General features: G+C 34.7%; 1 protein-coding gene across 1 annotated transcript; it reads left to right on the top strand.

Moving 5' to 3' along the window:
- The first annotated feature begins 40,457 nt into the window (after nucleotides 1-40,457).
- LOC128235634 (transient receptor potential cation channel subfamily M member-like 2) lies at nucleotides 40,458-100,857 on the top strand. Its single transcript, XM_052950438.1, has 27 exons — nucleotides 40,458-40,900; nucleotides 45,430-45,503; nucleotides 45,960-46,128; nucleotides 46,910-47,087; nucleotides 47,589-47,746; nucleotides 48,269-48,440; nucleotides 49,279-49,471; nucleotides 49,880-50,070; nucleotides 50,627-50,727; nucleotides 51,108-51,242; nucleotides 71,326-71,379; nucleotides 71,961-72,093; nucleotides 76,794-76,900; nucleotides 77,898-77,998; nucleotides 78,867-79,092; nucleotides 80,540-80,697; nucleotides 81,265-81,346; nucleotides 82,075-82,203; nucleotides 92,907-93,161; nucleotides 93,833-94,007; nucleotides 94,684-94,840; nucleotides 95,272-95,477; nucleotides 96,132-96,237; nucleotides 96,482-96,503; nucleotides 96,954-97,074; nucleotides 99,993-100,086; nucleotides 100,838-100,857. The coding sequence occupies exons 1-26, from the start codon at nucleotides 40,685-40,687 to the stop codon at nucleotides 100,004-100,006; spliced, it is 3,633 nt and encodes a 1,210-aa protein (XP_052806398.1). The 5' UTR covers nucleotides 40,458-40,684; the 3' UTR covers nucleotides 100,007-100,086; nucleotides 100,838-100,857.
- The last annotated feature ends 296 nt before the right edge of the window (nucleotides 100,858-101,153 follow it).

The following is a 101,153-nucleotide window of genomic DNA, read 5'->3' as shown; positions in this document are numbered from 1 at the left end:
CACTTTGTTCTGCGCCATATTTTCATCTGGTAATAATCATTTATGATATATTGCCATAAAATATGACAATATTAAGGATTCTCTCGGTTTTAATTTCAAACTCGTAGATGGCGGAAATTAAAATTTATCGAAAGTTACGATGGATCTGATGTTCACAAGTGTAAACACAAGCACAATGATCACAAGCATTTATGCACCAGTCAATTGTAACCACGCCCCCCCCCCCAGGTCCAGCGGTATACCGGGGATAGCCTGGGAAATGGGCCGTATGTATTTTTACCTTTCAGATGGCCCCGCAGTGCCGGGTGAATGGGGTGGTTTTGTTTTCGCTTTAAATATAGCGGGGAATGGGCCTTACCTATGGTCCCTGGTGCAGGGGCATTCGGCGGGGATTTTACCATCTGTTCGTCCCCGCAAGGCGGGGATTTTAGCCGGGGTTGACTGGACCGAAAGTCAAAGTCCCCGCTTTTCTCCGGACCTGGTGGGCCGTGGTTACAGTTGACTGGTGCATTAGGATTTTAGGTGCCGCTTTAGCTCAAAATAAATATGCTTGAGCTGAAAATAAATATTCTTTTGAAATAACTTTATATCCATTATTGATTAAATGTTCAGGCGCTGTTAAAAGTGTAGAAGCCGAGTTAACTTAATTTCATACAAGGGATAAACTTAATTATGTGACCCCGAATACAAATTATATTCATTTCAGATAGACTTATAACACAATAATTTTAACGCAGGATAGTACGTTTCCATTGTCGTTTACAAAGAACCCAGTCATTTCGTTTGAAGTCAATGAACAAGAGAGTTGATACCAGCAATTTTGTTATGGGCCGCTGGTATGAAGTTTACTTCATAATTTGATTGTTAAACGGGACAAAACTATAACCAAATCGATCATAAAATATGTTTTCAATTATTTCCCAATGTAAAATTTAAACTCGTAAGCGTGTCTATAATTCCCGAAATGCTACGGCTTTATCCAGATGTTCGGCCGTTTCTACTTGGTGTCCGCTTTTGAATCCCCTTGAAACGGCTTGAAGGGTTGCAAAATACCGTGGCAATATCTTCAATAAATCGGGGTGACGTTTAGAGAAGACGTTTAGGCCAGGTACAATTATGTCAATGTCAAACTTCAATAAGAACTCAAGGACCAATTTAGAGTCCGCTTCCGAACTCATTAAGCGATTAAATGATTCAAAAATAAAATCTAACACGTATTCACCATAATGTTGAAACGTGCAGATCATGTGTTTCCAACATCTAGATAACCGCTGTTCTTGTCCACGCATGAAAGCCTTATATAATTTGGGAATTCCCGGGACATATATGAATTAGCTGGGACTTTCATAACTATCGGGATCGCTTATTGGAATAAACCGGGACCGCTCTGGCCGGGACCGCTGCTAGTAATTGCCGGGAACGCTTATTGAGAAAAGCCGCGACCGTAGAGGTCGGGACCTTAGCTACTTACTGCCGCGATCGCTTATTGAGATAAGCCGCGACCGCTGTGGCCGTGACCGTAGCTAGTTATTGCCGGGATCGCTTATTGAGGAAAGGCAGGACCACTCTGGCAGGGACTTTATTGTTTAAATTGAGAAAAGAACCAAGTCGCTTATACATTTTCTTAATTATCACATAATAATGAACAAATAAAAATACTGTTTCAAACAAAATATGTTTGTCAAACATTATGCCCCCAACCCCTAAGTGCCATGTTGTTAGGACTATTTGGACAATTAATATCTGGGCCGAAATGTCAGTTGAATTGTCATTAACATTTGATGCCTTTGAGGAAGTTTTAAGATTATGACCATTCAAAGTGTGAGGATAGTATGCACAAGTTTTATTCATGTTCAGCTGATGACTCATATTTGCAGATAAAAATGTATCCTCTTAGCAGAAGGAAATAATCAACAAGAGGCCCAATAGGGCCTACGCTCTACTGACATGGCTGTTGCGGTCATTTTCAATCCAGAGCGTGTATATGTGGGTATTTGCAAAAATATATAACGTTTTCATGTTTGGGTCAGCTGAAAACGTTGCACGTTCAACATCTGAGGACAGAAAATGTTGTAAGCAGATAAGTTGCATAATCAATTTTTATATGTGCAAATGACAGTAGTTCATATCCAAAATATGTACATTCGTATGTTTCAAAGGGACTCGCTCATGTTTTTAAAGCAAAAATTAGTTTAAATTTCATTGCTGTACCTTTAAAAAAGAGACAAAGATTTTCAAACATTTCCATATATGAGTATACCAAACCTTTGAACCCCGGTGCGTGGCCAGTAATGACCCCAGGGGCATAATTTGAACAAACTTTCACAAGCAATTGTGTTCAGATAGATGCACGAACGACAGACAATTCTGGTCTTTGGCCGATAGAGCTAAAAATCAACAAACCTCAACTGTATTTTTTTTATCTCTTTTTAACAAAAGCAAGGGAAGGTTCAACATAAAACCAACTGCACAACCAAAAAACATGTTGTCTCTCTTTAATCCTAGACTTGGCTATGGACTTGGCTAAAATAGCATTTTTGTTTATACTTTCAAGGGCCATAATCATGCATGGGCGGATCATGCTGGATTTCGAAAGGAAGACTGTATCGTGTTCACAGGCAATTGTTTACAGACGCACTGACGCACGAACGCACATACGACGTATACATTGCCATCGCATAAGACTTTGGCCAGTCTAAAAATGGCGTAAAATTTAATGATGAATATGAGTTATGACCTTGACCTTTGACCTCAAAACCCTTAGGGGTCATGCACTGGTCACTCAACCTAAAAGCCCGAGTTTGAGGGCCATGGGTGCAGGCATTGTTAACACACGACAAACTTTGGCGTTAAATGTCACTGTGACCTTGACCTTTGACCCGATAATCCCTTAAATCAAAATCAAACTCGAACAACCTCTTTTGCATTCAAGGTCACCGTGATGTGTTTAATCAAAAGGGGTCACCTTTGGTCATGCCCAGCCTCCATGATCATAGGTACAGGCCTTGTTAAGATATCAGTGGATAATCTGTGTTCATCTTTTCGCGTTCAATGTCACTATCACCTTGACCTTTGGCTCAATGACCCCAAAAATCAATAGGGGTTATCTACTGGTCAGGCCCAACATTCATGTCAAGATTGATGACTATAGGTCCAGGAATTGTCGAGTTTGCGTTCAAGGTCACTGTGAACTCGACCTTTGACCCGATGGCACCTTAAATCAATAGGGGTCATTTACTGACCCAGCCAGTTCGATGACCATAGTCAAGGCATTGTTGAGTTATCACTCGGACATGCTTTGAGAATATTTCACATTAAATGTCACTGTGACCTTGACCTTTCACCCGATTACACCTAAAAACAAAAGTGGTCATCTACTGGTCAGGCCCAACCTTCATGTCAACTTTGATGACAATAGGACCAGGAATTGTCGAGTTTTCACTCAGACAAGCTTTGGCTCGACAGACTTCGAAGGGGGGGGGGGCATAAAAACAAGTAAATATTTGCAAAACAGAAGTTAATTTGTTTCTTTACAACAATATTCCTAGTATATACAAAATTTAAAAGCGTGTTAAGATCAAAGGCACCATCAACACAAAATTTGAACAACACCATGACATTCTCTGCATTAATAATTAAGCCATTCCTAAGTAACATCACATTAATCATTTACACATAAAAATGTAGTAACAAAATATAGGGCCATAGCTTTTATCTTACGTGGCCCAGCTAAACATGTAACCCCAGGAGCACAAGTGCAAATGCTCATATATGTTTTCCTGGAAAGTGTTTTGACTCTTAGCTCACCGACATTTGGTGACATGTGCGACACAGGATTGAATACTCCATATGATTTATTTTAACTACATGTAAGCCAGTGGCTATAAATTCACATATAAGTGTATGCGCTTTAGGACGAGGGCCTATAACAAGAAAGAAACTGATAGGTAAAACTCTATTTATGTTATTTTCTGCTCCCTTCTACCACGTAAATTGAGGAATATCTGAGATAGTCTTCAGTGTATTTGTAATCCCCCTTTTACCACGTTGACTGAGGAATATCTGAGACCGTCTCCAGTGTATTTGTAATGCCCTTTTACCACGTTGACTGAGGAATATCTGAGACCGTTTCCAGTGTATTTGTAATTTCCCCTCTTCCACGTCGTTTGGGGAATATCTGAGACAGTCTCGAGTGTATTTGTAATGCCCCATCCACCACGTCAATTAATGAATATCTAAGACAGGTTCCAGTGTATGTGTAATGCCCCCTCTTCCACGTCGATTGGGGAATATCTGAGACAGTTTTCAGTGTATTTGTAATGTCCCCTCTTCCACGTCGTTTGGGGAATATCTGAGACAGTCTCTAGTGTATTAGAAATGCCCCCTCCACCACGCCAATTAAGGAATATCTAAGACAGGTTCCAGTGTATGTGTAATGCCCCCTCTTCCACCTCGATTTTGGAATATCTGAGACAGTCTCTAGTGAAATTGAAATGCCCCCTCTTTCATGTCGATGGAGGAATATCTATGACAGTATCCAGTGTATTGGTAATGCCCCCTCTACCACGTCGATCGAGGAATATCTGAGACAGTCTCCAGTGTATTTGTAATGCCCCCTCTTCCACGTAGATCGCGGAATATCTGAGACAGTCTCCAGTGTATTTGTAATGCCCCTTCTACCACATCAATGGAGGAATATATGATACAGTCTCCAGTGTATTTGTAATGCCCCCTCCCCTACCACGTCGATCGAGGAATATCTGAGACAGTCTCCAGTGTATTTGTAATGCCCCCTCTACCACGTCGATCGAGGAATATCTGAGACAATCTCTATTGTATTTGTAATGCCCCCTCTACCACGTCGATAGAGGAATATCTGAGACAGTCTCTAGTGTATTGGTAATGCCCCCTCTTCCACGTCGCTTGAGAAATATCTGAGACAGTATCCAGTGTATTTGTATGCCTCCGTCACCACGTCGATCGAGGAATATCTGATGCAGTCTCCAGTGTATTTGTAATGCCCCCTCTACCACGTCGATCGAGGAATATCGAAGACAATCTCTATTGTATTTGTAATGCCCCCTCTACCACGTCGATAGAGGAATATCTGAGACAGTCTCCGGTGTATTTGTAATGCCCCCTCTACCACGTTGATCGAGGAATATCTGAGACAATATCTATTGTAAATGTAATGCCCCCGATTCCACGTCGATTGAAAAATATCCGAGACAGTCTCTAGTGTATTGGTAATGCCCCCTTTTCCACGTCACTTGAGAAATATCTGAGACAGTCTCCAGTGAATTCGTATGCCTCCGTCACCACGTCGATCGAGGAATATCTAAGACAGTTTCCAGTTTATTTGTTATGCCCCTCCACCACGTCGATTGAGGAATGTCTGAGACAGTTTCCAGTGTTTTTGTAAATGTTTTGGACAGTTAAACCATCCAGCGTGTTGGTCTTGAATGCCATGGCTGAAAATAAATAATTGAACGATAGTGAAAACCTGTGCAGGGCTAAAAAAAAAGTCCGCTCCTCTGCTCGCAATGGCCTGTGAGTGTTGATGCATATTACTGTAAATAATGGGCTTGTGCCCCTCGCAACAATGTTTTAAGACACAAAAGTTAGTAAAACATCAGACTTAATTCCCTCACAAAATGACAGCTAACAATTATTATTGTTTAGGTGGTAACATGTAGCACTGATATTGTTTCTAGTAAATTGTAAACAGCCCAACCCCCACTCATGGGATTGGTCTTTTTTATTTTGTTGTTCGATTCACCCTTTTAAGTTTAAGGACCCATTGAATTGAAAAGGTAAAATATGACAGCTTAATGTAGGGTTCGTTTTTAACATTTTTTACAATTCTCAGACTGACTAAACATTATTTTTTTTAGAGCAATAACGTAAAAACAATTTCGCTACTGAAAGTGCATTTGTGGAAGTCCAATCTGTCATCTAATACTCCATGTCGAATGTAAATTCATAAACAGTAAAGGTAAGTAGTAAAATAAGTTGCAATATTGTACCTCATTGTATGTTTCAATTGTCAAAATGGAATATTATTCTCAAAACAGACTCCGTAATCATGCTTTTACTTTATCTAGCCAACATACCACTAAAGAGATATAAATAAATGTTTTTTAAACTCTTTTTTTCATTTTTAATTACACGAGCGGCTATGGTAGATGCTTTTTCTTCAAGCTCAGTTAAACAAAATTAAGTAAAAATGTATTTTTTGCTGGAACTCTTTTGTGCTTAGTGAAAATAATTGCGTACGGATATGCGATAACTTGTGGTTGTCATGGACATTCGCGCAGTGATTCAGAGTATGTAAATGGTCAGATCGGTCTTTAAATCCAAGGGAGGTAATTACAATGTGGTGACCATAAAAAAGGAGTTCCATACGGGCAGTTTATCTTCGCCCGTGGGCAAAATAAGAATATCTAGCATGATTAAATTATTGGATCTACTTATCTGAGGTGGGAGATATATATTTCGAGTCTACTGGTTGGAGTGCAGTGTCCGGCAGTTTTGACAGGTTTTTAAAGATTTTTTCACTTGAAAAGGTATTGACTGAAATAATACTTTTAGTAACACAAAATATGCGTCAATGTCATATATATAGGATCTGACACGAGTTGTCATTTAATACAAGATTTTATTAAACGAGTTCATGAAATTTGTTAGTAAGCGAGCCTCTGGCGAGCTTACTAACAACTTTCATGGACGAGTTTAATAAAAAATCTTGTATAAAATGACAACGAGTGTCAGATCTTTTTTATCACATGCTTAAAACGGTGTTTTTATTACCAATTTAGTTCCACGTTCCACTTTCTAAACCCATTGTTTGACAGCCAAAGTACACTGAGTGGAATATCAACGATGCGCCATATAAATAGTTCCAAATGAAAACGACAAAAACAGCTAGCAGTTATCAAGTTTTTATTCTGATAAAGCGCTGAACAAGTCACAAGTATAAACATGTGTAGTAAAATATCGAACAACATGAATAACGAACAATTTTAACCATTAAAACACAATAAGTACACAACTTGATGACGTCACACTGAGAGTACATGCTTTTACGCGGTTTATGTGACCTACATCGTCTGTCAAGTTTTACTGTGTGCACGGATTTAAAAGTTATTCGCTGTCGCTTTCTACGATGACTTTAAAGCGTTTTCTTAGTGGACATGGATTTTCACAACATGCAGATGATTACGACGAAGCCTTACTCTGCACTGCATGGATGTTGATGTTGAAAAAGTTCCATCAAGAATGTTTCCAGAGAACAAGCTGTTCTTACCGTCTTGGGACGTACGTGTGATGAGAAACCTGTGCTGCGGAATTCGTATTTGTGTTTTGGTAACCGACAGCTGATTAAACTGGCAAGCAAATTTTATGGCATTGGTCGCATATTGCCTGTTAAGATGGAGATGTTTGAAATGTTCTCGTGTTGTTTATCACTTATGTGGCTGTATTTGTTGACTGACTGGATATTTCTGTGACTAGTAATCTGCATTATCTGGTTGGCGGAACATTGTTATCAGAAAGTTTTCGAACAAGATGCTTTCTGGCACTATGATTCGTAAGCCATTTGTCTCCCGGAAGTCCTTCCGCTTCATTATTGAGGTTAGTATTTGTTGGCGTTTAAACCATTTTGTTTACAAACAATGCGGAAGGATATCTAGGTCGCGTGTGATTAGTCTAGCCAATAGAAATGTCTGATATGTTATCTTACACATGTGTAAGATAAAAATATTCGTAATGGGTATACTACACGGAAAACAAGGGTAAGCATGTGATAAATTTGTTTATTATTTAAATGTGTGACGTCATGAAGCCCCCCCCCCGAAATTGGGCAATCAATAAGGACTGATATAAGCTTAGTGAGAAGCAGTTCCCGGCATTTATTCCGTAAAACCCAATAAAAGTTTTTGTGTCATTCTTAATTGAATGCTATCCCCATATGAGCTAAAAGGTACTATTATCATTTATTGTAAAATTGAAATGATAATAGTACTTTTTTGATGATTTTTTTTCAATTTATACAGTAAGTTATCATACAGCACTATTTCCTCATTTGAAACGTTTCTGGGAATTTTGCGACATTTCTTATCCTGAGAAACCTCGTCTAAAGAATATAAGTAGGCGACCATACGTTCGTACAAGTTGTCTCACTTGATACGCAAAATTATCAATAAAAATCAAAGGTAAATTTTGTTTTAAGGATGAGGACATCGATGTTGCATATACATCTGTTTTTCAATAAATTGATTTTACGAAATACCATTTCATTTGTTTGTGGCACAAAACAAAGATACTGTAACGTTTGTACTTTGTACAAGAACATATTGTTTATATTTTCTTTACTTTTTTCACGTCTTTTGTTTGTTTATAAATATATTTACATACATATATATATATATATACATTTATATAATTGTATGTGTGTTCACCTTGTTAGTTATGTCATACTTGTTATAACATCTGAAATATAAATAAAAAGACAAGGATGTAATATAATAATTCAAATTATAGATGATGTTTTGTTTAAGATGATATCATTATTGATATAACAGAAATTTAATACACTAGTATGTAGAAAATTTCCTATATTTATGAACATGTTTTGTGAGGTATGTTCCTGTGGTGTGCCCCGAACCTCGCATACCATAAATGTACGGGGAAAATAAAAAGGTCAACACACAGACACAAAAAAGATACTGTAACGTACAAGACCAAAGAAGCAACAGATCCCTTCAGAGAAAAGCATGCTCAACTTTACAGGGGTCGGCTGAGTTTCATGCACTTTGCGGCTTATAGAGTTGAGTGCCTTCTCTCACAATAAAATACTTTAAATAGACATAAAACAGTATCACTGTCAAACCTCTGATGAATGAGAATGTACATTGATGGCGGGTGGAGAAGTGACGGGGAGTTACTCACATTCCACATTGTTACAGAGGCCGCAAAACGCTGGCACAACGTCAACAATACGCTAGTTTTACGGAAGAAACACGGTCACTCCATCCACGGTCAGACATACGTCTAAATACGTCGCTGTACTTTGCATATACGTCAGATATAGGTTAGAAGTAAGTTCCTCTAAGGTAAAAGATAGGCTAGCTACCAGCATGCTTTCAGCGTTTAAAACATGTTATACCAAGCATACCCGTAACGTTTATAAACGTAAACCAACGTGTTGAAAAATCTTGAAAACGTCGACAACATAACTTTTTAAGTGTGACAGCACCATAACGACTATTTCTATCGTACAGCTATTATTCCAATCGCATACCAATTTAATTGTGTCCCTCCAACTTTGTCAACTTTTACCATTGATACAATAAGTATTGTCGCTGAAATATCACAAAATAAAGTTACAACTAGCGGAGTCATGGGACGCCCCTACCCCCCCCCCCCCAAAAAAAAAAAAAAATACATCAAAAGAACAACGATGTCCAAGTCTACTTTTTATTTCAATATAGGAAAAGAAAAGTAATAAAATACGCCCAAAATGCACCATTTCGGGCTAGAAAATGTTACAAATTGTAATTGCCCCCCCCCTCCCCTGCGAACGCTATAAACCAAATTAATTTCGTTTCTAAGGGAGGGCGCAAGTAAAAGGGGTACGCCCCCATTACGTCGAGTCCTGGATCCGCCCATAGTTACTTCCTTTTATGTTTCTGCTAGAAACCGCACTCTCGACCTAGCTTAATAACTTGTCTCCATTTATTCCTGTTTCCTGACTTCCCGTCATCGTTTTTTTCTATCCTGACCGTCGGTGTCACTTGGTCGCCAATCAAACTTCGATTTTGATCCTTTGTTTTAATAATTGTAGTTTTTGCAATATTATTATCGTGCGATTGCACGTGATATATGGTCATATATAAGTCACGTTAAATAGCACATGAATGGTAAAATCGTTTGTCTACTCTTAAAAAAAAAATCTAAAGGGCCATCATTAACTTGCTCATGTAAGTCACACGATGTATTTGGCACGTTGTGAAGCCAGTTATTCGACATCGTTGGGAAAATTCTTGCGAGTCTTAAAATATACAACGGTGGGAAAAACATAAGATCCTCGTGCAGCCAGTATATTCCCCCCATAGTCGTATAACTTCTACGCGATTAGTCATAGCAGTGTCGGATTGCTTGCACATCTTAAGCGGTTTCGCAAATTCATAACATGATCAAACTTGACTCATGTCAACTATCCTTGATAATGACACGGACAAATGCACTGTAATACGTCCGTGGAGAAACGTACGTTATACAGTAATTTTGTGAATTATCTAGTATGCCTAAATTGATGGCACTGATGTCAAAATCAGCTGATTCTGAGACAAAAGTTTATAAAATAGAACACCCATTGTCTACGAGAAGGTAGCAATTAAATCAATGCTCCTATATCATATTATATCATATGCTACCGGAATAGTGAAAGGATGACTTCTTTAAAAATACCAAATTTCAGACAAAGTGATTATTTTATAGCCCTAACCACCAAATGTTATCAAAAACAAGCTAATACTGGTGTATCATATTTATTTTTAACAAGAGATGTTTGTCAAACATTATGCCCCCCTGAGCGCCATGTTGTCAGGATTATATGGACAATTGAATGAAATATGCATGGACCGAAATGACAGCTGATTTGTTGCTGTTTTAAGATTATGACCATTAAAGTGTGAGGATAAAGTGTGTTATGACTGTCATGACCTTTGACTCTATGAACTCAAAATCCAGAGTCATCAGCTGGTCACCAGAAACCTAAATGTCAAGTTTGAGGGCCATGGGTGCAGGCATTGTCAAGTTATCACAAGACAAGTTTTTTTCATTCAAGGTCACTGTGACCTTGACCTTTGACCCGATGACCCCTAAATCATAAGGGGTCATCTACAAGTCAGATGCAACTCCAAGTCAAGTTTGAGGGCCATGGGTTCAGGCATTGTTGAGTTATCACTCGGACAACCTTTTACCATTCAAGATCACTGTGACCTTGACCTTCGGCTCTATGAATCCTAAAATCAATAAGGGTTATCTACTGGTCAGGCTTAACATCCATGTCAAGTTTAATGATCATAGGTTCTGGCATTGTTGAGATATCAGTGGGGGAAGATTTGTTAACTTTTTTGTGTTAAAGGTTACTGTGACATTGACCCTGGCCTGATAACCCCCAAAGTCGATAGGGGTCATCTACTGGGCAGGCCCAACCTTCATGTCAAGTTTGTTAATCATAGGTCCAAGAATTGTCGAGTCTGCTTTCAAAGTCACTGTGACCTTGACCTTTGACCCCTAAAATCAATAGGGGTCATCTACTGGTCAGGCCCAACCTCCATGTCAAGTTTGAGGGCCATGGGTGCAGGCATTGTTGAGTTATCACTTGGACAACCTTTTATCAATTAAGGTCACTGTGACTTTGACCTTTAGCCCAATGACCCCTGAAATTAATAGGGACAATCTTCTGGCCAGGCTCAACCTCAAAATCAAGATTGAGGGCCATGGGTGCAGCCATTGTCAAGTTATCACTCGGATAACCTTTTACCATTCCAGGTCACTGTGACCTTGACCTTTGGCCCAATGACCCCTTAAATCAATAGGGACCATCTTCTGGCCAGGCCCAACCGCAAAGTCAAGTTTGAGGGCCATGGGTGCAGGCATTGTCGAGTTATCACTCGGACAACCTTTTACCATTCCAGGTCACTGTGACCTTGACCTTTGGCCAGATGACCCCCAAAAACCATAGGGGTCATCTCCTGGTCAGGCCAATTCTCCAAGTCAAGTTTGAGGGCCATGGATGCAGGCATTGTTGAGTTATCAATCGGACAACCTTTTACCATTAAAGGTCACTGTGACCTTGACCTTTGGCCCAATGACCCCCAAAAACCATAGGGGTCATCTCCTGGTCAGGCCAATTCTCCAAGTCAAGTTTGAGGGCCATGGGTGCAGGCATTGTTGAGTTATCAATCGGACAACCTTTTACCATTCCAGGTCACTGTGACCTTGACCTTTGGCCCAATGACCCCCAAAAGCCATAGGGGTCATCTCCTGGTCAGGCCCATCCTCCAAGTCAAGTTTGAGGGCCATGGGTGCAGGCATTGTCACGTTATCACTCGGACAACCTTTTACCATTACAGGTCACTGTGACCTTGACCTCTGACCCGATGACCCCCACAATCAATAGGGGTCATCTACTGGTCAGGCCCAACCTTCATGTGAAGTTTGATGACCATACGTCCAGGAATTGTTTAATTATCAGTCGGACAAGCTTTGGTCTACCGACGGACCGACCGACCGACATGCCTGTGCAAAGCAATATACCCCTCTTCTTTGAAGGGGGGCATAATTACTTAAAACATATCTTATAAATATCTCAGTTCTATGATAACACAATACATATCAACAATTTTTACATTTCTAATAGCTAATGAAATGGTGATATTATTACAAACATGGCATATGACAAACTTAATATTTCTTACAAAAAAGTATGCATGAAAGTTTGCCAACGAACAAGACATTGCACAGCAATAAGATACCTGACATAAATTGCTTCCTGTATTTATGTATATAACATTGTTTTTTTTAAACACGATTTATTTTTCTAAACATTTTGTTTGAAATAACCTAAAGTTAGTAATTAAGGTGAAAACATACATCAGAAAATGAAAGAATAGTGAGATATTTGATAAATATACAGATTCCTGCTTATGTTCATTGTAAATACAAACACAATTCTTTAATGAAACAGGACCCAGTTTTCTCATTATATAACAATCCAGTTGACATATAAAATAATGTAAAACATCGCAGTTTCATGAAGTTGAACATTATTTTTCAAAAAAGCTATAGCAATCTCATGTATAAAAATACCACACTCACAGTGCTTTGACACAGGACAAGATAAAAAGTGTGATTTTTTCAGAGATGAAGTCATTCAAAAATAGACAATCACACAGGAAACATGTCATAACTGATTTGTCCATAAAAAAAACACTACATGCTGTGATCTATCATCCAAGTAAAAAGTAAATCCCCCCGAACAGAGAATGAGGAGTAGCACAACCAAACTTTACTATTACATGTATAGAATAATGACAACCCACAGTACAAACGCTGCAGAGTAAGATTTTTTTAAATTTGTGTTGAGAGTTTGGTAGAATTGTGTGCACAAAAAGTTATATTTGAATGATAAAGTCAAATAGACAAGTTCAATCCAGCCCCAACAAGTTGGGTTAGGGTAACCCTTGTAACAGGTTTATTTTGGTTATAATATATTTAATTAAAAATATGTCACATAACCTAAAATATTCAGTAAAATATTTATCCATACATTTCCATCAAACATAGAAACAAATGCACTTTTTCATAGAAACTTGTAAGTTAATGTGTATTCCATTAAAAATTGTTCATATACGTCTGTTTATGATAGAATGTTTTATCACCACCTTATCTGATCATGTATTGTCAGTTTAGAAACATTGTAATTTTCTTTAAAATGTTATTCCTTCATTAGTTTTGTTTGTTCATGATTTTAGTGGTGAGCTGAAATGCTGTCCATCCGATGTAACATGTTCTTCTTCAGATATATCTCCAAATCATTATTGCCTGAAATGAGAGTGTTAAGATACTAAGTTTACATATTTAAGACCTATCTCCATGTAATAATACGAATGACAACACTGACCGTGACTTGATAGTCATAGAAGAGCAAGATTTAAAACCTACATCAGTTTTCATTGGAAGCATACAATGTTTATTCTATTTGTCAAAGTGCAAATATATATATATGTATTATGCTACATTGGTTGCTAATTTTTACCAAGGTTGTTTGGTGCATCTAAGAATCATGTGAATGTTGACCACTTCATCCACACCTTATGTCTAGACATACATGTTTCTCTTTATCAATATATAAAACAAGTATTAGGTAGACACATATATTTCTAACATTATACATTTGAAGATTTAGGCAGACTGCCATTTCATTACTAATTCAGATATAACAATACCACTTCTTGAAGTCTATATCTATGATGCAAAAAAAATCAACTTATAATCTTACCTGTTCAGACTCAATCTCTGTCAAATCTGGCATCTGGGCCACAGCAATGACTTCAACGGGTGTGGTTTCTTCAGACTAGAAAAACAAAAATAATATATGTTTTCACTTATCAATATACAAAACAAGTATTAGGTAGACACATATATTTCCAACATTATACATTTTAAATATTGGCAGACCACAATTTTATGACTAATTCAGATATAACAATACCATTACTGGAAGTCTATATATTTATAACAATGATGCAAAAAAATAACTTATAATCTTACCTGTTCAGACTCCATCTCTGTCAAATCTGGCATCTGGGGCACAGCAATGACTTCACCAAGGGTGGTTTCTTCAGACTAGAAAACAAAAATATAAATGTTTAAATTATTTATATATATATATATGTTCATAAAAAGTATTAAGTAGACACATATTTTTCCAACATTATTCAATTGAAGATTTAGGCAGAATGCCATTTTATTACTGATTCAGATATAACAATACCACTTCCTCAAGTCTATATCTATATCAATGATGCAATAATCAACTGATTATTTTACCTGTACTGACTCCATCTCTGTCAAATCTGGCATCTGAGGCACAGCACAATCTCTCCAAGGGTGGGTTCTTCAGACTAGAAAACAAAATGTAAATGTTTAAATTATTTATATAATTATATATGTTCATAAAAAGTATTAGGTAGACAAATATATTTCCAACATTATTCAATTGAAGATTTAGGCAGAATGCCATTTTATTACTGATTCAGATATAACAATACCACTTCCTCAAGTCTATATCTATAACAATGATGCAATAATCAACTGATAATTTTACCTGTACAGACTCCAGCTCTGTCAAATCTGGCATCTGGGGCACAGCCTAACCTCAACAAGGGTGGTTTCTTCAGACTAGAAAACAAAAATAATATATGTTTTCACTTATCAATATACAAAACAAGTGTTAGGTAGACAATATTATTTAATAAACAGTTAATGACACGGCAAGTTTTATATTATCATTTTCATTAGCCATTCCTACATTTCATGTCATCTTTTGAGATAACTCTGCGTATAATGGATCAGTCAATTGTAACCCCTGACCCTCAGGTCTGGGGAATAGCGGGGACTTTGCATTTCGGTCGAGCCAATCCCTGGAATTTTGGGTAAATTCCCTGCCCTGTGTGACCAAACTGCTGGTAAAATCCCCACCAAATGCCCCACACAGTGTCTACCTAATACTAGGTAAGGCCCGTTCCCCTCTATTTTTGTCGCGAAAACAAAACCACCCCATTCACTCGACACTGTGGGGCCACCTTGAGATCAAAACACAGTCCATATCCCCCCTCGGATATCCGGTATATCTTGACCTGGGGGGCCCGTGGTCACAATTGACTGGTGCATAATAGTAATAGGAATTATGAGGGTTTTAATACAAAATTTGCCCTGTATTTATCAATATAGGGTACTATTGGTGCAAAGGCCAATAAACATACCACAGTTTTTGTCTATTGTTGGAATAATAGAATGTCTTGATCTCTGCATGTTTGATCTCACGCCTCTGTACTTTCTCTTCAGTCAACCTCTTCACCACATACTCCAGCAGAAAACTCCCTTTGATATGCTCTTCCATGGCAAACACGATAAACCCTGCAAATATTAACAACTTGTCAGTTGAACTGCAATCCGCTTAGACTTTCAGGGATAAGAAGAATTTTAAACGTATATTATCTAAGAATAATATGTAAGGTTGGGTATAAAAGACTGGCCGGACCGGAAATTTCCATAGAAATCATTCGGATGCCTTCAGAATTTCAATCTGCTTGTGGTGTTTTGTGCTGTTCTTCCATGTTTCTTGTTTGTGATTTTATGTTCTATGTCTTTGGCGTTTACCCAGTGCCATTAAACGGGGTTTATGTTTAAACATTTTGCTACTGAGCTTGTTTCTGTAGTTTTTCGCATAAATACAGTCATAAAAGATTGGCCGGATCAGACCATTTCCGTTCAAAATCATGATAATAACAACAAATTAAATTAAAAATTAAAGAGCTCATAACATTTTAGGCCTAAAGAAAGGTCTTGTTTTTTCTGATCAACCAACCGACCATACTTTTTTGTCAGGAGTCCTGGGAAAACCGAATTGGAGACAGAAAATATTTTTTTCTAAACAGGGCTTTCAATTGACCAGAGCTCGGATGAGAAGTCGTTTATGACCATAAGTTAGCAAGTTCGTTTCAATTTTGAACTAGGAGAATTTCAATACAAGAGTAGGTAGTCCAGAATCTGAAGATAAGAATGGCTGAATGTTTGTTTATTCAATTAAAGTATATTTACAACACATGGTAATAAACGTAAAAAACGGCAGAAGAGACAAGTGATTAACGATCAACTGTGTCCATTAGCAGCAGTCAAACTCAATGCCATGAATAACTTCGCCCAATTTGTAAATTAACAGATACCTTCGGCAGGTTTAGCTAGCTATAATAATGCTATAATATCAAAAATTAAAATGATATTTAGTTAAATTCAATTCTAGTGTTTAATGCATAAAAAATAAACATTTTTTGTAGCATGATGAAAGTGGAAGGAGAACTATTTGACGTAAATCGTGGTTTATCTACAGTTAATTTTTTAACTTAAATATAAAAATTACCAACCAAGTACACCGATGTACAATGAACTCACTTCTGCCTACAACGGAAAGTTGCACTATGAACACACTTTTGCCTACAGCGGAACTTTACAATACAAAACTGACGATACTTGTTTTGTTGGAAAACCAATTGTTATTTATAAATATGCAAATTGGTCATTACGCATGTGCAGTCAAACTCATTTGACCAAGCCCTACATGAGAATTTGCGGATTTTATGACGTTTTTCGTATTTTGAAACACTGATTTTCTTAGCGCCACCTTGCCAATGACAATGACCGTCTGCCTCAAACGAAACAATGTTCTAAAAATTGTGCATTGATTTTACACTGTAAGTATCAATTGTTTACTAATGCTTGACACTATTTTTCATCATTTCTTGTATGTACATTCTGATTGGTTGACATCCAATGGTTCTGCCTACTGGGGACGTTTTGATAATTGAATGATAGACGACCCAATTATGGAATTAGGAGATTACCAATTTTAAATGGCTAATTGCTATGTTTTGAATGCTGGAACAGCTGCCAAATACTCCCTGATTGACAAAATTTACAATTTGCTAAAATTGTGGAAGAAGTCAATGTGATTTTTTTTCACTTGATAGAAAAAACATACGACACTAAATTATGAAATGTGTGTAAATTAATTAATTTGTAACAACATCGACATCAGAGATCAACATTTAGAGGTACAACTTCGATGTCTCAGACAAGGAAGAATGTGTCATTATTAGCACCCTGATTGTTAGTCTAAAATAATAGACGTGTTATACGGGATTCTTCCAATCCCTAACGTCTAAACGGGAATGTGCAAAAAACGGGGGTGTTTTAAAAATATTGAAATTGTTTTAAGTGAAGTATTTTATGGTTGAAATTGATCAGAAAGAGTTATTTTCATATTTTGCTATGTAAGTGAAATGTTATTTTGCACTAAACAAGCATTTAATGCATTAAAACAAGTTGTTTACCTTTCCAATAAAACGAAAGTTGACTGACACAGATAACAATTATGCGAAGGGGAACAACTCGATACAATCGTAATAACTCGGCCTCCTCCGACAAAGCTTCGAGATAGACCTCGTTATACAATCGTAACAACTCGGCCATGGCCGAAATGTTCCGAGCGATTTAAAACTGTGCCCTGAAGCCTTGCAGGTGCCCTTCATGTATATATTGTTATGTTTTGACAGAATGAAATGAAGAAAAGCCGTCAAATTCATAATTATAAGTTGGATAAAAAAAAATTGTGTACGGAACTAATATAAAATAACATTATCTGGTAATATTTCTTGTTTTTATGATATTTTATAGACGCTATATGCTTTAACCCGGAATCCTGATCGGAACAACTACCCACTTTTGATACTAAACAATTTGTACGTAAAGGATTTGCCATATCAAAAATCTAAAAAAAATCCGTCAACGTACAATTATTTGGACTACCTGATTGTAAGCATGAATTACCGTTAATCAGACCCGCGGTGAAGACGGTCGTGTGCCTTAGCATGATCTGTGACAGATTAGGAAACGGCGACATTGACAAATGAAATACTTTTAGGGCGTGACTTTGTGATAAACAACAATCTGAATGGCCAGAAGGGCGCGAGGGGGCAGGGAAATATGACAAGGCATGTAAAAAAGTGCAACGGGGAGGGGTCAAAAAAGGGCAAGCTACCGTTTCCTGCCGGATACTGTTCTACAACAAGTGTATAAAGATACAGGTACAGATGAAAAATATTAACCTTTATAAATGTTTTTCTTTTAAATTAATAGCTTTCATCATTAAACAGTAAAAGTCTCTTTTTTTTAAAGAATCACAAGCATATCGACATTTTCAGAGCTTAAAGTAGCTCTTTGCACCGTGACAAACTCACCCGCAGTTGAAAATACACACGCACTTGCATGCAAAGAAGTAGTTATTCCTAAAAATACTTTCTTAGATACTTGATCGCAGTGTCGTATTGCTGTTCAGCCATTTTGAAAAGGGTCCTACTAAACACTGCAAAGCCTAGCAAAGCCTAGCAAAGCCTAGCAAAGTCAAGCAAAGCCTAGCAAAGCCAAGAAAAGTCAGTTTTATTTTTTTTTATTTTTATTTATTTTATAAATTTTATATATTTAGTTCGACAAATGTATAATGTATTGTAAATATTGTGTTAATTTTGTAAAATTACATTACTTCAAGATTGCAAAGTCCAGCAAAGCCTAGCAAAACCTAGCAAAACCTAGCAAAGTCAAGCAAAGTCTGTTTTACTTTTATTTATTTTTATTTATGTTTATGAGTTTTATATATTTAGTTGGACAAATGTATAATTTATTGCAAATATTGTGTTGAATTTGTGAAATTACATTACATCAAGATTGCAAAGTCCAGCAAAGCGTGGCAAAGTTTTTTTGTAAATGCACACGTATGCAAAATAACTAAATAAAATAATTTTATGTATCATTTTTGGCTTTCTCATTACTACCACGTATCGGTTTGCTGGTCTGCATCGAATATTTATGAAAATATCTCAATACACAGAAGTTGTTTACTATCAACGGTTGGAGATTAAAACACCTGGCATTCATCATGAATCAGTAGTCATACATCACTTGAAAGAGGTTGTCACTAGGATTAATTTTATTACCCCATGTCGGTTCCATCCAGTGGTGAATTTGCTAATTGTCCCCCCCCAACTCCCTCGAAAAGCTCATTACATATTGTTTGTAATACTTAGTTATAATAGAGCGTCTACACTCGCTTTACTTACGGGTGATTAATATATATAATATCCACACATATGGATGAAATAAAAGATCTATGTTTATAGATTAAAGAACTTAAGCGTCGACAATTCCTAATTTCCAAACAGTGCGAAATCTTACATTTACATTTTTTATAGCTATTAAATGTGAGAAATTCCTTGGTAATTGCAATAAATATGTTCCATAACAATGTTTATAAATGACAATATATTCGGCAAATAAATATTTACACTCCTCTATAAAAAAAATGCATTTCTGTTTTACGGGTGATTTCCATATATATTCTGCACAAGTATGTAATGTAAACAGTCGTGTGGAGAAAATAAAAGATCTATCTATCTATCTACCGGCAAGTGATTATAATCTGAATGACATGTGAATGCTTAATATATGCAATATCAGGCTTCTTATTTCTTGGGTTAAACATCTAGATAAAGATCAACTCCAAAGTGTACTTTAAGGAAGTGTACTTTAAGGTAGTTAGAATTACAGTATTATTGTTGTTAACAATCCATGATTGTTTAAATACATCAATCACTCTATTTTCTTAAGCACAATTTGAAATGTTTGGGTTCAGCCCAATTATTACGCTTATCGAGAATGCCTGACATATATAACATAATAGCATAATTAAATACATGTGGGTTTACAAACATGTATTAAATTTAAATTTAAATTTCACGCTTTGCGCGCTGTAATTGTTACCATATCCCCAACGTTCACAACAATATAGTGATATAATTTTAAGTGTTCCAACTTACCTCATTCAGTCTAGACAGTGAGTTCTGGAAGCTTTATTCACCACCATCGGCTATCCCGATGCATATACGGCACATGTAGGGATTATCTCCAGACAGAACACTAAGTCACTTTCTTTAATTCCATCACAATTTGCATGTACCCATTTTGCACAAGAATTACAATGCACGGAATTCGAACTTTCACCAACATTAGGTTTACACACTGAACAAGGATGATGATCATGTTTAACACGCTTCCGAGCACGAACAGAAGGCATTGTGAACTGTTAAGAAGTAACCGCCAAACACTTTTTGATAATATATTTATTTTTCCGATTAATACACTTAGTAGACAAAATAGACTTTCTATTTGTTCGACTGTACAGTATTACCACCAGTATACAAACAACCAAAAACCGGGTCATTTTGGGTCATGCCATTAACACATCATATTTTGATGATTCTACTTAAAGAGTCTACAGTATGATATATATTTTTAAATAGTTCGATAGTTCAAAGTATTGAATTAATTCTGTTTAGCAATAATGTTCTTCAGTATTCAGTTCGAAACATTTACGGATTAATTTTTATTGATACAGTAAAATGGCCGAGGAGTTCCGAATGTTGTTTGATATTAAGGTAGTGGAACTATTTACATGTAGATGTCGATATTGGCGAAATGATTTATCAATATAAATATTTGATTTGAGTACCAATTGTCAATAAATTATACATGACCCACTTCTCTCACTATTCGCCCAGATATTTTAGAAAAAAAAACTATGCAACAGCCAATTTAAATCAGCTGTGTATTCAAAAAAATGATACGAACTATTTACTGAGCGCACTGGCGTGCTTTGGCTGGTAGTTGGATCGACTGATGTGCCTACTTAGGACGGGCCCTGAGGGGCACCGTTCAGAAACTGTACTCACCCTTGCATCGTTGAGTCGAAGCAAATATTCACATGCATACGATGTAAAATGAGAAGGTACTGTGCAGATGCGAGTCACCGGACTTTGACCAAGATTTCCACATACTTGATGCTATTAATCATTCTTTGATCATAGGATAAGTGCACACTTAATTGTGTAAGGTCTCAATGTCATGTACGGATAGCTCAGTCTACCAATAAAGAACCAATGATTGAATGTCTAGTGCTAGTTAGACTATCAAACCTTGCGTATGGTGATGCAGAACTTGTAGAAATAGTTTACTATTTTGAATGAGCTAAAAAAATCGAATGATATAAAGGCGACTTTAAAATCAAATTTAAAGTTACAGCTTAAGAAAGGCAAACTAGCTACACGTTAGGTTGATTACTAGGTTATTTCTTTTTCTAGTGAAGGTATTGAAATTAAATTGAGTCTGTAAAATCATTTCCAGTCCAAATAAATCAAATACAGATTAAACGATTCATGGAATAATGTTATAACTACCGCCATTTTATTCTAAAATTTGCAGAAAATGCTCAGACTTTATATAAATTGACCTTGAACTTACAAAGAGGTGTTAAAAACCATTTGATTTATTAGACGACAAGCTAACGTCCACTCCAATCCTAATGGTGTCAACTCTTTATAAACCATTCATTGTTTCAACAGATGCATCAAGTTATGCTTTAGGCTTTGCTCTAGTTCAGGTTGAGAGCAAAATGGTTATTCTTATGGAGGAAAGACATTACAAAAGAATGAGCAAAATTGGCCGATTTATCAAAACGAATGTTTGGCATAAGAATAAATAAAGCTGTTCCGCCCATTCTTCGTATCTACGAAATTTACAGTAAACACCAACAATTTGGATTTAAAACATTACCAAAAATAGCGGATGTCCGTGGTAGAAAACAAGGCTTTGCGATGTTTCTGCAATAATGCAATTTCGAAAGTGAACCCTTATGCTGATGCAATGAAAAGATAATTCAATTGATTTGATAAATGATCAGTGGGAATGTCCTAATTTAAAACCAAATCTAGCATATATTGTTAAATATGAACTACCTGAAAATCGTGTTGAAAGTAGACAGGTAATCATTATGTTTGATCATTTTATCACCCAACGTCAAAAGAGACAGTGGTACCAAGGAAGCCTAGTTCAAAGTTTATGGAATTATATCTTTAATATGACGCCAATTTAGGATTTAAGAAAACATAACTGGCAATCAGCACTGATCATTGTCTAGATTTGAAATGATATGTGACCCATTGCTTAGAATGTCATAAAGCCAAACGCATGACAACTCAACACAACCATTACGGCAAATTCCAGTGCCTCATCAAAGCGCCGAGAAAAACATACTGGTATATACTGGTAATTGTAGACTAATTTTCATTTTTTTGTGAGTTTCCAAATGAAATCTCAGGATGATTTGAAGTTGAAAACATATGGTTTGAAGAGATTATATATAGATTATGAGCTCATACGATATCGGTCCATTCCGATAACTCGATTGATTTCTAAGGGATGCTACTACTTGTTGACAATAAATTATGCGATATTTAGTCTTGAATTGAATAGGTTTTAAGCGGAAAGACATTTAAAAGTCTCGGGTATAACGTCCAAATTAATTTTAAACATTGAAGGTCTACAAAAATTATCAATTGTTGACAAAGAAAGCCAGGCTTAAATTGTTTCTAACAATGGGCAGCAATATTTTGTTCTAAAATCCCGAGAAACAAAAATACGCCACCAGAAAAATTAACTTGATGGTCGAAACAATATAACATAAACCCGGGCGTTATAGTAAAATCAATCATCTTCAAGAAAATCTCGAGTGGCAGCTGAAGTGGGATACTATGATGATCGCCGTGTACATAACTAGGGAGTATATTACATATCTTTTTGATAAAAGACCATGCTCTGAGGCAAAACGTTATATCCTAACAGACATTACAATATAGACAAGGCTCTGAGCCACAAGGTTATAGCCTTATAGACATATGAATAGATACAAGATACAAAAATCTTTATCCAAAGTCGGTAATATGTTAACAAGATACATTACCTCAATGAGCTATTTCCCGACATGAATAACAAACATACATAAAATATCTAAAACAGAACATTGAGATTGTTACCTAGAAATTAAAGCATATATGTTAAAATGAGCAAATATTGGACCAAGTATTTACAAAAAACGTTCGTTATCATATGCATGCATACAGTTACAAAACGTAAGTTGGATTAGAGCATTGAAAAATAAAAATAAATCCCGATTGTACGGGCAATTCACACGCGCACGGTTCCGATTCTTCACATGCCACTGTAAATGGTAAGCTCTTTTCAAGAGTATAACTAAAATGATAATCGTATACATCGAAATATCAAAATTGTAAGTAGCGTAATAATAATAATCATGGGAATAACAGCATGGTACATTGAAGTGTAGTTGGTAAAAAAGTGAGTTAATCTAGCTTGATAGGAACTTTGGAAAGTTTTGCTTAGAGGAGCTGTTTTATTCATCATGTAAATTTGATACTACTAGATTTTGCTGATATAGTAGCGTACAAAGGCATTGTATATCCCATTAGGGCAATACCTACCTGCAGGTAACCATCCAGACCTTTGCCAGTCTACTGTCCTGACAATATCAGCACCTATCACTGTGTAAGAAAGTTAATTGAAAATGTAAAGTAGTAACACCTAAACAAAATACTTGCCGAAAGCAAAACACAAGTAGGTGTATGTGTTCGACAGATGTTAAATAAATTTCAGACACTCATAAATAGATATAACCACATGTTTTTCAATTCGATTACTTATTATTTTTTTATTCAATTTCGTGCAAAACTAACTGGACATCGAGGGCCTTGCGGTAGATGATGCTAGAACTTCACAACGACATGAAAGCATGTTAAAGAAAAAAGCCGCACACCTTTACCGCCACTTTTTAATGGATCAAATATCCTCACTCGGATCCTATTAATAAGTCAATTAAGAAAATATATACTTACCTTCATTTGATCGAAGACTACGACCGTGAAGAGGCCTGGAAATATGCGAGAAGTGACGGTGCCCGTTTGACAAAGTTTAAATGAGGTACAAACCTCCTGATATTATCGGTCCGCTGGCACAGCGAGAAGAAGGAGGGTGTAGTGGCGCACGGCTTGGAGACACAATCCGCACGGCCCGGTCACGCAATCCACACGGCCCGTTAGGCACGAAACGAATTAAAGAGGCTTAAAAATGCGCCAGACATAAACGTTATTGGGGGTCTCTATTTAACAGTGGGTGACGGAGTTCATGAGCCTATTCTTACTATCTCAAGCGAAATAATAATATAAAAGGTTATTTGTATTAATATTCGAAACAATTAATATAAAAATTGAAAACATATTTTCAATCGTTCTATCATATCTATCTTATATACTGAATACACACATATTTTCAACGGTCATATTTTAAATATGATATTTCAAACTATATCATGCTTTAAATACCTGTGTATTTTTAGAATAATGATAACGACTCTTGCGAACGTAAAGCGAAATCGGATAATGAATTTCTCTCCCCTTTGTTGTCAATTGCAGATAAACATTGATATGCGAAGTCATCTAACTTAAACGTGTAATATGATGGCAAGAGATAAAACGATGTAATGAAAACTAATATAGGTAGCACACCTGTAAGTGATACTGTTAATAATAAAGAAATGCCGAAAATCGATTCACGACAGCAGAATGTCAATTGCGGTATTGGCATACGAAAAACGTTAACTGGCTGGATAAGTTTGATTACCAACGTTCAATTTACGACATTTTGGCGGACTGTTTTGGCGGGAAAAAACAACTTAAATAAATGCGCATAAATGACACACAATAATGTTTTTATTTCATCATGCAGATATTCGCTTAATATTAACAAGTATTCTAATATTTACAATATTTCAACCAAATGCCATGGATGTTTTCTTTTGCCTATTACATGATCCGCATCTGTCATAGTGTAATGCAAATGTATATCACGTAACAAAAATGAATGACTATGTCATACACACCGTATTTGTTGTGGTTTATAGCGAGATGTATCCATTGAAAAGGAATAAGCTACGCCGGATAGGGTTGTAGCCTCCTAAATCCTTAAGGCTCTATTTCCACAGAGAAACATTTAGTAGGCTAGATAATAAGCTATAACGTAAGAGAATGGTGCACGGCGACGGAATGGAATCAAACGATTTGAGCAGCGAGGATGTTACGAACGACTCTAATAAAAATGAATAGGGCAAAGAAGAAGACACGGGTTACTCCTCAGTGGACGAGCAAGTAGACCCGTGGGAGAACTTGATAGATGGAATGTTTAAAAAGTATAAATCGGAATACACAGACAAAGTGCAAAACTACCTGGACATCGAATGTCTTGCGGTAGATGATGCTAGAACTTTAAAACGACATGAAAATAACGTAAAGGAAACAAAGAGCGCGAACCGCCACTATTTTATGGATCGAATCTCCTCAATCGGATCCCATTAATAAGTCAATTTAGAAAATAGCATCCCACCAACATTTGATCGAAGACTACGGCAGTAAGGAGGCCTGGAAATATGCGACTCAGACGAGACAATACCTATTTGACAAAGTTTTTAAGAGGTACAAACCTCCTGATATTACCGGTCCGCTGGCACAGCGGGGAGAGGGAGGGAGTAGTGGTGCACGGTCCGGTGACGCTATCAGCGCGGCACGGTGACTTTATCCGCACTGCCCGGGCCACAAGGGGTCACAAAATGAAATAGAGATGGTAAAATATGCGCTCAAGTTAAGAGTTATTTGACGTTGTTATTAAATGGGCGACAGTGTCGTGGGCTAGCGCTTTATATAACAAGGGAAATATAGATACTAAAGGATATTTGTAAACATTTTCGAAACAATAAATACATTTTTTTTTTAATTGTCCTATAATATCTATCTTATATTTTTGATACGCCAATGTGTTAAACGGTCTTACATTAAAAATGATATTTCATTATTTATTATGCTTTAAATTCTTTATGTGTATTTATAGAAAACAGAGATTACCACTCTTGCGAGAGAAACAAAATCAGATTATGAATTTCTCTCCCTTTTGTTTTCAAATTTACATGAACATTGATATGCGAAGTCACCTAACTTGAACGTGTAATATGATGACAAGAGTTTAAAAGTTTATAAGTTTGACGAGTATAGAAAACTAATCTAGGTAGCACATCTGTAAGTGATACTGTTAATAATGAAGAAACGTCGGAAATTGACTCGCAAAAGTGCAATGTCAATTACGGGATTAGTATACGAAAAACGTTAACTGGTTGGATAAGTTTGATAACCGCGTTAAATTGACGCCCTTTTTGGCGGATTGTTTTGGAGGGGAAATAAAATATTCTAGTTATGCGAATAAATGACACACTATAATGCTCTTACTTCTTCATGCATATATTAGCTTAATATTTGAATTATTCCAAAATGCTTCTACCAAATGCCATGGATTTTGGTGGCGTTTAATAAAAATGCGTGTCTCTCGAGAAATAAAGAATTTCATCAACTGCCACGAAATGTCCACCACCTTTTCATCATCTGAACATGGCATTTGGTGAAAATTAGAACTCAGTTCTGTATGTTGCCTTTGATTAAAATTATTAGTGATATGGTAGTTGGTGAAAAAACATGAGCTTTTTTTCTTTGGTGGCATTCGGTAAACATTTCCAGATTTATGTAAGAAATTAGGTTTATTTTATGATCATAATCGTCAGGGCATTAAAGTCAACACAGTTGCAGTTCATTCTGCTGCTTCAAAAGGAAACTAACTTATTTCAAGAAGGAATCCAATCAATTTCTGATTTAAACTCTGAATTACCTCCCTTCTAGAACAGTTTGGCATCATGTGAAATAAATTTTCGAATCTTGTGAAAGCTCCTAGCATTTGCGTAAAAAGAGAAGTAAGAAACGCATTTACTCAATTGTTCAAAAGGTAACTGTCGTTTCATCATGTTTGGCCATGGGATAAGCTTAATATACGATTGTGATGAAGAATGATTCACTATTCCAATAGCATTATCATATTTTCAGTTAAAGAATGTAGTTAAAATATTTCATTTAAAGTGTACAATTCAGTTAAAAAAATCATATTTCTTCATTTTTACTTTGCTGGAACGTTTTAATAAATGTTGCACTCCACATCTAACTTAAACGGCATTTGATTACTTTTTTGCCATAGTGCCCCGTGACGTAGTTCCAATGTACCAAATTCCCACCCTTTGTCTACCTCCCTCCATGTCGTGGCAAATTTAGGGAAGGGTTAATTTACTCAGCGCTCCTCTATTAAACTAGCCAGCTATGCTCTCATCTGCATGTCAGTAATAAATACATCCTTGCATGTTGAATATATAAGCTTGCATATCATTATACTTTGCACGGCGAGTTGAACCACCATCTCGATCTGTAAGACGATACACAGGATGTTTACATCATCTTAAGTAACTAGATAGTTTTCATGTCATATTTTCAGAAAACAAAATCGTTTTTCTTGTTCTTCTATGAACGACAAGAGTGCAAGCATGCAACGTTTGTCCTTGACACCGATGAAAATCACGTTTTAGTATAATAAAAGAACACTTAAACAGCGATATTATTAACCCATTTATATTAGGTTTTATAGGGTAATAGAAATTCTTTGTCGAAATGATGAAACTTCAAAAAATCTTAAATATGTTATGTTTCATCATTTCATAGAAAACTAAACATTCTCTATTTATGGTTATCTGATTAATTGCGTGATATCTTATACAATTTATTTGATAAAATTATTCAGTATTCAACTTTTAAAATTAATTGTATCCTTTGTCTATCTGGAAACATCAGGACATACAAATAAAAGTACATATACAAACAAATTACACAATATCACCAAATGGTTTGGGTAACAAATAATAACTATAAATGTTTAAGTCCTTCCCATGTGTCATTGTAACGTCAGTTATGTATGTTTTTAAGAACAACTATAAAAAGTAATATGAATTTGAAATATATGTACATATATTTTTTGGATTACAAAAGATTTAGTTGCTATCATAAAGACATACATTGTACTAACATATACCAAACCATTTTAGTTGTTTTTTAGAGAGAAAATAAAAACAAACGTTTTAAAACTTTTAAGCCCTCTTGACTCTTGAGCAAAAGCATACTGTTCTATTCCAAAAAATAGTTTGGATGTAGATACTGAAAAAAGCCGTTTATCACATCTAAACATATAAAACAAAAGTGTTAATAAAAGTTTTAATTGAATTTGTTTGAAAGTGGTTTCAAACTATAGAGGCACTGGTTATTCTGGCTCCCACTAACTTAATACAGTAGTTTAGTTGCACCATACCGGCGTTTGAAAGAAGTGATCCCCTTTTATTAACATTTGGACCTCGAAGTAGTTTCGTTCCAGCGCTTTACGCAGAGCTTCTATCCTATTTCAAAGAACTAATTACAAGACATGTAGACAAACACAAGACATGTAGACAAACACAATACATGTAGACAAACACAATACATGTAGACAAACACAATACATGTAGACAAACACAAGACATGTAGACAAACACAATACATGTAGACAAACACAATACATGTAGACAAACACAAAACATGTAGACAAACACAAAACATGTAGACAAACACAAAACATGTAGACAAACACAAAACATGTAGACAAACACAAAACATGTAGACAAACACAAGACATGTAGACAAACACAATACATGTAGACAAACACAAAACATGTAGACAAACACAAGACATGTAGACAAACACAATACATGTAGACAAACACAAAACATGTAGACAAACACAAGACATGTAGACAAACACAAAACATGTAGACAAACACAAGACATGTAGACAAACACAATACATGTAGACAAACACAATACATGTAGACAAACACAAAACATGTAGACAAACACAAGACATGTAGACAAACACAATACATGTAGACAAACACAAAACATGTAGACAAACACAAAACATGTAGACAAACACAAGACATGTAGACAAACACAATACATGTAGACAAACACAAGACATGTAGACAAACACAATACATGTAGACAAACACAAAACATGTAGACAAACACAAGACATGTAGACAAACACAAAACATGTAGACAAACACAATACATGTAGACAAACACAATACATGTAGACAAACACAAGACATGTAGACAAACACAATACATGTAGACAAACACAAAGCATGTAGACAAACACAATACATATAGACAAACACAAAACATGTAGACAAACACAAAACATGTAGACAAACACAAGACATGTAGACAAACACAAGACATGTAGACAAACACAATACATGTAGACAAACACAATACATGTAGACAAACACAAAACATGTAGACAAACACAAGACATGTAGACAAACACAATACATGTAGACAAACACAAAACATGTAGACAAGCACAATATATGTAGACAAACACAAAACATGTAGACAAACACAATACATGTAGACAAACACAAAACATGTAGACAAACACAAGACATGTAGACAAACACAAAACATGTAGACAAACACAATACATGTAGACAAACACAATACATGTAGACAAACACAAGATATGTAGACAAACACAATACATGTAGACAAACACAAGACATGTAGACAAACACAAAACATGTAGACAAACACAAAACATGTAGACAAACACAAAACATGTAGACAAACACAATACATGTAGACAAACACAAAACATGTAGACAAACACAAGACATGTAGAGAAACACAATACATGTAGACAAACACAAAACATGTAGACAAACACAAAACATGTAGACAAACACAAGACATGTAGACAAACACAATACATGTAGACAAACACAAAACATGTAGACAAACACAAGACATGTAGACAAACACAATACATGTAGACAAACACAATACATGTAGACAAACACAAAACATGTAGACAAACACAAAACATGTAGACAAACACAATACATGTAGACAAACACAAGACATGTAGACAAACACAATACATGTAGACAAACACAAAACATGTAGACAAACACAAAACATGTAGACAAACACAATACATGTAGACAAACACAAAACATGTAGACAAACACAATACATGTAGACAAACACAAAACATGTAGACAAGCACAAAACATGTAGACAAACACAATACATGTAGACAAACACAAGACATGTAGACAAACACAAGACATGTAGACAAACACAAGACATGTAGACAAACACAATACATGTAGACAAACACAAAACATGTAGACAAACACAATACATGTAGACAAACACAAAACATGTAGACAAACACAATACATGTAGACAAACACAAAACATGTAGACAAACACAAAACATGTAGACAAACACAATACATGTAGACAAACACAAAACATGTAGACAAACACAAAACATGTAGACAAACACAAGACATGTAGACAAACACAAAACAAGTAGGCAAACACAAAACATGTAGACAAACACAATACATGTAGACAAACACGAAACATGTAGACAAACACAAAACATGTAGACAAACACAATACATGTAGACAAACACAAAACATGTAGACAAACACAAGACATGTAGACAAACACAATACATGTAGACAAACACAAGACATGTAGACAAACACAATACATGTAGACAAACACAAAACATGTAGACAAACACAATACATGTAGACAAACACAAAACATGTAGACAAGCGCAAAGGTGAATATGATGCAATATAAAGTAATGTTAATCCGTATACGACAACAGGGGTTATCATATATATCGCCGCCCAATACCATGAAATGTTAAAAATAAATAAGTCAAACATCGTAGGCCGGATAACAGTAGAAGTTTCACATGTTAGAAATCGTACTGCACAAATACCACGAGATGTCATATACAAGCCCTATAAATATAATTTAAGAAAAAAAGATTGAACTTAAACGCTTTGCAAAGTAATGTCAATAACTATTACCTATAACATAGTATTCAATAATAACAACAATGTGTAACCATGTTATCGACCAACAAAATAAAACAGTAAATGTCGATTTGTACTTCAATCATAAATCAGAATGTTTAAGTGTTATTTATCTTATTTTCAATTATTGAGATCGTTAAACTTTAGAGTTCGCATTTAATTTTGTATAACATAGAGTAAAAAAAGATTTCGTCAAAATTCATGATATTAACTACTTGTTTATTCAAACAATTCATTTATCCCCCGCCACGGAGTGGGGAGGGGATTATAGGAATTCACTTCGTCTGTCTGTCTGTCCGTCCGTCAGTCTGTCCGTCTGGCTGTAGCATTTCGTGTCCACACTATAACTTTCTTATGCATGGATGGATTACCATATTACTTGATACAAATGTTTTTCTCATTGAGACGATGAGGAGTGACCTTGACCCGGGTCCATATCTGAAAGTTCAAGGTCACACGAGACAATTAAAGGTCAGAATACACTCCTGACAGCGCTATAACTTACTTATGCATGGATAGATTACCATATTACTTGATACAAATGTTAACCTCATTGAGATGATGTGCAGTGACCTTGACCCGGGTCAATACCTCAAAGGTCAAGGTCACGCAAGACTTTTAAATGTCAAAGTACACATGCTCGTGTCCGCGCTATAACTTTCTTATCCATGGATGGATTACCGTATTACTTGGTACAAATGTTGTTCTCATTGAGACGATGTACAGTAACCTTGACCCAGGTCCATATTTCAAAGGTCAAGGTCACACGAGACATTAAAAGGTCATAATACACATGCTCAACGACTCATTTTCCTTCTTTTTTTAGCCAAAATAACCTTGATATTGATCTTACCTACACTTCACACAAAATGAATAACTTTAACAAATATCCTTTATAATATGTTCAAGAATATTTAGGTTACCGATCAAACAACTTGTATTTCCTATATTCCCACTCTTGACCTGTTGTTGTGTACAATTTTGGTCAGATCCAACATAACAGTCAGGTTGCAAGAAATCCAAAATATACTAAATAACAAAGGCGGGGGATATAGCCGTCCTTTGGACTGCCTTGTTTAATATGAATATCATTAGAAAAAGATAACACAGAATTAGCACAAACGTTTATCCTTTTCAGAGCTGTGTTTTCAAAACTAAGCAAAACCAAAAGGATAATTGTTTCCTTAACTACAGCCTGCTTTATTAAAAGTGTTTTGCTTTCCAGTTAAGAAGCCATTTTCAGATTAATAGCCTTAACATTAAATTATATCCTGTAAAATCAAATTATCTTCTTCATCTAAAATGTTCAATCTATTTACAGTAGTATGCGTATTGTTTCAGTTTACCTGATATTACTTTTAAAGTCCCTGTGGTCGATGATTGTCTCAGCATATAGTGCTTAGTAGGAAGAGAGAAAATCTACATTATGATCATCCCTAAACAAACATTTGCTCCTTGAGTGAATTGGCCCGCGGGCGCAAATATACACACGGAGAAAATTTTACTTATAGGACAATTGAAAAGAGAATAATAATTTTTAATAAAAAGGGGTTTTGTTAAAAAATAAATGAAGCATACTGATTGATCTATTATACGTAAATAGTGTCGATACATTTTTATCTAATACTATTGTGTTGCGCTTATGTTATTCATCATCAATCATTTTGTCATCAAGACATTTTTAAAAAAAGCTTATACAAAAGATGTGAGACCTCTTTTCACTTATTGTAAGACTGTTCTAAACTTTAATTTTTTGCTGTTCACATATGTTTAACTGTTTGAATGAAGTTTTTAAAATGTACAAGATATACTGAATGGAGTGCGGTAGCTGTTAACGTATTGTACATTGAAATGTGTTCGCACTTCATTCTACTTGTATACAAGCCTCAAATGAGACCAAATAGTAAGAAAGAGTCGCCTTTAAGAAAGCTGTTTGATAAGAAATGATTAATTGTATTTGTACCAATTTTCTGTCTATAATTTTATAATTATAGTTAATATTTACTGAATGACCCTGGCAAAATCGAAAGCCTTTAAGGAATATTTTTAACGACATAAAATAAAGACGTGCCATATTTACCTCACCTATATAGGACAATTTGCAACCGAGGGTTCATTTACCGCACTTTGCGTTTATATGCACTTATTTGCCACTGGTGTCATATAAACAACGAAACAGAACATGATATTTTGTTCATTTGACTGCAGTATCATTTAAAGGAACAAAACTCGATATTTTATTATACCACTAACCCATTATCATCTATAACACAGTTTTGTCCGAACATTTTCTCATTTGCATACTTTTCAAATGATATGCACTTGTTGGAGATTGTATTGCATTTAGATATTGTATTTTATCATTTCATCCCATACTGACCTAGCAAAGTAACCGAATTATCTAAAAATATCATTCCATGAATGCCGTTACAAAGAAGTTAAGTAATTACATATTAACATAATCATTCTATAAGGTTAAAAAATGATACCTTGACTTAGCACAGTAACCGAATTTTCTTAAAATAGCATTCCACGAAAGGCTTTAGAAAGGAGAATAAATATTTACATTGTTTTTGTACATATTTCATATTTCGATGAAGTCTTACATGAACATTAAAATATACGAAGTTTTTTAAACACATTTTCTTTATAAAATTGAAACAATATTTTCCATATCTGCTTGTACCTTTTCTTTGACATTTTGACATTACAAACGCTATGATCATGAAAACTGAGGTTTCATAGGGTATATAACATCGCTCTCGTAAAATTGTGATAAACCATACTGTAATTTAATCATTGTTATTATGCTTACGCACTTTATGGCAATTTAAACAAGTCCACAAACAGTTATTTAAGGTGTATATCTTCATGATATTTAACTTGCAACATTTGTCTTTATTAACTTGAGATTGCCAGAATTTGGGAGTTTGCGAGTGCCTTAACCACGATTCTTCAAAACTTGAACCCAGCAAAAAACAAACGTAAATGTAGACTATCACTAAAGAGTAAGAATAAACTAAAGAACATGTCACGATATTGTTATGAAATCTGCTACAAAACAGGGGTTGTGTCAGATAACACAAAGCTTGTTTCAATCTAATGCGAGGCAAGGTGTGTTTGTCACTTTGTTTTAGCCTGATGAGCTGTGCCAGGTGCGGCGGGCTATCGTATCACATACGTATAATGTAATCAACACACAACGAAGTCTAACCAAACGAATTTCATAGTATTCCATTTAAATGAAAGCAGTAACGTATGGCCTAGTTTTTATAACAGATATATTTCATTCATGAATTTATAAATAATAATAGTGATTATGTTTTGTTTCTAACGATTAAGTCGGCAGGTCGGGCGTAGCCAGCGCGTATATGCGAGCTTCTAAAAAGCTCACTTTATCAAACCAATTGAAAAAATTCGAATACGTAACTAGAAAGGAGGATTTATATAACATTGTTAATGGAAATTGTAACTAATGATTTCCTCATTCTTATTCCACATTTCCTGTCATAATGGCTTTTGTTATTGTTCTTTATTGAATTCCGGAATTTTGATTTCATTATCACCTTTCTATATAACACCTTAAAGACAATTGTAGTTTTTTCAACTAAAAATCCGAACGTTAAAATGAAATTTAATCAGTATATTATATACCGCTGTCCTTGATTTTTTTTATTTAATACTTCACTTATTCATTAATTCTACCATTTGTAACTCCCGTTACTGTCTAAACCTGTATTAATTTATAGCGAGTTAAAATCACAGTATTCCTGTTTAGATTTACCTTTATATAATCAAAACTTGCAGACCGGTTTTCATGATTGAACATATGACGGAAGAAACAAACAGAGTAACAGATCATTATCAGCCTGATCGTATGATTGTGTTAGTTCAGAATACTGAACTTCGTTTGAATTTACGTATCAAAAAGTGTTCCGTATAACTTACAAAATCTGTTCGATTCGGATAAATGTCAAAATGTATTTAATGTGTTTTAGGGGGGAAATTTTCGTAGATTTTGAACCTCTTCATTGTTACGTTTTTAAGTGTCTGGTCTGTATATTTCGTCTGATTGTCTTAGAATTGTAGCAGAAACTAGCATAAAAGTTTTATTTTTCTTATAGCTTTGGCACGTATCATGTATAAATGATATGTTTTCGAGTTTAACTCTATGAATGTTATTTCAATGTCATATTATTTCTTTTTAAACAATATCCTAGGACTGAAGGACCATATTTTAGTTTCCACCTGTAATAACACCATTCTGTAGTACGTAAATTATGTCAAGGGTGTGCCTTGATTTGTGTGATCAGGCTGTAAATGTGATTAAAAATGATTAACATCGCTTTACCTTCATTTATAATGCGATTCTGGCGAACTGGATCTTACTCGAAGTGTTACGGTTTTATTTTCACATGACGTATGGTGTAGGAATTATCTTTGTATTTTTAAAGTGTTTATCTAAAGCTTCTTTAATCCTTAAAAAAGTGTTCTTATTATATGGAAGAAATGCTATAAGTATGAATCAAGTCTATAAAACACATTCAGTACGCAACAGGATTTTATCGTTTGAATGTTGACTGTTGCCCGCTGTAATTTACTATGTATTATAAAGAAAATCAAAGGAATGAGGTAAAATGATATAATTATAATCATCCAATTTCATTCCTTACTACCTTTTTTGGCAATAATATCGGTAGCAGGTCGAGAAACATCACCTAGGCGGAGTCGAACGCCCGCGGATGACCAATCAACGATCAGTATCCGCTGCATAGAAGTGATCAAGGCCAAACGAGCATTAAGCAAGACACTCTATTACTACCGAAAACAAACATCACAAAAATATTAATATATCGCCATTGGTGAATGTCGGGTTGACTATCTCGGCATGGTCACTGAAAAATAAAAAATAAAAACAATTTGGATTTTGGTACACTTGCAGAAAATATAAAAATGACTAAACATTGTCAGGACCCACCCTGTATCCATCTTTTATGGCCGCCAAAATTCACGATGACCGTCTTACCATCATTATGTTAACATATAGTTGTGATTCGTACTGAAACTGTTAACCTAAATGAATGCCTTGCTTGGTTATATTTCATAACTATTAAGATGTTAAAAATGAACAATTTCAAAATTCTTACTAACACATAGCAAAGAACAAGATTTTTTGAAATTTTGAAATGCTTAGTTTTGTGTGTCAATATGAAATAAATCATAAAACAGTCATCATCTATTCATAAGGATATATGTTGCGTTTATATACCACGTTGGAATATTGGCAACTGTGGTGTGTTTTTTTTTACTAGTTTATCTGGTAATTGAGAACGTAAGTTTAAATAAAATGTAAATTGTTTGTGCTCAAAAGGATATAAGACAAATTGATGAAGCTATTCTACGAATGATATCAGTATCTGTATTTAATATCACTATTATTAACGATATAATGCTGCAGTAGTTTAAGCAAAACTATATGGAAATCTGTGTCTTTCAAATTAATAAGAATCGGGAATAGGTTTTTAAAGTTGATAGGTATCAGCTGAAATAGGATTGCGGAAGCGTTTACTTAAATGTATTTAAATGTTTAGAATTTTATTTTAATAGCATACGAGTCTCAACGAAAGACCAAATAGCTAAACTTAAAAAAAATAGTAAAATTAGACATAAACATGGTATTTTAAACAATCAAGTCCTTTGTAGAGACAGTCTGCTGAGAAATTTAAAAAAATGTTTGACACAATACATACAGTTGTAAATAAGAATTTCCTTCCATTGGTTTGTTTTATTTGTCAATAATTTACTGTAAAATTCGGCCAAATTTAGAATACTCCCGGGGTCAAATTGATTACTGCAATTATATGAAATAAAATACCAACGGCGGTAAATTTACTTCACCTTCGATTTTTTACAAACTGTAAATATACCCCCGTGGGTAATTGCGTTTATATTTACATAACTGCTTATGGGATAATTTTGCCCACGTTGGTATATTTACCCGGAGGGTAAATCTCGTCATATAAACGCAACAATATACTTTAGAGAGTCAAACAGTATATTATTTAAACCTCTGGAAACAGTACTTTTTTGGCGGTCGCCTTGGGTAGCATTTTATTTTTAATTAAAACGAGCACAATTTTCTTTAAGACTCTTTACATATTAAAACATTACATTTCTACTGAGATGAAATTTTATGGCAGGCATTTTGGACGCCATCTTGAATTTTTCTATTCACATTCCACGCATTGGAAATCTATGTCATCACTTTCATGCAGCAGTCATGTTGATATATAACATTGGTTGTCACATACTCCTTAAATCATCCAATTTTGACTTGATTGACACTCCATTGTTTTGTGTAGGCATTTAAAATGATGAGTAAAAAAGAAGTTTTTTGTTGTTATGGAATCATTTCATAATTACTTTTACAACATAGACTTTAAGGATATTGACGACATGTGTTTATACATGTTTGCAAATCTATAAAATTAATTTACTTCAAGAAGTAAACAGGTTTTGAGTTCATTATATTAGCGAACAAATCTTTATAGCTGTAAACGGCAACAAAAAGCTTATTCTTTAGAAAATAATATGTGAATTTTGAAGGGTTTCTTTGTAAACTTTTATCAAAAAGTAAATTGATTATATGTATTAACTGAAGTACTGACAATAACTTTTTATTCCGTAACCTAATAGCTTGAAATAAAAGCTGAGAGACACATAGAGATTGCAGAGCCGAATGTGCGTCATAATATTTTGGAAATATATAATTATACTACTTACCAGGCGAAAACACGTTCCATAGTTTTTAGTTTTTCGCCGCCATCTTGCAGCTCAGATTCAAAATCTTCACACTTAAACAGTTGTAGATTCGGTATATATGTACCCCCCCCCCCCCAACCTGTTATTGACTCAAGAAAATAGAATGAAATCTGGTGTAATCTGGTGCTAGGGGACAATTACAGTGTGGTTCCTACTCTTAATGTCACAAAACAGTGCTCATATCACATCACACTTACGTCTTGAGTCTGTGTTTAAGATTCAAGACCCAAACCAAACGTCAATTTGCAACGGTATGCAATAGAGTTATTCGTTATGAATATACTGTGTATGTGTACCGTCGATGGTTGTTTGTATGTTGATGAGATTCTTCATCGCCCTAGTTTCTTTCTTCATTATTAGCACCGACTTATTGAATGACAATCTGTCCGGCGGTCCAATTGTGGGAAGCAATATAAATAATGATAATCTCAGAAACTACCTTGGCGATCAATTCATTTTTCACTTAATGACAAATTAAATCCTTAAATCCTTGTGATTGAGTGACATACTTAACTGTTGTCTGGTGTGTAATTGGAGAATTATCTGGCATTGTTCTGTTATATATATTGAAAAAGTTCAATATTCTCACAGAAATAACGATAGCTAATCAATTGCCGTATTAAATACCTAAATTATGACATGGTGAGTTGAACATGAACTTAGTACATTTTAGTTCATGTTTTTTCCCAGTGGGTAGCGAATTATGAACTTGCATAAAATGCACTTTATTCTCCATATATAGTCCATTAAAGGAAAACATTATGTACGCGATTTGTAAACCACACCATTTACCTATGAACCATTGCAATGCTTCCTTATGAGAAACATATCACGTAACCATTGAAAGTGTTAATTTTAGCACACTGTTTTCTGGTTATGCAAGAGTTTCACAATGCAATTTAATTCGAGATATAATACAATATTTTCAAACTAATGTTGAAACGAGAATTTCTTTAATTTCAATAAATCATTCTTTTGTATAAATGTGTTCTGCATTCTCTAGCTGTCTTTTTAAATGAACTGTTACAGCCCTAAGGGTTTTGAAAAACAGTGATTGAACTTTGCAACTTAACCATGCTAAGCCTTTTTGTATAATTCAGAATATGAACTCCAAATCGTTGGTGTACTTCTTATTACATTAAATAATGAGGGTAACAGCAATCGCGCTTATCTCATGAATACACATACGCATGTCTCATTCATTTAGATAAAAATAGGTCTGATTGGTTTTGGCTCGAATGTAGATTGAAATATATTGAATTAAATAACATTACTGTGTGGTCATTGATAAAATTGTGCCATACCTTCCTTATACGATGTGATGTTAGAAAACTTCGTCTGGACTCAAAACACCAATTTGTTTAGCAAGTTCAAACTAAACTAGGAGTTACATAACAAGATCTATGTTTTGTTTGTTTTTGTATTGACTGATATTTATGTTCAAATATAACAAATTGTGTTCGACTCTTATGTTTGGAGTAAGATTCGTTTAAAGCAGTTTTTTTAAGAAAGTTGTTCTGCAAGAACTGGTTTGAAAATTTTACACCCGTCTTCCGGTAACAAGACTATGTGATGCGCCAAGGATACCATACTGTCCAAGATACAGCCTTCATCAGGTACTAGTAACATTGACTTTTACCGTTACTGTAAAGGCATTAAGGAAATCCAATATTTGGTTGTGATAGCAGAAATTGTAAAATTGTGTGGTTTCACTTTCGCTGTGTAAATTTGATAAAAAAAAACAAAAGAAGTTGAGAAAATAAACCAGTTCTGTCGGGATTATCAGAATGATGAGTAAATCTTCATGATGTTTTGTTTATTTGTATATGTACCCTTTTGAATAATAAAGAGGTGTTTGTAGCCATTAGGTGCATACTACAGGGACACCTTCTACCTCCATACACACTCTTTAAATCATAATACGGGTAACCGCAAACAAACATTTCCTAAGGATTGCCTTTTTTATGATGTATGTTACCTGAACCAAAACATCTATAGATGTAACCCTTCTCACAATGTACTATACCGTACTTTTTATGAGATATCACAATATTAAATCAGGATAAAATAAGTTAACACAAGAATATGCATAATACTTACTGGAGAAAAAAACTATCAGTATAGACACGGATGCAGAACAGACACGAACGTTTTGGATAATTTACCCACTAAAATCCTGGTTGAGGCTGGCAAACCATATCCGTCGCCTTTCTTCTGACGGTTTCTTGTTTTTTTTTCACATTTGATATGTTGAATATATAATGAAAGCAGACAACACGACAATAATTCAACATTTTAATCTGTAATCAGCCTAACTATGGTCTTTGTCAGCCTATTAAATGTAAAAATTGAAGGTCAACGCCACGGAACGGCAATTGTGCGATGGAGCGTTCCAAATGGCCGCCGATCGATACGGGTGCACCTGCAAACAGTTGAAGTACTGAAGTGAGGTAATGAATATGGCTTTTGTATGTGTATTGTGGAGGGCAATTGTTTCGATGCACTTAGGTCCTATCTTTGGATTTACCGTGAGATGCTTAGTGGTTTTATTCAATGTCAACGATTGACAGTCCTTACTAATGTTTATCTTATAACAGTTAACTAACGGTTAAGTGTGTGGTTATAACTGCATTTGCGGAATATATATTTATTCAGCACAGGGATAACTGAAATATTCGAAATCTATGTGATAAGACATGGCTACTTATACGAACAATCAAGGTAAATCTCCTGATGATCCATCTAAAGAGGCTGATAATGATTCTGTTAGAAGCTCTTCGAAAGAAAAAAATATTCATTTAGCAAGACTGAGTCTCCTTTTAAAACATGACCATAATGACTTCAGATTTACACGTGATATACTTTATGAAAGGAAAATTGAACAGGAATCAGATCAACGTCGCGGTTGCAAAGTGAGTATCATGATTACTATTTTTAAATAATCAAAAAAAGGTTGCATGGTCATATTGTGTATTCAAAAATACTGTTGCTAACATTGTATTTTAAGGAATATTGTAGGGTAACATTGTGGTATCAAATTACCACAATATTGCATGCTACCACGTTTTCAATCGTATTGCTTGTTAACATTATGTTTTCATAATTGTTGTATTTTCACGACTTTTGCGTGATTATGTATTGTGTTTTAAAGCGGACTGTAATTACACACATTGTTTCAGGAGCATTGCGTTGTAATACTTTGTGCTTTCAGAAATGTTCTATCAATAATGATAACATTGTGTTAGGAAGTATACCTAATAGAGTAATGACATTGAGTTTTTATGGTTTTAAGGAGAATTGTATGGTAAAATCGAGCTTTGGTGAATGCCTGCATGGTCAAACATTGTTTTCAGGAGTATTTTAAAATAGGTCGTGGGTTCAAGTACCACCACAGGAACATTCTGGTGTCCTTTCAACAGAAATTGGACTCGAGTGTTATTGATATCAGCTTATAGATTTCTTCCTAATTGACATGACACCGAACAACCCTGATATAAATATTCAGAGCTGTTCAACTTATGTAGAGAATAATTAGTAACATGATAACCCTAAAAAAACAGACTCACATGGACTTGGAATCATTACCGTTATTGTTCTATTAAACGCACATGCCATAATAGCCGCATAATCTTTATGATGCTCCTTTTTTCCGATTCGTTACCGTGAACAAGGCTTACCTTAACCTTAAACCAAAAAAATATGCAATTTGTTCCGATGAAAAGCATCCCATCGACGCCCTTGTAGAGCATACCAAATCGTATATAATGAGAGGCGCAAACGATTAAAGTCATGTGATAATTAATAGGTCATATAATGCGTTGTCAGATAATATATATATATAAGAAAAATAAATAAAACTGTTTTGAAAATTGTCTCCACGGCTATATCATAAAATAAAATGTTTTTGTGATTTTTTTACTCTGTACATGAAAGAGCATCCAATTTAGCGGAGTTTAACTAGTTGACTGAATAGGGGAAAACAGTTCTTATTTAGCGAGCATGATTCTCAAGAAGACAAGCGCCCGGCGCTTTATAAAGGACATTGACGGTATATTATGTTGATAAATATTTAGTACACTTAACAAAATTGCTAAGTACTCCATATTTGAACTCTTTGAAAATTTTAAAAGACGCACATTTATGTAAACATTGAAGTGCTAAAAGATGTTGTCTTTCTATCAGCTCAGTATTATTGGTGTTCAGTCAAGTATAACACGTAATGAGCGTAAATCCTCGATTTTAGGTAAGTGGCACGGGCTGTGCGAACAAGTCACAAGCATGAAGTTTAACTGATATGCCATTTTGTAATTTTCTTAAAACAGACATTGTGTAACACGTAATGAGCGTAAATCCTCGATTTTAGGTAAGTGGCACGGGCTGTGCGAACAAGTCACAAGCATGTTCTTTAACTGATATGCCATTTTGTAATTTTCTTAAAACAGACATTTTGTTTTCAGCCTTTAAATCAAATTGTTGTTAGTGTTGTTAAATGAAATGAAATTACGTAACAGCACCGCGGAGAGAACGCCAATGCTCGTCTGTTTTGATGTTTAAATTAAAAGGGATGTCACTCGAATACTATTTAAGCCAGAATAATGCACCTTGCTATTCATGTGCATATTGACGATTGAAAAAATTGAACCAAGTTTCATTTGAATATATTGCATCCTTTGTGAGTTATGACACATGGTTAAAACATAACACGACTCCGATGATGCACACGCCATTGACGACGACGCTAATGGTATCATAATTGCACGACCGTTTGTTACGAAAAACCAGACGAGCTAAGATTGATAAATAATTAACAATCAGTTGGTAATTTTGTTTCGTTTGTGCATCCAATATGAGGCTTGACACAAAATAGTGGTTAGTATTTAGCACTATTAAGTAGTGCAGGTAATTTTTGAGCGCAGTTTAAATCCCAATTAAGCGTCATATCAAGTAACATTATGCTGGTTGTCATTCAACCATTCTATTGACCAATAAAGGGAAAACAGTTTGTCATTTCATAATGGCATTTCAACTGTAACGGGGCCACATCATGATATTTTGATCTGCTTGCAAATATTTCAGTTCGAGGTTTCAATACTTTCTCTTATCATGCACCTTTGTCATTTTCGTTCAAAATAATCAAAGTGTTTAGGGAGCCTAGCGGTGGCAATTGCTAAAGTACATATTATAGGTTTGATTCCAAGTACAAATATTCGTTTGTTTAAGATAAAACCAATAATATGAATAATTAGATATATGGTTTAAATTTCGAAATCAGAGGGAATGGGGATTTAGATAACACTTTTACAGATTTTCTTTGTGAGAAAAAAAATACTTCGAAAAATCATATCAACAAGAGGCCCACGAGGGTCAACGCTCTACTGGCATGACTTATTTGGTATTGTTATCCAAAGCATGTACATACTAATAACAGGCAATATACTGAACCCACATTCAAAGGGAAGCAATCAATGAACAACATGTTTCACAAAGAATAAAGGGAGAGACACACTACAAAAATACATATTTCTCTGTACAACTTGTCTACTTTAGAATATACTTTTGCTAGGGCTGCAGCATTTCAATGGGCCATAATCCAGTCATGCATGGGCGGATCTGGCAGGTTTATGAATGGAATCGAGCTTCATGAATATCTTATTTCTGTATAAGTTTGATTGAGATACAATCAAAACTGAACACTTTCCCCGTTTCTGATTTTCTGATGCTAAAATGTTTAGCATGGTGTTATAAGAAAGACAACCAATCTGATTCTAACAATGATAGGGAGCGCAGCCTTACAAGCCGTTTGTCGAAATTATTCACTGTCATATTAAATGAAAGAATACAATCATGGGCTGAAAAAAAATGTTTTTCATCGGATGCTTGGGTTGGATTAAAAATTAGATATAGCACAGTTTTCAATGTACATGTTGCTATTCGCAGACGATGTTGTTATTGTGTCAGAGACAAGGTCTTGATTGCAGAATACCACTACTAGTTTATAGATTGTATTCCTATTCTTGTAAATTGAATCTTTCGGTATGGTTTTTATAAAAGGTAGAAGGTTGCAAAGTTATAAATATTTGTTTTATTGGGAATAGAAATTCTTTCAATTATCTAGGAGTTCTATTTACTAGTGGAGGTTCTTTCATACAGGATACGTACGAAAAAGCCTATGTGTTATCTGTTTAAAATTATTGTTCTGAAGTTGTCGTTTGATTTTTTTTGTTAATTCGGAGGTTTCAGAGAGAGTCATAAAGAAGTACTGAAAATGGGTTTGGAATGTGAAGACTGTCCTTATATGATGAATTGGGCATTTGTCCGCTGTATATTGCAAGACATATTAGATTTGTTTTTAAACTTAATTCTGTTAAGCATGATATTTGTATATTAAGTGCTGTTTTTCAAAATGAATGTTGATATAAACTCTTCTTTCACGAAAGGGGCTTCAAGAACTCGCGCCATTCTCCAATCAGCTGGTCTTAATGAGGTCTGGTTTTTTTCTTGTTCTGTAAAAAAAGAGAATAGTTTGCTCCCGTTCTACGAAGTACACTTCCAGATATTTATATCAGTACTTTTAGTCTGTGTAAGACCTGTCTTCGCCTCTAAATGTAATAGGAGAAATAAAGTCCATATTTGAAAATCCTTATACCTCAGTCTTCTTGAAAATACAAACACACAATATAAATAAAAAGATATGTACAATCTGTAATAATGATGATATTGAGGACGTATTCTATTTTGTTTTCAAATGCCAAGAATATACAGACTTAAGATGTCAATATATTCCAAGGTAGTATAACACTCCAACGAGTTTGATGAAATTTATTACATTGATGCAAGGTAGTAATAATCTATTCTCGAGAAAATTAGCTCTGTATTGTGATAAATACTTCAAATTATGATACACATTAATATTTGTATATGTTTTATTTCAGTTCCATACAATAATAGAGTATCCGTATCTCCAATGTTGGATCATAAACTGTTAAACTATTATCAGTTATATGTAGTCATCAAATGTATTTATACATTACGTTATATTAATTATCAACATTGTACTTTGTATTTACTGTGATAATTTAAAGCTCCGTGTTAGTTACCAATTTTTGACTCATTATGAGAATTATATAAAAATATATGTTTTTCTAAAGCTAATATAAATTTACTCTAACAAATTATATTTTTTATGTGTTAAAGGAAATATAATATATGAGCATGATGTGTTGTTCACATGTCACATGCCATGTTTTGTTTGTATGTCTGTTTGTGTGATGATCAGCTTGTAATGCTTAAGTCAATATAAATCTCCTGTTTTATGGTGTTGTTTAATTGAATGGCTTATTTTGATTACCTTTGACAAACAACCTCCGTCAAGTGACCATTTGTATCTAAACTCACTTTTGTGTCGTGTCAAATTAGTATAAACACACATGATATGTTACAGGAATTTCCAGTCGAAATCAACCGAAGAGAATGTTCACAGTTTATTGAGGTTCCAGATCAGAAGCAAGACATAAAGTGTGTATAAGATTTTATATGATCATGGCCATCATTCAAATACCGTTCAAGAATTTCAAATGAATCCTCGGAAAGGACATGTTTAGCAAAGCTTTGGCTTTAAAAACTGTTCTGCTTATGTGCCTTGTTTGACTGAAAAACAACAACAATTGAGCTTTAACGTTTTCTCCAAGCGCTCTTGTTTAAAAATATAAAATACGCTCAACAGCATATGTTTGATAGGAAAATACTAATGAGCTTAAACTATATATCAAGGCTCAAGAATAAAGAATACTTTGTATGCTCAATAATAGGACGGCATTATGAAAGTCGGCATTATCTTTGTAATAATTCTGTTCTAGAATGTACCTACTTTAATCCGACTGGTGTTTGTAAACACCAAATTACCTTAGACAGACTGTAATTTGGCAACGCGTTATGACTGTTACGTTTTTCATATGTCAAATAACTTTTCAGAAATGAAAATAAGCTATGCTACTGCAACTACCCACGTCTCAAACACAGCCCTGGGGCGATTGCCAAAAAGAACGGGACAAAATGGGAATATGGGAAACACACCCGGAAGGAACCTACCAACGCATTCGGGGAAATAAAGTTTCTCGGCTATGGTGTTAATGCGAGTAAAGTAAGTGTATATTATTTATATATGATTAAAACTTTAACCCTTTTTCACAACTTTAAAAATATTTAAAATATTCAAATGAAACTGTATATATATATATATATTTTCCAAGATACAATATGCACATATACAGCAAGGCCCATAACTCTCAGAAATCTTCGAGTTTAGCCCCTTTTTTCAGCTGAAGCAACAACTAAGCTTTGATGTCTTCATGAATGTGTCTTGTACAGCTTGGTGACCATTAAAACGAAATTCCAATAATAAATTAATTTTGGTCATCCGTAAAAAGTGTTTGCGGTAGCTCAGCTTAACCCTGTAGTATGCGAAAAAAGTTACGTTGAACATTTGTTTCTCATCTTTCATGAAAAGACAAAAACACGCATGGATTTTAAAAAAAAAACACTCAATAGAAACATACTATTTAAACAATACGTTTTTCTTAAAAGAGAAAAGACAACATATATTATATCTTTTAACGATTGCTGTTTATATCAACTTTAACAATTTTTAAAGGAATGACCCTCGACATTATGAGTGGTAATACTTTTAAAAAGAAAAATCAAGATTTGTTTGCTGACCTTTTTTGCATAAACTACAAGTATTTGGATGTAGAGCAATTCACTTAAAATTCACCAGTAAATGCTTAAGAACACTCAACTTTAATGCTGTTGTTGGGAATTAAACAGATATATTGTGCTACACTAAAGTATATTCCCACGCGAAAAAGTCAAGTGACTATTATCATCAACAGTCCTTATAAGCCCCATATTGTATTTCATTGCAGTATGTGAGAGTAGATGTGAACACAGAGATGTCCAAAATGCTGGAATTGATGAAGGTCTGGGGGCTCGATAAGCCCCAGTTCCTCATTTCCGTGACAGGGGGCGCTAAAGACTTCAACATGAGCAAACGACTCCGGGACACATTCCGACTCGGGCTTATGAAGACTGTTCTATCGACAGGTTCAATATTCATTATAATTGATATGGTGTTTAAAACGTATCACGACAGCCTTCGATATTTCCCAACTTTGTTAAACCAAACAATGGGTTATCACGTGATTTTTAAATTTCTCCATTGGATTAGAAGTCATGAATATTTATATTCGGGTGTTCCAGCCACATATCAATTCTAGACTTTATATATATATATGTTCTTTATTTTATTATGTATCAGTTGATATTGTCCAGAGATAGGAATGAGTTCATTAAGGCAATCCCATCAAATTTCCCGGCTTAAACTTCGAGTATGCAATTTAGAAAATCTCAATTCTAGTCATTTAGGTGTAATTGTCAAGCCTGTTACTTTGTCAGGTCTACATAGATTATGTTTGGTGCCTTACCTTGCAGCCTTTAATTATCATCATGTTTCAAGTGAAGATATCTTGAGATGTTTTACTACCTAGAAAAGACGTTTTACGTTTCGGCGTCTTCAAATGTTGATGGTTTACTTGTCACTGCTAGGTGCCTGGATTGTAACAAGCGGCACCCACGCAGGAGTAGGGAAGCTTGTCGGGGAGGCTGTGGGGGCTTCTGAGATTGCATCGAAGAACAAAAACCAGGTCATCTCCATTGGAATTGTGCCGTGGGGCTGTGTACAGGATAAAGAGAAGCTTGAAAATGTCCGTGTTTCTTTTTTTTAACAATATTTTCACCCCCTCTATAGTTTTATGTGTGTAAATGATACCGTATTAGCATTTTTGACGCTGCTACAAGCTGATATTGTTCAAGGTTAATTTTATTCTTGAGTACAATGGCTGATGATGAAATATTCAATGTCGAGGGAGGGATTCTCACCAAACTGCATCTAATGTTCGACATCACCTGTTTAGGTTGTGATAACGAAAATTAAGGTTTAAGAGATAAACCTTCACTATTAATGAACATTTTTTTTCATTCAGATCATGGTCATTGTTGCTCGGTCTTAAAAATATATTCTTACCTATCTTCAAATATCGAATGTTTTCTTAAGATTAAATGCTTAAATGCAAATTCTCACGACAGCATGCAACCAGATTTGGCGAAAAATAAAATTCTTTGCGCAACTGCACTTGATCAGTTGATAATTATGTTGTTTCTTTTATTTTTGTATTATAAATATTACTTGTAGACACTTTTTCACTTCTTTTTCACTATATTTACAGAGCAGTGGAAAGAGGCCGGTGGAATACCAGATAGAAAAAGAGCAACGCATCAACGAGAGTTTTCTGGACCCGAATCACTCCCATTTTATACTCGTAGACGATGGCACACAACACAAGTTCGATATTGAGATTCCATTCAGGGCAAAACTGAAAAAGGCAATAGCGGAAGAAAGTAAGGCGTTATTTATCAATTTTCAGTTTTTTCCAGCTAAATTAGGAAGAGGAACTTAGTCGAAATTGGAAAGAAATACGGCGTTTCACATCAATTTATGAATTTCTATGCCAAGTTACTTTTATATAAGATACCAATTGTTTTGTTTTATTGATACAAATAATGATACAATTTGTAAAAGCACTGTTCAAATTCAAGTACATATGACTGTACAGAACAATACCCCTTATCAGAAAAGTAAAAAAGAATGCAAACAAGTGTCGTTGGGATTTCGTTTTTCTTAATTGGGAAAAAACATAAACTATATTGCTTTTTGAATAGGGCCGCTATTCGCACCTACAAAAGGGCTAAAAAACTGATGTTTTAGCTTGTTTGCTTTCCACCGAAAAAGGCGGCATTGCCATAGCCTTGGCGTGATCGTGCTGCGAAATAATTACTTCCAAAAACTCAAACTCCGTCCGAGATAGTAAAATGATACAAAGCTCACATTGTTCAAGAAGCAATATCACTAAATGTAGCAATGCCTTTACCATTGACTTAATATATGTTAAGAAATACCAATTGACAAAAGGAAAAACAGGCAATCAATTGCATTTGCTTGTAATGCTTTTGTTTCCTAATTAACAGTTGACGTTGCTTACGGTGTATAGTGTGTTACTGTTATATATATATAATCGGAAATAAGGTATACTATGTGTTACAATCTGTATGGCCTGATCGCTTGTGCTAATTTTGACTATTGAGGACATACTAAACCTGATTTTATTCATTTGGTAGTGGATCCTTGAAATGGTTAACATTAGAAATATGTTTTAATAAATATAACATTTTCTTCTAGAAGCCGTAATGGTGCCTAACATTCTGCTAGTTCTGGGGGGCGGTCCTGGCACACTTAAAAATGTTCACGAGGCGATATTGAAGAACACGCCCATTGTCGTTGTGAATGGCTCAGGTCGAGCAGCGGATATCCTTGCGTACGCCTATCTCAACGCAATGGAAGTTAAGAAACATGCTCAGAACAAGTACAAAGGGTAATGTTTAAAGCACATAATGTAACTTTTAAAGCACAAAATATAATGTTTAAAGCACCAAAACTAGAACAAAACGTAATGTAATGTAAAACGCACAGAGCATATTGTTTGAAATGCAAAGCATAATGTTTTGATCACATGGCATAATAATTAAGGCACATATCAGGTTTAGAGCATATATCATAATGTTCAAATCGCCGAAAATAATGTTGAAAGCACTCTACATTTTGTTTCACATTTTTAATATGATTCATTATTCAATGTACATAGTATGGCTTTTTAAGGGACAATTTTTAACTTGCCAACTCAACTGACTAGATTTAACCAATATTTTGTAAAACTACAATTTATGAACTTTTTACCAGCCTAACTGCATTTTGAGAATCAGTTTTTCATTTTTTTCACCAGAATGTTTCCGTATGTGGAATTCACGGTTGAGGAGATGATAGTACGCGAATTCGGCAATGAGGAAACATCGACGCACCTAAAACGCATACGTGATTGCCTCAAGGAAAGTGACCTCATGTCTGTGTACGAAATAGAAGGAAAAGGCGGGGTGAAGGATATAGATGTTGCTATTCTTCAGGCTCTGTTAAAAGGTACATTTTATAAAGTCCATCACCACATTTTAACAGAATAAAACTTGATAACTTTTAAAACCAATATCAATTGTTTTTCTTCATACTGCTTTCTTGTTTCTTTTTGGAAAAATAAAACAGTTTTACACAGGCATGCGTTTATTACCAGGTTTCTGTTTGTATCGTCTAAGATAAATTTAAATAATAACTCAGAATTTATTTCATGGGGTTATATTTCGAACAATATTTCCCTCTTTTCCTGGCAATATTTCCCACAATTTCTGGCCTTATTTACACATTTTTATGGCTATATATCCCACTATTTCTTGCTATAATTCCCATGATATTTCTGTCCATATGTCCATTCTTTTAACTATATTCTCATCATTTCTGGCTTTCCCACTATATTTAGCTATATTTCCAACTATTTCTAACAATTATCGATTATTTCAAGCTTACGTCGAGATTTCTCAAATTTTCTCAAATTGTCTGTCTATATTTTCCAATTCTTCTAGCAATGTTTGTGATATTTTAAACTACAAATTCACTACTTAGCTAAATTTACCACTATTTCTAGCCAACAAGTACAAAGTGATGGACCTGTTGAAACTATCACTGGCCTGGAACAGAATTGATGTGGCAAAGAGCAACATTTTCAGAGATTACAAGAAATGGACAGTAAGGTTGATGAGCTTGTCTTTATGTACAATTGTTTAAAGGCTATATTATTAAGAAAGACTTGATCTTAACAAATATTTTAAAAATAACAAATTTCAACCCTTATGTAAGAACAGCTATGTTTTTTGTGTGATTCTTGTGGGCCATGAAAATAGTATTTTTAAAGATTTTAGGGAAAATAGTGCTATTTCAAATTTTTATTTTCCAAACCTTAACACAAGCAATCCACTCATTTTCCAATATTGTTTTATTAAGGAGTGCCTTAAATAGTTTCATTGATATTAATTTTATTTGCTACGACGAATCCTTTGTATCAGACATATATTGAAAGGCTTTTGTTTTTGACATACATTGAAAAGACATATCTGATTACATTACAGAAGATGGAATTGAATGATGTAATGTTCTCAGCCATATTACTCAACCGGGTCGAATTAATTAAACTTTTTCTCGACCACGGTGCGAACCTCAAGGAGCTCCTAACAGAAGGGAAACTTCTTACGCTATACACCAAGGTAGAATAAATGTAAACAAGCTCGGTAAGGATGTGCTGGTACCTCTTTAAAAACTGAGCTCGCACTGCAAACACCTTTTATTTGCTGTGACTTGCCGTTTCCTTGCATGTCGACGTGTCGTTAAACTTACGTAAGTTACTGTCGTGCGGTATGCGTGCCAAAGGGCAAGATGTATTCCATGCCACTTGCAGTATCAGGCATGTCGTGGTAATTCAAGGCTTTTGGGATATTTACAGTAACGCGTGAGCCAATAAGTGGGTTGATAAGTATTTAAGTGAATTGATCATAATCTGTTTGATGAAATGTGTTATTGCGAAGTGAAATAACCGCTGCATGGGGTTACTGACGGATAAAAGTTTGATTTTAGTCAGAATTTATAAGCATAACAATCAGATAAGAATACCAGTCTCTGCAAATCGGATAACATAGTTTGTTTTCGTAGGCAGCAACGGCAAAACTTTCGGATAGATTTGTGTATAATGGGATATTTAGCCTGTTAATTTTTCCGAGTTAAAAACTCGACTTTTAATCATAGTCCTATTTTTGTTGTTGACAATACGCACACGTATAGCAAGGCCAATTACTCAGGCTGTAAAACTCGCTGATTTATAACTCTTTTATGACTGAGAAAAAAGATGGCTGTTAACGTTCGCTTCGCGGCACTCTTGTTTATCAAGGAGCCAGGAGCTTAAACGTAAAATCCAAAGGAAATCTTGTCTTATGGTAATTTTTAGAACGCTAATTAATTTGTTCTCGCTTCAAATCAGTTTTCACGTAATATTCAAGAAATAATGCTTCATTCTCCTTAGAACTATTTGAAAAGACCGATTTTACTATTAGCATTAACTGGATCACTGCGCGCATATCCATGACAACCACGTGCTATCACATATCCATACGCAATTATTTTCACTAAGCACAAATTAGTTCCAGTAAAAAATACATTTTTGCTTAATTTTGTTTAACTGAAGTGGGAGAAAAAGCATCTACCGTAGCCGCTCGTGTAAGATAGGTTCATCCCGACCCTCGCGCAGGGTGTTTTGCGGAAACTCAGTAAACCTCGTTTCCGCAAAACACCCTACGCTCGGGTCGGAATGAACCTATCTTACACTTTCGGCAATGGAAGAAACTTATATGCTATGAACTAGTCAACTGCATTAAACAACATCTGTGAATACTCATAGTAATAACTCGATTACTCACAGATATGCAGATTTTCCGACTTAATAAATTAAATAATTTGTCTCCTGGTGCTTATTCGGATTTGGCTTTAAATATAGTATTTATCAGACTGTAAAGTCTTAATGAGCTATTATTTTGTTTTATTAATGCTATGAAACTAACATTATATTTTTAAATAAACTGATTCTTTTGTACAGTCAGCCCTCTATGGATTGACCGCGACGCTGAAATATTAGTAAAATGAGATAACATTTAGTCGTGTACCTATTATAAGTAGAAAATGCATTACAATGATGAATGTATACATCGTAAATACTTGAAGAATTTTCAACAATTATGTTTTGCAATTTATATTCTGAGACGAAAGTATTTTTTTATAATACATCAAAGGTCCTTATTCCCATAAAATTTTCCAACTAAATGATGTTTGTCATACAAATGTAAAGTATTTTGATCAAAGATCATATTCACTTATATTTTTTATATATTTGTTGATTTGTGGAAGGAAAATGAATCAACAGATACTTTTCATTATTTTTTTTTCAGCATACCTTTTGTCATTTTATAAAACTTGGTGATAATGCTGCTAAATCCATCATAAACATAATGCAAACCTTAAGTGGATAGAGGCCAGGGGCCAGTTGCTCAAATCCTCTATTCAATATAACGGTACGTTGCCTTAACAGTCCGTTAAATCCCTTACTTTGAGGTAAATAAACGGTGCAGGTGTGCCGTCTGTCCATAATGGCACACCTGGTTCCATTGCAGACCAGGTGTGCCATTATGGATAGACGGCACACCTGCACCGTTTTTTAACCTTTTTATTGCATATGTTTGTTTTTTTAGTTTTATAAAAAAAACATTTCGGCCTTTACTCTAGCTGCAATAAGTATTCATTGATTGTTTAATTGGACAATTATCGAATATCGCACTGATTGACGTATGACGCAGCTATTGCATTCGTGACGTCATTAGAGTCATTGTTTCTAGGTCAAAATAGTGTGGTGTGGAATGATAAAACTGGATAAATTTAAGATATTTTCTAAGGTAAGGTCATTTAAAACATAGATATGCTATATATCTATAGCATGTTTAAGCAATATCCAAATCACACTACCACGTGTTTGTGTTTTAATGAATATTATTTTAAATTGTATTATTTAGCGGCTCTAAACAAAACAAAAATGGATGACTAAAATATGTTGATGACATATTCTAGACAACTGTCAATGCAGAACTTTGAGTAATATAAATGTAATGTAAATATGAGGCACGATCATGTGATGCAAAAGGCCGCTGCTTGGTATATGTATCATTTGGTCGTGGATTATACTAGACATCGTTTACTTATACGTTGAAAATGCTTTAAATGGCAGTGGAAATGATGGTAAAGAAGATGTATCAGACAGGTATAAGCATACTGTAAGGTAAGATTTCGTTTACATCCATATTATTTGTTATTTTAATTACTCACGAAATAGGAGCTTGCCATGCAAGCAACCTTTCTCCGTCCATGTTTGCGTTGCTAATTCCATCGAACTCTGCCGTTAACTGTTCAGGTACGCGTTTTACCGAAAGTAGTCTCATTATGGATAATTGGCACATCAGCCATTACGGCGGTGGAACCCGGTCCGTAATGACCCATTTTCAGCCTAAAATGTTACTATATATAGTAACATATGCAATAAGGGGCGTTACTTAACGCCCTGTTAAATATGAGTTGCTCAATGCAATTTAACGCTGACGTTAACTAACGGCAGCGTAAAATACTTAACAGTCCGTTTACTCCTACTTCCTGTCCCATAATGCATCATTCAATCCAATTAATCCCATTGAAAGATGGTGGACTGCCAGATATCTTCAAAATCTGGAAAAACACATCTTTTTTAAGAAATGAATTGGGAAAATAAATCAATTAATATAAGAATTTGATAAAAATGAAAGATTGGTGGAAGAAGGAAAAATCAATTGACGAAGTTATAAGTAGAAACATTATGACGAAAGAAGAATTATTCTATATTTATATGCTTTATTTTAAATGAACGTGAACTAATCGTCTGTATTTTGGGATCAACAGCTGTATTACAAAAATCAGTATCACTGACATAAAACTAACAACATATTTTACCTTCAATAGTAATTCCATTATCAATACTCCAAATAATCCAAAGTCAATAAAAGTATTTTCATCTAAAATGTTTATTCATTAGCTGTCGAATCTGCAACTATATAACCTTGTTAAATTTACAAAGAAATTTTGTCAATACGTCTATTTAATAAAACAGGCATCAAAATCGGGCTTCGTGTCCATTACGGATGTACATTGGGGCCGCAACATAAATGGAATGTATTAGGCACCAAACATTGTAAGGGGAGTTTCATACCCTACACAGTTCTTATCATAACATTATAAGGATGAATCAATGACCGTTACATGTATGGTCAAGGAGACTTATTGTACATTGTAGGATATGAAATGACCGACCTAATAAGGGGGTCAGTTTGCGAAACTACCGAAAAACGGAATAACCGGAAAATAATAGAGTGTGCAAGTATGAAGGAGGGGGCTTGGACTCATATTGAAGTGTTATGAGGGGCTATATCGTGTTTGAGGGGCAGGGGGAGGGGGGCTATAGAAGGGCTTCATATATATTTTTTTATGTTTAAAAATAATAAATAAACATAAAAAACACACACAATATGGTATGAACCCCAGCCTTCCACATCACCCTCGCATGCAATATTATATATGAAAAAACATCCCAACCCCAATCAAACACAATATACCCCCAACACACACTGGAAATTAAAATAGTATTTGCGACCATTTTAAAGTACCTCCCACCTCTCCTTCCCCCTTCAAAATAATTTACCCAACATCAAACACACTACAGTATATACCCTGGCCTCCCCCACCTCTTGCAAACTAAATTACATATATTTATGGACATTTTAAGCGATTTTCGAAAACTAAAGTAGCTTTAAAATCTTTCAATATAGCCCCCACCCTCACACACGATTTTCCCCACCTCATACACACTATATAGCATGATTTCCAGCCTCCTCAATCCCCATGTACACTCTCTTTTAGTTTATATGTTATATGTTACTAGCCCATTAATATGGCTTAATTTATAACTTAAATGTAATGCAATTCAAATGTACCATATTTCACTAACCTGCACAAATGTGTTTCAATTAAGAAAATAATTGAGATTATAACAATACGTGAAGAAATTGATATGATCACAACAATTTAAAACTGTATTGTATAATTTTGTGTAAATTAAAGTTCTTTAAATGTAATCGGAAAGCAGCATATGAGACCCTGTTAATTGCACTAACCGCTCCTCCTCCCCCTCCAGCTTCCCAACAACTCCTAAAAGTCCCTCACTCCTTGCACAATATTTTGTACATATCTATGAACATTTAAATGTTTTTCGAATTAAAGTTGCATATATGACCTTCTTATATCCCCCTTGTTTCCCAATACCCAAACACTGATCCCATTTTCACACACAATAAAGTATACGGAAATCAAAATAGAAGTATATACACTTTTTACGTCCCCCCCCCCCCCCTCAAACACGACATAGCCCCTCACACACAATATTGTGTGAATCCAAGCATCCCCCTTTTGCACACTCATATGCATCAGCCGACTGTGAATCAGAGCGTAGGTTATTTAAAAAAGTAGAAAGATGTGGAATTTTTACTCATACAGCCGGGTACTTACAACAGTTGTACCGAGCCTTCCGGAAACTGTTAAAGTTATACGTTCAACGGTAATTAGAAAAATACGTGAGCATAAATAAAGTTAAAACAGGTACAGTATATACTTATACTATGAGTATTATCCGGGTGTTTCGTTTTTTCGCTTATTCCACCAACCAAGGTATCGATCAGTCCCGTTTTAATGAGGATTTCCACAGATACGATAAGCAATTGTTGAGGCTAGCTCACACTTCCGTTCTCTAATGGAATTTCTGATGAAATGTTGAATTTATTTATTTTTGTCCCCTGCCCCAAAGCACAAAGTAGATCTTTTAGTTGAAGGGAAAGGAGTTTGTAATAAAAGTGGCGAAGTATGGCGTTTGCCCACAGTTATTTTAAATAATAACGGTTGGGTATAAAAGACTGGCCAGACCGGACCAAATCCGGACCAACGAAAATCTCCGAACTTATACGGAAATTGTTCGTAATTTTGGCTTGGTATAAAAGACTGGCAACCGGACCGGACAAATACCGGACAATAATAATAATAATAATAATAATAATAATAATAATAATAATAATAATAATAATAATAGCTTAGTGCATATTATTTTCAAAATCATATAGTATTCAAATATGATATATATTTTGAACAATTATGTGAGAAAGTACCTCCACAGTTAATTGTTCGCGCCTATAAATATTTTTTTCATAATAGACATCAAAAGAAAATAACTTACCCAATCAGAAACCGTAAGTTTAACATAAACACATCTAAAAAACTACAGCTTCATTCTTTCAGTCTCATTAGTGTACACCTGAAATCAGTATGATAAACATGTAGTTAGAACATGGTGGCAATATCGTGAACTGTGTTTCAAAGAATTGTTCTTTTAAAGTGCATTGTGCAAAACAAATGAAATGGCCCTGATGTTGGTCATAGTTGGACTAAATACTTTGATAGGTATGTTCGTGATAGTGCAATTATAATGAGGTCATTTTCCGGATATAAAGCTAGTGACATATTTGTGAAAATAAAGGATGACGTATGTTGCCTAGATGTGAGTACATTTTACCTTATGTAACATTACAGGGTTTACAACACAAAGACAGTAATATATCTTGCAGGCATAATGCTTCTAACTGACTCTGCATGTTTCATTATTAAATTATCATCATTTAAATACGTTCATGAATTGCTACAACAATATTTGCATCTTGTAATGTTTTCATTACAAAACTCAGCGTTTTTACTGGAAAAAAATGAACTAAATGGGGTGTCTGTCTGTATGTGCGTTTTTATGTGCATCTGGATGTGCGTCTGCACGTTTGTCTGTCTGTGCGTCTGGCTGAGTGTATGTGCGTCTGTATATGCTTCTATTTGTGCGTCTGTATGTGTATGTCTGACTGTATGTGCGTCTGTATGTACGTCTATATATATATGTCTGTATGAGCGTCTGTATGTGTGTTTGTATTTGTTACTGTATGTGCGTCTGTATTTATGTCTGTATTTATGTCTGTATGTGCGTTTGAATGTGCTTTTATATGTGCGTCTTTACATTTGTCTGCCTGTATGTCTGTATGTTTTTCTTTATAGATGTCTATCTGACTGTTTGTGTGCCTGTTCGTGCGACTTTATATTTGTTTGTATGTCTGCGTGTCTGTATGTGCATCTTAATAAGTGCGTGGCTGTCTGTATGTGTGTCATTGTATGTGTCCGTATGTCTGTCTGTATGTACACCTGTCTTCGTGTCTGTATGTGCGACTTTATATGCGTATGTATGTGCATCTTTATATGTGCATGCCTGTCTCCATGTGTGTCTTTATATGTGTCTGCCTGTGTGTTTTTGCGACTATATGTGCGTCTTTATGTGCGTCTGTACGGATGTTTGTCTGTATGCATGTGCGTACTTCTGTATGTATGTACATCTGAATGTGCGTCTGTATGTGCGTCTGTACAGATGTGTGTCTATATGCATGTGCGTACTTCTGTACGTATGTGCTTCTGTATATGCGAGTAGTCAATAATGCCTATCCAGCACACAACGCACCCAGTGACCCCTTCTTATTCTATATAAATGATGCAATCGGGTACGAAGTCAATTTTCGAGCTCAGTCAAGCGCGACGTGATCTCTCCGCTTATGACATATGATATGGTTGTGGATGTGAGACCATTGTTTATCATTCATATTAACAGTTTTATCTACATGTAGGCGATCAATATGTATGTTAACCCGTTGATTTTCATGTACTCTTTTTATTTAGTAATGTACAGTCTAATATAAACAAGTTTGGGATTCCGCGTTAAAGTCAACACACTTACAATAGCATTATTATATATTGTACAGCATCATATTAACGAATTTGGACTTTTAGGTCCGCAACCTTTCAACAGCAGAACTATATTTGTAGCAGATTTTAGACAGCGTAGTGAATCAGTCGTATACTATTATCATTGTGGCTAACACTCGTATTTCCCGAGTTTACACGGTGCAATATGCGGGATCCCAAATCGGTATTCAATAACCATGACGTAATATGGGCGCCAAATCATTTATTTCGAGTACAGACAATATTCGGCTCGTGTTTAATTGCTGCTTATGGGATAGAATAAAGGTAAGGTCTTTTTTTTAATTGACTGTCATTTCTACTATAAATTGATTACATATTAGTAGACACATAAACTTTGAGGTCTAAGCGATTGCTAGTTGAGTAGAATAACTGAAATATCTTTTGAATCTCCCTCTCGCTGGTAGAAAAGTACGCCATTGGTCGTACATAATGTTACGTATAGAAAACCGTTTTGTTGTTTTTATGGTATGTGTATAGTATTATTATATTAGAAGCAACCTTATTTCAATGGATAGTTTCATAAAATTTACGACCCTGCTTGTTCGATTGCTTGCATTTTTTTAAAGCGAAATATCATTAAACATGATACGAATTAAGCCAAAATGTAGAAATTATGTTGTAATCCATTGCCTGCATTTGTCAACACAGGTTGTAAAAATTCGTTGTTTTACAAATCGCATTTAAACTTTTTCCCTATAACTAGTAATGTGAACATACTTTATTACACCAGTTTTTAACGTTTATAGTATTTAAAAATCGTTACCAGCACCAGGTAACCCAGTTCATCATTTTAATAATAAGTATTTCAACGCCTTGTTAACTTGATAAAAACAAGGTTCAACTTATTACGTGTGTACACATATATATATATGGAACATGTCTGTAAATAGGAATAAAACATACCACGTCAGTTCTTAGTTCGTCTGAAAATGTAGTTATACCAAGCAATTAACGCGAAAAATCACATTAATTACTGGTAATATACGCTCCCAATTATTCCTACATATCCGTATTAAGAGGACAACATTCTATGTTTTAAATCTGTCAAAATCACAAAACACAAAACATCCCATGATTTATTTCTAATATTCCCCAATTTCACCGGCCTTTTGCTTACATGTTATAGTCGGAATACAGGTAAACTTATTTAAACTATGTTAATGTTAGCCGATATGATAAAATCGCATAGTTGTGCGACTGAGTCATATATATTGAACGTGCTTGGTTGAATAAAACTAGGCCAATATTATACTTTAACCAGTTACTTTAGGGCTTTAAAATAGCGCAAAATTTGAATTGTTTTATGATATTGAAACTTTAAAAGCGAAATGTGATTATACATATTAATCTTGTAAGCGTGCCATTATGTGTCCATCCAAACATTTAATGAAATGTGATTTACCTTGATTACCGGCTAATGCTTCATTTGAATTTAATTTAAACGTTCGTATGGTTGTTAATGAGTTGTTTAAGTGTATTTCAGTCATTATATACTAAGGTTATTGTATAACTCTCGTGCAGTAAAAAAGTATATTTATCTAGTTCAAAAGCACATTGGTGTTCTATAATTTGAAACTATTTGTTCTGTTCCGCATGATGAAAGGCTCTTTTTAAGAGAACTAAATGAACGTTTAATAAAGCAAAACCCAAGCTTCTTTCAATGTCAGTGAATATTTTAATGGTCAGTACTATTTAGATACATTGTAATAAATTAAATATGCACTGGTAAAATGCAAGTCGTCTGAGCAAAAAGACTGATTGAGGTTTCAAAAGTTAATAAATAAAAAATATAACAAATATGAGGTTTACATATTTTTGTTTACAAACTTTTAAAACGGTCTACACAAACACTCCTAAATAAAGTTTTGACAATATTGATATTTTACATACATTAAAAGTACGATACCATACAGCTTATTTACAAAATGTTAGTACACACGCTGCATTCACTTGTATGACTTTTACAGTTATTTCATAATTGTATAGTACAACCAACATGGGGGTATACGAACTTAATTGTCAAAACGACACATGTTTATATTCAATGCTAATGACACAAGACAGTTACGGTAACTGAACAGGCATTATTCAATGTCACTAGCATTTATCCAGCTATTAAACTTTTTAGGGTAATACTTCCACTTCACAAAATATTGTTTAGTACGTCCTTTGCCTCGGCGTTTTAATACTTTTTCCACTTTCCACGTCTGATCTGTATCCACGTGTACTTTCTGTAACTCACTTTCATAAAACGTTCCTTTAATATCATCGCCCTGCAGATCTTGTAGTCTGTAGATTGGTAGTATGCCTCTGTGGTACCGTGTATGTACGCGAAATACCTCTCCTGAATACGTATGATCGTAAGCTCGAGTAAACGCGGTTTTCAGATGACTGATGCGTACGTAGTTTCCGACTTTATATTTAACGGCTTCAGCTTCGGCGATGATTGCTTCCATTGGAGTTTTGTGCAAAGTATGTAGCTAATCTCACTTCTTCCTGGTTATTGTTTTTGACGTCGGCGGGTCGCATAGCAATGGTTTTATAATGGGTATTGTTGTAACTTAGCGGCGATGTCTTGCAATACGGGAGGATAATTGTAAATGTCTTAGTGAGTAAAGTAGCGGTACAGTTTCTGTTTGATGGTCAAAATAGAGGCATTGGTTTCGCTCTGTGTTGGAAAGTAATGCACGTCGAACTTGCGCATGAGGTCCTGAAAATGCAAAAAGCGAATTATTAGTATTTGAATAAACACAATTTAAATATGAACTATTTACGCAAAGTTTAAACGAACAATTTTTTTTATATTTACTTATATACACATATATATTTGAATTAAAATGTACCTTTTCCGAAATAAGTTTTGCTGGATCACGACCAGACTGTTCAAATATGTCTGTAAACGCATCTGCGACTTCCCGACCCGTTTTCCGTCGTAAAGGGCGTAACCACACGTACTTGGAATAATGTGTCAATCACCAGCAAAATGTACTTGTAGGCGTCGTTCCATTTTTCAAACTTGACCATATCGATGAGATCGGCCATCCACTCATCGTCTTTTCCCGCGCAAATAACATGATTTCGTTGAAAGCGCCGTCGCACGGGTTTGTGAAGACTGTACGATTCTTGGTCATGCAAATATTTCCGAATGCTGTGCATTCCAAATTTGTATTTGCCTTCTCGCTGCACCACTTTGAACAGTTTTTGAGGTACCGCAAAACTGGCAGCGTGTGACGGATCGTAGTAGATAGTCTTTAAATACTCCTCCCAAGGAGCCATGATTGCATCCGTCCAAACCCTATGTACAAATGAAGTTATATGTTTCCAGTTCATATATTTATTGCTCATCGCTATCACTACTTTCGTCATCACTCTCGTCTCCGCTGTCATGCGATTGCTCGAAAAAGTCTTGAAACTCGTGCTTATATTTCCGAAGGACTCTTTTTTTCTGCAGAAGGCAAACTAACGCCGCTTTGTCGTAGTTTCTCGATTTGCTCCACTATAATTTTATGGGACGCATTTGTCAGCAACGGCAGCCAGTACATTTCCAAAAGACGCTGATAATTTTCAAAGAAAAGTTATTCTTTAAACGACTGTGTACGTTCCGAAGCCATTTCATACGAATCTTCTTCATTATGTCCGTCATTGACGTACTGATCGTATACCTTGTTAAATTTATCTTTGTTTTGTTTTTGAGCAATTTTCCATATATGTATAAAACCATCGTTTTCTTCTATATCCTCTTTCGGTTCGTTTTCGCTATCTTCTTCAGTCCTAGGTCTTTTTGCGGGCGGTTCCCTGCTTTCTGGACACCAACCACTTTTGACGTGTCGTTGCACGTCGTGCGTAGTATCAAATAGTGCTCCACAATCATCACAATTTTGCCCCTTTTCAGCCATCGTATTTTCATTATCCGATGTTTCTGCGATGTGATCTGTTTGAACTCCGATTGAAGAATGATAAGGTACGGGTGTTCTATCTACATTTATACCCTCTTCTGGGGTCAAGTGACTCACGGTTTGAACTTTCTGTCCTGTTCAGCCAAGAAAATGTCACATTTTAATCTTTGGTCCTCGTGCGTGAATGGCTTCAAATCTACCAAGAGATATCCGTACGGGAATTTTATGGCTTTTGCAAACGCTTTCATAAACTTTTCCGTTTGCCCGGGGTACATTTGACGAGCCAAAGTCATCACCGATTGGCGGTCTACAGGATTATTAAATAGTACCAAATAATGACAATTTCTTCTCTGTGTCGGGTCCTTGTTACCAAACAAGTTCTGATATTTGGAAATCACTGATAACGATCTATGATTGGACCCCTCCGTAAATAGATCTGTTATACGTTTATCTTTGCCAGCTTCAGAAAACAGGTCGTCCAAAATGAGTAAATTGTTGATTCTGGGATCAAAAAAGTCATCATCTTCCAGGTCCGCTGGGATTCCTTGAACAAATTCCACTCTCGGTAGCACAATCCTTTGGATGATTGAATACAGCGGTTGCCATCTCTTGTAAAGCCAAACTATTCTCTGCACACTAGGCTTCATCCAAGTGTTATGATGTTGCAGCAAAGTTTTTACAAATGTTGTCTTCCCACATGCTGAAATAAAACAGAGATGTTGTATAAATTCAACTTTCAGTACTAAAACCCATTAGTACCTATCAATAACAAATATATATGAAGATAAATACCTGTGGGTCCCGAAATCATCATAGTAAATGGATGTTGAAACGCCATATTCGGTACAATCGTATTATCTCCTGGCTGCTGTAATGCTTTTGGCGCTCCTAGGTATACATCCGGTGATCCCGAATGCGCTCTATGTGGTGCTCCCTGCGGCATCGGTGATCGCGGCGGCGGCGGTGGTGGTGAAGGCGGCGGCGGCGGCGGCGGCGGCGGCAGCGGTGATGTTGGCGGCGGCGGCGGCGGCAGATGCGCTTTACTCCCCTTCGGATACGATTTAATAATTTCCCCGTGTATGTTTCTTCGATGTCTTAGCATCACATCTTTTCTCGAAAAGTCATGATGACAATCTTGACATCGTGTAGAGTACATGTTGGTCGGTCTCCTGTTAGCTCACAAATGAGTCACCGTTACTTGAAACAGGTTCTATATACATATTTTCTGCAAACAGTCTAGTAAGACGTTGTAGACACATACATCAATCAAAATGGTATGTTATACCACCATTGACCAATCATTACAACTCTTAATTCACCAATCAAATTCCTGGAATAACAAGTGTTTGCGTATGCGCACAATTATGATTTAAATACGTATGTATTTATACTCAATTTTTCATTTTGCAGATAGAACGCCAACATCGTCGGATTAAACGTGAAGTGAAAGACACTTGGCATAACGAGAAAAGGTAATTGTTTAGCTTATCATTAGTCACACCTGGCTTTTATGTAGTATCGCCTGGCTTTTTGTAGTCTCGCCTGGCTTGTTTTATTGTCTCTCCTGATCAAGCTGCCTTTTCAAAAAGATAATTTTATACTCATATGGAAAACATGACTGGAATCTATTTTTTTCATAATTGTATAAAATTATATCGTACATTGAATTCTTTATCATAAGGGGATCGCTTATTTCCAATTAAATTTACTTTAAATCTACGATCATGGCATACGAATGTGGAGTGTGTGATGCAAGTTTCCCTCGACTGAGCCAGCTGATGCAGCACACCAGAAAGAATAATTTGGAACAACACATGAAAAAACATAAAGACGAAAATAATCACCATTGTCCGGAGTGTCTTCGTGTATTCACAAGAAGAGATGCTCTTGATGAGCATTTCATGCAACACGAAAGCCAGAGTGGTGGAGGCAGAAAAAGGACTCGTGATGACGGGGCAGATACTAATCCAGTCATAAGAAACAAAAATTAACAGCAAAGGATTATGCGAAGGAATACTATCGGATGGATAAGATCAGTGAAAAAAGAATAGAAAAGTTCAACTCGACCGCATCGTATTACAAAATATCAATCAAAGATATGGAGATCAGGGAACTTCCAAACATTATCAAAACTTTAAAACAAATTTTCCAGTCAATTATTGACAGTATCGCAGGCAAAATACCATCTACCGATAAAGTGAGAATTACAATGAATAATCCGCAATTGGACTTTCCTATCGTTCTTCCATTTATGAGAAGGTCTGAACTTACAGTCGACATACTTTTGTCAGAAATAGAGAGGGTGCTTCAGTCGTATGAACAATTTGTGCTTGATGAAACATTTGGGCTGGAGCTCGTTCATGTACATTTACCTACTGGAAGTGGAACTCATGGCAAGCCTTATGTGGACATATCAAAGATGTTAAAAAAAAGGTAGTGTCATAAAGATTAGAAAAACCGATGACCTTTGTTGTGCACATGTACTAGTTACAGCAATAGCACGTATAGAAAACACCCGCATTGGGATAACATACGCCAAGGGCGTCATGCGCAAAAACAACTGGCAATTAACTTACACGACAAGGCTGGAGTACCTTTACAACGCTGCGGTATTGAAGTGGTGAAACAATTTCAAGCAGTACTTCCCAGTTATAAGATCATTGTTTTGTCGAAGGAACACTTTAACGCTATTATCTATGAAGGACAGGAAGACGGCATACCTATTTACTTTTATTCTCCCAATGAACACTATGATGTTATCACGAGAGTCGCAGGTTTTCTGAATAGAAGTTACTTTTGCGTTCAATGTAAAAAGGATTACAGTAACAAAGAGCAACATGCCTGCAACAATCCTTGCGTTCACTGTCATCGTATACACGAGGACGACTCTGTGCCCTGGGAATATTGTGGTGACTGCAATCGATATTTCATCAACGAAACATGCTTTTTAATGCACAAGCAGAATCATGATACTGGAACATCAACTTGTTGTCTGTATTACGAATGTAGAGATTGCGGACAAGCAATAAATATGCGGAAGCATAAGAATCCTCACATGTGTAATGAAACATACTGTAAAGCATGCAAAGACTTTGTGGAAGAAGATCACCAGTGTTTTATGCAGCCAGTTGAAGAGGATGAACATAAGACCGCAACTGAAAGAACAAAAACACAGGATACCAAATATATATTTTTGACATTGAGTGCACACAAGATCAGCAGCTCCAATGTGAGAAAGGATATCTTTAAGGCGTTAACGGAAAGTGCGGTAACTGTAAAAAAACAACTTGTGGTTCCTTTGAACATCGGCCTAACTTATGCGTCGTACAAAGGGTATGCACCCAGGGCCTGGACAGTAACTTATCGATCGATTCAGAGTGTGATCACTGTGGAAAAATGAACTAGTTTTCAAAGGAGAGAAGACCACCCAGCAGTTTTGTCAATGGTTATTCTCTGAGGAAAATGTTGGTGCTACCGTCATTTGTCATAACTTCAAGGGCTATGACAGCTATCCAATACTTACATGACAATGCCATTCTTCCTGAGGTCATTACCAATGGAACGAAATTTATGTCCATTAAAGTTCCTGTATGCAAGATGCGCTTCATAGATTCCATAAACTTCATTCCAATGGCATTAGCGGATATGCCTAAAGCATTTGGAATCACAGAATTAGCAAAGGGCTATTTTCCACATCTATTCAATCGACAAGAAAATCAAACCAACACCCTTACAAAGTTACCAGACCTAAAGTACTATTACCCAGATGGTATGAAAATAGACAAACGATTGGAGTTCCTTGCTTGGTATGACATTCATAAAAACGACGCGTTCGATTTTCAATATGAACTGTTAAAATACTGCCGATCAGATGTGGACATTCTGAGGGAATGCTGCCCGAAGTTTCGAGAATTGTTTCAGGAAATAACACAAAAGAATGAAGTTCCAGTCATAGATCCGTTTGAAAAATGTTTGACCATTGCATCGGCATGTAATTTGGTGTTCAGACGAAATTTTCTGGAGAACGAAAGTATTGGCATTATTCCAACACACGGTTACAGGCCTGAAGAGAAACAGTCTGTTTTAGCATAAAAATGGCTGGTTTACCTTGCATAGCAAAAGGATGTGTACATACGACATGGTCGAAATGTCGGTGAAAAACAAATAGGCCCTTACAAAGTTGACGGATACTACGAAACTGAAGAAGGAGAGAAAGTTGTTTTAGAAATGAATGGTTTCTTTTGGCACGGTTGTAACCGTTGCTTTAAAAGTAACACCATCAATCCCGTGAATGATATGACAATGGGCGATCTGTATGCTAGAACATTGGACAGTATATAGAGTCCCTGGGATATACGTACGTGTGGAAGTGGGAATGCGATTTTAAAAAGGAAATACAGAATACCCCTGGTTTGCAAGAATTTATAAGGTCTATGAATATAGTGACCCCACTAGAGCCGCGAGATGCATTTTACGGTGGAAGAACATAAGGATTCAAAGTGTACGAAGAAGCGTCAAATGACCAAGAAATAAACTATTATGATGTGACATCGTTGTATCCGTATGTTAACAGAACTGGTAAAAATACCTCTAGGACATCCCGAAATTATCACAGAAAATTTCAACGACATCACCAAATACGAGGGTCTGGTCAAGTGTAAAATTGTACCTCCACGTGGACTCTATCTACCTGTTTTACCCGTGAAGTCGAATGGAAAACTACTTTTCAGCCTATGCAGATCATGTGCAGACCAATACCAGCGGTCGCCATGTCAGCACACTGAAAATGAAAGAGCCTTTCTGGGTACTTGGAATACAGATGAAGTCAAACTGGCCCTGTCTCAGGGCTACAAAATAATGGAAATCTTTGCAGTTTGGCATTTTCCTAAGATATCACAGTATGACCAAAACTCCAAATGTGGCGGTATATTCACCGAATACGTGAATACCTTCCTAAAAGTCAAACAGGAGGCCAGTGGGTGGCCTGAATGGTTCAGACAGAAGATGACAAGCATTCATATATGCAAAATTGTTATGACAAAGAAGGTATACTCTTAGACTATGACAGGATATGCAAAAATCCAGGCCTTCGATCCTTGGCAAAACTGATGCTGAGCTCCTTCTCTAGCAAAGACGTCTTATGTAACAGATACAAACGCGTTCTTTGACTTATGACCAGCGATCAACAACAAATACAGAACATCCGTTTTGTCAATGAAGGAACTGTGCAGTTAGACTGGGCATACAATGACGATTTTATTGAGGCTTTTTCCCGGAGAAACGTTGTCATAGCTGCATATACAACAGCACAGGCGCGTATTAAACTTTACAGCTATCTACAGCATCTTGGAAGGCGTGCACTTTATTGTGACACAGACTCGATACTATTTTCATCCGGACTAGGGCAGTGGAAACCACCTCTTGAAGATTATCTCAGGGATATGACGGACAGGTTTCAGGAAACAAAATTACGAGTTTTGTTACGGGTGGACCGAAAAACTATGCGTACAAAACACAACGTTGTGAAAAAAATGGTTATAAATCAGTCTGCAAAGTAAAAGGAATCACACACATTTTAAAAACTCCCTTAAGATAAATTACGCTATGGTGGTTGACATGATTAAGGGGTTCAAGTTGCAGACATGAAAATATGTAGGGACATTACTAACACCACACTTGTCACGAGACAAGAAACCAAAGACTATAGGATTGTGTTTGACAAAAGGGTAATCAATAAGGATTACTTTACTTTTCCTTATTGATACTAATGAACTCTATTCTGTATAAAAACGAGTCTCTGACATTATATTTTGTATATATATAATTAACTTGTTTATAAAATAGAATTTATATGCTACACTTTGTGTTATATGTACTTGTATTTAAAAAGGCTTGTAAACTAACTATAAAATAAAATGATACAATTTTGTATTGATGTGTTTATTCATTATTATAGCTGTGACTAGTATATATCAGTTAGGCATAAACTGAGGTTCTGTATTTGAAATAAAATTATTTGGCGCCCATATTATGTCATCGTTATTGAATACCGATTTGGGATCCCGCATATTGCACCGTGTAAACGCGGGAAATACAGGTGTTAGCCACAATAATAATAGTATACGATTGATTCCGTCTAAAATCTGCGCCGAATATATCTCTGCTGTTGAAAGGTTGTTGAACTTAAAGCCCAAATGTGTTTTTATGATGCTGTACATTATATAGTAATGCTGTTGGAACTGTGTTGACATTAACGCGGAATCTCAAAATCATTCATATTATACATGAGTGAACAAAGAATACCGAAAGGCCACGGGTTAACATACATATCGATCGTCTACATGTAGATAAAACAGTTAATATGAATGATAAACAATGGTCTCACATCCACAACCATACATATGTCATAAGCGGAGAGATCACGTCGCGCTTGACTGAGCTAGAAAATTTACTTCGTACCCGATTGCATCATTTATATAGAATAAGAAGGGGTCACTGGGTGCGTTGTGTGCTGGATAGGCATTACTGACTTACTACTTATGCGTCTGTCTGTCTGTGTGTGCGTCTTTATATGTGTATGTCTGTCTGTATGTCTGTCTTTATATGTGTCTGCCTGTATGTCTGTATATGTTTGTTAATATATGTATGTCTGTCTTTATGTGCGCCTGTTTATGCTTCTGTTTGTGCGCCTTTACATTTGTCTGTATGTGCGCCTTTATATTTATGTCTGTACGTGCGTCTGTATGTTCGTCTTTATAAGTGTATGTATGTCTGTATGTGCGCCTTTATATTTGTCTGTATGTCTGTATGTGCGCCTTTATATGTGTCTGTATGTAATTCATGTATGATGTATGTATTTAAAAATACAATGTAATAAGCTGTTAATTGTTGTTCGTTGTTGTTAAAATCATTATTATTATTATTTATTATTATTATTATTATTATTATTATTATTATTATTATTATAATAATAATAATAATAATAATAATAATAATTATTATTATTATTATTATTATTATTATTATTATTATTATTATTATTATTATTATTATCATTATTATTATTATTATTATTATTATTATTATTATTGTTGTTGTTGTTGTTGTTGTTGTTATAACCTGACATAATCAAATATATTGATTGATATATAAAATATCTATGAAATATAGCAATGCGTATTTTAATTTGGTCCGGAATAAGTCCGGTCCGGCTGCCAGTCTTTTGCACAAACGGACGATTACGAACGATGTCCGTGTTAGTTCGGAGTTTTCCGTTGGTCCGGATTGGGTCCGGTCCGGCCAGTCTTTTATCCCCAACCGTTATTTTTACTGTATGTTTCATATACACACTAACTTGGCTTTTCACTTTAAAACAATCCCAATTGAAAAACTGGCTGCTGTAGAACAATAAAAGACAGAAAATTTAATTACAAGAAAACATAAGGTTGACCATTGTGTTTTCTCACAAAATTGAGTAGTAATACATGACCCTGAAGCCAAGACGGAATAAGGCTACAAACAACCAATTCACATAGTTCTACAGGCAATGATTTTTCAATTTTTTACACTGAAAACTATCAGTTTTTGCAATATAGTGTCCAATTTTGTTAAGCTCTATGAGGCCACCTGTTTCTTCTCTTTCATTCAATTTTAATAAAATATTGATTCTTGAACAAAAGCTCTCTGTTTTCTGTATTCACATCCGGATCTTTGTCAACGGGGGGCAGATAACTGTGGTCTTGAGCCGTATCAGTGGCGCGAAGCGTCCAACCGAACCGTTTATACAACCGACTACTCTGTATTGTGTTTTCAAGCGTTCAAAGAAAGTAATCGTTTGACGAAAAAAAGTCCAATCTGTCTTCAAACACTCCATTTCGAACAGTAAAGGTAAGTAGCGAAATAAGTTGTTATTTTGTACCTCATTGTAAACAGTACATTTCAAATGTCAAAAGGGAATATTATTCTCAAAAAATACTCTGTAATCATGCTTTTACTTTATCTAGCCAACTTACCACTAAAGAGATATAAATAAATGTTTGTTTTTATTGTTTTATTTTTCATTTTTGATTAATTATATTTCAATTATCTATCAATCTCAAACCTCCCGTTAAGAGTTAATTCAGCTTTGGAGGTCAGTTAAGTTTAACGGCAGGTTCGACCGTTAAATCAAGATGTCAAAAATAACGGGACTTTTGAGCAACTCAACAGTAATGAACGTTAAAATTTAACGGACCGTTAGGTGTTTAACGGTCTGTTAAGCCTAACGGAGGTTTTGAGCAACCGGCCCAGATCTTGCAATGTTTGTCCGAACTGATATAGTTGCTAGAGTAAGAGTTCATTAATAAGTATATTTTTATCATATTAACTGATTACAAATCCCTCCTTTGTATATTGTGATGCATCATTTCTATTATTGATGTGTTACATGAATCAAACTTCACGGACCATCAAGTTAGAACATGGTTATAAAGGAGCCATATGGTGTGCTAAAAATAAATTTAAACGGCAATGGAACGCTATAAATTAATTGTTTGAAATATTCATAGTCGTTTGTAGAAAACTTCAGAAAACTTCTACAGTACTGAAGAATTAGAATATACCCCCTTTTGTACACGCTTATTTTGAAACCATAGAAAACAAAGATATGCTATTTAATTTCAGATAAGTTTGTGAGTTTCTAATTAAAAAAGAGCTGTGCTCGCTGTTTAAAAAAATATCAAATATCTTTACAGATCAGAACGTTATCGTGAAAAAAAAATATCAAAAGTTGTCCGATATCTTCCCCCGTACTTAAACATTCAGTTTTCTTTTGATATGTGATTTTTGTTTTCCATGCTCTTAATCATGTTTTGTTTATTTTGTTTTTGATGCCAAAAATTAAGCATAGTCACACCATTAACAATTTTTGATCAACCATTAGTGATTTTGTTCGTTTCAGATTCCGACCAACTGCTTTCTGCGAACCTTACTGGCTAGCTCAGACAACGATGATGTAGATCTTTTATTTAATTCTGACACGTTTCTTTTTCTCGTTCTGTATGGTTTTTTTATTAACTCTACATATCCTTTGAAAAAAAGGTCCAGGAATTGCTATACTCTTGGTGTCATGGTCGGCGTCAATATTTGCGGCGGCATCCTGTAAAAAATTATTCCAGTTATTGAGCTAGGGTAATAAAAGACAGTAGTTAGCTCAGCGAACAGATCTTTTTGGCTTTTCTTAATTAAAAATAAACATAATATATCCTATAGTGATCGTTATCATCATTAATGTTAGCATCCCACTCAGGTATTTATCACCTGATATATTCTTAGAATCAAAAGCAGTTATAGGGACAAAGTGAAAAATGAACAAAATATTTGTAAAAATGATAAAACATGATCAAAAGTTTCTTTACAATTAATTAAAATATAATAGAAAATGCTTTATTTGGCCAAAAAGCGTTAGTGATGCTATTGAGTATTATTGAGTATTAAAATATTTTAAGGCTTCTTTTACAAAAAAAATAATGTATAAGTGTGTATTTGCCAGTTTGTACTTTAAATGAACGAGTCCCTTCAATTCTTTAATTCCAGGAAACGCAAAATTTTTCTCTGAAGAATGTAAGAAAGCTCATTCGATACCTAATCGCAGACACCTTTCACATTGGCGAGCTTGACAACGTCAACACGACGGCTATGGCGGGCCGTGCTGATGCCAAAAAAGAAAGTAATTAAAGAAGAGTAATAATTATATATTATTATACTTCATTTCTTTGATATTTAAAGTCAAGTCATGTCAAAGTTTTATTGCCAAAGTCCATAATAGCATTGTCAATACATTATAGTGCTTAAAGCTTTGAATGGCTTTCGGCCTGCAACTTTTTGTGATTATAGTCATGTAATTGTAAACAATATTTGTTAACATAAAAATCTAAAGATAGTATATACTCGGTCATAATTTCCTTCGCAAAAACTTTTAGAGTTTAAATTGATTTACAATAAGATAATGATGTATAAGTCACTTGAATGGTGAAATACGCCATATAGTAACTTATAAGGTATGGAGTAATTCTCAATAAAATATAAAATCTTATCTGGAGCTTTGATTTCATAAACAATCCACTGCCACGGATAAAGTATTTAGCAATTTTTAGTAAAGTCTACTCTACAATTCTAGACTTAGGCGTATTTAACATATGTCCAGGGTATGCCTGCTTAACCAAATGCATCCCATCAAAATGCATTGGACATGTTAATAAGGTTGGTTTTCAAGGCTTCCTTCTACAACGACAAATACATCTGGATCGAATCACCCTAGTACTAATTACTCCTTGTATGTTTAATGTACGTACATATATCTTAATAATGCCCCAAATTATGTAACAAAATGAACAGATTACTCATTTATACCAGTGGTTTTTAAATATGCATATGTATTATGCTACATGCTCAAGACTTTGGTCTGAAACTACTGAGACTGCCGATGCGATTTCCGATATACGGTTATAAAAAGTCTGCAGGCCTAGCGGCCTAAAATTACTTTATAACTGCATATTAATTAACTTCCTTAGCAATTACTGACTCGTTGGTCACTTTAATCAGGTGAACGATTTCTTGTTGTTGTTTTTTTACTTCTCTCCTAAACTTTATATGTTTTTGAGGACTTGATTAAAACAGCAACGGTCAACCTATTAGTCAACTCAATTAAATTTTTTTATACTATTTCATGCCTTATTTCACAGATGTTTAGTCCTTAATTCTGTATTTTAGAGCTTAGGACCGTTAACGTAGTTGATGCGTTCTCGCGGACATCGGGCATTTAATAAGCATACTTCACTCCCAATTATACTTCTTTTTTATGAAAAGGTGGTGAAGCTTTTGTTCCATCACATTGAGTGATATCTCTATTTTTAGTTATCTTATGGCCAAGTTTTTTTTTGCAAATGGGCTCTTTCGACGCCAACAACAACACTAAGGCTTTGTCTGTACCCCAATTTCTTTCAAAAACAATAAACAAGATGAAAAGCATATACTGTCTTTTTTATCTCGCATTTGCAGTGTTTATCTTACCTTTTTTCATCGGTACTTTTCAATAAGTATACGCTTATTCAATATTATAAAACTGTAAGGTCCATTCACCTTTTAAATTTATTGAAATATTTAAATACATCCCAAAAAAGTATATCTCGTCTATAAAAAATACACCACATATGATAATTATAAGTGAAAATTTCAAATACTGGCTCCTCTAAATAACTTTAACACAAATCAACAATGTTTATTTCGATTTCTTTTAATAACAAATGATAGACAATTTTAGCAAAATTTAATTGAAGAAAAGTTTGATGTATTCACTTTAATTGTACAATTTCAAAAAAAAACATTTTTATCTACATTCTTAAACAATCTACATTCTTAAACTTATTGATAACTAATTCAGCACAATGATACATAAAACTTAACTCTGAGCCAAGTGTTGAACAAAGACAAAAAGCCTAATAATGAAAAAAAACACAAAAAAAAACACAGCTTAAACAATTTTTTGTTATGTTTTAATACGCCAATACATAGGACGGGACGTAATATCGTTTCATCTACTTCTTACGGGCGGGTGGGCTTTCGGCGCCCAGTAAGCAATCACCCAATCATCACCAAATTTGGTCATACTGTGTATGGGCGTAATAAATCGAACAAATTCGATAACTAGCAATATTGCTTGAGCCATTGGAGTGTTATCAACCTTAAATATTAGAAATTACCTAAGCTCGGACTTCTCAGATCAATAACTTCATAACCGTTTGTCCAATTATCATAACAGTTGGCCAGAAAGTGTATGGGCGAAATATCACAGCAAAACCAGCCATATCGCTTTAGTCAATCGAGAGTTATTGCCTTTTAATTATTGAAACTATCTAAATTCGGTCTTATTCGATCAATAACTTTAGAACCCTTTCTCTAATTATCGCGACATTTGGTAAGAATGTGTATGGGCGTAATATCTCGATAACCAGCAAAATCGCTTTAGTCACTCGAGAGTTATTGCCCTTTAATAGAATAACCTAACATCGGACTTGTCCGATCAATTTCTTTGTCTAATCATCACTAAATTTGATCAGAATATATATGGGCGTAATTTATCGGACAAGGTCGAAAACCAGCGATATCGTTAAAGTTACACTAGCGTTATCGCCCTCTAATAAAGAAACTACCTACAACTGGTCTTGACTGATCAATTACTTTAAAGCCCTTGTCCAATTATCACCACATTTAGTCAGAATGTGTATTGGCAAAATATTTTAGAAAAATTAGATAACTGGCCATATCGCTTTACTTACTCGAGAGTTATTGCCATTTAGTTATAAAAATACCTAAAATTGATATTTTTAATTGATTTATTTTAACTTTAAAAGCCTTTGCCCATTTATCACCAAATTCAGTCAGCATCTGTATGGGCATAATATCTCTAAACATTTAGATAACCAGTCATATCGCTTCAGTCATTCGAGAGAAATCACCCTTCAACTACAGAAATTACCTAAAATGAGTCTTGTCCGTCAAACACTCATGCGAATTTTGCGAAGTTTGCTCTTTTGTTGATATCATAAGACACAGAATCTTAGAGAACTGAACATAAGGCAGAAGGCGTAGTCTTCTATTTATAAGCAGCTCCGAGTAATCAAAGTATCATATTTTTAAAGGAATACCAAACACCCTCCTCAAACAGTTTCGCCTAAGGGTTCACATAACTCTAAGTGATAAAAATGACTTTTGTGAATTTCTAATCTTAAAAATAATGAAACTGTCACTTGATACATTGCTTTTACTTAATTAACCATCATATAGTGTCTTATCTGAGACTGTAGAACCTAATCTGAAATAATTTACTTCTAAGATTAAACATAATACCCATATACAGTGTTGTTTTAACTTTCCTCCCAGAATGCGTTATGTATGTAACTGGAGTTGTTTGTGTTTTATCTGTCTGTTCACTAAGAGTTTCCCTAGATTGTTTGGAAGGAACAGTGACATAATTTTCACTTTGTTTTCGTTTAATATTTGTCAGGTTCACGAAAATCACTGTTCGGACTTTGCTGTAAATGCCTTCGATTTATTGTAAATGTTCCATTTTCCTTATCTTCAACGTTAGTGTGAAATGTCCGTTGAATGTTGATACACGTTTTTAAATTTATTTTGATCATTTGTCAAAAGTGCAAAACTTTTAAATAAATGTTCAGCGTCTTTTCCCAAAGAATATTTAACACATGAAATTTTATGTTTAAACTTTTTGCTACTGAGCATGTTTCTGTAGCTTTTTGCACATATATTGCACCTCTTTTTCATCTTAGTTCAATTTTGTACCTGTTCTACAACGTATAAATTGTTCTCCAAGAAACACCTCCCCCACCATTATATTCATCATCATCACCACCATCAGCAGCATAAACAGCAGCATCTGCATATGCAAAGCTAAATCTTGCGGTCGTTGTAACACAATAATGTAATGTATTAGTAATGCCTCAACATGGACTATGTTGTTTATAGTAGTCATAATTTATAAATAGTTAAGTTGTAGTTGAAGTTCATAGCAACAGCAACACTTTTGTACGCTTTCAGAATTATGTTAGGTGACATTTAACTCTAAGGAACCTAAACGATCACATTAATCGGATTGCAGGTTTGATTATTTTTCAAGCGGAACATAATCTTTGGATCAACTTGAATGGATTGCACATTGGTATATATCACGGGAATTACTTTTCAAAGTTCAAACCGGCTACTGGGGTTGTTTATCTTCTACGCAGAGGTAGTAGTGTATGGAACGGAACAAGTTTGCCTCTCAGATCTTACATAGCAATAACGTGAAAGTAAAACAAGGATCGTAAGGGGACATTGTTTCTATTTTTTGTATTTTAGAGTTGTAAGATATACTCTAGACGACACTCCCTCATAGTTCTTTGATTAAACAGGGACTTGATAAAAGTTGAACGAAGATATTAAATATCCACATATCTGCTATGTTTCCCTCGATTAGCCGTAATAACATAGCTAATTTAAGTTATGACTTGAATAATATCGAAAACAGGATAAACATTGACTCTTATTGACGGTGGAAATGATTAAGATTTGATAACTGACGGTTCCAGGAGTTGTACCAGGCGCGTGACCAATCTAAAATTGAAAGAGATTTCATGTTAAGATGGTAACAAAAGCACCAGAATGCACCAGTTTCAACTTGAATTAGCCAAAATGTTTCCTCAACAACCATATTATATTTGGATCCTATTTATTTCAGTTCATGGGTAAAGGGTGAACATCCAAAGTGCGACATCTTTAACTTCTAATCCTGGACCCGCCCCCGGTCTACGAGATGCTTTTTAATAATGCAAAGTAAAGAGCAATCAATGAACTTCTTTCATAATTTTCCAGCAAACGTAAAGAAGACGAACTTTGACCAGCCATCTCAACTCTTGTTTATCTGGTCGATACTGATGATATATCAGGACATGGCGAAACTATTCTGGGCTGAAGGGAAGGTGAGATAATCCAGGGTTAATAGACATACTTGTGGGGTCCTTATTTAACATCTCTTATGAGAAACAGAAAATATTGGATATATATTTATATATATGTATATATATATATATATATATATATATATATATATATATATATATATATATATATATATATATATATATATATATATATATATATATATATATATATATATATATATAGTGACATAAATCATCCATTACCAGATACTTACCCGTAGACTTGATCTCCCTTACAACCGCTTTAAATGTTGAGAGGCAAACAAGGGAATTTAGGGAGCAACCGTTTAAACGTCTTTAGTTTGACCAAAATTGAGATCGAACTACTTTTAAGGTAGCCAGGCATTTAATAAACCTATCCCCAATGATGAAGTCATAAAGAAAATCTTAGTGAGGATCACAGTTATTTTGATATATATGACAATGATAGTTTCGGTCGTTGCAAAGGGCATTGAAGCATACTTGTCTTGACCAACAATTTCACGTAGACTTGTACGTAGACTCTAATGGACTGTTTGGCTACAAACACATCGATAGTTGCGTGAACGACAGTAATTAAAGGGTTTTGATGCTCACAATTTAAAGGTTGTTCGATGCGCACAACTTGAAATTCGTTTGACGCACACAAATTAAGAATAGTATTATGCAAACAAATGAAAGGTTGTTTGATACACACAAAGTTTAATTTTATTTCATGCACACATAAAAGGTTGTTTGATTCACACATTATGAAAGTTGTTTGTACCATGCTCAAATTATTTTGCTTAATGAACACAAAACAACAGAAAGTTAAATGCACACAATTTAATAGAAAGTTGTCTAATGTACATAAATAAAATAAAAGTTGTTTAAAGCACTCAATTTTAAGAAAGTTTTTCAATTCATACAAATTAAAAGTATGTTGTTTTATGCTCATAATTTTAAGTTGCTTTATGCACACAAATTAAAACGTTCTCATACGTTTTATGTATTGCAGGATGCTATAGCTGCGGCTTTGGTTGGTAGCAGCCTGCTGAAGTCCATGTTAAGGAAGACAAATGACACGGAACTCAGGAATAAAATTCAGAAATGCATTGAGTAAGAGTATTTCTGACCTGGGAATACATATGAAATTAAGTTTAACTTTTATTATTGTTTTTAAAGAATAAAACAGAAGTATATATAATTGTAAAGAAAAGCAAATGTGGTATAGATTTGGCCTTGATGTAACTATTGTAAGTGTTATTTTCCTTGTCACCACAAAAACGCCATCTAAAAACAATTATTGAGCGCCATTGGCCATGTTGGTTTTCGGTCTGGATTACTAAAAGCAACAATAAAAAATGGAGCAAAACTGAGTGATTTAGGGAGCCGATTACTATAAAAACAGGTAAAAACCCCGAATATTACTATAAGTAGTTATCATATCTGAAATAGACCTGCAAATATAGATACGCTTATTGATAAATCTCTATGATCAAAGCTGCTAACGCCATTTTTATAACCTCTATGTATCTAACAAACTTTTTGACGGCACTTTGTCTGCTTGTTCTTGTCTACTAAGGTGAGTTTTAAGACTGGAACGAAGATTCATTTTGATTTGGCACAACATGTCGACGGCACAATATACAAACTCACAAATCATTATTTTCGCTAAACAATTTTGGAATATTCTAATCTTATTCAAAGCATAGTATTATAACCCTTAATATTTGTAATGTAATATTTAACTGGGAAATGTTTTGAATTGCGCACTCATATAAGTAGCTGTGTGGATTATTATACTGTACATAAATGGCTAATAAAAAGAGGAAAACTTCCAGCATGATAATCTGATGCAAAGAAATATGCAATGGAAACAAAGCATAAAACGAGATTGGCTAATATTTTATTCAAATTGATTTCAATTAAATGTAAACTTTTCATCAAGCGTTTATAAATCAAAGCTTTCTTGCAATGTTTTCAGGGAATGGTCTGAATTAGCTGTGGGAGTGTTGTCTGAATGTCACTCAACAGACGAACACAAGGCCCAGGACCTGGTGGAACGGAAATTGAGTAACTGGGGCAATACATCGTGTATGTTGATTGCTGTGAAGTCAGACAACAAGGACTTTATCTCGCAAACCCCTTGTCAGTCTCTGCTAAACAGGATATGGAATGGTAGACTGGTTCAGAACAATTCGCTATGGAGGGTAGGTCACAAATATGCATGTCACACATTTTATGACGTGTCATTTCGGATAATAATGTAAAACCGTCTTTTTTTCACTTCCACTTTGATATAGAGTTTTTATAACACAAATTTAACAACAGCAATGAATTTCCCATCAAAGAAGTATAATTATTTGAATTCAAGGCACAGTAAAAATTCAGCCGATGCATTTAATAGGATTTTTTGTTTCCGCTTTTTGGCATGTACAAGACCCATATTATCATATTAAATATGAATTCTAAAAGTGTATTAAACTTCTCTGCTAAAGTGTATGATTGGTTTGGCTTGTGTTATATGTCACCACCTACATAAATGATGCTATCCAATTGGTTAAGAACAGTTTCCATTGATCAAGGCGTTTATTCCATTCAGCCTGAGTAAATTTCAGTACCCAAGAAAATGTAAGACATTCGAATTAACTGGCGAATTACAATTAAAACTGTTTCTGTCTTCATTACTCCTTAGCATGTGCAGTATATACTGGCAGTGTAGCTAAAACTGTTTAAATAAAATTGTTGTTTGCCCCCTACATAAGAGCTGTTGGATCCTTATCCCGTCAGTTGCATTTGATCATGTTCTATTGATATAGACACTGGTTTCTATAAAGGCATAAGACTCAAACATGGTTATATAGGACAAAAAGAAAATAACTGGTTGCTGATACATGCTGACACAAAGACCTTGGAAAACAATTACTTTGGAACATTTTTATTGTGTAAAAAGTATGTATATCATTTGATTGTTTCTATACGTACACATTCCGACATACAGTACGTTTAAAAGAATAACATAATAAGAGATAATACCATTCCAATGAAACAGCTAAAATTGGGTCCTCATACAGACGATACATAGAATATCAATAGGAACACCTTGGACATCCTCTCTATACTACGAACCTTGGATATATATGCCGGTGCATCAGTAGGTTGTTCGAAAAATTAAGAATAATAATATTTATCAATTGTAGTCTTTTACGTATAATTTATATAACAAAGTTCAAATTGATTCCAAGTCATTTATACGATTGTATAAGTTATTGAGATTGCTAAGAGTAAAATCCTTCGAGTCAACTGCTAAATTGAAACTACGACGCGATCTACTTGCAGCGTAGTTTAATGTAAAGGAATTCTGCCATTGTCATTCGTCTGATGTTGTTTTCGACGGAAAATGGCAGAGGTTCTCCCGTTGACTGAATTTATTTATCCACATATATTGCTGTGAAAATAGACTCTCTTTTATTAATGGTTATCAGTTTATTATTGATAAGCTGTAAATGTTTCCAAGAAAGTAACACTATACAAGTAAATTATATCATCGTGTACAAAAGAAATAGTTTCTTATGGTAATGTATATTTTTGGTCGTAATTGAGCTGATACATACATGGATAAATGCATTACATATAAATGTGTTTCTCTTTTTTCAGCTCCTGCTGTGTTTGTTTTTCCCACCCTTGATTTCTGTTCTGCCTGATTTCACTAAACCTAATACCTGCAGCCCATGTGACAACAACAACAAAGATTCCAACCAAGACTCTCACAACCAAGAGTATCTCAATAACAAGAGGACGAGGCAGAGATCAGTGTAAATCTTGTTTGCGTTTTTGTGTGTATGTGTAATAGTTACTGCACCCACAATTCTAGTTATTGCAATTATAAACCATCGCATAACGAGCGCTACGCGCGCTTGTATAATTTCATGAGGGTAGATGATAGAGTTACTGTTTTGTTCCATGTTGCCAAGGACGATGTTCAATTACTAGCGTGCATATAAGGAATAGCCTTGTATTAATTCAATCAATAGTTATTTCACAGTTTAGCTCTGCGTTAAACTTGTTATTTTTCCGATATGGGATTTAATGTATATCGAAGACAAAGAAAACGCTCCAACTAGGTATAAACTCAATAAAAAAGCATACAATAGTAACAGACTGTGTCGTGAATGCGAAATACAAATTTAAACAATAAAAAAATAGTTTCATCAATGGAATGCAATTTAAAAGCAAATAATCCTGTATTTTATGTAAATATACTGTAATATTGTTTTTACTGTGTTGTAATTTGATAATGTTTTTTATTTGTAATGTGTCCTAAATACATTGTGGTTTTAACTGATATAAAATGTTGTCTTATTAGTTATTACTCATTTCAGTTCCGAAGAGTCGAAGATGAAAGCTTATGATAAGTTCTACTACTTTTTTAAAGCTCCTGTCATCATCTTTATGTATAACGTGGTGAGTTTCTGGGTATTATTTTTTCAGCACCCCTTTCACCATCTCTATGTACAATGTGGTATTTCCTACTATAACCTTTCAACACCCCTTTCACCATCTTTGTGTACAATGAGGTATTTTTATTATGTTTTGCAATGCCCCTTTCCCAGTCTTTTTGTACAATGAGGTGTTTTCGACTGTTACTTTTCAACGCCTCGTTCACTATATTAGTGTATAAAATGCTATTTCCTACTAATCCTTTTTAACGCCCCTTTACCATTATTGTGTACAAAATGGTATAACCTACTATTACTTTTTAACACCCCATTCACAATCTTTTTGTACAATGTGGTATTTCCTACTATTACTTTTCAACGCCCCGTTCACTATCTTTGAGAACGATGTGGTATTATCTACTATTACCTTTCAAAGCTTTTCATGTTCAGTATGATCACTTTTTGATTTGTTTGTTGTTTTTATAAAGAGAACTCAATGTTTTATCATTACCTTGGTGTAGAATTATAAACTGGTCACGATGATCTTCACATAAACACATTATACAGATGGTACATATGGCAATACGCGAATTGTAAGAAAGCCTATAACTTGTTAAGCTATAGTAGTTGAGTTATAACCAGGTGAGCAAAGTGTTGGTGTTTGCATTTGGTTCTCTTGTTTTATAATATCAAACACATTTATACAGTTCTTCGAAGCTTGGCACTCATATTGTATTCCATTTTGTTTTGCAGTGTTCTCATCTTGTGTTTCTCAGCCTGTACACGTACATCCTGGTCTTTAACTTTAACACCATAGTATCTATGGAAGAGATCATTCTCACTATCTGGGTGTTCGCATTTACAATGGAGGAGATCAGACAGGTATTGTAATAACTGTAGATAATACTCATTATAACGGTACACCTTTAGTTTGAGATTGATTGTTTTCTTACGAAGAAAACAAATTCGGTCATTATCAGAGCCTTTGCTGTTTTACTCTTTAAAGCTGTTCAAGATATTCAATTGGCACTTGGTTGCAAGAGACAATGTACAGGCATGTAAAGCAAGCGGCATTTTTCTCCTTTTAATCATTATTAAGTTGTATACCCCTTGCTCTACAGCACTCTGTTTTAACATTGACAGATTTGTTTGGAAATCGTAGTTGAGCACCATTCATTGTTTATCTATTCAACTAATCATTGATGTTTTTAATGAAATTTAAACTTTTACTCTTTACCAATTTATTAAAGAAATGTTTGTCATACAATAAGAATACTGATATTTAGACAAGTCCTTTCAACCCATCATACACCCTTATGTTCATGTTGTAGTGAACACCTTGTCTGTGTTTGCTTTGCGTCTTACTTGTCTTTGTGTGCTTGCGTTGAGTCTTAAGTTTGTGTCTTACACAATGTTGACACAAATTATTCATTTTATAAATTGTATATTGTCCAACACTGTTGTATTCAGAACGTTAAACTATACATAATTGTCAGTAATTGTTTTAACAAAAATTGGCTTAATAATGGGTCGTAACGTCTTTAAAAGTAAAGGTCTTTATCATTTTATACATACATGATACTAATACAACTCTTCAAACACTTACTTGGTACTAGTTAGATATTTATAGGATTTCCGAGATAAATGAAATTATGAATTTTATATATTTTATGACCCCGAAGTACTGCATATAGTATTCAATCCGTATGTCCGTTAGTCTGTCTCTACGACCGATCAAAATTTTATCAATCCTATCGGTTTTAGCTCGACTATTTGAAGAATAAGGAGAACTATCCTACTCACCCGAGCGTCGGCGTCGGCGTCGGCGTCAGTGTCGGCGTCGGCGTAACCACTTATGTTAAAGTTTGCGTACCACCTCAAATATCTTCAAAGTCCATTGACCTATGGCTTTAAAACTTTGCACACTTGTTTACCATCATGCCCCCACCCTATACCCAGGAGCTGGTAATTCTATCAAGCATTTTGACAAAATTATACTCCTTTATCGACTTAGAATTTACGTTAAAGTTTGCGTACCACCTCAAATATTTTCAAAGTCCATTGACATCCGGCTTTGAAACATTGCACGCTTGTTCACCATCATGCCCCCAACCTGTATACAGGAGGAGGTAACTCTATCAAGCATTTTGACAAAATTGTGCCCCTTTTTCTACTCAGAATTTACGTTAAAGTTTGCCAACCACCTCAAATATTTTCAAAGTCCATTGACATCTGGCTTTGAAACTTTCCACGCTTGTTTACCATCATGCCCCCAATCTGTACGCATTTTGACAAAATAATGCCCCTTTTACGACTTAGAATTAACGTAAAAGATTGCGTACCACCTCTAATATTTTTCATTCAATTTATGTAAATATCTCAGCACATCATGAAATGTATTGAAATCTAATCTAACAGTGATCCATGCATGTTTCACCAAAACTTTTCAATCCATACACCGAAAAGCGGCGGAATAGTCGAGCGCGCTGTCTCTGTGACAGCTCTTGTTGAAGTCACTGGGTCGAAGGTCACTATATAATATAAAACTAACCATTACACATTGCATACGTTTTTTTTAGTTCAATCATTAAACATTGCAGGTGTTTGAAATGAATAAATCTTTATATCACTTTCAAAAATGTTAAACGTGTGTAAAATATTTCTTTGTGATAAACCGTCACTCTGACACATTGATGTAAGTTGATGTAACAGATGTTTTATCACTTCAGAAGAAAGTGTGTATAGATTAGAACCTCATACATATTTTTTTTTATTTTTGCATATAATACATACTGCCTTGATATGAATGTACTTTGTGTAACTATGATTCTCGATATATTTTGTTAAACGAAGGCAAAATGCCCTGTTCAATCCTATCGATAATCAGGCTGTATTCTTTAAAGAAATATTGTCAGTTCGATAAGTTTCTCACTAAGATTGTACAATACAGGGTTTGAATTAAAAAATTAAGTTTTTTCTTTGAAAGGATTTTTTTACTTTCACTTCATTTTCGAAAATTATTCTGATACAAAGAACAAACGCAAAATCCATACTAAAACATACTAAACATTTGTTACATCAGAAGACATAGTTTTGTTTTTTTCAACTATAGCATAGCGATTATCATATTGTAATACAGTGCATTGAAAACGTATATATATATATATATATATTTACACTTCATACCAAAACTGTTATATAACTGCAAGAGAAACACTGCTCAAAACAATTATTTTGTTTTAAATGGAAAGACGAATGGGATGGACCTTATGCATTTAGCGCTAATAGTATCAACCCTAAAACAAATATAAAATTAGTTAATCACACCGAAATTAAAAAGGGTAGACTTACTGCATACATCATATTAAACGAAAATGAAATTACCTTAGTTAACATATTTGGACGCAAAAAGGACGAAACTAGTATATTTGATCTGCTACAAAAATATTTGTTGGAGATTAATGATAAAACATTCAATATCGGTGGAGATTTCAATACTTTATCTTAATTGCTCACTAGACAAAAAGAACGGCAAAACGGACACACATAAAAAGTGTAGCGATAAAATACATAACATAATAAACTCTTGTGAAGTAGTTGATATATGTTGACTACTCCATCCCTCTAAAATGCAATATACCTGGCATCCAAAGAAAAGTATTATTAAACAAGGTTTTAAAAGTGATCATACAATTGTATTAATAACGATAGATGACTTAAAATGCGACAAAAGTCCGGGTTATTTTAAATAAAATTATGCTCTTTTATTAGACAATAAATATAAGTCAAAAAGGGAATGCATACAAGAAAAAAACATTACAATGATTCTGCTAATCCAAACACATTTTGGAAAATAATAAAAGGTTCAATTAGGAACACAACAATAAAAATTGCATCGTATAAAAAATAGTGCTTAAATTAGAAGAAGAGAGTCTAATAAAAGACTATAATAATATAGCCAATAACGACAATATAACTCAATCTCTCATACAAAAAAGACTTGATGAACTTCGTAGTGAACATATTATTGGTCTTTTTCTTAGTTCAAAAGCAATACGCGTGGAAAATAATGAAAATAACACAAAATATTTTGCTTATTTAGAGAAGAAACACTCTGAAAAGAAAACAGTACATAAACTTAAAATAAATGATAAGATCAGAAGTTAAAAACACTCTAATTAAAGAAGTAAAATTTTATAAAAAAAACCTCTATAGTAAAGACCTTAACCAGGAAGACAATATCAGAAAGGCATTTATAATTACAACCTTCAATGGACTTCCATGTCTCGATAGTAGTTTATGCGAAGGTTTTCTCTCAATTTATGAATGCGGAAATGCTTTTAAAGAAACGAAAAATAATTAAAGCTCTGGTTCTAATGGCCTGACTACATAATTTTAGACAATATTCTGGAAATATATCCAGTCCGTTCTTAAACTCATTAAATTACACTTTTTAAAATGGAAAACTAAAACCACTTCAAGGGCAAGGTAAAATATCACTTATTCCAAAACCCGATAAAAATTTAGAAAACCTTTCCAATTGAAACTATCTAAAATTATAGACTTTGAGCAAACTGGTTATATCAAAGATAGATACATTGGCGAAAATGTTCGACTTACCATAGAAGTTATGCAATATCTTGAAGAAAAAACCCAACCTGGTCTTCTATTTTTCGCTGACTTTCAAAAACCATTTGATACTATTGATCATTCTTTTATACTTGACAGTTTTCAATCTTTCAATGTTTGAACAGAGATCGTTTTATGGACAAAACTCTACAATACAGATATTCAAAGGATAATAATACACAATGGCCATATATCGGAGGTCTTCGAAATTGATATAAGAGTACGCCAGTGGTGCCCACTTTCTTCATTTTATTAATCACTTGTTTACAAATACTTCCAGGCTATATAAAGCAAAACGTTGATATCAAGGGAATTAAAATCACTTTTTGATGATGATGCAATGTACTTCAATGATGGCTCTGAAAATTCCTTTTAATCTTTGTTTAATTTATTGGAATCATTTTAACAAATGTTCTGGTCTAAACCTCAACACAAATAAATCCATCATTCTTAGAGTGGGTACTTTAAAAACACAAACATAAAGCTCTGCAATACTAAACCATTTGTTTGGACGTCAGAATGATCAACTGCTTCATTTATTTATTACATTTTATAATAACAAACAAAAGAGTTTGGTTTATAAAGTACTAAAACAATGGGAACATAGAAAACTAACACTAATGGGTAAAATTACCGTTGTGAATGTATGCGCATTACCAAAAATCATCTACCCATTTACTGTTCTCGCTAATCCAAGCAGGTATATTTTGAAAACATTAAACAATCTATCTTCAAATTCATATGGGACAAAATTCCAGACAAAATAAAAAGATATATTATGTACCAAAACTACGAAAAAGGTGGACTAAAACTTACAAATATCAAACTTCTTTTTGACTCATAAAAGCTGTCTGGGTAAAAAGATATTTAGACGACAAAAACAAAAGCAAATGGAAAACCTTTCTTAACTAAAAGCTTAATAATTATGGAAATGAATTGGTTTTTGAATATGAATTAGACAATGTCCTAATAAACAAAATTTCAGAAGAGGGTTCATTCATTAATGGTGTCCTCAAAGCCTGGAGTAGAATTAAACAAATTTACGACTTAAACTCAATGAAAACAGCTAAAACAGTGATATGAAATAACCAAACAATAACACTCTGTTTTTAAACAATGTAATAAAAAAAGGTATTAAGTGTCTTGAACATATTATGACTATATATAGAACAAACCATTTTATGACTTTAATCGAATAGAATACCTGTATAACACAGATTTCATAAAGAACCAAACACTTGTTCGATCAATTCCAATACATATAAAGAAACAGCTACTTAGTCTACAGATGAGACCATTCAAACTAATATTAAACAGCTGAAAGGAAAAGTTGACACATCAATAAAACAAACAAACAAACTTTCGTTTTCAATGTTGTTGCAGAATAGTATTCGACCAACTTCTGAAACAATGGAACACAAATTAGTCGACTGCAGGCTATGTACCTTTTGCAATTCAAATGTAACATCAATTGAACATTGGTATTGGTTGTGTCAAAAACACAACAATTATGGAACAAACTAAACAACGTTATTGCATTGACGTCAATAAATATAACAATTTACAAACATGAAGCCCTATAAGGCATTGTCAAGAAAAGCAAGTACAGTAATATCTGTAATTTTCTAATTATCTTAATGATATTTTATATCAACTATATGACAGACAACTGTCTTTCGATGCATTTTCGCATTATCTGAAATTAAGAATCAAATTAGACCAGCAAACAGCATTTAACAATCATACAACCACAGAAAAAAAGTGGGAAGTACTGTATGTTTTAAATACTAATAAACATAGAAAGACACATCTAGCCTTAACAACGCATATGACATCTTTTTTTTTTCCTGAAATAAAAAAGTAATATTTTGTGTGTGTGTGTGTGTGTGTGTGTGTGTGTGTGCGTGCGTGCGTGCGTGCGTGCGTGCGAGTGTGTGTGTGTGTGTGTGTGTGTGCGTGCCTGCGTGCCTGCGTGCCTGCGTGCGTGCCTGCGTGCTTGAGTGTGCGTGCGTGAGTGTGTGTGTATAAGTGTGTGATAGACAAATTTATATACAACATAGTAATGTTGACGTATATATTATGTAAAAATAGTACATGTTGAAAGTAAATGGGAAAAAAGGTTGTTGTGACCTTCGGCTGAATATCCGTTTCCAATCAATAACTGAAGAACGTTTGGCCCTATTGACCTCAAGCTTGTTGTACAAATTTGTCATGACAAGTGGTGACATTGAGCTGGATTAACATTTCCAATCAATAATTAAGGACCAGGAACCCAAAATTTGTAGGCACCATGGCCATGACCTGCACATGACCCCTATTCATTAATAGGTCAGTGGGTGCAATTGTAAGGTCAAAAACATGGAACACATGGGCCTCGGGACCTTATACTAGGTAGGCAGTTTAAATACTACCAGGGGATGACCCCTATTGATAATGGATCACAGGTATTCAATAGGTAAACTAGGTAAAGCCATTAACCTAGATCGTTCACTTAAAAGTTATTCGGTTCTAGTTCTTTTGCCTTTTTTTTTTACTTTAACAAAAAAATGTTATGTTTTCATACCATTTCAAAATTCTACAATTCTTATTTGAACGTTTTACATTTGATGACCTACATGTTTCATTTCCCATAGTCCAAATTTTAGCTCACCAGAGCACGAAGTGCTAAAGGTCAGCTATTGTGATCGGTTTTTGTCCGGCGTCAGTCCGTCCGTCAGCCAGTCAGTCAGCCAGTCAGTCAGTCCTTCCGTCAACAATTGCTTAAAAACTTTTCCTCTGAAACATCCTGGCCAATTCCAATGAAACTTCACAGGAAGCTTCCTTGGATGACCATCTACAAAATACAACAAGGGGTCACGATTGATCAAAAACAACAACAACAACAAAATGGCCGACTTCCTGTTTTGCTTTAAAAACATCTCCTCTGAAACTACTAGTTCAAATCAATGAAACTTTACAGGAAGCTTCCTTGGGTGACCAGCTACAAAAATACAACAAGGAGTCACGATTGATAAATAACAACAACATCAGCAACAACAACAAAATGGCTGACTTCCTGTTTTGCTTTAAAAACATATTCTCTGAAACTACCGATCCAAATTAAATGAAACTTTACAGGAAGCTTTCTTCGGTGACCCTCTGCAAAAATACAACAAGGGGTCACGATTGATCAACATCTACAACTACAGCAACAACACCAAAATGGCCAACTTCCTATTTTGCTTAAAAAAACATCTTCTCTAAAGCTACCAGTCCAAATTCAATTAAACTTTACAGAAAGCCTTATTTGGTGACTTAAAAAAAATACACCAATGGTCATAACTGATCAACAACAACAAGAAAAAGGCCAAAATGTTAAAATCTGATAGTTATGAAAAGTTTAGCAAGTCTTGTTATATGGTCTCCCTTTTTGTTGGAGATTCAAATACTTTTATTTTTAGGAATAGATTTCAAATTTTATTAAGTCTTCAACATAGTCACTTAAAGGTAATTATTGTTCATTTTTTAAGTTCGTAGATTCAAATAATTATTAAACACTTTATTCTTTAGAAGAAATTTCATTTTTACTTACTAATAAATTTAATTATCTGACTTTTCCATTGAACTCAATGTAGATTATTCTAAGCTACGATCTAATTTTCTGTGTGGATAGTGAATAAGCCTTTATGGATTTAAAGAAGAAAAGAAATGATTTTGGACATGTGAAGGAAGGTGATGTTGACATAGTGGAAGATGCTGAATATCTTCTGATATATTTGATTATTAGAGCTTAAGGCATTTTTGTTTTATTTTATTGGTTGTTGCACTGTATGTTGTTTGTGTATCTATACTAAAAGTTATTTTAGTGTGCAAGCAATTTAACATAGTTTTGACAGGAAATTGAACAAAGTCCTGTGTGCGTGTGCAGGCAATTGAACAAAGTCCTGTTAGTGTGCGCAGGTATCTGTATCAAGTGCTGTCAGTGTGCAGTCAATTATCAAGTCCTGCCAGTGTGCAGGCAACTGAACAAAATCCTGTCAGTGTGCAGATATGAGAATCAATTCTGTCAGTGTACAGTCAATCATCAAGTCCTGTCAGTGTGGAGGCAACTGATCAAAATCATGTCAATGTGAAGTCAATCACCAAGTCCTGTTTATGTGCAGGAAACTGACAAGTCCTGTCAGTGTGCAGGCAACTGTGACAAGTCCTGTCAGTGATTATCCTTGCAACATGTTTGATCAGTATGTTTTAGCTCTACTGCCCAAAGGCCAGAAGAGCTTATGCGATAGTAATGTGTAAATTGTATTTGCGTCCGTGCATCTGTAAACAATTGCTTGTGAACACAATACAGTCTTCAGTATTGATTGTGTCTCGATGAAACTTGTACAGTATTAAGATATCCATTAGATTTCGGTTCGAAAACCAGCCAGATCCGCTCATGCATGCCTAGATTATGGGTCTTGAACGTATAAAAAATCCGAGCATCTGTAAACAATTGCTTGAGAACACGAGACAGTCTTTAGTTTTGAATGTATCTCTATGAAACAGTATCTAGATATCAATTAGAGATCGGTTCCTTTCGAAAACCATCCTGATCCCCCATGCATGTCTAAATATAAAAATTCAGTGCGTCTGTAAACAACTGCTTGTGAACACGATACAGTATTCAGTTTTGATTGTATATTGATGGAACTTGTACAATATCTAGATATCCGTTCGAGCTCAGTTCCTTTCGAAAACCAGCCAGAGCCGTCCATGCAAGCCTAGATTATGGGCCTTGATAGTACATGTGTATAAAACATTCTATTGCGTAAACAATTGCTTGTGAACACGAAAAAGTCTTCAGATTTAATTGATCTCGATGAAATTTGTACAGTATTGAGATATCTATCTGAGCTCAGTTCCTTTCGAAAATCAGCCATCTCCGCTGATGCATGTCTAGATTATGGGCCTTGAAAGTATAAAAAGATCTGTGATCTGTGCGTCTGTTAACAATTGCTTGTGAACACGATACAGTCTTCATTGTACCTCGATAAAACTTGTACAGTATTTAGATATCCATTAAAGCTCGGTTGCATTTGAAAACCAGCCAGAACCGCTCCTGAATGTCTAGATTATGGATCTTGAAAGTATAAAAAAATGCTTTTTTTTTAGCTATGTCATTTTTAGCCAAGTCTACATGAGCGAAGTCTATTTTAAGCCGAGTTTACATGTAAAGTCACACTTGCTTGCGAATGTTTGTTCAAATTATGCCCCTGGTGTTATTACTGGCCAAGCCCCCGGGTTCACAAGATTTGTATACTTAAATTGGGAAATGTTAAAAACCTTTTCGAAACAGCTATGCAGATCCTTGCTATTTTGAACAAGGCTTAATTCAGTGGTCAACTACACTATTGTTCAAATTATGCCCCTTGGGTCAAAACTGACATTGCTCCGGGGGTCTCAAGTTTCCTAGAGATTTTCAAAATCTTCTTGTTTCAAACCACAAGGCCCATACCTTTGATATTTGTTGTGGAGCTTGTCTGCTTACAACACTTTCTGTCCTGATGTTGAACGTGCAGCGTTTTCAGCTAACCCAAACACAAAAAGTAAACTATATATGTGTTGCCTAAAACTCATACGTACAAGCTGTACTTGCTGTTGTAGGATAAACCATCTGAACACCAGTAAAGATTAACCATTAATTCATGTTACTTGCGCACATCATAAGTTTGGTAAGAAGCTTAAAAAAAAAATGAGTGTCTAAGTTATTTACATCGAGCAAAAACACATTGGTACGAAAGGTATTAGGACGATTCTCGACCCAAAAATAAATTCCACAAGAGAGTTTTTATGCAAGCTTACATTTTATACAGTAAACTACGGGAAATGAATAAATAGATATAAAGAAACAATAGAAATGCATAAATGTACACCATGGGGGACTACATGACAGAACAAGTAGAAATATGGACAAGGCGCCAGGAAAAAACGTCCGGCGAGTAAGTACGATGAGCAAAAACAATGAACCAAAAGTAAATAATGAACCTAAAAATCTAACTAAAAACTAACAATCAGTAGGCAGCGTTACTTCCCTTGTTTTACAACACACATGCTCTGGATTGAAAATGACCACAAGGGCCATGCCAGTAGAGCATAGGCCCTATTGGGCCTCTTGTTCAATATTCTTTGAAAGCAAATATCAAGCTTTATTGATTACAAAGGTTAAACTCTTTTACTTAGGTGAGCGATTTAGGGCCAATATGGCCCTCTTGTTCTATTTCCCAAGCACCTTTTGTTGTATTTCCCATGCCATGGTCCTATTGTTTTATTTATCTTGGTCCTTTTGTTTTATTTCCCATGGACCTATTGTTTTATTTACAATGCATCTATTGTTTAACTTCCCATGCACCTATTGTTTAACTTCCCATGCACCAATTGTTTTACTTCCCATGGTTATTTTGTTTTATTACCCATGCACCTATTGTTTTATAACCCATGGTCCTATATTTTTATTATCCATGATCCTATTGTTTTACTTCCCATTGTCTTAATGTTTAATTACCCATGGTCCAATTGTTTTGCAACCCATGGTTATATTGTTTTATTAACCATGGCCCTATTGTTTTATTAACCATGGCCCTATTGTTTTATTGCCCATGGTCCTATTGTTTTTCACCCAATGCACCCATTGTTTTATTACCCATGGTCTTTTTGCTTTACTTCCCATGGTCCTATTGCTTTATTTTCCATGGTCATATTCTTTATTTCCCATGGTCCTATTGTTTTAAATCCTATGCTCCTTCCTTCATGATTTTGTTTTTGCCTTGGGCACATTTCGTAAGTTTTGTCTGACGTCATTTGATGTAAAACTTGCTAGGTTTTAAATTCAGGACCTAATTGATTCCCACAAGTTTTTAAATATTGAATATACTCTCGCATAATTGCAACAATCTATATAATAACACAATAGATATCGCCCATTGGTTACTCTTCAGATGGTGACCAGCTCAACAGCAACATTAGCCACGAAATTGCAAATCTACTTCACTGACACGTGGAACGTTGTTGACACCATGACCATAATGTTGTTCATTATTGGAATAACCCTGCGATTCTTGCCTTACGAAAGCACGTTCGAAGCTGCCAGGGTGGTCCTTGCTCTCAACTTTGTAACGTATTTCCTAAGGTTGCTCCATATCTTCTCAGTTCACAAAAAACTGGGCCCAAAACTTGTAATGATTGGCAAAATGGTAAGTTAATGCAATCGTTTTTATGCATTTAAAGTTATAACCATTTACGTGTTTCTTTAATTCAACGAAATTGAGCATTTATGCTCAGGTGTTACATTAATATGGCTACTGATGGATTTCTTGGTGGAGGTATGTTTTACTAATCCATATCCAGGACCTAATGTACTTCCTGGTCATCTTGGTGGTGTTCGTTGTTTTGCACAATATGTAATACCATTATGCTATAATTGTCAACCCTGATGTTTAACTTACCATATACAGGACCTGATGTACTAGTCATATAGATGATGTTTGTGTCTGTGCACAATATGTCATACCATAATATTATTATTTTCAATACTTATGTGAATAAATACCGAAACAAGCTCAGTAGCAAAAGGCTTAAACATAAAACCGGTTTAATGGCTCTGGGTAAACGCCAAAGACACAGAAAACAATCCTACTATTTTAATTATCCATATCTTTGACCTGATATTCTTCCTGGTCATAGAGATGGTGTTCGTGTTTTTAACAATATGAAATACCAAAATATTATTGTAAACCCTAATGTTTTACTTATTCTGCTGGAGGACCTTCTGTAAGTCCTTGTCATGCTGGTTTTGTGTGTTCTAAAATTGCACTATATGTAATGCCAAAATACTAATGTCAACACAAGTGTTTCACTTATCCAGTTAAAGGACTTAATATACTTCCTGTTGATCCTGATGGTGTTTGTGCTCTCGTACGCGATCGCATCCCACTCCATTCTCTATCCAAACGCCCCGCTAACCTGGAAGACTGCGGTTCAGATTATCCGTAAATCTTACTGGAACATCTATGGAGAGCTTTTTTTGGAAGAAATCGAAGGTTTGTTTACAGCGCCTCTTCTTTTATGTTCGGGTAAAAAAAATGTCGGGTATTGTGATAGACTTGGAGCCGATGTCCATATCGTCGTCGTAGTGAAAATCCTCTAATTTAAGTAATTACTCAAACACCATTAAAGATATTCGAATACAATTTGGTACATATTATGCAGAGCAAATACATGAACATTTATGACAATTACTCTGATTTTAGATATGTCTAGTAATGCAGCTTGTTGCTTTCTCTATTTCGAAGAAAAATGTTGAGTTATCATTACAGCCGCTGTGTTGTTGTCATTGGTGGTGTTGTCGTCATGCTAGACACGTTTGTGTTGGCCATGACTTACAGGTTGTTTAAAGATAAAAACATGACATTTGTTGACTATCACAATGTGTACATTTGTAGAGAATCAACTGTATCTAAAATATTTGTCGATATTTACCTAAAAAACTGGAACGAAATCAAGAGTGGGAATTCGCTTGCGATTAAATTGTTGCAAATTGGTATAAGATTTCTTTGATGTATACCTTTATATAGATATAAATAGACCCAAATAGCTTGTTTAATAATATCAGCAGAGAGTCAAAGCTAAAATTAGTATGTTGACCCAGACGATCGGGACTGTTTTTGCATGTACAAATTTTACTTTTACAGATATCAAGTAATTTTACATCCCCAGGTGAAGCTGACTGCTCGTACGATGCTACAATATGGATAAATGGTACTCAAGCAAGATGCCCGACGGACACCGGGAAGTGGTTGGTGCCGATCATGATGGGCATCTACATATTGCTTGCCAACGTGTTACTCCTTAACCTTCTCATTGCAATGTTCAGGTATGGTGTAGTGTTTTAATAATTTCTTCTCAAATACTTTTTACAGTTGTTATAATATACCTACATATCATAAGATTTGGTTTGAAAAGAAATTATTTATGAGTTTTAAGGTTGAAGATTTATTCCGTGAGAATAAAAAATGTTGATGGAAAAGGTTGATAATTTAACGGCAATTGATCACCCCACATTCAAACTACATGTACAATTTGAGTAAATTGCATAAAATAGGTTACGAAATGAAAGTGTTTTGTGACCTTTCCATTGCACATTCATACGTAGGGTGTCATTTACGAGGTGTGCTACATTTTCTTTTTTCGCGAAGTAGAGTACCTTTCAGATTAGTAACTTTAAGTTGCATTTCTGGTGATTTGCTTGTGTAGCTTAGTAAATATCCTCCTTATATGCAACCTTTTTGTTTCTCTTTTCTTCAGCAACACGTTCGAAAAAGTCCAGGACAATGCAGACAAACATTGGTTTTTCCAGCGTTTCTCACTTATCCACGAGTACTACACGCGGCCTGTACTATTTCCTCCGCTTATTCTTCTCGCGCACATATTTTTAGTATTCCGATTTGTATGTGAGTCATGCTGTCGTGGGGCTATGAAAAAGGAGCGTGAAGAAACTAAACAATTTTTGTGTGAGTATTTTTAAAATAAGCGATATGGTAGTAATCTGATAAATGTTTATAGGCAAATATCCTTGATTTAACACAAAACCAGGATAGTCTCACGGATAGGCTGTATTTCACAAATCACTTGAAATTGGAGAGGCCCTCATCGTTTATTTATCCAGATATATTTTTTATTTATCAATAGACACAGCTTATTGCCAATGACTTTCAAACCAGTAAATCTGCTTATAGATTTCATCAGGACTTCATGTATAAACTTTTTTTTATCAGATATAGATGTAAAACAAATCGAGGGATATTTGCCTTTAAGAAATATTTGAAAAGAAATGTGTGAAATGACAGTGTTTTTCGACTTAAAATACAAAAAAATCAATGCAAGTTCGCCTTTCATTTCCGTTTTAAGAAAAGTATTAGCTGTTGCATATTCAGCTTTGAGTTGAATCGCGTATTATTTTTATATTTTTATTTATAAGCCACAAAATCTTGTTTATCAATATATTTTTAATAAGTTTGTTAAATTAGTTATGATAAGAAAATAAACGCACTTTGTTATTTTAAATGTTTTTGTATTATTCTTGGGCCTACGATTCTGATTGTGACTTATGCTAAACTAAAAAATGGTATCTACAAGAATAGAACATACTTATTTGACAATTTTAGGTCGAAAGTTGGAGAATGATCACCAGTTGACACAATGGGAGAACTTGATTGCCGATGCCTTTCAACAAAAACGGGAACAGAAAGACGTTGACAACACACAAGACATGTGAGTGGAACGCAGAAACTTGCTAATTCCATGCAATTTTAACATGACCTATTGACAAAAAACTTCTGTGCTATTTGCTCTACATTTACTGAACATTTCATTTAAGCACGTTTTCTTTTATTTATAAATTATGTAACTACGGTAATGATAGATATTCGGTTGTTTTGTTTTTGAAAGCTCTTAGTAAAAGTGATATGTGTTTTTGTTCCAAGTATATTGTTTTTACTTATAAGTTCTTTTTTAGGCTGGCCAAAATGAAAATACAGGTAAGATATTATAGAGATAAATATGGTGATGCCTATGTCGCCTACACGCGTTGAACTGAAGATTCTATCTTAACAGGGGAGTAGGCTGACACGTATGGAGAAACAGGTCAGATCATATAATAATATTTAATACAAGGTCATATACGATAAGATTAAACTGGGGAATGCCTCTGTCACCAGCAACTACATGGAGAAACAATAAGATAAGATGGGATAAAGATTTGTTGCAAGGACACCTGAGGCTGATTCGAAGTGTGAGCATTGTAGTACATAATAGTGTTTATAGAGGCTGATTCGAAGTATGAGATTTGTAGTACATAATAGAGTTTATATCTCACAATGTGCTATATAATACTATTTCCTTCGCACACAACGAGTAAGTATTGAATAATATAAAAACATTTCTGAATGTTTCTCAATTAATTAAATCAGTTACTTGTTTCTTCGCAGCTTGAAAGTACTCAGAAATCTGTGGAGTGGATAATTTCGACCCTACAAAGATCAAAGAATGAGAATAAAACCTCAGACCCAGCCCCAGAGGTCCTGTCTGGAAATAAAAATAGTCATGAAGGTAGGGTCTTTTCTTGGATACGGGTTGAATTGTTTATTTACATGGATATGGCCTTATCTCACATAATGGTTGCAATATGGTGTGTTTCACTTCACAAAGGCGGTAATCCAATCATGAATATATAAAGTTATTTCGATGCGTGTGTGGGCTGTTTGTGGTGTGTGTACGTTTGTATCTCACGTTAAGTGTCGCTTGGGCCTTTTGCTTGTCCATCTTAACAGGGCTTATTCTTGGACGTTTAGACCACTGGGTTTGTTTTGCTAGGGCTAATCTCTTATACGGAGTTTTATTGTGTCAACTTTGCATAGAACAAAAGTGATTTTACATTGTGTCAACTCAAAGTTCTGTAAGGCCTTATTTCACATAAGAGATTACATTATGTCAAACTTTATCTTTGGTAGGTCCTTATCTCACAAATGGGTTACATTGAGTCAACTTAAAATTGGGTAAGATCTTGTTTCATATACGGGATAACATTATGTCAAATTTTATCTTGGGTTGGCGCTAATCTCCTATAAGGGTTGCATTCAAATAATTTCAAACTTGGATAGGGGCTTATCACACATAAGTTGTTGCATTGAGTCAAACTCAAAACACAAGGGCTTATCTCACAGAAGGGGCTGTATTGTGTCAATCTCAAACTTTGATATGTGCTTACCTCTAAAAACGGGTTCCAATGTGTCAATTTCAAACTCGGATAGGGGCATACGCCACATAAGAGGCTGCATTGTGTCAAACTCAAACTTGGGTAAGGGCTTACCTCAGATAAGGGTTGCATTGTGCCATTCAGCCTCACACAAGGGCTATATTGTATCAAACTTAAACTTAGGTTATAAAGGGTCTTACCTAACATACTGGGTTAAATTGTATCACACTTAAATTTGAATAGGGGTTTATCTCACAAACTGGGTTACATTTTATCAAAGTTAAACTTGGATATAGGATTTTCTCACATACTAGGTCACAGTGTATTAAACTTAAACTAACCTTACTTAGGCTCTCATCTCACATACTAGGTCACAATGTATTAAACTTAAACTTGAATAGGGGTTTATCTCACACACTGGATTACATTGTATCAAACTTGAACTTGAATAGGGGTTTAAATCACACACTGGATTACATTGTATCAAACTTTAACTTGAATAGAAGATTATCTCACATACAGAGTTACATTCTATTAAACTTAAAGCAACGTAAGTAAAGGTCTTATTCCACATATTGGGTTACTTTGTCTCAAATCTAAACAAAGGTTACTGAAATTAAGGTTTTTAACCTCACAAAAGGGGTTGCAATTTATCAAACTTGAACTTGATGGTTTTGTGCCCTGAATCGTATCTTTGAAATGTTTTTGAATTAGGTGCTGTGAATTGTATTCGTCCATCTGTAGATATAGTTGGGATCTCTAATCATAGAAGTACTTGGGTTTTACCTATAAGTTAATTAGTATTTGTTTTATAGTTAAGTTTCCTCAAGTTAATGCATACTTTGATAAGATTTACCTTTTGCATTTTTTTCTTCATTTAGGATTGTTGGGATAAGAAAGAGGTTTGTGCACTTAAACTGGTTAAACCCCCAGTAAATTTGCATTTTACTGACCGTTCCAAGGCGGTACCTAACAATCCTTGATAAACATATCTCGTTTTTTATACATAGTATGTATCCACTGTGCTGTTTGTGGAGTTTTATGCTGTTCTTCCATGTTTCTTGTTTGTGATTTTTTGTTTTTATGTTCTATGTCTTTGGCGTTTGCCCAGTGCCATTAAACCGGGTTTATGTTTAAACATTTTACTACTGAGCTTATTTCTGTAGTTTTTCGCATAAATATTGGGAAAAGTGTATTTACTCTATTTACAGTGTAGCTCTGTTTCAATAAAGACTTTGGTTGTAAATGAAAAGTTAACCTTGTTTCAATATTTTGCGAGAGATTGATATCTAAAATGAAAAGGAAATAAATATATCCTGTTCCTGCTTATTTGTTATGAATATTTAAGATTAAAATACAATCATTGAAACAGAGCCCTGTTTGTCATTGATTCAGATAACGATATACTTATTTACTATTATTATGCATGCAACTCCAGTGAAGTTTATAAGGTATAATGTTTCTTGTATTGAATTTTATTTTATCACTGTAAAAATGCATGGCAGTTACATGGTATTGCTACACATTATGTTAGCACTGTTTTGTATGCAAAAATGTATTGTAAGAAATTGTTGACTGCCCTGGAGTTAAGAATATATCAGAACGGATAAGGAATTTATTTTATTGAAACTGATAAAAAGTACTTGTCTGAAAACATTAACAATATGAATTGCATTGAAAGAGCTCCAGATAAGATTTTTCAATGAATAGGTTGTTACCCACTCCTGATTTATATACTTTCAAATTTCGACTAATCATTATGGATCAAATATGCCCCATATGAATGAGTGAACCTTTTTCTGCACAATTGGGTATTCAGGGTATGTAAGCATTATTTTTTACAACTGAATTGAAGCAAATTGGTAAAAAAATGAAAACCTGCATATTTTGTTCAAAACATATATTGACAAAACAATAAATTTGCGAAAACGTTGTTTTTTTTCAAGCATGAATAATATTAGATATCACTCATCAAGCGCTTAGATGATTTATCAGCAGTCCCCAGATTTTGTTGAAAATTGATACCGCAATTTGCTTTCCAAAACACAAACGACCTGTGACGTAATAATAATGAGAACTTGTTTTAAAAAACGATGCAGAACGCATGCAAACAAGAGGCGCTATGCAGCGTTGAGAATGAAAAATGATTACTTTAAAAAAAAAGAGGTTTTGCCTTTATAAAAACAGTAACACAAACAAATGTAGTATTTTATTAATATATTTTTTTATTATTCCTGTAGTGTGTAATTATTTTGTAAATTTGTCTTTGCAGAAACATGTGCTTGAAAGTGACATTCTCAAATTATTTTCACTTAGAGTAAGTGCCATACGCTTGACTAGGGTAAGCACCAAAATTCTGTATGAGGGTAAGTGTTATAGTGTGGTATGAGTATTTGGATAAATGCCATAAAGCGGTACTAGGGTATGTGCTATAATGTGTTATAAGGGTAAATACCATAATGTGGTATTTACCAATTGGGTAAGTGCCATTATGTTGAATAAGGATATGCCATACTGCATTATTATTGTAAGTACATTTATGGGTTATTAGGGTAAGTGCCTTCATGCGGCATTATTATTATTTGGGTAAGTGCCATCGAGCGCTATTAGTATATGTGCCATAATGCAGTATTATTTTAAGTGCAATCATGTGTTTTTGGGTTAAATGCCATAATGCAGTATTATGGTAAGTGCAATAATTGTTATAAGGGAAATTACCATAATGCAGAATCCGTTAAAGTGCCACAACGCGGGGGACGTATATGGTCAGGAAAAACTGAACATATATACTGTATTCATAATATTGTTAACAAATTGTGTTTTTTTACAAAGCAAGTCAGAAAATTGCCATAGCCCTTGTGTCATTATCGGTGATGATACAGCAGTCATCGAACGTAATAAGACTGGACACAACTAAAAAAGGATGACGATACTCACTTGAAACTTAGTAGACACGTTAAGAATGACAATAAGCATGTATGTAGCAAGTCTCAAGCCTAATAAAACTATTTAATTAAGTCACTGGACAAATTGAGAGAAATAAATGAACATTGGCATCGTAGTGTGGTGCTTTGTTAAATTTTATGTAGGTCTAAAGAATGTGTTTGGTGTTTTCAGGCCGGGGAGAATGTATCACTGCCATCAGTGCATTGTGAGCTTGTGAAAGACCAACCTACCAGGATCATATCTATACTTTGTAAAACTCGCTGCCGAGACGATAGAAGCAAACTGTCAAACCCGTTGCACTTCTCACATCTGTACTTTAAAACTGACTTCGAGAGGCTAGGAGAGATAGCATTTTATAAAATGTTAAATAAACATTTAAGAATATGGACTGATTATTATAGTTAACTTTTGTTGTCACAAATAGGACCAAATTTGCCCCTTATAAATGAGTGATTCTTCTGCACTATTGCAAAATTAATGACATAGA

This window comes from Mya arenaria, chromosome 5, assembly GCF_026914265.1.
Source record: "Mya arenaria isolate MELC-2E11 chromosome 5, ASM2691426v1".
Taxonomy (NCBI): Eukaryota; Metazoa; Mollusca; class Bivalvia; order Myida; family Myidae; genus Mya; species Mya arenaria.
Note: the sequence above shows the minus strand (reverse complement) of the source record. Positions and strands in the feature narration are given on the sequence as shown.

Excerpts from the sequence above, each read along its gene's own strand:
- LOC128235634 (XM_052950438.1), top strand. The coding sequence starts at position 40,685 with ATGGCTACTTATACGAACAATCAAGGTAAATCTCCTGATGATCCATCT. Across the intron at positions 51,243-71,325 it reads TTCTTACGCTATACACCAAG|ATTCCGACCAACTGCTTTCT; the intron begins GTAGAATAAATG and ends TGTTCGTTTCAG. Across the intron at positions 80,698-81,264 it reads AGGACGAGGCAGAGATCAGT|TTCCGAAGAGTCGAAGATGA; the intron begins GTAAATCTTGTT and ends TACTCATTTCAG.